The 111,237-nt window shown below is 45.9% G+C and overlaps 2 protein-coding genes across 7 annotated transcripts; one reads left to right on the top strand and one right to left on the bottom strand.

Moving 5' to 3' along the window:
• Positions 1-1,201: 1,201 nt before the first annotated feature.
• Positions 1,202-73,544, top strand: ints8 (integrator complex subunit 8). Of its 6 annotated transcripts, none has more exons than XM_078397162.1 (30): positions 1,263-1,355; positions 7,356-7,449; positions 9,690-9,837; positions 15,949-16,123; positions 17,225-17,365; positions 20,583-20,654; positions 28,203-28,254; positions 30,165-30,347; positions 31,308-31,415; positions 33,300-33,455; positions 36,052-36,152; positions 36,956-37,097; positions 43,586-43,656; positions 45,252-45,427; positions 47,830-47,963; positions 48,631-48,741; positions 49,471-49,672; positions 52,875-52,925; positions 57,607-57,728; positions 58,729-58,913; positions 60,205-60,238; positions 61,514-61,573; positions 61,700-61,761; positions 62,751-62,869; positions 64,177-64,280; positions 64,986-65,036; positions 65,883-65,956; positions 67,088-67,152; positions 69,826-69,869; positions 72,645-73,544. In XM_078397162.1, the coding sequence occupies exons 3-30, from the start codon at positions 9,708-9,710 to the stop codon at positions 72,759-72,761; spliced, it is 3,042 nt and encodes a 1,013-aa protein (XP_078253288.1). In that variant the 5' UTR covers positions 1,263-1,355; positions 7,356-7,449; positions 9,690-9,707; the 3' UTR covers positions 72,762-73,544. The 6 variants fall into 6 exon arrangements, with proteins under 6 accessions (XP_078253287.1, XP_078253286.1, XP_078253292.1 ...); XM_078397163.1 differs by having other exon boundaries at positions 1,277-1,296; XM_078397161.1 differs by lacking the exon at positions 7,356-7,449 and having other exon boundaries at positions 1,202-1,296.
• A 542-nt stretch (positions 73,545-74,086) lies between these two features.
• On the bottom strand, positions 74,087-97,137 carry ccne2 (cyclin E2). The gene is made up of 11 exons (XM_078398494.1): positions 97,109-97,137; positions 96,918-96,996; positions 96,776-96,835; positions 93,322-93,476; positions 86,127-86,262; positions 84,850-84,996; positions 83,231-83,326; positions 79,955-80,089; positions 78,290-78,401; positions 76,333-76,490; positions 74,087-74,286 (listed from the first exon to the last, which is right to left on the bottom strand). The coding sequence occupies exons 1-11, from the start codon at positions 97,120-97,122 to the stop codon at positions 74,170-74,172; spliced, it is 1,209 nt and encodes a 402-aa protein (XP_078254620.1). The 5' UTR covers positions 97,123-97,137; the 3' UTR covers positions 74,087-74,169.
• Positions 97,138-111,237: the final 14,100 nt, after the last annotated feature.

Genomic DNA, 111,237 nt, shown 5'->3' with positions numbered 1-111,237 from the left:
ACGACGCTTTGCTGGGATCGTCTTTCTGCCCGTTGAACCTTCTGGTGGTTTCCTCCGCGCAATTCGCCGAACCCAGGCTTCACACGCTAGGTAGACAAGCCCTAAAGCCGCTGGAACCAACGACTTGCCGACTGTACATGTGGCATGCACACAAGACAGTGGAGACATCGTGGGGGCGGGGGTAGTCCTGCGGCTGATCCCACGGCTTGGGGGGACCGTCGAGACCGGGGCGGTTCTCTCTGGGCGGTGGTCCGTAGCCCCACGGGCGGGGAGGGGAGCGCCGTCCGCTGCTCCTCCTCAGGCCCCGGGTACGGGCCCCAGGCCGCCGGCTCAAGTCTCCCCGGGGCGCCGGCGAGGCTTCCAGTCGCCTCCAACCCGGCTGCGCTGCCCCCAGGAGGCAGGGTCGTCCTGGCCCTGCCCGCCCGCGTTGTACGAGGAGTGGCGGCCATGGCAGTGCGGCGGGGCGAAGCGAAGGCGGCGGCTGCCGGAGGCCCGCGGTAAGATGGCGGCACCCACTCCATGGCCGACTCCGCCGCCGCCCGCTAACTGGACCGGACGCTCGCTTCCCTCTCCCTCAGCAGTAGGCAATGCAAGTCAGCAGCATGCATGCAATGCAAGTCAGCATTAGGCAATGCAAGTCAGCATTAGGCAATGCAGGTCAGCATTAGGCAATGCAGGTCAGCATTAGGCAATGCAGGTCAGCATTAGGCAATGCAGGTCAGCATTAGGCAATGCAAGTCAGCAGCATTAGGCAATGCAAGTCAGCAGCATTAGGCAATGCAAGTCAGCAGCATGCATGCAATGCAAGCCAGCAACGTGTCATGCAAGTCAGCATGGATGCCATGCAAGCCAAGAGCGTGCAAGTAGTATAAGAAAATAACTGCAGTGCAATGCAAGTCAGCAGGAGGCAATGCAAGTCAGCAGTGTGCATGCAAGTCAGTCAGCAGCATGCATGCAATGCAAGCCAGCAACGTGTCATGGATGCAATGCAAGCCAGCAACGTGTCATGGATGCAATGCAAGCCAAGAGCGTGCAATGCAAGCCAGCATGGACGCAATGCTAGCCCGTGGACATGTGAGCCAGCCGGGTCGCCGCGGGGGCGGCACCAGCAGCAGCAGCAGCACCAGCAGCCGCCACCGCCGCGCGCTCCGGGCCAGTCCGCGCGCGCGCTCCGGGCCAGTCCGCGCGCGCGCTCCGGGCCAGTCCGCGCGCTCCGGGCCAGTCCGCGCGCGCGCTCCGGGACAGTCCGCGCGCTCCCGGCAGCGCGACCAAGATGGCGGCGCCGAGACCGAGGCCGTGAGTGAGAGTGAGGGGCCCTCACCGCCCCCACAGCCGCCCTCCCTGGGTGCGGGCGGGTAGGCCCCACGTCTACACCTCCCCCCTCTACCCCTTCATTCTCTACCCCACTCAATCCTTCCCTCTCTCTCCCCTTCCCTCTCTCCCCTTCCCTCTCTCCCCTTCCCTCTCTCCCCTTCCCTCTCTCCTCTTCCCTCTCTCCTCTTCCCTCTCTCCCCTCTCCCCTCTTCCCTCTCTCCTCTCCCCTCTCCCCTCTCTCCTCTCCCCTCTCTCCTCTCCCCTCTCCCCTCTCTCCTCTCCCCTCTCTCCTCTCCCCTCTCTCCTCTCCCCTCTCTCCTCTCCCCTCTCCCCTCTCTCCTCTCCCCTCTCCCCTCTCCCCTCTCTCCTCTCCCCTCTCTCCTCTCCCCTCTCCCCTCTCTCCTCTCCCCTCTCCCCTCTCTCCTCTCCCCTCTCCCCTCTCTCCTCTCCCCTCTTCCCTCTCTCCTCTCCCCTCTCCCCTCTCTCCTCTCCTCTCTCTCCCCTTCCCTCTCTCCCCTTCCCTCTCTCCCCTTCCCTCTCTCCCCTTCCATCTCTCCCCTTCCCTCTCTCCCCTTCCCTCTCTCCCCTTCCCTCTCCCCTCTCCCCTCTCTCCTCTTCCCTCTCTCCTCTCCCCTCTCCCCTCTCTCCTCTCCCCTCTCCCCTCTCTCCTCTCCCCTCTCTCCTCTCCCCTCTCCCCTCTCTCCTCTCCTCTCTCTCCCCTTCCCTCTCTCCCCTTCCCTCTCTCCCCTTCCATCTCTCCCCTTCCATCTCTCCTCTTCCCTCTCTCCTCTTCCCTCTCTCCCCTTCCCTCTCTCCCCTTCCATCTCTCCCCTTCCATCTCTCCTCTTCCCTCTCTCCCCTTCCCTCTCTCCCCTTCCATCTCTCCTCTTCCCTCTCTCCCCTTCCCTCTCTCCCCTTCCATCTCTCCCCTTCCATCTCTCCTCTTCCCTCTCTCCTCTTCCCTCTCTCCCCTTCCATCTCTCCCCTTCCATCTCTCCTCTTCCCTCTCTCCTCTTCCCTCTCTCCCCTTCCCTCTCTCCTCTTCCCTCTCTCCCCTTCCATCTCTCCTCTCCCCTCTCTCCCCTTCCCTCTCTCCTCTCCCCTCTCTCCCCTTCCCTCTCCTCTCCCCTCTCTCCCCTTCCCTCTCTCCTCTTCCCTCTCTCCTCTTCCCTCTCTCCTCTTCCCTCTCTCCTCTTCCCTCTCTCCCCTCTCCCCTTCCCTCTCTCCTCTTCCCTCTCTCCTCTTCCCTCTCTCCCCTCTCCCCTCTTCCCTCTCTCCTCTCCCCTCTCCCCTCTCTCCTCTCCCCTCTCCCCTCTCTCCTCTCCCCTCTCCCCTCTCTCCTCTCCCCTCTCCCCTCTCTCCTCTCCCCTCTCTCCTCTCCCCTCTCCCCTCTCTCCTCTCCTCTCTCTCCCCTTCCCTCTCTCCCCTTCCCTCTCTCCCCTTCCATCTCTCCCCTTCCATCTCTCCTCTTCCCTCTCTCCTCTTCCCTCTCTCCCCTTCCCTCTCTCCCCTTCCATCTCTCCCCTTCCATCTCTCCTCTTCCCTCTCTCCCCTTCCCTCTCTCCCCTTCCATCTCTCCTCTTCCCTCTCTCCCTTCCCTCTCTCCCCTTCCATCTCTCCCCTTCCATCTCTCCTCTTCCCTCTCTCCTCTTCCCTCTCTCCCCTTCCATCTCTCCCCTTCCATCTCTCCTCTTCCCTCTCTCCTCTTCCCTCTCTCCCCTTCCCTCTCTCCTCTTCCCTCTCTCCCCTTCCATCTCTCCTCTCCCCTCTCTCCCCTTCCCTCTCTCCTCTCCCCTCTCTCCCCTTCCCTCTCCTCTCCCCTCTCTCCCCTTCCCTCTCTCCTCTTCCCTCTCTCCTCTTCCCTCTCTCCTCTTCCCTCTCTCCCCTTCCCTCTCTCCTCTTCCCTCTCTCCCCTCTCTCCTCTTCCCTCTCTCCCCTTCCCTCTCTCCTCTTCCCTCTCTCCCTTTCCCTCTCTCCTCTTCCCTCTCTTCCCTCTCCCCTCTCCCCTCTTCCCTCTCTCCTCTTCCCTCTCTCTCCCCTTCCCTCTCTCCCCTTCCCTCTCTCCTCTCCCCTCTCTCCCCTTCCCTCTCTCCCCTTCCATCTCTCCTCTTCCATCTCTCCTCTTCCCTCTCTCCTCTTCCCTCTCTCCTCTTCCCTCTCCCCTCTCCTCTTCCCTCTCTCCTCTTCCCTCTCTCCCCTTCCCTCTCTCCTCTTCCCTCTCTCCCCTTCCATCTCTCCTCTCCCCTCTCTCCCCTTCCCTCTCTCCTCTTCCCTCTCTCCCCTCTCGTCCTCTTCCCTCTCTCCCCTTCCCTCTCTCCTCTTCCCTCTCTCCCTTTCCCTCTCTCCTCTTCCCTCTCTTCCCTCTCCCTCTCCCCTCTTCCCTCTTCCCTCTCTCCTCTTCCCTCTCTCCTCTTCCCTCTCTCCCCCATCCCTTCCTCTCCTCTTCCCTCTCTCCCCTTCCCTCTCTCCTCTTCCCTCTCCTCTTCCCTCTCCCCTCTTCCCTCTCTCCTCTTCCCTCTCTCCTCTTCCCTCTCTCCTCTTCCCTCTCTCCTCTTCCCTCTCTCCTCTTCCCTCTCTCCCCTCTTCCCTCTCTCCCCTCTCCCCTCTCTCCTCTCCCCACTCTCCTCTCCCCTCTCTCCCCTCTCTCCTCTCCCCTCTCTCCTCTTCCCTCTCTCCTCTTCCTCTCTCCTCTTCCCTCTCTCCTCTTCCCTCTCTCATCTTCCCTCTCTCCTCTTCCCTCTCTCCTCTCCTCTCCCCTCTCTCCTCTTCCCTCTCTCCTCTTCCCTCTCTCCTCTTCCCTCTCTCCTCTTCCCTCTCTCATCTTCCCTCTCTCCTCTTCCCTCTCTCCTCTCCTCTCCCCTCTCTCCTCTTCCCTCTCTCCTCTTCCCTCTCTCCTCTTCCTCTCTCCTCTTCCCTCTCTCCACTTCCCTCTCTCCACTTCCCTCTCTCCACTTCCCTCTCTCCGCTTCCCTCTCTCCTCTTCCCTCTCTCTACCCTGCCCCCCCCTCCCCGCTCTCTCCTTGTGCCCTGTGTTCTCCCTCTATCCCCAGCTCTCTACTGTTTTCTTTCTCCCACTTTGTCCTACCCTCTCCCTCCTTCCTTCCCTCCCTACCTCCTTCCTTCCCTCCCTCCCTCCTTCCTTCCCTCCCTCCATCCCTCTTTCCTTCCCTCCCTCCCTCTTTCCTTCCCTCCCTTCTTCCCTCCATCCCTCCTTCCTTCCCTCCCTCCCTCCTTCCCTCCTTCCCTTCCTCCCTCCTTCCCTCCCTCCTTCCCTCTCTCCCTCCTTCCTTCCCTCCCTCCCTCCTTCCCACCCTCCTTCCCTTCCTTCCCTCCCTCCCTCCTTCCCTCCCTCTTTCCCTCTCGCTGCTCCCCTCTGTGGGTCGGTGTGGGGAAGTTGGGCTGAAGGGCATGTTTCCAGTTTCTTCGCTGTATGACTCTATGGTGCACTGGTGGTACAGAGAACGAATGTTTAGGGTGATGCATGTAGCGTCAGCCAGGCAGGCTGTTTTACCTGGATGGAGTTGAGCTCCTTGAGTGTTGGTGCAGTATTTGTTCAGAGTGAATTCTGCCAGGCTTCTGTCTTGTAGATGTTGATGATGGGGAAACTCCAGGATAATGCCAGTGAACATTAAGTGGATGGTAGATACAAAATGCTGGAGTAACTCAGGAGGACAGGCAGCCATTCCTTCTCACCAGAGATGCCTGCCTGTTCTGCTGAATTACTCCAGCATTTTGCATCTATCTTTGGTTTAAACCAGCATCTGCAGTTCCTTCCTACACATCAAGTAGGGTGATTATCTTTTTCAATGGCAGGGCACATGGTGCACATATTATCCTCAAATTAATCAGCCCATGCCTAAATCTGAGTCACAGTCACACTGCATGAAAACTGCCCCTTCAGCCCAACTTGTCCACAGCGACCAAGGTGCCTTGCTAGTCCCACCTGCCACCTTCGGTGCAAACCAGCATCTGAGGTTCCTTCCTGCACATTCACTCTAAACTTATCCAACCTTTTGTACTTGTCTAAGTGTATTTTAAATGCTAAATGTAGTACCTGCCTCAGCTACCTCCTCTGGCAGCTTGTTCCCTATACCCACCACTTTCTTAGTGAAAATGGAGACCTTATTTGGGTCTCGTTGTTGGTATTAACGGTTTACTTTCTGAGGAATGGCCTTTGTGGCAGAAGGAAAGTCATTGATAAAACAACTGGAGGCAGTTGTTCCTAAGACTGACTCGAAACGTCATGGGGCTGAGATGATTGACCTCCTACAGTTAGAGCCCGTCTTCCTTTGTGTGAAACACGAGCATATGTGTGTTATACTATGATGACCATGGACTTGTTCTACCAGAGTACCTTAGTGCCACAGTCGATAATTGAAGTCTAAAGGCATGCCTGTAACCTCATCTTCAGCAGACCAGCAATCCCCGCACACTAACACTATCCTACACTGGGGGATTTATATCCTAACACTAGGGATAATTTGCGATTTTACCAAAACAATTAACCTACAACCCTGAACGTCTTTGGAGTGTTGGAGGAAACCGGAGCTCCCGGAGAAAACCCACACAGGTCACGGGGAGAACATACAGACAGCACCCATAGACAATAGGTGCAGTAGTAGGCCATTCGGCCCTTCGAGCCAGCACCACCATTCAATGTGATCATGGCTGATCATTCTCAATCAGTACCCCGTTCCTGCCTTCTCCCCATACCCCCTGACTCCGCTATCTTTAAGAGCTCTATCTAGCTCTCTCTTGAATGCATTCAGAGAATTGGCCTCCACTGCCTTCTGAGGCAGTGAATTCCACAGATTTACAACTCTGACTGAAAAAGGTTTTCCTCGTCTCCGTTCTAAATGGCCTACCCCTTATTCTTAAACTGTGGCCCCTGGTTCTGGACTCCCCCAACATTGGGAACATGTTTCCTGCCTCTAACGTGTCCAACCCTTTAATAATCTTATACGTTTCGATAAGATCCCCTCTCATCCTTCTAAATTCCAGTGTATACAAGCCTAGCCGCTCCAGTCTTTCAACATATGACAGTCCCGCCATTCCGGGAATTAACCTAGTAAACCTACGCTGCACGCCCTCAATAGCAAGAATATCCTTCCTCAAATTTGGAGACCAAAACTGCACACAGTACTCCAGGTGTGGTCTCACTAGGGCCCTGTACAACTGCAGAAGGACCTCTTTACTCCAATACTCAACTCCTCTTGTTATGAAGGCCAACATTCCATTGGCTTTCTTCACTGCCTGCTGTACCTGCATGCTTCCTTTCAGTGACTGATGCACTAGGACACCCAGATCTCGTTGTACGTCCCCTTTTCCTAACTTGACACCATTGAGATAATAATCTGCCCTCTTATTCTTACCACCAAAGTGGATAACCTCACATTTATCCACATTAAACTGCATCTGCCATGCATCCGCCCACTCACACAGCCTGTCCAAGTCACCCTGCAACCTCATAGCATCTTCCTCACAGTTCACACTGCCACCCAGCTTTGTATCATCTTCAAATTTGCTAATGGTACTTTTAATCCCTTCATCCAAGTCATTAATGTATATTGTAAATAGCTAGTCTGCCTGCCATTCTGAAAGGGACCCATTTATCCCCACTCTTTGCTTTCTGTCTGACAACCAATTTTCTACCATAGTCGGGTTTGAACTCGGATCTCATGCTGCAAACCAGCAATGCAATTAAAAGCAAATTATCAGTGTGTATATCACTAACAAGTTGGTTCATTTTATCCATCTACCATTCAGCTTTGTGGTGGTCATTAAGCAAGGTGTTTATTTTAGCGATACATTTGGCCCATCGAGTCTACTCGGCCATTCAACCATGGCTGAGCCATCTTTCCCCTCAACCCCATTCTCCTGCCTTCTCCCTATAACCCCTGACACCCGTACTAATCAAGCATCTGTCAACCCCCACTTTAAAAATACCCAATGACTTGTCCTCCACAGCCTTCTGTGACAATGAATTCCACAGATTCACCACCCTCTGACTAAAGACATTTCTCCTCATCTCCTTTCTAAAGGTACGTCTTCTTATTCTGAGGTTGTGCCCTCTGTTCCACGACTCTCCCACTAGTGGAAACATCCTTTGCACAAGAGAGAAAGCTAACTCTAAAGGTAATGAGCACATTTTAGGAAAATTGACAAGGGAGAGTCAGTGGATGTGGTGTACCTCGACTTTCAGAAAGCCTTCGACAAGGTCCCACATAGGAGATTAGTGGGCAAAATTAGGGCACATGGTATTGGGGGTAGGGTACTGACATGGATAGAAAATTGGTTAACAGACAGAAAGCAAAGAGTGGGGATAAATGGGTCCCTTTCGGAATGGCAGGTAGTGACCAGTGGGGTACCGCAAGGTTCGGTGCTGGGACCCCAGCTATTTACGATATACATTAATGACTTAGACGGAGGGATTAAAAGTACCATTAGCAAATTTGCAGATGATACTAAGTTGGGGGGTAGTGTGAATTGTGAGGAAGATGCAATAAGGCTGCAGGGTGACCTGGACAGGTTGTGTGAGTGGGCGGATACATGGCAGATGCAGTTTAATGTAGATAAGTGTGAGGTTATTCACTTTGGAAGTAAGAATAGAAAGGCAGATTATTATCTGAATGGTGTCAAGTTAGGAGGAGGGGGAGTTCAACGAGATCTGGGTGTCCTAGTGCATCAGTCAATGAAAGGAAGCATGCAGGTTCAGCAGGCAGTGAAGAAAGCCAATGGAATGTTGGCCTTCGTAACAAGAGGAGTTGAGTATAGGAGCAAAGAGGTCCTTCTACAGTTGTACCGGGCCCTGGTGAGACCGCACCTGGAGTACTGTGTGCAGTTTTGGTCTCCAAATTTGAGGAAGGATATTCTTGCTATGGAGGGCGTGCAGCGTAGGTTCACTAGATTAATTCCCGGAATGGCGGGACTGTCGTATGTTGAAAGGCTGGAGCGATTGGGCTTGTATACACTGGAATTTAGAAGGATGAGGGGGGATCTTATTGAAACATATAAGATAATTAGGGGATTGGACACATTAGAGGCAGATAACATGTTCCCAATGTTGGGGGAGTCCAGAACAAGGGGCCACAGTTTGAGAATAAGGGGTAGGCCATTTAGAACGGAGATGAGGAAGAACTTTTTCAGTCAGAGGGTGGTGAAGGTGTGGAATTCTCTGCCTCAGAAGGCAGTGGAGGCCAGTTCGTTGGATGCTTTCAAGAGAGAGCTGGATAGAGCTCTTAAGGATAGCGGAGTGAGGGGGTATGGGGAGAAGGCAGGAACGGGGTACTGATTGATAGTGATCAGCCATGATCGCATTGAATGGCGGTGCTGGCTCGAAGGGCTGAATGGCCTACTCCTGCACCTATTGTCTATTGTCTATTGTCTATTGTCTATTGTTTAGTGCCCACGTGCAGCTTCATTCGATGTTCTTTTTTGTCTGTTGTATATTCAACGAAGAACCACCGTCAGAGGTTGAGGGGAGAATTGATAGAAGTATTAAAAAATTATGAGAGACGTGGATGGGGTAGACAGAACCTTTTTCCCCAGGGTGGAAATGATCAACCCTAAAGGGCATAGCTATAAGGTGAGAAGAGGAAAGTTTAATGGAGATGTGCTATGCAAGTCTTTTTACACAGACAGTGGTGGAGGTCTGGAACACGTTGCCAGGAGTGATGGTGGAAGCAAATACAATAGTGGCGTTTAAGAGGCTATTAGACAGGCACATGGGAGTGCAGGGAGTAGAGGGAAATGGATCATGTACAGACAGATGAGATCAGTTTCAATTGGCATCATGTTCGGCACAAACATTGTGGGCTGAAGGGCCCGTTCCTGTGCTGTGTTGTCACGTGACAATAGAAAATAGGTACAGGAGAAGGCCATTCGGCCCTTCGAGCCAGCACCGCCATTCAATGTGATCATGGCTGATCATTCTCAATCAATACCCCGTTCCTGCCTTCTCCCCATACCCCCTGACTCCGCTATCCTTAAGAGCTCTATCTAGCTCTCTCTTGAATGTATTCAGAGAATTGGCCTCCACTGCCCTCTGAGGCAGAGAATTCCACAGATTCACAACTCTCTGACTAAAAAAGTTTTTCCTCATCTCCGTTCTAAATGGCCTACCCCTTATTCTTAAACTGTGGCCCCTGGTTCTGGACTCCCCCAACATTGGGAACATGTTTCCTGCCTCTAACGTGTCCAACCCCTTAATAATTTTATACATTTCGATAAGATCCCCTCTCATCCTTCTAAATTCCAGTGTATACAAGCCTAGTCGCTCCAGTCTTTCAACATGTCCTATGTTCTAAGGACCTTTTATGAGGGTGAGGTGAGGAGACTTAAATTTTACCTTGGTTTGACATCCTTTGTGCTTTCAGGACTAATACCGGAGCAGAATGAGTGCGGAAGCAGCTGATCGGGAGGCAACAATCTCCAGCCGCCCCTCTACTCCACCCCAGACCATCTGGTTTGAGTTTCTGTTGGATGAAGGATTGCTGGAAAAACACTTGCAGAAGTGTTATCCAGGTATGTCTGTGCGCCCTGCCTCAAGAAGATTGTGCAAGTCTCTTTTACAGCAGCTGTGATACTCTTATCACATCGTTAAAGTGGCATTTCCAAGGTGGTACCATTTGTCCAACCAGACCTGTCACTGTGCCCTTTCTACATCAGAGGCAGAGTGCTCAATGTCATAGAAACAGAAAATATGTGCGATTAGGCCATTCGGCCCTTCGAGCACCGCCATTCAGTGTGATCATGGCTGATCATCCAGAATCAGTACCCCGTTCCTGCTTTCTCCCCATATCCCTTGATTCTGTTAGCCCTAAGAGCTATATCTCACTCTCTTGAAAACATCCAGTGAATTGGCCTCCACTGCTGAGAATTCCACAGATTCACAACTCTCTGGGTGAAAAAGTTTTTCCTCATCTCTTATCAGTCACTTAGCAAAAATGAATTACAAAGGGATCAAAATGCACTCTCGCCCTTTAAATATTTCAGAAGTATTTCATTGTCTTATGTACCAACAACAGAACAGTGGAATTCGTAATTGCTGCAGCTTTACAGGCCTGTAAATGCAATAACACACAGATAATGTAGAATAATCATAGTTGTATGGCACAGAAAAGGGTCAGCCCAGCTCGTCCATGCCGACCCATCTAAGCTACTCTAGTTTAGTTTAGAGATACAGCGAGGAAACAGGCCCTTCGGTCAACTGGGTCCGTGCCGACCAACGATCCCTGCACATTAACCCGACCCTACACACATTATGGACAATTTTTACATTTACCAAGCCAATTAACCTACATACCTGTACGTCCTTGGAGTGTGGGAGGAAACCGAAGATCTCGGAGAAAACCCACGCAGGTCACGGGGAGAACGTACAAACTCTGCACAAACAGCACCCTGATCTTCGGCGCTGCATTCGCTGTAAGGCAGCAACTCTACCGCTGCACCACCTTTAGTCCTATTTGCCCACTTTTGATCTATATCTCTAAACCTCTCCTATCCATGATCCTACCCCAAAATATAATAAATTGCTAACTGCGATACCCAGTAACCATAATATTGCAAAACAAAACAAGGTCCGTAATGGAAACTCCAACGACGTACTGGTATGTAAATAAATGGGCTTGGTAAATGTACAAATTGTCCCTAGTGTGTGTAGGATAGGTTCATGTGTGGGGATCGCTGGTTGGCACGGACCCAGTGGGCCGAAGGGCCCGTTTCCGCGCTGTATCTCCAAAATAAAAAAAACTAAACTCAACAAACAGGACCTGGCCTATAGTCTGAAGAAGGGTCTCGACCCGAAACGTCACCCATTCCTTCTCTCCAGAGATGCTGCCTGTCCCGCCGAGTTACTCCAGCATTTTGTGTCTACCTAGTCTATAATAGATGTCAATAGTACAGTTTGTGGCAGGTCTCAGAACGGTCCAGCCCAGAATGAGACGAGTAGCTAAGTTGGTCCGGTCAGTAAATCTTTATTTACACGAGAAACCGCGAACAGCACACACCAGAGTTCTCTCTTTCTCTTTCTCTCTCTCTCTCTCTCTCTCTGTCTCTCTCTCTCTCTCTCTCTGTCTCTCTCTCTCTCTCTCTACCACAACTGTCCATCCACTCTGGGCCTATGAGCCGTGCCTTCAGAGCGGCCTTGAGATGACAATGAAACCGCTGCAACAAACCGTTAGATTGTGGATGATAGGCCGTGGTGTGATGGAGCTGGATCCCCAACAGGCGGGCCATCGCAGACCACAGTTCTGAGGTGAACTGAGCCCCCCCGGTCCGACGAGATGTCCACCGGCACACCAATGCGGGCGATCCAGTGGGCAGCGAGGGCTCGGGCACACATCGCAGCAGATGTGACAGCAAGTGGAACGGCGGAGGCCACCACGTGAATCGATCCACCACAGTGAGGAGGTGAGTGACCCCCCGGGACGGGGGAAGCGGGCCCACGATATCCACGTGGATGTGATCGAACCGCCGACGAGGCACAGTGAAATCCTGTACGGGCGCCCGGACATGATGCTGGACCTTTGACGCCTGGCACGGAATGCACGCCCGGGCCCAGTCACCGACCTGTTTGCCCAAGCCGTGCCGCATGAACCGGGCAGCTACCACGGTAGTCGTCGCCCGGATGGAAGGATGAGCCATGGATGGCGTCGAACACCCGAATAGCCCAAAAGGAGTGATAATGGCCGTCTTGGGCACGTCATCCGGGTGTACAGGAATCTGGTGATAGCCCCGCACCAGGTCGACCTTGGGAAAAGACAGAGCCGGCCAGATGGGCGGTAAAGTCCTAAATGTGTGGAATAGGGTACCGTTCCGCAGTGGTGGAGTCATTAAGGTGTCGGTAATCTCCAAAAGGCCTCCAGCCTCCGGACGCCTTGGGCACCATGTGTAATGGAGACGCCCACGGGCTGTCGGAGCGCTGTACAATCCCCATGCCTTGGCGATACGGAGCTGGTCGGGGGGGAAGCCTGCGTGCACGTGCGTAGAGTAGCAGTGCTGAGGTGAGGATACTCCATGCTTGGGGCTTGTCGCTGGGCTCTCCAGGGCACTGCCGACAGCCAAACGATCGAAGCACGGCCCTGCTGCGCCCTCCAGGTGTCTGTGGACCCCCGATCCACCGCGCCCATCTCCTGCCCACTGACCAGTCACAGCTCGTCGGCACGCCCCGCTAACGCCAGGAGGTCATCAAACTTCGCCCCAGAGAGGAGCAGGCGGATGTCGTCCGGCAACTGCTGCAGGAACGCGTATTCAAAGAGCAAGCAGGGCTGGTGGCCGTCCATGAGCGTGAGCATCTTGCTCGTGAGGGCCGGCGGCTTCCGGTCGCCGAGCCCGCCCATGTTGAGGATCCGCGCCGCTCGCTCCATGCGGCTGAGCCCGAAGGTGCGGAGAAGCAGCGCCTTGAGGCCTTGATATTTAGATGTCAGAAGGCTGCGTGTTCGAATCACGTCGGGGTGACCGATTGTGGCAGGTCTCAGAACGGTCCAGCCCAGAATGAGACGAGATGCTAAGTTGGGCCGGTCAGTAAATCTTTATTTACACGAGAAACCGCGCACAGCACTCACCAGAGGTCTCTCTTTCAGTTTCTCTCTCTCTCTCTCTCTCTCTCTCTCTGTACAACAACCGTTCAAAAAAACCCTTGACTCCACTAAGTCACCAGACCCTGCCAGTGGAGTGCCGAAGGTTCGCTCAGCAAGTGGCCTAACCAACAGGTGGCGCTGCACAGTCTTAATATTGTTTCATCGATGTGTAATCAGGCAAATGTAAATTGTAAAACAGTAGAAGTTATTAGGTGGCATGGTCAAACGCTCAGTCAAAGGAATGACTTCCATGGGGGCCTTTAAAACAGAAAAGGAAAATCAACATGTTGAGTAATTCCAAAGGGATATCTATGTGCTTATCTAAAGGCCAGGCACTTATCATTCACAGTGTAAAAATAAAAACTTGTCTCTTTAAACTTTGCCCCTCTCGCCTTAATGCCCTCTGGTCTTTCACATTTAAACCCTTGGGGAAATGGTGTTGCTTGTCTACCCTATCCATGCCTCGTAATTTTATGTACCTATCAGATCTTCCCTCAGCCTGCGACATTCCAGAGAAAGAATTGTGAACAGCAATTTAATTTTGGGTTAAAGCTTCTAGTTGTAAATGTGTGGAAAACACAAGTAACTAACTGTAGGAAAGAAAACTGCAGATACTGGTTTAAATCTAAGGTAAACACAAAATGCTGGAGTAACTCAGCGGGTCAGGCAGCATCTCTGGAGAGAAGGAATGGTTTGTCAAAAAAAGACAAAGTGTGGGAGTAACAGCAGGTCAGGCAGCATCTCTGGAGAATGTGGATAGATGACGTTTCAAAACACAAAGAAGGTTACGTTCCGAAACGTCACCTATCCATGTTTTCCAGAGGTGCTGCCTGACCCGCTAAGTTACTCCAACACGTTGTGCCTCTTTAAACACAAGAGACACTTTAAACATGTGGAAGTTGTTGTGTGAGCAAAGTCTATTCTCAATGTCAGAGCTTACAGAGCCAGCAGCATAATCAAGGACGAGTCGCGCCTCGCCCACGCCCTCTTCTCCCCCTCCGCCCATCGGGAAATGTGAAAACGCACATCTCCAGATTCAAGGACAGTTTCTTCCCAGTTGTTAAACATAGAAACATAGAAAATAGGTGCAGGAGTAGGCCAATCGGCTCTTCGAGCCAGCACCATTCAATATGATCATGGCCGACCATCCAAAATCAGTACCCCGTTCCTGCTTTCTCCCCATATCCTTTGATTCCATTAGCCCTAAGAGCTATATCTACCTCTCACTTGAATACATCCAGTGAATTGGCCTCCACTGCCTTCTGTAGCAGAGAATTACACAGATTCACAACCCTGGGTGAAAAGGGTTTTTTCCTCATCTCAATCCTAAATTGCCTTCCGCCTTTTTCCTAATCTGACACCATTTAGATAATAATCAACCTTCTTGTTGTTGCCACGAAAGTGGATAACCTCACATTTATTCACATTATATTGCATCTGCCATGCATCTGCAACCTATCCAAGTCACCCTGCAGCCTCATAGCATCCTCATCGCAGCTCACACTGCCACCCAGCTTTGTTTAATCCGCAAACTTGGAGATGTTACATTTAATTCCTTTGTCTAGATCGTTAATATATGTTGTAAATAACGGGTCCAGCACCGAGCCTTGCGGCACCCCATTAGTCACTGCCTGCCATTCTGAAAAGAACCCGTTAATTCCTACTATTTGCTTCCTGTCTGCCAACCAGTTCTCTATCCATGTCAATACCCTACCCCCAATACCATGTGCTCTAATTTTGCACACTAATCTCTTGTGTGGGACCTTGTCAAAGGCTTTTTGAAAGTCCAGATAGACCACATCCACTGGCTCTCCCTTATCCATTCTACTTATCACATCCTCAAAAAATTCCAGAAGATTAGTCAAGCATGATTTCCCCTTCATAAATCCTTGCTGACTTTGACCGATCCTGTCACTGCTTTCCAAATGTGCTGCGATTACATCTTTAGTAATCAACTCAAGCATCTTTCCCACGACCGACGTCAGGCTAACTGGTCGATAATTCCCTGTTTTTTTCTCTCCCTCCTTTCTTAAAAAGTGGGGTTACATTAGCTACCCTCCAGTTCACAGGAACAGATCCAGAGCCTATAGAACATTGGAAAATGATCACCAATGCATCCACGATTTCTAGGGCCTGTTAACAGGCAATTGAACCATCCTACCACAACCAGAGAGCAGTCCTGAACTACTATCTAATTGCAGACCCTTGGACTACCTTTGATCCGACTTTACTGGCTTTATCTTGCACTAAACATTATTCACGTTATCCCCTTATCGTGTATCTGTACACTGTGAATGGCTCGATTGTAATCATGTATTGTCTTTCCACTGACTGGATAGCACACAGCAAAAGCTTTTCACTGTACCTCAGTACACTTGACAATAAACTAAACTAAACTAATTTTAGCCTCAAAATTACTGCAACTCACTAATTAGGTATAGCTGAAAGTGCTGGAGTAACTCAGTGGGTCAGGCAGCATCTGTGCTGGGAATGGATAGGTAATGTTTTGGTCAGGACCAGTCTGAGCAAGGGGACTGGCCCTTGCCTATCCATACCTTTTTTTATCAAAAAATACTTTATTCAAGTAATAAATATTTACAAAACATCTTCTTTTTAACAACCCCATCCGCCATTTCCGGAGGTTACACGTTCAATACAGGTATTCATTTCCAAATTTACATTGAAATTTACACAGTATCCCTTATTTGGAGGGGCGTCTCCACCACACCCTGCCCCCCATGTCCAGCAGCGGAAGGACCCTAGACTGTGGTCCACCCCCACAGGGCCTTGGCGTTGGCTGCACCGAGCTTCAGTGCGTCCCTCAGCACGTACTCCTGCAGTCTGCAGCGGGCCAGTCGGCAACATTCCCCGACGGACAGCTCGCTCCGCTGGGAGGTCAACAAAGCTCGGGCAGACCAAAGTGTTATCCATACTTTCAAGGATGCTAACTAACCCGCTGTCTACTTGGCAATAAACTAAACTAAACTAAACTACTGTGTGTCTGTAGGTCTGTTATTTCTAAGCCTTGGTAACCATTGTTGTTTTGTTGAGGCAGATCCTTCACCAATTCAACTGATCAACCAGTTTTTGGAGCAGGCCTCCAAGCCGTCAGTAAATGAGCAGAACCAGGTCCACCCACCGACTGACAACAAGAGGAACCGCACATTGAAGCTTCTTGCTCTCAAGGTCGCTGCACACATGAAATGGGATTTGGAGGTGTTGGAGAAAAGGTGATTTCAAACACTCTTCCCACTCAGACCTTATCATTTATCAAAAAATATTTATGCACTCTTAGTCTTTCTCAGTTCAGTTTATTGTCACGTGTACCGACGTTCAGTGAATAGCTTTTGTTCTGTGCTAACTAGCCAGCGGAAAGACAATACATGACTACAATCGCGCCATTTACAGTGTATAGATACATGATAAAGGAATACGTTTAGTGCAAGGTAAAGCCAGCCACGTCCGATCAAATGCACATAATTGATCGGTCCCACGTTAAGTTTCATGTTGTGGGAGCATAATTAGGCCATTCAGCCCATCAAGTCCACTCTGCCATTCAATCGTGGCTGATCTATCTTTCTTTCTCAACCCTATTCTCCTGCCTTTGCCCCATAACCCCGACACCCGTACTAATCAAGAATCTGTCAATCTCCACCTTATAAAATATCCATTGAATTGGCCTCCACAGCCTTCTGTGGCAATGACTTCCACAGATTCACCACCCTCTGACTAAAGAAATTCCTCCTCATCTCCTTCCTAAAGGTACATGCTTTTACTCTGAGGCTATCCACTCTATCCAATAATTTCACTATTAAGTTTCAATGCGGTCCCCTCTCATCCTTCTGAACTCAAAAGCATTTGTTGCCTTTTTTAAAAGGTAATTGTCTTACTCATTCAGTTTCTAATGAATGAATGATACTTTATTGTCACATGTACCTAGCTAGGTACAGTGAAATGCTTTGTTCTGCATACAACCAGGGCAGTACACAAGTATCGCCATGTTTTGTCGGCGACCAAGTCACAAAAGTACCGGACAGTCCAATCTGCTGCCCCTCACCCCCCCTATTCTCGGCAGCCCCACCCTCCCCCTCCAGACCCCCATTCTGTTCATTCTCAGCCACCCGATGCTGTCCCACCTTGTTCTCGCTGTCCTCTTGCCCGCCCGCTCCCCCTTCCTTCACGCCCCCCCCCGTTCTGTTCCTTCTCAGTTGCCCCCCACCAGATCCCCCCCTTCGTTCTCGGTAGCCCCCTCGCCTGGTTCCCCCATTGCTCGTTCACTTAAGTGATTATTGAGTGTTATATATTTTTAATCATACAATTATCTATCCCAGCTTGACCGTGCCAGTGCTGAATATGCTGCTGAACGAGCTGCTTTGTATCAGCAAGGTTCCTCCAGGTGTAAAGCATGTTGATCTAGACTTGTGCAGCCTGCCTCCAACCACCACCATGGCTATCCTGGTGTACAATAGATGGTAAGTACCGACATCCTTGACTGTAACTTTTATGCTGCTACATATTTCCAGTCTAACATCCTGCTGAGCTTCTGTCAGGGGTTGTCAGGCTGTGGTACAGTTCACAAAACATAAAGTGAAGCAAAGTTATAACATTTTCTGGTACCATATTGGTGGCATATTTTACATGTACTTCTTGATTGCATTCGTTCCATACACCTACCAGCCTTTCACATGAATTAACCCTTGATTACACCAAGAGGGTGGGGTTTACATAGAATGAGTTGCCAGAGACGGTAGTTGAAACAGGTATCATCAAAACATTCAAAAACACTATGACAGGTACATGGATAGGAAAGATTTAGAGGGATCTAGCATGTGCAACTTTATTCATGACACAATCGTACATTATTTCCATGACAGACCATTCTTGAATAGACTAGTCATTCAATCTTTGATTAGTCATGCCATCTTTGATTAGTACGGGTATCAGAGGTTTTGGGGAGAATAGGGTTAGGAGAGAGAGAGAGATACAATGCCCTCCATAATGTTTGGGACAAAGACCCATCATTTATTTATTTCCCTCTGTACTCTACAATTTGAGATTTGTAATCTCACTTTTTAAGAAAGGAGGGAGAGAGAAAACGGGTAATTATAGACCAGTTAGTCTGACATCAGTGGTGGGGAAGATGCTGGAGTCAATTATAAAAGACGAAATTGCTGAGCATTTGGATAGCAGTAACAGGATCATTCCGAGTCAGCATGGATTTACTAAGGGGAAATCATGCTTGACAAATCTACTGGAATTTTTTGAGGATGTAACTAGGAAAATTGACAGGGGAGAGTCAGTGGATGTGGTGTACCTCGACTTTCAGAAAGCCTTCGACAAGGTCCCACATAGGAGATTAGTGGGCAAAATTAGAGCACATGGTATTGGGGGTAGGGTACTGACATGGATAGAAAATTGGTTGACAGACAGAAAGCAAAGAGTGGGGATAAATGGGTCCCTTTCGGAATGGCAGGCAGTGAGGTACCGCAAGGTTCGGTGCTGGGACCCCAGCTATTTACGATATACATTAATGACTTAGATGAAGGGATTAAAAGTACCATTAGCAAATTTGCAGATGATACTAAGCTGGGGGGTAGTGTGAATTGTGAGGAAGATGCAATAAGGCTGCAGGGTGACTTGGACAGGTTGTGTGAGTGAGCGGATACATGGCAGATGCAGTTTAATGTAGATAAGTGTGAGGTTATTCACTTTGGAAGTAAGAATAGAAAGGCAGATTATTATCTGAATGGTGTCATGTTAGGAAGAGGGGATGTTCAACGAGATCTGGGTGTCCTAGTGCATCAGTCGCTGAAAGGAAGCATGCAGGTACAGCAGGCAGTGAAGAAAGCCAATGGAATGTTGGCCTTCGTAACAAGAGGAGTTGAGTATAGGAGCAAAGAGGTCCTTCTACAGTTGTACCGGGCCCTGGTGAGACCGCATCTGGAGTATTGTGTGCAGTTTTGGTCTCCAAATTTGAGGAAGGATATTCTTGCTATTGAGGGCGTGCAGCGTAGGTTCACTAGGTTGATTCCCGGAATGGCGGGACTGTCGTATGTTGAAAGGCTGGAGCAATTAGGCTTGTATACACTGGAATTTAGAAGGATGAGGGGGGATCTTATTGAAACATATAAGATAATTAGGGGATTGGACACATTAGAGGCAGGAAACATGTTCCCAATATTGGGGGAGTCCAGAACAAGGGGCCACAGTTTAAAAATAAGGGGTAGGCCATTTAGAACGGAGATGAGGAAGAACTTTTTCAGTCAGAGAGTGGTGAAGGTGTGGAATTCTCTGCCTCAGAAGGCAGTGGAGGCCAGTTCGTTGGATGCTTTCAAGAGAGAGTTGGATAGAGCTCTTAAGGATAGCGGAGTGAGGGGGTATGGGGAGAAGGCAGGAACAGGGTACTGATTGAGAGTGATCAGCCATGATCGTATTGAATGGCGGTGCTGGCTCGAAGGGCTGAATGGCCTACTCCCGCACCTATTGTCTATTGTCACATGTAGTTAATGTTCACATTGTCAGATTTTAATAAAGTCCATTTTTATACATTTTGGTTTCACCATGTAGAAATTACAGCAGTGTTAATACATAGTCCCCCCCATTTCAGGGCACCATAATGTTTTGGACACAGCAATGTCATGTAAATGAAAGTCGTCATGTTTAGTATTTTGTTGCATTTATTTTGCATGCAATGACTGCTTGAAGTCTGCGATTCATGGACATCACCAGTTGCTGGGTGTCTTCTCTGGTGATGCTCTGCCAGGCCGGTATTGCAGCCATCTTTAGCCTTCCTTTTTCTCTTCAGCATATAAAAGGCATGCTCAATTGGGTTCAGATTGGGTGTAATTTCTACATGGTAATTTCTACATGGTAAAACCAAAATGTATAAAAATAAAAAATCTGACAATATGCATTTTAACCACATGTGATTTTTTTCTATTACAAATCTCAAATTGTGGAATACTGAGGCAAATAAATAAATGATGGGTCTTTGTCCCAAACATTATGGAGGGCACTGTAGATCAGCCATGATTGAATGGCGGAGTAGACTTGATGGGCCTAATGGCCTAATTCTGCTTCTATCACTTATGATCTCATGATAAGAAGTGAATCTATTTCATTTCATTCATGAACTACAATATGGTGTGTACCTTTGAGGAAAATAATGCACAAATATTGAAGGTTGCTAAGAAGGTTGCAAAGTAACTCACCGGCTCAGGCAGCCTCTCTGGAGAAAAGGAATGGGTGATGTTTTGGGTCAAGACTTCTTCAGACTGAGAGTCAATGGAAAGGGAAACTAGAGGTATGAAAACGTACAGAACAAATCAGAGGCGGCACCAATGGCCAAAGAGCCCACAATGGTCCATTGTTGGCTGTGGAGGAGGTGATAACGAGGGGATACAAACAGTAAAACTAGCAGGACAACTGGTGGGAGAGGGACAGAGAGAGAGGGAATGGAAGGGTGACTTGAAATTAGAGAAATCAATATTCATACCGCTGGGTTGTAAGATGCCCAAGCCAAATACGAGGTGCTGTTTACTCAGTTTGCTGTGGTCCACAAGTTACGTGTTTGTTGAATTCTACGTTTTTTTGCTGTTAGCTGCATGGATAGTTATGTATTTTGTGTACATGACGAAAGTGAATCATTTTCTGGATATTTTGTTCTAACGAATCATTTTCTTTGAATAGGGCTGTTAGAACAACCGTCCATAGCAGCTTTCCAGTGAAACAATTAAAAGCTGGGCCTCCACAATTAAACTTGTGAGTTCAATTTTCCGTATTCTTGCTATGACATTACATGACACAAAGCTGCCAACCTGAGATTTTGAATTGCCACTTGACCCAGGATGCATGCTCTTTGAAGGAGTGTGTCAGATTACCACAACTATTGATAAAGAGTCCGGATTTCCTGACTTTATCTTGAAATAGTTTAACACTCATTTTAAGATTCCCCTGTCCCCCCCTGTTTGTGTAGGAAGGAACTGCAGATGCTGGTTTACACCGAAGATAGACACAAAATGCTGGATTAGCAGCATCTCTGGAGAAAAGGAAACCGAAATGTCACCTGTTCCTCTTCTCCAGAGATGCTGCCTGACCTGCTGAGTTACTCCAACATTTTGTGTCTATCTAGAAGCAGGATTACTTTTCTTTGTAGTCTGCTTCCTTGAAGCGTCCTTCAAATCCATTGTAAATGAGCAAAAACAAGTCGCTGGGTGAAAAAAGATTTCCTCATCTCAGTCCTAAATGGCCTACCCCTTATTCTTAAACTGTGACCCCTGGTTCTGGACTCCCCCAACATCAGGTACATTTTTCCTGCATCTAGCCTGTCCAATCCTTTAAGAATTTTATATGTTTCTATAAGATCTTCTCTCATTCTTCTAAATTCCAGTGAATACAAGCCCAGTCGACCCATACTTTCATCATATGTCAGTCCTGCCATCCTGGGAATTAACCTGGTGAACTTACACTGCACTCTCTCAATAGCATTATGTCTTTCCTCAAATTAGACCAAAATTGCACACAATACTCCAGGTGCGGTCTCACCAGGGCCCTGTACAACTGCAGTCCTTGCTCCTAAACTCAAATCCTCTCGCAATGAAGGGCAACATGCCATTAGCTTTCTTCACTGCCTGCTGTACCTGTATGCTTACTTTCAGTGACTGATGTACAAGGACACCCAGGTCTCGTTGCACCTCCCATTTTCCTAATCTGACACCATTCAGATAATAATCTGCTTTCCTGATCTTGCCACCAAAGTGGATAACCTCATATTTATCCACATTACACTGCATCTAACATGTATCTGCCCATTCACCCAACCTATCCAAATCACCCGGCAGCCTCATAGCATTCTCATCGCAGCTCACACTGCCACCCAGCTTTGTGTTATCCGCAAACTTAGAGATGTTACATTTAATTCCCTCGTCTAAATCATTAATATATATTGTAAATAACAGGGATCCCAGCACAGAGCCTTGCGCCACCCCACTAGTCACTGCCTGCCATTCTGAAAAGGACCTGTTAATTCCTACTGTTTGCTTCCTGTCTGCCAACCAGTTCTCTACCATGTCAATACCCTACCCCCAATACCATGTGCTCTAATTTTGCACACTAATCTCTTGTGTGGGATCTTGTCAACGGGTTTTTGAAAGTCCAGATACACCACATCCACTGGCTCTCCCTTATCCATTCTACTTGTTACATCCTCAAAAAAATCCTGAAGATCAGTCAAGCATGATTTCCCCTTATATAATTCCCTGTTTTCTCTCTCCCTCCTTTCTTAAAAAGTGGAGTTACATTGGTCACCCTCCAGTCCACAGGAACTGATCCAGAGTCCAGAGAACATTGGAAAATGATCACCAATGCATCCACGATTTCTCGGGCCACCTCCTTGAGTACTCTGGGATGCAGACCATCAGGCCCTGGGGATTTATCTGCCTTCAGTCCCAACAGTTTACCTAACACCATTTCCTGACTAATGTGGATTCCTTTCAGTTCCTCCCTCCCACTAAATCCTTGGTCTCCTAGTATTTCTGGGAGACTGTTTGTATCTTCCTTAGTGAAGACAGAACCAAAGTACTCATTTAACTGTTCTTCCATTTCCTTGTTTCCTATTATAAATTCACCTGTCTCTGACCTACATTTGTCTTCACTGGTTAATCTACTCATTCCTGGGATCATTCTTGTAAACCTCCTCTGGACCCCCTCCAGAGCCAGAATATCCTTCCTCAGATATGGTCCCTAAAATTGCTCACAATATTCCAAATGCGGCCTGACCAGCGTCTTATAAAGCCTCAGCTGGTTCTGTATACAAGCTTTCTTCAAATAAATGCTAGAGGTTCTAGTGGTTTTTTTCTCTCGTGTTATCTTTGGTTCTGTTATTAGTTTTGTTTAGAGATACAGCGGAAACAGGCCTTTAGGCCCACTGAGTTTGCGCCGACCAATGATCCCTGCACACTAACATTATCCTACACACACTAGGGACAATTTATATTTATACCAAATTAATTAACCTACAAACCTGCAGGTCTTGTGGGAGGAAACCGAAGATCCCAGAGAATACTCACGCAAGTCACGGGGAGAACGTACAAATTCTGTACTGACAGCACCAGTAGTCAGGATCAAATCTGGGCCTCTGGCGCTATAAGGCAGCAACTCTACCACTGCTCCACCATGCCCCCCATAAATACAGTGCATTCAGAAAGTATTCGACCCCTTAACTTTTTCCACATTTTGTTACGTTACAGCCTTATTTTTAAATGGATTTTTTTTTTAAATCATCAATCTACACACAATACCCCAGAATGAAGAAGCAAAAACAGGTGTTTAGAATTTTTTGCAAAGTAATTAAAAATAAATAACTGAAATATCACATTTACATAAATATTCAGACCCTTTGCTGTCACACTCAAAAATAGCTTAGGTTCATCCTGTTTCCATTGATTATCCTTGAGATGTTTCTACAACTTGATTAGAGTCAACAAGTGGTAAATTAAATTGATTGGACATGATTTGGAAAGGCACTATATAAGGACCCACAGTTGACAGTGCATGTCAGAGCAAAAACCAAGCCGTGAAGATGAAGGAATTGTCCGTAGACCTCCGAGACAGGATTGTGTCGAGACACAGATCTGGGGAAGGGTATAAAACAATTTCTGCAGCATTGCAGGTCCCGAAGAGCACAGTGGCCTCTGTCATTCTTAAATGGAAGAACTTTGGAACCACCGGGACTCTTCATAGAGCTGGCCGCCCGGCCAAACTGAGCAATCGGGGGAGAAGGGCCTTGGTCAAGGAGGTGACCAAGAACCCAATGGTCACTCTGACAGAGCTCCAGAGTTCCTCTGTGAAGATGGGAGAACGTTCCAGAAGGACAACTAGATCTGCAGCACTTCACCAATCAGGCCTTATGGTAGAGTGGCCAGATGGAAGCCACTCCTCAGTAAAAGGCACATGACAGCCTGCTTGGAGTTTGCCAAAAGGCACCTAAAGGAATCTCAGACCATGAGAAACAAGATTCTGTGGTCTGATGAAACCAAGATTGAATTCTTTGGGCTGAATGAACGTCACATCTGGAGGAAACCAGGCACCGCTCATCCCTGGCCAATACCATACCTACGGTGAAGCATGGTGGTGGCAGCATCATGCTGTGGGGATGTTTTTAGCGGCAGGAACTGGGAGACTAGTCTGGATCGAGGGAAAGATGAACGGAGCAAAGTACAGAGAGATCCTTGATGAAAACCTGCTCCAGAGTGTTCTGGACCTCAGACTGGGGCGGAGGTTCAACTTCCAACAGGACAACGACCATAAGCACACAGCCAAGACAACGCAGGAGTGGCTTCATGACAAGTCTGTGAATGTCCTTGAGTGGTCCAGCCTGAGCCCGGACTATCGAACATCTCTGGAGGGACCTGAAAATAGCTGTGCATCGACGCTCCCCATCCAACCTGACAGAGCTTGAGAGGATCTGCAGAGAAGAATGGGAGAAATTATCCAAATACAGGTGTGCCAAGCTTGTAGCGCCATACCCAAGAAGACCTGAGGCTGTAATCGCTGCCAAAGGTGCCTCAACAAAGTACTGAGTAAAGAGTCTGAATACTTATGTAAATGTGATATTTCAGTTATTTCTTTTTAATTACTTTGCAAAAAATTCTAAACACCTGATTGCGCTTTTTTATTATGGGGTATTGTGTTAGATTGATGATTAAAAAAAAAGAATTTAATCCATTTTAAAATAAGACTGTAACGTAACAAAATGTGGAAAAAGTGAAGGGGTCTTAATGCTTTCTGAATGCACTGTATATGTCCTCTGGTTCTTCACTCTTCTATCATGATTGCTTTCCCTCGTCCTTTTTGTTTGGATTTTTGATGAATCTCCTGTATTAACCTCTCAAACATTCTCAGGAGGGCTAATCAGTGTTTGCAGCTTTCCTGTGCAATTATTTTAGTAAGTTGTATCTGCAGCTTCTCCACGGTGCAGATCCACATCTTTATGTTATTAAATTATTTTGTTATACTCACTTTCCTAAATATTTTCTACTTTTAATATTTGACTATTATTTGCTGATTCATCATTAATGTCTTGTCACCATTATAAACATTCGCTTTACTGCCACGCTGAGGAGCTACCACTAAAATTTACTGTACCTACATGTCAAGTGCAATATAGAACAATTATCACATGATGATGTTTCCACTTTGTCGTATCAGCATTGCTTTGCCTCCAATCTTAAAAGAACACAGTTTATTTTAGAGATTCAACGCGGAACAGGCCCTACAGCACACTGAGTCCGCGACGACCAGCGATACCCACAGGAAAAACATTTTCAGTCAGAGAGTGGTGAATCTGTGGAATTCTCTGCCTCAGAAGGCAGTGGAGGCCAATTCTCTGAATGCATTCAAGAGAGAGCTAGATAGAGCTCTTAAGGATAGCGGAGTCAGGGGGTATGGGGAGAAGGCAAGAACGGGGTACTGATTGAGAATGATCAGCCATGATCACATTGAATGGCGATGCTGGCTCGAAGGGCCGAATGGCCTACTCCTGCACCTATTGTCTATTGTCACACTTACACTATCCAGCACACACTAGTGACAATTTTACAATTATACCAAGCCGATTAACCTACAAACCTGTACATCTTTGGAGTGTGGGAGGAAAGCTGAGATCCTGGAGAAAACCCACCCAGGTGACGGGTGGAACGTATAAACTCCGTACAGACAGCACCCGTAGTCAAGATCAAACCCGGGTCTCTGGCGCTGTAAGGCAGCATCTCTACCGCTGCGCCGCCGTGCCACCACAACATTTATGCAGTATATTTACACACAACGTACACCCAATTTACTTACTTTACCAGGGTCACAGCTGTGCGTGCACTTTTTCTCTCTCCAAAGATGTGGATTTACCCTTGCCAGAACCTCTTTGTTTTGCTTGTTAGTTTAAAGTCCTGTCAGGCACTTCAATTGTTTGAATTGCCAGAACAATGACTCCAGCTTAATTTACGTGGAGACCATCCAAATGATCAGTGTGTTCCCACTTTCCATTATACTGGCACTGAGGTTCATGAATTAAAAATACTCCGTCTCACACACTAGTCTTTCAGCCAAAGATTGAAACTAGTTTACGGTTCCCACAGCAGAGAGAACATGGGCTCGATAAAGACAAAAAGTCTATCCACGGCAACACAGAAAACACTCCCAAGGCAATTTCCTGTTATTAAGTTATTTTAGTGGATAACGCATAATTTTTCTTTGTTTGTCTATGAACTTGACCTTGGCCTCAGAGTTTTGCTGTCCAGGAGAGGAGGATTTGGAACTGAAATAACTTCCTCATTAAGCATCTGGTCTGTGTTCAAACTGATGCTCCAAACAATTAGCTGAAGCCAGAAATGTAATATAGGAAAATAGTTATTTATACTTAGTATAAGAAAATAAAATAATATAAGAAAATAACTGCAGATGCTGGTACAAATCGATTTATTCACAAAATGCTGTAGTAACTCAGCAGGTCAGGCAGTATCTCGGGAGAGAAGGAATGGGTGACGTTTCGGGTCGAGACCCTTCTTCAGTCTGAAGAAGGGTCTCGACCCGAAACGTCACCCATTCCTTCTCTCCCGAGATGCTGCCTGACCTGCTGAGTTACTCCAGCATTTTGTGAATAAATAGTTATTTATACTTCCCACTTTCATAATTTTGGGTATCACTTTTTCTCTGATTTATCACTAATGCCTTGCTAACATTATAAACCTGCACTTTACTGCCAAACTGAGGACCCATCAGTTTAACAAAAATAGGAACATACTAGATTAGCATTCGAGTTCCCAAAGCACCTATTTGATCCAGTTTGCTACTCTACGGAGCACATTTTAAAATAATGTCATAAAATAGTTGTATAATGCTCTATATCCTTGTATGGCCCCTGTAGTTGTGTTGCCTTTTGGGAGTTTATTAGTTTATTTACAAACCATCTAGTTTTTAGAGTTATAGAACATGGAAATAGGCCCTTCAGCCCAACTTGCCCATGCTGACCAAGATGTCCCATTTACACAAGGGGCAGCACGGTGGCGCAGCAGTAGAGCTGCTGCCTTACAGCGCCAGAGACCTGGGTTCGATCCTGACTACGGGTGTTGTCTGGATTAGAAATTGTTCCATCGGCTTCTTGGCCAGCAAGATAGGATATCTTGATATAAGATATTTATATTATTTGGCAGTTTTAAAGTTATGATATTGCAGTTCTTTGCAGTTGTTAATTAGATCTGGAGCGTGGTTGGGGGAGGCACTGCATTATGCCTAAAGCAAAATACATAATACAAACTTCTGAAGTGACACATTTTGAGACAATTGGTCACACTGGACACTTGGACACTTTAATTCTCCTTCCCATTCCCACACAGACCTTTCTGTCCTCGTTCTCCTCCATTGTTAAACGCAAATTGGAGGAACAGCATATCGTATTTGGCTTGGGCAGCTTACAGCCCAGTGGTATGAATATCGATTTCTCTCACTTCAGGTGGTCCCGGCATTCCCTCTCTATCCCTCCCCCACGCAAGTCGCACTAGCTTCTTATTTTCACCCTACAACAGCTAACAATGCCCTTTTTTCTTTATCATCGTTACATTTTTTGCATATCTTTCATTCATTATAGACAATAGAAAATAGGTGCAGGAGAAGGCCATTCGGCCCTGCGAGCCAGCACCGCCATTCAATGTGATCATGGCTGATCATTCTCAATCAGTACCCCGTTCCTGCCTTCTCCCCATACCCCCTGACTCCGCTATCCTTAAGAGCTCTATCTAGCTCTCTCTTGAATGTATTCAGAGAATTGGCCTCCACTGCCCTCTGAGGCAGAGAATTCCACAGATTCACAACTCTCTGACTAAAAAAGTTTTTCCTCATTTCTGTTCTAAATGGCCTACCCCTTATTCTTAAACTGTGGCCCCTGGTTCTGGACTCCCCCAACATTGGGAACATGTTTCCTGCCTCTAACGTGTCCAACCCCTTAATAATTTTATACGTTTCGATAAGATCCCCTCTCATCCTTCTCATTCATTGTTCTTTATCTCTCCACATTACCATCTATATCGCTCGTTTCCCTTATCCCTAACCAGTCTGAAGAAGGGTCTCAACCCGAAAAGTCATCCATTCCTTCTCTCCAGGGATACTGCCTGAGTTACTCCAGCTTTTTGTGTCTATCTTTGGTCATACTGGTAATATGGTAACGCAACGTCATTCTTGAATTGGCCTTGCTCCTGGTTGCTTTGTCGAATAATATTTAGTGGAATATTCAGTGGCTTTGTCTCCTGTTTCTGTGCATAGAATGAGCCAAATGCAGCAAGAAAAGGAATTGACAGATAACATTTTAAAAGTGGTAAGTTTCTTTCTTTGTGTCCTTCCAAAGTTACAATTAAGTTAACATCAACATTTTCTTAAAGCATACATACTTTAAGGCAGTTCTTCAGTTGAAAATTGTTTTTTAGTGAAGAAAATTTACATATATTTGTAAACTAAAATTTTACTTAATATTGATGGATTACTGAGACCATATTACATCAGTTTTAAAACTCAAGCTCTATTGTTTTGGATCTGTGCTATTTAACAAATCTTGGAACAAATCTTCATTCCTATTGACACTATATAGATCTCAGGGTAACCATTTAAAACATCCAATTATTTAAAGTGGCACTAAATAAAATTGATGTTGATCTAAGCCTTCTGGGGTCTGATTAAGAGCACAGTTTGCAAACACCAACAATTTCTACAGTAAGATTTTTGGGTTCATTTTTATATTCTGCAACCAATGTGTAGGAGCCATTTTTGCGTTTATTAGTTATTTTTGCATGTTATTATTATTATTATTACCTTGTATCCTGCTGTAGTTTGGACATTATAGAGTTAATGCGATGCTTACGTATGGGCTGGACAGAGCTTGAGTTGGGGCAGTTTGGTACGTGCTGGCAGTGTGTGAGCTGAGAAGGTGCTGACAGAGGTTCAGACAAAGGTTCCGCCAAAAGATTCATTAGCCAAGATGTAATGGGTTGTAGATCTTATTGACAAGAACATTAATACAGATTTCTGCCAAAGTTAAATCTGGCAATTCGTATCGATCGCATAGACTGTGGTAAGATATGGAAATTTACCTAGCAAATCAATAACCAGTCGATGACAAGAGATATGCCAATATGTTTATTGCGACTTCAAAATAAAAAATGTCTAACTAATTCAAACGTCGAGAAGGTCTCTGTTTTTGATTAACTCGAGTCATTAAAGCTTATCGTTTCACCCAATCTATGCAAGTGGCAGCTTGGGAGCTAATTGATAGACGAGAAGCTGGCCGCTATACAATGTGTTTAGAGTAAAGCAGGAACGTCAGCCTCATAATGATTAGTGAGCACAAGAGGATAAGGGGTGTATAAAATTATGAGAGGAATAGATCGGGTGGACACACAGAGTCTCTTGCCCAGATTGGGGGAATCGAGAAGCATAAGTTTAAGATGAAGGGGAAAGATTTTATAGGAATCTGAGATGTAACTTTTTCACGCAAAGGATGGTGGGCGTATGGAACGAGCTGCCGGAAGAGGTAGTTGAGGCGGGGACTATTGCAACATTTAAGAAGCAATTAGACAGGTACATGGGTAGGACAAGGTTTAGAGGGATATGGGCAGGCAATTGGGACTACTGTAGATGGGACATGTTGATCGGTGTGGGCAAGTTGGTCCGAAGGGCCTGTTTCCGCACTGTATAAGATAGACACAAAATGCTGGTGTAACTCAGCGGAACAGGCAGGATATCTCTGGATAAAAGGGATGGGTGACGTTGTGGGTCGTGACCCTTTACACTGAGAGTCAGGAGAGAGGGAGACGCAGAGGTAAGGAAGTGTAAGGTGTGAAAACAAAATATCAAAAGAGATGCGGCTCAAGGAAAATGTAAAATAGATCATTGTTAGCTAGGAGAAGGGAACAACAAAGCAAACTGATAAAATGTAATCAGGTGGACAGTGAGAATGGTCAGAGAACTGGGAAGGGGATGGGATGGAGAGAGACGGAATGCAAGGATTACTTGAAGTTAGAGAAGTTCATATTCACATTGCTGGGGTGTAAGCTGCCCACGCGAAATATGAGGTGCTGTTGGAACAGTATTTTGTGTCTATCTTCGGTGTAAACCAGCATCTGCAGTTCCTTCTACACTGCATGACTCTATGACTGTTTATAAGTAACTTGCATTAGGTGCACATAATTAAAAGTAGTTAGATAACGACGTCCAATTATTTTATATCTCCAGCTTAAGGAACAGGCTGAAGACTCCATTCTGGTTTTAGAGAGAGCCCTCCAGTTGACCACACATTTATATGTCCATACTATGAAGACCCTGGACCAGATAGCAGGAGAATCTTGCCTAGCAAATGGCCACACAGAAAACTCAACCGCCGGATTACAAATCAGTGTGGATGAAATGCATTGCCAGGTTAAACTATGCAAATATTCCATATCTGCATCAATCAGTGATGTTCAAATATTGTTAATTAAGATTTAAAGGGCGTCATTAATTAAATGTAATCAGTATAAAAAAAAAAAATCAGATTTGTTTGCTTGGGATTAAACATTCAGAATGATCATTCTATAGAAATAACGCTGAGAATGTAAACTGATCTGATATATTCAGCCTCTCAATTCTGGCATTATTGTCAGAAAACTATTTTTCTGCCTTTTTGTGATTTGCATTTTGTAATCAGGCCAGCAGAACCATTTGCATGTCTGATTTTATTTTTCTCATTCTATCTTACTCTAATAAGACTATCTGTTTTCTAATTCTATTCCTCCAGAAATGGTCTAATACTTCACGCATAATTTCATAGCCCATTCAGTTCATCTCCACTTTTAATGATGTACCTATTGAAAAGATCAGATCCCGCTATTCCACAATTTAGTTTCACCATTGGATTACAAGGAGTTCTTGCTTCCTTATTCTTTCCACCAAAATATACAGCCTCCAAGGAAACCCATCTCGTTCATGAATCTCTTTCGTGGTTTGAAATCTCCCATCTGGGACAAGTTGACCAGGGAGTTGTGGAGGGAACGGTCTCTGCAGAAAGGGGTGGATCGAGCCATTTAGATGATAAGGGAATAACGTTCAGTGCAAGGTAAATTGAGTAAAGTCCGATCAAAGATAGTCCGAGGGTTATCCAATGAGGTCAATAGTAGTTCAGGACTACTCTCTAGTTGTGGTAGAATTATTCAGTTGCCTGATAACAGCTGGGAAGAAACTGTTCCTGAATAAATCATCAGCACTTGTCAAGTTTCAATTCCAACGAACAGACCATAAATTAGACTTCTTTTGTCATAGAATTTTTTTTTGTGATTCTTGAACCATTTGAAATATTTGTGCTAAGTGTCTATATTTTACCTCTAATTCATTTGAATGTAGGTTTGCTACGATCTGGGCACTGTGTTCTTCAGTCAAGGCTCTTCCAATCCACCCATCTACGAAAAAGCCAAGGAACACTTATTCAAAACCAATGAACTGCTCTCAAAGGTACTTTGAAAAAGACCTCGCCACCAAATGTCTCTACATGTTGCCAGTAAATTATATATATATATATATATATATATATAATATTCCAGGTGAGACAGAGGTTCACCTGCACCTCCTCCAACCTCATCTATTGCATCCGCTGCTCCAGATGTCAACTTATTTACATCGGCGAAACCAAACGCAGGCTGAGCGATCGCTTCGCTCAACACCTGCGCTCGGTCCGCGCTAACCAATCTGATCTCCCGGTGGCTGAGCACTTCAACTCCCCGTCCCACTCCCAGTCTGACCTTTCTGTCATGGGCCTCCTCCAGTGCCATAGTGAGTCCCACCGGAAATTGGAGGAACAGCACCTCATATTTCGCCTGGGAAGCTTGCAGCCCAGTGGTATGTACATTGACTTCTCCAACTTTATATAGTTCCTCTGTCCCTCTCTCCCCCTTCCCAGATCTCCCACTGTCTTCCTGTCTCCACCTATATCCTTCCTTTGTCCCGCCCCCCTGACATCAGTCTGAAGAAGGGTCTCGACCCGAAACGTCACCCATTCCTTCTCTCCTGAGATGCTGCCTGACCTGCTGAGTTACTCCAGCATTTTGTGAATAAATACCTTCGATTTGTACCAGCATCTGCAGTTATATATATATATATAATTGCATATATATATATGCAATTACATTGTGTGTTGGCAGACTGTGCCTGACACTGGAAACATAGAACATAAACTTGGAAAGGTACTGCACAGGAACATTCCCTTTGGCCCAAAACGTTTGTGCCGAACATGATGCCAAGATAAACTAACCTCATCTGCCTGCATATGATCCCTATCCCTCCATTCCCTGCATATCCATTTTCTCTCTAAGAGCCTCTTAAATGCCACTATCATATCTGCCTCCACCACCAGCCTGGCAGTATGTTTCAGGCCCCCACCACTCAGTATTTAAAACAAATACCCGCACATCTCCATTCCAATCTGTGTTGGAAAGACAATAAGCTTTCTGTTCTGGTATTATGCTTGTATACCTTTCGGTGTATACACTTCCAGCATTCCACTGAAATAAATCTGAACTATACACCTGTTTCTATTTAGTAGAAAAGAATAAGGCTGCTTGGTACCATATGGGAAGGTTTAAAGTGGTTGGAAGGAAACTTTGGAGGTAACTAAATAAAGTTGAACTGCCTACAGTGTTAATGATTAGGAAGGAACTGCAGATACTGGTTTAAACCGAAAATAGACACAAAAAGCTAGAGTAACTCAGCGGGTCAGGCAGCACCTCTGGAGAAAAGGAATAGGTGACGCTTCGGGTCTGACTGAAGAAGAGTCTCAACCCGAAACTTCACTTATTCATTTTCTCCAGCGATGCTGTCTGACCCGCTGTTACTCCAGCTTTTTGTACCTGTAGTGTTATATGTAGGCTTATACTCGCTGGAATTTAGAAGACTGAGGGGGGATCTTATTGAAACATATAAAATTCTTAAGGGGTTGGAGAGGCTAGATGCGGGAAGATTGTTCCCGATGTTGGGGAAGTCCAGAACCAGGGGTCACAGCTTAAGGATAAGGGGGAAGTCTTTTAGGACCGAGATGAGAAAACATTTTTTCACACAGAATGGTTAGTCTGTGGAATTCTCTGCCACAGAAGGTAGTTGAGGCCAGTTCATTGGCTATATTTAAGAGGGAGTTAGATGTGACCCTTGTGGCTAAAGGGATCAAGGGGTATGGAGAGAAGGCAGGTATAGGTTACTGAGCTGGATGATCAGCCATGATCATATTGAATGGCGGTGCAGGCTCGAAGGGCCGAATGGTCTACTCCTGCACCTATTTTCTATGTTTCTATGTGTGTCTTGAAAATTAGTTCTGATAAGCTACATGTTATTCTTTTAAAACTACAGATCGGAGCCGAACACATTCATTGTCAGTTTGACCAGAAAAGATTGGATGGTTATTGCCAGGCCTGTGCAGTGCTAACAGACCCATCTGAAGTAAATGAGCTACAGCTAACAACATATGGGCGGGTACATCACTGTGTTAAATCCAGAAACTATCAGGTACAAATTATGTTGTTTAAAAAAAAGAATTCTACATTACAGCCTCGTGATTTTCTTTCTATAAAAGCACTGTATCTTTAAACATATTCATGTTGCAGTTGCATAAGACATTGGTGAGGCCGCATTTAGAGTATTGTGTTCAGTTCTGGGCACCATGTTATAGGAAAGCTATTGTCGAGCTTGAAAGGGTTCAGAGAGGATTTACGAGGGTGTTGCCAGGATTAGAGGGTCTGAGCTATAGAGGGTTAAGTAGGCTGGGTCTCTATTCCTTGGAGCACAGAAAGGTGAGGGGGGATCTCAACCAGATGTACAAAATCTTGAGAGGAATAAATCGGGTAGATAAACAGAATCTCTTGCCCAGAGTAGGGGAATCGAGGACCATAGGTTCAAGGTGAAGGGGAAAAGGTTTAATAGGAATCTGAGGAATTAGCAATCTGAGGGGTAACTTTTTCACACAAAAGGTGGTGGGTGTATGGAACAAGCTGCCAGAGGAGGTAGTTGAGACTTGGATTATCCCAATATTTAAGAAACAGACAGGTACATTGATAGGACAGGTTTGGAGAGATATGGTCCAAGTGCAGGCAGGTGGGACTAGTGTCGCTGGGACATGTGGGGAGGTGGGCAGGTTGGGCCAAAGAGCCTGTTTCCACACTATCACACTATGACCCTATATGTTCTCCAGTTTACATATCTTTAGATATGTAAAAAGGAAAAGGTCAGTGAAGACAAATGTAGGTCCCTTACAATCAGAGACAGGTGAATTTATAATGGGAAACAAGGAAATGGCACAACAGTTAAACGAGTACTTTGGTTCTGTCTTCACTAAGGAAAACACCCAATTTCCCAGAAATACTAGCAGACCGAGCGAGGATCTAGTGGGAGGGAGGAACTGAAGGGAATCCACATTATTCAGGAAATGGTGTTAGGTAAACTGTTGGGGATGAACGCAGATAAATCTCCAGGACCTGATGGTCTGCATCCCAGAGTACTCAAGGAGGTGGCCCTAGTGGTTGCATTGGTGATCATTTTCCAATGTTCTCTCGACTCTGGCTACCCTCCAGTACACAGGAACTGATCCAATGTAACTCCTCTTTTTAAGAAAATGGGGAATTATAGACCAGTTAGCCTTACATCGGTAGTGGGGAAGATGCTTGAGTCTATTATTAAAGATGTTAGAGCAGCACATTTGGAAAGCAGTGACAGGATCAGTCAAAGTCAGCATGGATTTATGAAGGGGAAATCATGCTTGACTAAACTTCTGGAATTTTTTGAGGATGTAACAAGTAGATTGGATAAGGGAGAGCCAGTGGATGTGGTGTATTTGGACTTTCAAAAAGCCTTTGACAAGGTCCCACACCAGAAATTAGTGTGCAAAATTAGAGCACATGGTATTGGGGGTATAGTATTGACATGGATAGAGAACTGGTTGGCAGACAGGAAGCAAAGAGTAGGAATTAACGGGTCCGTTTCAGAATGGCAGGCAGTGACTAGTGGGGTGCCGCAAGGCTCTAAGCTGGGATGCCAGTTATTTATAATATATATTAACGATTTAGACGAGGGAATTAAATGTAACATCGCCAACTTTGCGGATGCCACAAAGCTGGGTGGCAGTGTGAGCTGCGATGAGGATGTCATGAGGCTGAAGGGTGACTGGACAGTGTGAGTGGGCAGAAGCATGGCAGATGCAGTATAATGTGGATAAATGTGAGGTTATCCACTTTGGTGGCAAGAACAGGAAAGCAGATTATTATCTGAATGGAGTCAGATTAGGAAAAGGGGAGGTGCAACGAGACCTGGGTGTGCTTGTACATCAGTCACAGAAAGTAAGCATACAGGTACAGCAGGCAGTGAAGAAAGCTAATGGCATGTTGACCTTCATAGCGAGAGGATTTGAGTTTAGGAGCAAGGAGGTCCTACTGCAGTTGTACAGGGTCCTGGTGAGACCACACTTGGAGTATTGTGTGCAATTTTGGTCTCTGAATTTGTGGAAGGACATTATTGCTATTGAGGGAATGCAGTGTAGATTCACCAAGTAATTCCTGGGATGGCGGGACTGACATATGATGAAAGAATGGGTCGACTGGGCTTGCATTCACTGGAATTTAGAAGGATGAGAGGGTTTTTTATAGAAACTTGAAATTCTTAAAGGATTGGACAGGCTAGATGCAGGAAAAAAGTTCCCGATGTTGAGGGATTCAAAAACCAGGGGTCACAGTTTAAGAATAAGGGGTAGGCCATTTAGGACTGAGATGAGAAAAATTCTTCACCCAGAGAGTTGTGAATCTGTGGAATTCTCTGCCACAGAAGGCAGTGGAGGCCAATTCACTGGATGTTTTCAAGAGAGAATTAGATTTAGTTCTTTGGGCTAAAGGAATCAAGGGATATGGGGAAAAAGCAGGAATGGGTACTGATTTTGGATGATCAGCCATGATTATGTTGAATGGCGGTGCTGGCTCGATGGGCCGAATGGCCTACACCTGCACCTATTTTCTTTGTTCATAATGTTTATTCTGAGAGTAACATTTTGTTTCCTTTTGTGCCTTATACAAATGATGTCTTTGGTGCATACTGATTCATTCTTTTCCGATCTTCACAGGGATTAATTGAGATTTTTCTCAATGACAACGTTACTTTAAGTTTGTTGTCCCACTTCAGACAGTCTGTCCTGAGAGACCTTTTTCAAATGGCTTATAATGGGTAAGAATGGTCAGCTCACCTTGGTGGTTAATGTGACTGGGTGTACAACCGTGTGCATGTACAGGGTGGGCTGAAGGGCCTGCTTCTATGCTGTGTGACTCGAAAAGCTACTGGGTCTGCAGCATTACAGTAGAGGAAGGAAGGAAGGAATAAAAGATAAGAGTTAGTCTCTGTGATTAGTTAGTTTAGTTTATTGTCACGTGTACTGAGGTACAGTGAAAAGCTTTTGTCGTGTGCTATCCAGTTAGCGGAAAGACGATACATGATTACAATCGATCCATTTATAATGTACAGATACATGATAAAGGGAATAACGATTAATGCAAGGTAAAGCCAGCAAAGTCCGATCAAGGATGGTCCAAGGGTCACCAATGGGGTAGATAGTAGTTCAGGCAGCAGCTGTGGGTTTTCTCCGGGTGCTCCAGCTTGTTCCCATATTCCCAAGGCTACAGTTTTGTAGGTTAATGGGATCTGTAATTGTCGCTAGTGTATAGGATTGAACTAGCATACCGGAAATTGCTGGTTGGTGCGGACACGGTGGGTCAAAGGGCCTGTTTCCACTCTGTTTCTCTAAAAGTAAAAAAAATCAGGTTGAAGGCCCTTTGCCAGAACTCTGACACATGGTCTTTGTTCTGAAATGTTATCTCTGTTTCTCTGCCCACAATTGTTGCCTGAACTTTTGACTCAAAGATAGACACATGGTACTGGACTAACTCAGCGGGTCAGACAGCATCTCTGGAGAAATAGAATAGGTGACGTTTCGAGTAGGGAGACAGTTATAACTTTTATCCCATTTGTTATAGAGATAAAGATGTGGAAGAAGTTTGCTTTAAAGTTTGTATATGCAACACTATTCGAGATGTCCTGGAGCAACAAATGATTGGAGTAACGTTCCATCAACTAATGCTCAAGCCTACCAAAGAAAGAATTGACTTCCTGCTGGAGGTAAGGTCGTGCGTCTGAAGTACAAGATCAATTGACAAAATAAGATTTGTTTAATAAGGAACACATTGTGTATTACTTGGCCATTTAATTCTTTCTCCCGCCCTCTTTACTGACATGTTCTAATTACTCTATCATAGAGTGCTAGTGATACAGTCTGGAAATAGGCCCTTCGGCCCAACTTGCCCACACCAACCAACTTGTCCCATCTACACTCATCCCACATGCCTGCATTTGGCCCATATCCATCTAAACCTGTCCTATCCATGTACCTGTTTAAATGTTTCTTAAATGTTGCGATAGCACCTACCTCAACTACCTCCCCAGGCAGCTTGTTCCACAGACGTACCATTCTATCATGTAAGTTGATCCTTGATTACACCAAGAGGGTGGGGCGTACATAAAATGAGTTGCCAGAGACTGTAGTTGAGACAGGTATCATAAAAACAATCAAAAGACACTTTGACAGGTACATGGATAGGAAAGATTTAGAGGGATCTAGCACGTGCAACTTTATTCATGACACAACAGCACATTATTTCCATGACAGACCATTCTTGAATGGACTAGTCATTCAATCTTTGATTAGTCATGCCAACTTTGATTAGTACGGGTGTCAGAGGTTATGGGGAGAAGGCAGGAGAATGGGGTTATGAGAGATAGATCAGCCATGATTGAACGGCCGAGTAGACTTGATGGGTCGAATGGCCTAATTCTGCTCCTATCACATGATCTTATGACGAGTGAATTCACGACTTCTCTTCCCTCAAGTTTCCTCAGGGAACCAGTAATTCATGATTAAGCTACTTTATCGTGCTGTTGTAGCAGGATGGGGATCATTTTGCCCAGGGCACATGTGCCTGCCATCAACTGCAGATGTGTTGCTGGCACATTGCCTCACAACTCGGAGCAGAAGTGAGTGGGTTTTAACACACACATAATAATAATAATATTCATTTATTGTCATTGCAACGAGTACAACGAAATTAAAAAATAGCCAATCCTGACGGTGCGTACAAACATATATGCAATAAATGCAAAAACAAATAAATACATAAATACAATTAAATACAATTATATTAAGTACAAGATTTTTTAACGGTGTTGCCTAGTGCAAAGGTAGTGTTCAGTTCTCGTATGGCCCTGGGGTAAAAACTGTTCTTAAGTCTGTTTGTTCGGGATTTGATCGACCTGAAACGTCGACCAGAGGGCAGATGAACAAACAGACGGTGGCCGGGGTGGGATGGATCTTTTATTATTTTGCCTGCTCTACTGAGGCAGCGTAGGCTGAACAGGTGCTCCAGGGAGGGCAGTGAGCAGCCGATGATCTTCTGGGCCGTCGTGATGACCCTCTGAAGGGCCTTCCTGTCCTTTTCTGAGCAGCTGGCATACCATGTGGTTATACAGTATGCCAGCACACTCTCGATGGAGCAGCGATAGAAGGACAACATGAGCTTCTCCTGCAGGTTGGTTTTCCTGAGGATCCTCAGGAAGTGGAGTCTCTGCTGTGCCTTCTTTACTGTGGTGATGGTGTTGGTAGACCAGGTAAGATCCTCTGCGATGTGCGTACCCAGGAACCTGAAAGCTGGTACCCTTTCCACACAGACCCCATTGATGTAGAGTGGGTCGTAATCTCCACTGGGCTGATACTCAAAGATAGTATGAACGGGTGCCGGAGATAACATTTATTGTATGAGGTTACACCGTGTTTTTTGTTTAAATCCCAAGGGCAGCATGGTGGTGCAGCTAGTCTACCCATCACCTCACAGGGCCAGAATCCCCAGCTCAACCCTGACCTCACATCAGTTTTGAGTTTAGTTTGAGTTTGAATTTAGTTTATTGCCACGTGTACCGAGGTGCAGTGAAAAGCTGTTGTTGCGTGCTAACCAGTCAGCAGAGAGACAATGATTACAATCGTGTAAAGGAGTGGACCGATTGTAGTAAGTGATTGCAGATCCACATCATTGGCTAGCATGCACAGAGTCGCCTGGGTTGGGCGCCATCTTGTCACGCTCTCTGTGTGCATTTTGGCACGTTCTCCCTATGACCGCTTCACTTTCCTCCCACATCCCAAAGACATAGGTTGGTAGATTAATTGACCAATGTAAATTGCCCTAGATGAATGATAAAATCTGGGGTGGGAATTGATAAGGGATTGGAGAGAATTTAAAAAACGATTAGTGTAATCTTTTTTAAAAGATTAGTGTAAAGATTAGTGTAATTGATGGTCAACATTGACCAAATGGTTGAAAGGGTTAACTTTAGCAGTGTATCTCTCTGACCAAATTTGTATTTCGAAGTGCAGGGACTACTCAGCCTTAATAAAAGTAATTTTCTGATTATTTGTTTTGTGCACAAATTGAGTGCATATCATACGTTATTAACATTTGCAAAAAAAAACACATTTCAAAAATATTTTTTTTTAAATAGAATTTTCTGTAAAGTTCATTGAGACAGCCCCATAAGTTCTGGAAAGTGCTATCCAAATGGTTATTTTCATTACATCTGGTAACCTTTTGCCGTGCAATTATTTATCTACTTCCCTTTTGGAAATTAATGTTAGTTTTTTTTATTCCCTTCACATTTTGGACACTTGCCGTAAATTTCAAGCTTCTGTCAGGACGCCATTTTGATTCCTCGGCAACCTCCGTGGACCTGGGTATTCTAGTAATCTGTTTTTTTGCCAGTGGAAACCATTTCTTTTTTTACACTATCAAAACCTCATCATGATTTCAACCGTTCCGTTGAACATCTTTAGTTTAAAAAAAAAATGCAAATAACATTAGCTGCAAGGCATGAAACACAGAGTTTAAATACTGCAGTTAAACATAGGGTGGCACGGTGGCACAGAGGTAGAGTTGCTGCCTTTACAGCACTTGCGGCGCCTAAGACCTGGGTTCGATCCCGACTACGGGTGCTGTCTGTACAGAGTTTGTACATTCTCCGAGATTTTTGGTTTCCTCCTGCACTCCAAAGACGTACAGGTTTATAGGTTAATTGGCTTAGTATAAGTGTTAAATTTCCCTAGTGTGTGTCGGGTAGCGTTAAAGTGCGGTGATCACTGGTCGGCGTGGACTCGGTGAGCCGAAGGGCCTGTTTCTGCGCTAGATCTCTAAACTAAACTAAACTAAATAATGCGGTTCTAGTTAGCTAAAGTATTTTGCTTTCTATTTTGATCTGGTCACCTTTATTTGCTGGAGAGCAGTTCTCTTGCATTCTATCATACACCCTTACTTACTCAATTGTTCGTTCTTTACGCAAGCCTTGATACTGAACAGCTAATTAGACTGTGGAGCTAGTTTAAAATCAAATTCAAGCAGTTCTTGCACAGAGATACACAATGAATAGGCTATGTCATAAAGTAATTCTTCTAGTTGGGGAGGGCAAAGATTTGTAGAAAAGGTTTAGAGGGATATGGACCAAACGCAAATGGGATTAGCTTAGGTGGGACATCTAGGTCAGCATAAGAGTAAGACCATAAGACTCAGGCGCAGAATTAGGCCATTCAACCCATCGAGTCTACTCTGCCATTCAATCGTGGTGAATCTATTTTTCCCTCTTAACCTCATTCTCCTGCCTTCTCCCCATAACCCTAAACACCCTTACAAATCAGAAATCTATCAATCTCTGCTTTCAAAATACACAATGACTTGCCCCCACTGCCGCCTGTGTCAATGAATTCTGAAACTGAAATAGATTTAATATGCAGCTAACACTACTCTGAGGTGAATTTCTACCTCACTATCAGTTAATAATAATAATAATAATATGCCTTTATTGTCATTGTACCAACAGTACAACAAAATTAGAAGTGCTACATCTGAGACAGTGCAAATCTTTTAAAAACAATCGCACAAACATGGGAACCAACACAACAAGTACCAATATCAATAAAAACCAATAAAAACTAATAAATAATAAATGAGTTTTGCACCTAAGATGCTGAATATATATTTTTTAAAGTGCAACGAAAGTGAGAGTCACATCAAGTCAAGTATTTCCATTCACAGTTCTTATTGCCCAGAGAAAGAAACTGTTTTTAAGTCGTTTTGTTCTGGCCCTTGGGCTCCTGTAGCGCCTCCCAGAGGGCAGGAGAGCAAACAGTTCATATCCTGGGTGTATGCTGTCCTTAATTATATTTCTGGCCCTGTTTAGACAACGCGAGCTGGAGATGTCCTTCAGATGCACTGTAAGGAGTTTGTACGTTCTCCCCGTGACCTGCGTGGGTTTTCTCCGAGATCTTCGGTTTCCTCCCACACTCCAAAGACGTACAGGTATGTAGGTTAATTGGCTGGGTAAATGTAAAAATTGTCCCTAGTGGGTGTAGGATAGTGTTAACGTACGGGGATCACTGGGCGGCACGGACTTGGAGGGCCGAAAAGGCCTGTTTCCGGCTGTAGATATATGATATGATGATATGATAAGGCAGTGGACAGCCGATAATTTTCTCTGCTGTCTTAATAACCTTCTGAAGGGCCTTCTGGTCTGCAGCCGAGCAGCCAGCATACCACACTATGGTGCAGTATGCCAGTACGCTCTCAATGGTGGAGCGGTAGAAGGTCACCAGCAGATTCTCCTTCAGTTTGTTTTTCCGGAGCAGTCTTAAAAAGTGCAGTCTCTGCTGTGACTTTTTAACTACCGCTGTAATATTTGCAGTCCAGGAGAGGTCCTGGGAGATGGTGGTCCCCAGGAACTTGAAGGTGTAGACCCTCTCCACTTCCTCCCCATTTATAAGAAGTGGGGTAGGAACTGCTCTGTGTCTCCTAAAGTCCAGTACCATTTATTTTGTCTTAGTGGTATTCAATGCTAGGTTGTTTGCCTCGCACCATTTGGACAGAGCACACACCTCGTCTCTGTATGCAGACTCATCTCCTCCAGTGATCAGACTGACCACAGTTGTGTCGTCTGCAAATTTGATGATTGAATTGGAGGAGTGGATAGGAGTACAGTCGTGGGTGTACAGAGCATAGAGGAGGGGGCTCAGCACACAGCCCTGCGGGGAGCCAGTACTGAGCGTAATATCATATCATATCATATCATATATATACAGCCGGAAACAGGCCTTTTCGGCCCTCCAAGTCCGCGCCGCCCAGCGATCCCCGTACATTAACACTATCCTACACCCACTAGGGACAATTTTTACATTTACCCAGCCAATTAACCTACATACCTGTACGTCTTTGGAGTGTGGGAGGAAACCGAAGATCTCGGAGAAAACCCACGCAGGTCACGGGGAGAACGTACAAACTCCTTACAGTGCAGCACCCGTAGTCAGGATCGAACCTGAGTCTCCGGCGCTGCATTCGCTGTAAAGCAGCAACTCTACCGCTGCGCTACCGTGCCGCCCTGGAGGAGCTGTGGGGGCCGATCTTGACAGATTGTGGGCGGTTCGTGAGGAAGTCTCTTATCCAGGCGCAGATGGATGGGGGAAAACCCAGGTTATTATACAGCTTGTCCACTAGTATGCCTGGGATGATCGTATTGAATGCCGAGCTGTAGTCTATGAAGAGCATTCTTACATAGGTCCCCGGGCTCTCTAGGTGGCTCAGTGCAGTGTAGAGGGCTGTATTGATGGCGTCTTCTGTAGATCTGTTTGCTCGATAGGCAAACTGATGAGGGTCAAAGCTGGGAGGGAGGAAGGATGGTGTTGATGTGCTGTGCCACAAGCTTCTCAAAACATTTCATAACAACCGATGTAAGGGCTATTGGTCTGTAGTCATTTAGACTACTGACAGCAGGCTTTTTGGGGACAGGGATAATAGTAGCCGATTTTAAGCAGGATGGGACGGTGGCTCGTGTCAGGGAGATGTTGTAAATCTTTGTGAGGACCCTTGAGAGCTGGTCAGCACAAGCTTTCAGTATTTTACCAAGTACTCCATCAGGTCCTACTGCTTTGTTTGGATTCACCATCTTTAGTACACGTCTCACTTGGTGTTCCTGTAGAGTGAGCATGTGGGATGTGGTAGATGGTGGGGGCAGGATGGCTGTAGTCTCAAAACGGGCAAATAAATTATTTAGTTCCTCTGCCAGTGAGGTGTCCACGCTGGGAGTCACAGATGTTTTGCCCTTGTAGTGGGTTATCTGCTGTAAACCCTGCCACACCTGCCGTGGGTTGTTCTGAGTCAGATGCTCCTCTATTTTCCTCTTGTAGTCCTCCTCGTCAGAGAGTCATGGAGTCACATAGATTCACCCCACTCTGGCTAAAGAAATTCCTCCTCATTTCCTTTCTGACGATACGTCCTTTTATTCTGAGATTGTTCCCTCTGGATCCAGAGTCTCACATTACTGGAAACCTCCTTTTCACCACCATTCTATCCAGGCTTGTTATTATCTGAAAGTATGGCGGTCATAGCATGAGCAATTGCAGTCATGGATGGAGATGGGTTCCATCCACATCCAAATACTGATAAGAAACTAAAATTATTGCCTTTGTATTTATAATTTTCTTTATAACATATAAATGTTTAACAAGATTATAATTAATATTTTAGGCATGCACACGGTCACTAAACCTGGATCAAACTTCGGAAGAGTCCAAAAGACACATGGCTACTTTCTTAAAGTAGGTACATCTTTTTGAACGTATGAAAAATATTTCTGTCTTCTTAACTTCATTTATCTCGTCTCAACAAACCAAATAGCTGCATTGGTATACAGTGGTCTATTTTTAAAAAATCCTTATTCAGCATCCCTTTTTAAAAATTCTACATAAGTTCTAGGAGCAGAATTAGGCCATTTGGCCATTCAAGTCTTATAAGAAAATAACTGCAGATGCTGGTACAAATCGAAGGTATTTATTCACAAAATGCTGGAGTAACTCAGTAGGTCAGGCAGCATCTCAGGAGAGAAGGAATGGGTGACGTTTCGGGTCGAGACCCTTCTTCAGACTGATGTCAGGGGGGCGGGACAAAGAAAAGATATAGGTGGAGACAGGAAGATAGAGGGAGATCTGGGAAGGAGGAGGGGAAGAGAGGGACAGAGGAACTATCTAAAGTTGGAGAAATCTGAGCAAAAGGTTCATGTTCAGATTTATTATAGTTACATGTACAGAGGTACAGTGCAAAGCTTCGTTTTGCTTGCTATGCAATCAAATCAGGTAATTTTACGATCGTAAAAATTCTATGGCAAAAGAAGTCTAATTTATGGTCTGTTCGTTGGAATTGAAACTTGACAAGTGCTGATGATTTATTCAGGAACAGTTTCTTCCCAGCTGTTATCAGGCAACTGAATAATTCTACCACAACTAGATAGTCCTGAACTACTATCGACCTCATTGGATGACCCTCGGACTATCTTTGATCGGACTTTACTCAATTTACCTTGCACTGAACGTTATTCCCTTATCATCTAAAGATTACACGAATCGATTTTTTTTACGAGCTGCCATATTACAGCTGATAGAGTTGCTGCCTGACAGTGCCAAAGACCTGGGTTCGACCCTGCCCTGAGGAGTAGATGAGAAAGTGGGATAACAGAACTAGTGTGAACGGGTGATCAATGGTCGTTGTGAACGTGGGCCTGTTTCCTCGCTGTATCAGTCTATTCAATCAATCAAATGTGTATTATTCTTATTCTTAAAGCGGTACCAAATTGACTAGCAGTCCTGACCTACCGTCTACTTCATTGGAAACATTCAGACTATCTTTAATCGGACTTTGCTGGGCTTTCAGTTTAGTTTATTGTCTTGCACTAAACGTTATTCCCTTTAGCCTGTATCTGTACACTGATAGACACAAAATGCTGGAGTAACTCAGCAAGACAGGCAAGATCTCTGGAGAGAAGGAATGGGTGACGTTTCAGGTTGAGACCCTTCAGACTGAAAGTCACGGGAAAGGGAAACGAGAGATAGACGATGATGTAGATGACAGCTTGATTGTAATCATGTATAGTTTTTTTGCTGACTGGATAGCACGCAACAAAAAGCTTGTCACTGTACCTCCGTACATATGACAATAATAAACTAAATTACTGTAGATATGGAAGGGGTATCAAAGTCTTGGGCAACTTTAAATTTTGCATTGTGTTCAGCATTTGATTTTTACAGTATGCTGTGAATAATATGGATTACCTATTAAAATAGCAGAAGGGACTAAACAGCATTAAGGAATCAAGCACGACTGAATTCATCTGATTTTTATTTTAACCAATTTTCTGCAGGAATATATGCCAATGTTTGGATGACCCTCAGTTTGTTGTCATAATTTCCTCGCATGATATGTGCACTAAGTTGCTGACAGATGAAGAACGGAAACAGATAATCGATCAAATGAGAAAGCGATCACCTTGCGCTAAATTCTCTGCCAAACCATTGACTGTTTTCTATGACATTCCAGGTAAGTTTGCTGCAGAATATGTACTAAACATCAGATACTTTTTGTGTGGCATCCAAGACTCCTTGGTCCATTGCCCGTACAATTCCAGAAGACAAATGGCAGCACTGTGACGCAGCAGTAGAATTGCTGCCTTACAGCGCCAGAGCCCCAGGTTCGATCCTGACCATGGGTGCTGTTTGCACGGAGTTTGTGCATTATCCCCGTGACCTGCGTGGGTTTTCTCCAGAATCTGGTTTCCTCCCACATTCCAAAGACGTACAGATTTATAGGCTAAGTGGCTTGGTGAAATTGTAAATTGTCCTTAGTGTGTGTAGGTAGTGTTAATGTGCAGGGACCACTGGTCAATAGACAAACGACAATAGACAATAGGTGTAGGAGTAGGCCATTCGGCCCTTTGAGCCACAATCAGTACCCCGTTCCTGCCCTCTCCCCATAACCCCTGACTCCACTATCATTAAGAGCCAATGGTCGGCGTGGACTCGGTGGGCCGAAGGTCCTGTTTTCATTCTGTATCTCTAAACCATAGTAAACTAAACAAACATTTGATTACCCATGGAGAGACAAAGAACTGTAGATGCTGGTTTAGGAAAAAACCCCACAACATTCTGGAGTAACTCGGCAGGTCAGACAACATCCTGGAAGGCCTGCATAGGCAACATTTTGGATCTGGAACCTTCTTCAGATTGAGGGAGAAAGTAGGAAAAGAGGTGGGGGCAGGATTGGGACGGCACGGTGGTGCAATAGACAATAGGTGCAGGAGGAGGCCATTCGGCCCTTCGAGCCAGGACCGCCATTCAATGTGATCATGGCTGATCATTCTCGATCAGTACCCCGTTCCTGCCTTCTCCCCATACCCACTGACTCCGCTATCCTTAGGAGCTCTATCTAGCTCTCTCAGGAATGCATTCAGAGAATTGTCCTCCACTGCCTTCTGAGGCTGAGAATTCCACAGATTCACAACTCTGACTGAAAAACTTTTTCCTCATCTCCATTCTAAATGGCCTACCCCTTATTCTTAAACTGTGGCCCCTTGTTCTGGACTCCCCAACATTGAGAACATGTTTCCTGCCTCTAACGTATCCAACCCCTTAATAATCTTATACGTTTCGATAAGATCCCCTCTCATCCTTCTAAATTCCAGTGTATACAAGCCTAGTCGCTGCAGTCTTTCAAGATATGACAGTCCTGCCATTCCGGGAATTAACCTAGTAAACCTATGCTGCACGCCCTCAATAGCAAGAATATCCTTCCTCAAATTTGGAGACCAAAACTGCACACAGTACTCCAGGTGCAGTCTCACTAGGGCCCTGTACAACTGCAGAAGGACCTCTTTGCTCCTATACTCAACTCCTCTTGTTATGAAGGCCAACATTCCATTTGCTTTCTTCACTGCCTGCTGTACCTGCATGCTTCCTTTCAGTGACTGATGCACTAGGACACCCAGATCTCGTTGTACGTCCCCTTTTCCTAACTTGACACCATTCAGATAATACTCTGCCTTCCTATTCCTACCACCAAAGTGGATAACCTCACACTTATCCACATTAAACTGCATCTGCCATGCATCCGCCCACTCATACAGCCTGTCCAAGTCACCCTGCAACCTCATAACATCTTCCTCACAGTTCACACTACCACCCAGCTTTGTATCGTCTGCAAATTTGCTAATGGTACTTTTAATCCCTTCATCCGAGTAATTAATGTATATTGTAAATAGCTTGCTGCAGTCCCAGCACTCCAGCACTTTGTGTCTATGTTTGGCATATACCAGCATCAGCAGTTCCTTTCTACAAAAGGTGGATACAGCTGAGAGGGCGGTTTATTGGTAGGAGGGTGGACACAGCTTGAGATGAAAAAGAGCCGAAAGGGGTGTCAGATGAGAGAATTGAGTGATGAATTGAATTGATTGAAAGATGCAGCATGGAAACGGGCCCTTCGGCCCACTGAGTTGATGCCGACCAAAGACATGCAATCTCAGCACTCAAGGTCAGGATCAGACCTGGGTGCCTGGCACTGCGATGCAGCTGGTCAACCAACTGAGCCACTCTTGTATGTTTCTCATCACTGAGAAATTTCATCAGGCCTCGAAAGGGATTTTCAAAGTCATGGTAAATGTTATTAAACTGATGTAGAAACAAAGAACTGCTGATGCTGATTTATTAAAAAAGACACAAAGTGCTGGGGTAACTCGTGCCAGGCAGCATCCCCGGTGAACATGGATAAGTGACGTTTCGCGTCAGGTCCCTTGAGCCTGAAGAAGGGTCCCGATTCGAAAAGTCCCCTATTCATGTTCTCCAGATATGCTGCCTGTCCCGCTGAGTTACTCCAGCACTTGTGCCTTTTTTTTCCAATTAAACTGGTAATTGGGATAATAACTTTTGCACACAATTGTATTTTTTGAGCATCGCCCAGTGTCAGTATTGGTCAGTTGGAACACCAGCTCATACTATCAGTTGATTCGGGGAGAATCCGACAGATTCTGATTGAGCTACACGGAATGACGTCAGAGCGGCACTTCTGGACTGTTTCAAACAAGGTAAGTCATTGAGCTTTATCACTGGAGTATTCTCAGTCATAATAAGCTGGGTGGCACAGTGGTAGAGCTGCTTCCTTACAGCGCCTGAGACTCTAGTTAAACCCAGTTGGGTCTGTGGCTATAGCCTAAAGAAGTGGGAGGGGGGGAATAGCTACTGTATAAGGATCCACTTGAAGATTATCCATTCTATGTAGATAATGGTGAAAAAAGCTTTACCCTGTACCTCAGTACACGTTAGGGATCATTTACAATTTTTTCCAAATCCCATTAACCTACAAATCAATCTCAATGATTTGGCCTCCACATCCATCTGTGGCATTGAATTCTACACGTTTTTGGGCGGCACAGTGGCGCAACGGTAGGGAATTGTTGCCGTACAGCGCCAGAGACTTGGGTTTGATCCTGACGATGAGTGCTATCTTTCCAAATTTTGTACACTTCACTGCGTGGGATTTCTCCGGGTGTTCCGGTCACCTCCCACATTCCGAAGACGTACAGGTTTGTAGGTTAATTGGCTTCGGTAAAATTGGAAATTGTCCCTGGTGTGTAGGATAGTGCTAGTGCACGGGGTGATCGCTGGTCGGCGCGGAGTCGGTGGGCCGAAGGGCCTGTTTCCACACTGTTTCTCTAAAGCCTGCACGTTTGATCAGCAATGTTTTTATTTCAGTGGGAAGTACCAACGGTCTATGGTGGTGTCATTCTTGGAATTAAGGATAATCTGACCAGGGATTTGGTGTACATACTGATGGCTAAAGGTCTCCATTGCATTATGATAAAGGTGAGTGTGTAAACAGTAAATTAACGCATGTTATGGCTTCAAAGTAAAACTTAATTTGTGTTTTTACTTTGCATTGATGTTCCATGTTTGTATTCTTTTGGAGATATTGTGAAATATGCCATAACCACTCCATATTTTCAGTGGTTAATGTGGAATATTTTATTGTTGATTATACATTTTTGTTACAGCAACCGGTAAGCAGACCTGCTGGTTGATTAATTGGCCAGCGTAAATCGCTACAGAATTTTAGACATTGTGGGCTGAAGTGCTTGCTCCTGTGCTATACTGTTCAATGTAGGAAGGAACTGTAGATGTTGGTTTAACACAAAAAGCTGGAGTAAATCAGCGGGTCAGGCAGCATCTCTGAAGAGAAGGATCTGAGGAAGGGTCTGAAGAAGGGACTCGACCTGAAACGTCACCTATTCCTTTCCTCCAGTGATGTTGCCTGACCCGCAGAGTTACTCCAGCTTTTTGTGTCTATCTTTAGTCTAAACCAGCATCCTTCCTACACATTTTTTTTGCACTAGTTTTTGTCAGTCCATTTCAACAGGTTTGTTTTGATTTTGATGGGTGATGTGCAGGAAGCAGGAGAATGCTGTTAGGAGGGAGAGATAGATCAGCCATGATTGAATGGCGGAGTAGACTTGATGGGCCGAATGGCCTAATTCTGCTCCTATCACTTATGAATTTGACTAAAAAATGGCGATTGCCTCTTTTTTTCCATTTCAGGATTTTGCCGATGCCAGACAGCTCTATTCCACGTGCCTGGAACTGGTTACAGAGTTTTCCCCAAAGCTCCGGCAGGTTATGCTCAATGAGATGTTACTGCTGGACATCAGTGCTCATAAAGTAGGGACGGAGAGCGCGGGAGAGCGGCCGCCAGCCGATCTCGTGAGCCGCGTTCGAGGTTACCTTGAGATGAGACTACCAGGTAACCAACATTCTTTATGTTCAGGCTATCAAAACATCAAGAGTAAATTTGACGGCACGGTGGCACAACAGTAGAGTTGCTGCCTTACAGCGCCAGAGACCCGGGTTCAATCCCGACTACGGGTGTTGTCTGTACGGAGTTTGTACGTTCTCCCCGTGAACCGTGTGGGCTTTTCTCTGAGATCTTCGGTTTCCTCCCACACTCCAAAGACGAACAGGTTTGTAGGTTGATTGGCTTGGTATAAGTGTAACATTCTCCCCAGTGGGTGTAGGATAGTTTTAATGTGCAGGGATCGATGGTCGGCGTGGACTCGGTGGGCCAAGTGGGCTGTTTGCGTGCTATGTCTCTAAACTAAACTTGTGCAGGATGGGATGGTGGTACAGGGCCATGTGCTTCCAAACTAATAGTTCTTTATAACTACAAATAGCGTTTGACGGCACTGGGCCTGTACTCACTGGAGTTTAGAAGGATGAGGGGGGACCTCATTGAAACCTACCGAATAGTGAAAGGCATGGATAGAGTGGATGTGGAGAGGATGTTTCCACCAGTGGGAGAGTCGGGACCAGAGGTCATAGCCTCAGTATTAAAGGATGTTCCTTTAGTGTGGAGATGAGAAGGAATTTCTTCAGTCAAAGGGTGGTGTATCTAGAATTAATTGCCACAGACGACTGTGGGGGCCAAGTCATTGGACATTTTTAAAGTGGAGATTGATAGATTCTTGATTAGTATGGGTGTCAGGGGTTGTGGGGAGAAGGCAGGAGAATGGGGTTGAGAGGGAAAAATAGATCAGCCGTGATTGAATGGCGGAGTAGACTTGATGGGCCGAATGGCATTTATCATTTATGAACTTGTGTAGAGCTGGATATCTTGGTGAGAGAAATACAGATCTGAGGCTACGCTCCATCCAATTAAGAGGAAAATTATGTGATAAAATATCTTTCTCTTTTTAATAGATTTCCTGGTGATTAACCTTACAACGATGATTATGGAAAGCCATGAACAGTTTATCAGTTCATCTTTAGCAGCAATATTTTAAGCCTGAGAGGACTAGAATATAAAAACAAGAATGTAATGCTGACAGAATGTGCTGGAAGGAACTGCAGATGTTGGTTTAGACACAAAATGCTGGAGTAACTCAGCGGGACCGGCAGCATTTCTGGAGAGAAGGAATGGGTGATGTTTCGGGTCTGAAGAAGGGTCTCAACCTGAAACGTCACCCATTCCTTCTCTCCAGAGATGCTGCCTGTCCCACTGATTTTGGGTCTATCCAGCATTTTGTGCCTTATCTTCGATGTAATGCTGACGTCTTATAAGGTGCAGGTCAGACCCATATTTGGAATATTGAGAGCAGTTTTGGGCCGCATATTGGAAGGGCGTGCTGACATTGGAGAGGGTCCAGAGGAGGTTTCATGAGAATGATTCCATGAACGATTGAGTTAACATATGAGGAGCGTTTGATGGCTATGGGCTGTCTTTGCTGGAGTTTAGAAGGATGAGGAGGGATCTCATTGAAACCTACCAAGTAATAAAAGGCCTAGATAAAGTGGATGTGGAGAGGATTTTTCCACGTGGGAGAGTCCAGGACCAGAGGGTACAGCCTCGGAATAAAAGGACGTACCTTTAGAAAGGAGATGAGGAAAAAATTATTTAGTCAGAGGGTCGTGAATCTCTAGAATTCATTGCCGCAGAAGGCTGTGGAAGCCATGTCAGTGGATATTTTTAAAGCGGAGATTGACAGATTCTTAATTAGTACAGATGTCTGGGATTATGGGGACAAAGCAGGAGAATGAGGTTGAGAGGGAGAGATAGATCAGCCATGATTGAACGGCAGGGTAGACTTGATGTGCCGAATGGCCTAATTCTGCTCCTATAACTTATGAAAAAACAGATGTGGAGAGTCGGAGAGAGGGAATGTCCAGGGAACGATTTGTTATTGTGTGGGCAGCTGAAGGCACTGCAGGAATTGGTGGGGCAAGGGGGAAGGGAGATTAAAAAAAGACACAAAAGTGCTGGAGTAACTCAGCAGGTCAGACGGCATTTCCGGAGAACATGGATAGGTAACGTTTCGGATTGGGACTCTTCAGCGACATTGGGGCAGAACATTTGGGTTGAGGTTGAATACGGAGATAGAAAGAGATGACGGCACTCATTTTATTGATGTTTTTAAAGCCTTAGTGTTTTATTTTAACTTATGCTGCCAATATGTAATTTGTTGAACATTCATGCCAGTTTTCTGATGTTCAGATGCATTTTGCAATTAATAAAAACATTTTAAAGTATGTCCAGATCCTGGTATTGCAATCCTGATTGATGGTAATAAAATGGAGAAACAAGGAACTGCAGATGCTGCTTTCCAAAAAATGTTGTGGAGTAACTCAGTAGGTCAGGCAGCATCTCTGCCCTTTATCCAACCATCTGCCTATTAAAAAAACCCCTTCTTCTGTATGCACCTATTATATGTTTAAGAAGGAACTGCAGATACTGGTTTAAACTGAAAATGGATACAAAAAGCTGGAATAACTCAGCAGGACAGGTAGCATCTCTGGAGAGAAGGAATGGAAACGTGACCCATTCCTTCTCTCCAGAGTTGCTGCCTGTCCCACTGAGTTACTCCAGCTTTTTGTGTCTATCTGCACCTTTTATATGCCAGGTTTTGTCATGTTCATCCTCTCTTCCAGCTTCCTCCTTCCCACCCCCACCATGATCAGTCAGAACGAAAGCTTTTCCCTGTACCTCGGTACACGTGACAATAAATTAAACTGAACTGAACTGAAGGGTCCCCACCCGAAACGTCACCTATATATGTACAGAGATGAGGAAAAATGTTTGCACCCAGAGAGTTGTGAATCTGGAATTCACTGCCACAGACGGCAGTGGAGGCCAATTCTGGATGTTTTCAAGAGAGAGTTAGATTTAGCTCTTGGGGCTAACGGAATCAAGGGATATGGGGGAAAAGCAGGAACGGGGTACTGATTCTGGATGATCAGCCATGATCATATTGAATGGTGGTGCTGGCTCGAAGGGTCGAATGGCCTACTCCTGCACCTAATTTCTCTGTTTCTCCAGAGATGCTGCCTGACCCACTGAATTACTCCAGTGCTTTTGATAGCAATAATGTTTTTGCGTTGAAAATCCGCTCAACGTTAAGAGGTAATTCAGTTTTTCTTTGCACAAGAGCCCACCATTTTATTCTCTTTTACAGTGTACCCAGGTGGTAAAATGTCATCGCGTCATTCAGCCATGCTAAGAGAAGGTAAACAGAACACTTGGGCGGCTGTTTATGATCTGCAGAATAGCACACTTATCACTTTCTGTTTGGACTGTAGTTTAACATTTTGTAGAGATGAAAATAACACTTAACACCTCGGGAACTTACAGCATATTATATTAGTAGTTGGTATCTGCAAAAGCATGTTTTCACCCTGGTAAATGCATTGTTTTTAATTCAAAGTTATATGTTTAACACTCCACTATCTTTTCTGTTCTCTCCCAAATCCATGGTGTTAATGCTAATTAATTCTACAGGCTTAAATGGTTTCTTTGAATTATGAAGAACTGTGTAGTCTTTATTAGCATTAATTAAGTTAAACAGTTAACATTCTTGCAAATATTATACCTTGAATATCCTTCATCTATGTACTTCACTATCGGCAGGAAGAATTTTTTTTGAATGCTAGCGATGCTCAAAGATGTCAATTTAGGTATTTTGATATTTTTAAGTTTTCTGCAAGAAAACCAGGGGCCACAGTCTAAGGGGAGGCCATTTTAAACTGAGGTGAGAAGAAACTTTATCACCCAGAGAGTTGGGAATTTGTGGAATTCTCTGCCACAAAAGGCAGTGGAGGCCAATTCACTGGATGAATTTAAAAGAGAGTTAGATAGAGCTCTAGGGGCTAGCGGAATCAAGGGGTATGGGGAGAAGGCTGGCACGGGTTACTGATTGTGGATGATCAGCCATGATCACAATGAATGGCGGTGCTGGCTCGAAGGGCCAAATGGTCTCCTCCTGCACCTATTTTCTATGTATCTAACTGTGTTTACAGAATCATCCCTCAGTTCTGTGAGGCATCAGAACATGTCATACTGAGCAATGTACTGTAAGGAATTGCCCATTGATGTTTTAGTACTGATGCTCTAAACATCTTTGGAGCATGTAATCTCATTGATTGACAAAGCATTCTTGAATGACTTTATGTCCCTATTTCTTAAGTTGATTCCTTGAGCATAATTCACCAATTAAACCAGTGCACATCACGGAGACACAGCAACTCCTTCTTTGTGGGTAATTTCTCTGACAGCGTTTCAAACTTTACCTTTAGAAATGCGATGAGAATGAATTTATTTCGTCAGAGGGTGGCGAATCTGTGGAATTTATTGCCATCCACGGCTTTGGAGGCCAAGTTTAATGGATATTTTTAAGGCGGAGAGTGATAGATTCTTGATCAGTACGGGTGTCAGGGGTTATGGGGAGAAGGCAGGAGAATGGGGTTGAGAGGGAAAGATAGATCAGCCATGATTGAATGACGGAGTAGACTTGATGGGCCGAATGGGCTAATTCTGCCCCTAGAACGTATGAACTTATGAAACTTGAATGTTGTTGATTGTCTCAATAAACTCTGCTATTGACAGGCTACAAGTTCAGCTTTCTTTGGAGTGCAGGAGGCTGAGGGTGATAGAAATGTATAGAATCATGAGGGGAATAGATAGGGTAGATGCATGGAGTCTTTTTCTTGGGTAGGAGATTCAAGAACCAGAGGGCATAGTCTTAAGATGAAGGGGAGATGGACTTAGGAACCTGAGGAGAAACCTTTTCATCTTGAGGGTGGTGGGTATAAGGAACAAGCTGCCAGAGGAAGTAGATTAGTTTAGAGATGCAGCATAGAAATGGGCCCCTTCGGCCTACCGAGTCCACACTGACAACTGATCGCCTGTTCACACTAGTTCCACTCCCTATACACTCAGGCCAATTTACAGAGGCCCAATTAACCTACAAATCTGCACGTCTTTGGGACGTCGCACGAATCCGGAGCACCCGGAGGAAACCCACGCAGTCACAAGGAGAACGTGCAAACTCCATGCAAACTGCACCAGAAGTCATGATCAAACACTGCTCTACCAGCTGTGTGCCCAGTTGAGGCAGGTACAATAACAGCATTTAAAAGTTAATAGGGCAGGTATATGGATTAAAGGTTCAGGGGGAATATGGGCCTAACGGAGGCAATTGGAACTAGCTTAGATGGTGCATCTTGGTTGGCTTGGATGAGTTGGGTTGAAGTGCTGTATGACTGTGAGACGAAGCATTGGTGTCTAAACAGTTATGATCTTTGCAACACAAATAATGACAGTTTATGTAAATGGACATTTTTAAAGGAGCAACTACAAATGCTAGAAATCTAAAATTAAAATAAAATGTTAGAAATCTCCACTTCTAGTGGGACGAGAAATAAAGATAACAGTTTAGGTTGAAGACCCTTCTTCAGACAGGTCAACGCCCTGAAATGTTAATTCTGTCTCTTCCCACGGATGTGGCCTGAGTATTTCCAGCGTTTTCTGCTTTTATAATTATTGCAGTTTATGTCACGCTCTCTCTATTTCCATGGATATAAAGGCTCAAAAGGTGGCACTTCTCTTTTGCTGTGTATAAATACTTCTGCGGAAGTTTGTTCAACTATTTGGAGATGTGCCAGATCTTTTTAAGCTTCTAGGAAAGTAGAAACACTGATGCTCCTTCTTTGTGATTACATCTGGGCCCAAGACGGGACATCCTAGGTGCTAACCCCCAGGAATTTGACCCTGCCAACTTTTTCCACCAGTATAAGAGCATAAGACAGTAGTCCACACTGGGTCAACACACAGAAGTAGCCAGGTTTTAGGCGGCATCTTGTACACTTCATGTCCGGAATTTTTAAAAAATAAATTTGAAGGAAGAAAACTACCACTGGGCGAGACAGCCTTTCTGTCTGAAATGCACATAGAAATTTAGAACCAAATTTGTGACATCTATAGAAAAATCGCCCGCCATTGCTCATTGGAGTGGCTCTTTGTTAAATGCAACGAAAGTATTTTAAGTAGACATTTCCTTTTCAACGTTGGAGGTTTAGCATCGCATTGTCCATAATTGCTGTTTTCTTCCAATGTAAAATCTACCCGCACAAACTAAGCATACACTCTATGTTCTCAATTATTCCTCTCATGTGGAACTAACATTAGATGTAAGTGTACAGTAATCAATGGTGACTATACCCTAAGCCCCTGGGTTATTCATGTGGACTGATAATTGTAAACGCTCTGTGGACTGATAATTGTAAACGCCATGTTCTGTGAGCGTGATGTTGTTGATTCCGTATTTTATGACGGGTCTCTGTGCACCCTACCTAGACCCAAGGCTGCCTCCTAGACAAACATACTGCAAGTCCACCTCTGATTTTCCGACACCCTTGGTTTCAGAGCCTCGCCGGATTATTTGTCTTGCTGGACAACAGAGGTCACAGTCCCCAAGAGGAGTTGAATGGTACTGGAACGGTCCGCCTGGGCTGCCGAGGTGCCAATATACTGGCCCGCAAAATGGCCTGGGAATTCGGCTATGGAAGCAAGCCGGAGTTCCAGAGCCCTGGCTGTGGGGAGCAAATTCGACCCGGCGATCAGCCACGGAAGTCCCTATGAGATAGAGATCGTCTGCCTTACCGGCCTAGGCGCTACTTATTTGGGGGGATTTCAAGTGCGCTCTTGTAATTTTGTCCGGATTAAAGGAGGTGCCGGACCACCAGTTGCCGGAACATAGAAACATAGAAAATAGGTGCAGGAGTAGGCCATTTGGCCCTTCGATCCTGCACCGCCGTTCAATATGATCATGGCTGATCATCCAACTCAGTATCCTGTACCTGCCTTCTCTCCATACCCCCTGATCCCTTTAGCCACAAGGGCCACATCTAACTCCCTCTTAAATATAGCCAATGAACTGGCCTCAACTACCTTCTGTGGCAGAGAATTCCACAGACTCACCACTCTGTGTGAAAAAAACGTTCTCATCTCGGTCCTAAAAGACTTCCCCCTTATCCTTAAACTGTGACCCCTGGTTCTGGACTTCCCCAACATCGGGAACAATCTTCCCGCATCTAGCCTGTCCAACCCCTTAAGAATTTTGTAAGTTTCTATAAGATCTTCAATCTTCTAAATTCCAGCGAGTACAAGCCGAGTCTATCCAGTCTTTCTTCATATGAAAGTCCTGCCATCCCAGGGATCAATGTGGACCTGCATCTGTTTTGTAATGCATCTTATTCAATTTTTAAATAATCATCGTTGGAATTTTTCTATTGTGATATTCTGGTGTGTGAGTGTGTAGGAATATAAGATCCAGAGACTTGCTTGATGCAAGGGTTGCCGTCTAACGCAGTGTATTTGCGACCTGTGTTAACCCCATGGGTGGTATGTGTAGGCTCAACTAAAGCAGCTTGATCATTTATTCTGGGAACGTTCTGTGCAAGTCACACATCTTGGGTGTTTCAGCGATGATACTGATTTGTCTCGCTAGTGTGGAGAGAGTGTTTTATTGTCATGTGTCCCAGATAGAAGAATGAAATTCTCACTTGCAGCAGCACAACAGAAGGTGTAAACATAGTACACTGTAAGCAATATAATAAACGAAAGTTCAGTGTGCATATATACACATACGTATATAATCCGTGTGCATTTCCATCTGAATGCAGTGTGGACATCAGAAGAATGAGCACATAGAACAGGGGAAGGTCCATAATAGAGACAGGCCCTTTGGCCCACAATGTCCGTGCCAAACAGGATCCCAAGATAAACTAATTTAATCCGGATTATATTTTATTAATTCTGGATTTTATGACTAACGTGGTGTAGTTGTTAATAATGGTTTAACTGTTCATTTATGGAGATTCCGATGTCTTAATTTCTTTCAAATGTTTCAGACATCCCATTACGACAGATTATAACAGAAGAGTGCGTTGCCTTTATGTTGAACTGGAAGGAGAATGAATATTTGACTCTTCAAATTCCTGCTCCGCTCATTCAGAACAATCCATTTGTGAAGGTAAAATGCAATTCCAATTCATTAGCTATTGAACAAAAAAAAACTTTATTTCATGAAAAGGAAAAGGTGAGAGGTGAAAGATTTAACAGGAACCTGAAGGACAACTTTTGCCGAAGATAGATACAAAATGCTGGAGTAACTCAGGCAGCATCTCTAAAGAATAGGTGACATTTTGGGTCGAGACCCTTCATCAGATCGAGAGTCGGGGAGGGGAAAATTAGAGGAATGGGAAGGTAGTGGGCAACTTTTTCCTAATCTGAGGGTGGTGGGTATATGGAGCAAGCTGCCAGAGGAGGTGGTTGTGGCAGGTACTATAACAGCACTTCAAAGACACAGACAGGTTTAGAGGGATTTGGACCAAATTTGGGCAAATGGGACTAGCTTAGATGGGGCATCCTGGTCAATGTGGACGCGTTGGGCCGCAGGGCCTGTTTCCCTGCTGTAAGACTATGAAGAAAGATGTAAGTGGTTGATAATCTGAGGTGGCTCATTGAATGTGTTGATGTCAAATTGCTATTGCAGCACTCAACAAAGATTTAGTGAGTTGCAGACGCAAGTAGCTGCAGATGTTGGAATCTTGCATAGTTACACAAGTGTTGAAGTAATTCAGCGGGTCAGGTAGCATCTCTGGGGGATATGGATAGGCAACTTTTCGGGTCGAGTCCCTTGTTTAGACTGGTCCTGACCAAAAAATCACATCCATTCCTAGCAGAGATGCTGCCTGACCCGCTGAGTTGCTCCAGCACTTTCTGTTTTACATAATTAGTGAGTTGCAATAATTTTGAGGCTAAAATGACCAAAAGATAGTCTCTTGGTGAAGTAACTTGAAAGCAATTAAAGGTTGTCAGTAGCCTTTGTTACTAATACGAAACAATGCAGCCATATGTTTGTAGTAACGTTAAGGTCACATCTATACTATTGCTACTCAAACGTTTGTACCTTCTGGAAATACATACGACTAAATAAAATGTTGAAATCATTTTTTCTCATCAATTTTTAGTTGGGACAACTTCTGGCTGCAACTTGCAAAGAGCTGCCTGGCCCAAAAGAAACCCGAAGAACTGCCAAAGACCTCTGGGACGTAGTTGTTCAGATCTTTTGCTTGTCTAATCAGCACAAGAGAATCAATGACGGAAGAATCAGCTTAATAAAATATCGAGAATCCACACTAGGGATCATGAAAAGGTAATTCTTGATTGGAACGGGTGTCATGGGGAGAAGGCAGGAAAATGGGATAGGAGACAGATCAGCCATGATTGAATGGTGGAGCAGACATCGATACATAGACACGTAGACAATAGGTGCAGGAGTAAGCCATTCAGCCCTCCGAGCCAGCACCACCACTCACTGTGATCATGGCTGATCATCCACAATCAGTACCCCGTTCCTGCCTTCCCCCCATATCCCTTGATTCTGCTTAGCCCAGGGATTCCCAACTTTCTTTGTCCCGTTTACCCCTTTGCAACTTTTCGAAAGTAAATTTACCCCCACCCTGTTTTGTTCAGTAATTTGCGTTTACACTTCTACCATAATAAAGCAACCGACAAAGGGGAAATTTTAAAATACTGTTTTTAACATTATTATTTTAAGTTCAAGTAACAATAATAATAGCACATGACAATGTTATTTCACTTATTTATGAACAACTAATGTATACCAGAACCAAACACAGTCAGTCAATATGTACAAATCCAGAATCAACAAATGTACCCCCTGGGTAGGTGAAATGTACCCCAGGTTGGGAACCCTTGGCTTAGCTCTAAGAGCTCTATCTAACTCTCTTTGGGTCGAATGGCCTAATTCTACTCCTAAAACTTGTGAATTTGTAACTCCGTTTAATCTGTCATATTTCCACCTCACTTCTATTGTGCACAGTTTAGCACTTTAAAATCAATTAATCTATTTTGCAAAACATTCTTATTGGGAAATGTTATATGCTAACAATTATGAGTCAACACTTGTCAAATGGACGGCATGGTGGCACAGCGGTAGTGTTGCTGCCTTACAGCGCCAGAGTCCCGGGTTCGATCATGACCACGGGTGCTGTCTGTACGGAGTTTGTACGTTCTCTCCGTGACCTACGCGGGTTTTCTCCGAGATCTTCGGTTTCCTCCCACACTCCAAAGACGTACAGGGTTGTAGGTTAATTGGCTTGGTATAAATGTAAATTGTCCCTAGTGTGTGTAGGATAGTGTAAGTGTGCGGGGGATCGCTGGTTCAAAGGGCCTGTTTCCGCGCTGTATCTCTAAACTAAACTAAACTAAATAACAAAGATTAACAGCTAGAAAGAGTGCTCAACCCAATCTTTGGAATGTTCCTTATTATATTTCGTTTAAGTTATTGAATGTTAAGTGCTCTATGCTATTGTGTGCACAATAACTCTCAATAGTTTACAGTTTAATGACAATTGAATAAAGCCCTGTGGTATTTTATGAACTGTAACATTTAACACAAGCTTTCTTTCTCACGGATGTAGGAGCGAACTAGTGACTTTCATTAAAAGACTAAGTGTAAGCATATCTTATTTGATCTTGTTTCCTTTTCTATATTATGTGAAGTCATTTATTACATTTCTTTTGAGGTTTATTAAGCTTAATTGTTTAGTTTAGAGATACAGCACAGAAGCAGGCCCTTTGGCCCACCAAGTCCACACCAACCAGCGATCCCTGCACATACAATACAATACAATACAATACAATGCAATATATCTTTATTGTCATTGTACAGGGGTACAATGAGATTGGGAATGCGCCAATTAACACTATCCTACATACCAAGCCAATTAACCTACATACCAGTACATCTTTGGAGTGTGGGAAGAAATAGAAGATCTCGGGGAAAACCCACGTGGGCACGGGGAGAACGTACAAACTCCATACAGCCAGCACCCATAGTCGGGATGGAACCCGGGTCTCCGGCGCAGTAAGGCAGCAACTCTACCGCTGCCCACAATTGCGGGGTCCTATCTGTGTAGATTTTGCACCTTCTCCCTGTGATCGCATGGGTTTCCTTCAGGTGGTCCGGTTTCCTCCCACATCCGAAAGATATGTGGGTGTTATTTTTAGTTTCCATAGATATATATTTTGCCTCATTTTTTCAAATGCAAGATATAATTTATAAACTAAAGGCAGGGAAATAAGTTCATAAGTTATAGGAGCAGAATTAGGCCACTAGGCCCATCAAGACTATACCATCATTCAATTATGCCTTGGCTATCCCTCTCATCCCCATTCTCCAGCCTTCTCCCCATAACCCCTGATACCCTTACTAATCAAGAATCTGTCAATCTCTGCCTTAAAAATATCCATTGATGGCCTCCACAGCCTTCTGTGGCAAAGGATTCCACAGATTCACCACCCTCTGACTAAAGAAATCCTTTCTGAAGATATGTCCTATTTTGAGGCTTATGCCTCTAGTCCTAGACTCTCCCACTAGTGGAAGCATCCTCTCCACATCCACTCTATCCAAGCCTTTCACTATTTGGTAAGTTTTAAAGAGGTCCCCACCCCCATCATCCTTCTAAACTAGCGAGTACAGGCCAGTGTGGTCAAATGCTCATCATATGTTAACAGAATTCATTCCTGGGAAATTTCTCGTGTTCCTCCTCTGTATCCTGTCCAATGCCAGAGTAAAGCTTTAAAGTCTTACAAAGTGAAGTTTTATACTCACTGTGAAGTATTTAACTGCTTTTTAGAGGACACTCACAGAAAATAATTACAATCTTGGGCAGATTGAACTTTTATGAATGGAAAAAAATGACATCTTTGTTTTTGTTTTTGTTTTAGGATCCATTGGTTCTCACAGTACTAATCTCCCTTTCTGTGAAGTTACACAATATTGTTCGGGTTTGTATTATTAGTCAATATTTTAAATGAAGACAAATATTCCAATGCTTACTTACATTAGAACAATTAATTTTGCAATATTAATGGTGCCTGTTGGCTTTTATTAATATGATGTTTTTGTTTCAGGATGACATTGTAAATGATATTACTGCAGAGTATATGTCCATTTGGCCGACAACTGTTCCAAAGTAAGTGAAATTATCACTGCATTAATTTAAGTGGATCTTCCATGGTGTGCGTGTGTGAAATGTGTTCACCTGTACACCATTTTGATTTCTCAGAGTAATACAGAATTAAACAGGCTCTTCAACCATGCCGACCAAGGTGCCCCATCTAACCTAGTCCCAATTGCTCCATATTTCTCTTAACCTTTCCTATGCAAGTGCCTGTCCAAGTATCTTTTAAATGTTGTCATTTTACCTGCATTAACTGTTCACTTCCTTATCTACGTATCTCCCTCTCCCCTGATATCAGTCTAAAGTAGGGTCTCGATCTGAAACGTCACCTATCCCTTCTCTCCAGAGATGCAGCCTGCCCCGCTGTTACTCCAGCATTTTGTGTCTATCTTTGCTGTAAACCAGCATCTGCAGTTCCTTCCTACACATGAATTCTTCCTTTGGCAGCTTATTCCATATACCCACCACCATCAGATATCCATGGAGTCATATAGTGTGGAAGCAGGCCAGAAGGCCCAACTTGCACACACCGACCAACATGTCGTAACTACACCTGTCCCACCTGCCTACGCTTGGTCCATATCCCTCCAAATCTGTCCTATCCATGTGCCTGTCTGAATGTTTCTTAAACGTTGTAATACTACCTGCCTCAACTACCTCCACTGGCAGCTCGTTCCATACACCTACCACCCTTTGTGTGAAAAGTTACTCCTCGGGTTCCTATTAAACCTTTCCATGCTCATCTTCAACCTATGTCCTCTGGTTCTCGATTCCCCTACTCTGGGCAAGAGACTCTGTGCGTCTACCCGATTTATACCTCTCATGTCCCTCAAATTCCTATCAAATCTTGCCCCTCTCACCTTAAACCTTTGGATCTTGATTTCCCCTACCGTAATGAAAAGATGATGTGCATTCACCCCATCTGTTGCCTTCATGATTTTATACATAGCTCTTCAATCTGTTTTGACCCACAAACATTTTCTTTGCTTTTGATTTCTAAGCTTGCAGTTGGTGGACGTTGAAGCCGTTGCTGTCACAATGAAGGAGATGGTCAGTTATTCATTGAGCATCAACTCCAATAACCATTATTGGTTAACTACCCAAGCAGATATTTACTTTGGTAAGTGCAATATATTTTAAACCATAACCAAGCTATTTATTCAGCGATGCTTTTATTGTCACATGTGCGAAGTGCAAACACATAGCGACATTGTTTTTCATGCAAACAACCCAGTAAGGTGTTGCCACATCTAAGCACATCCCCGATTAGCAAGTGTACGGAAATGGTCCACTGATCCCACATGAAAGAGGCACCATGTTTTGGCGCCATTTCCAAATTCCAGTCCGCGCTGTAGTTGTTATGAGCGGTGCCCGTTCCGGACGAGTCCCAGGCTGCTGCAGGGCCTCCATCCGTCACCTTCCTTGGACGTGTGGATCGACCAGCGAACTATCTTCCCTCTCCTCGCCCGTCCACCTTTGTACCTTCGAAGGCGCGGTGGGTCAGATCCCGGTCTCCTCTCCTCCCGGCCTCGCTCCTCGCCCGTCACCTCCATTGACATCTCCATCCACCCGGTCGGTCTCTGGTATTTGGGGGAAGAGCAGGGGCCGGGCTCGGCGGCTCCCCCTGTAGTCCACAGTCCGCCATGTCTTACGTTTGGCCGCTTCGATTCGGCGACTTCATTTGGTAAGTGTGGTTACTTTAGAAAGATAAATATGTGTTGAGGACCTTTGTAACCAATAACTTCTTTCAAAGTATAATTACCGAGAACAAGGCAACCAATTTGCGTTAACGCCCCACAAACAGTAATGGGAGACTTGAAGGGCCGAATGGCCTAATGCAGCTCCTAGAACCTATGAAAAAGCAATCTTTTGTCTATTTTTACATCTATTGAAGCCTAAATTTGGACAGTTAACATGCACCGAGCTCAATCAATCTAGTTTAGTTAAGTTTAGAGATACAGTGCGGAAACAGGCCCTTCGGCCCACCATGACCGCACATTAACACTCCTACACACACTAGGGAAAATTTACCTATACCCAATTTACCTACATACCTGTACTTCTTTGGAGTGTGGGAGGAACATCTCGGAGAGAACCCACGCAAGTCGTGGGGAGAACGTACAAACTCCATACAGACAGCATCTGTAGTCGGGATCAAACCTGGGTCTCCGGCGCTGCAAGCCCTGTAAGGCAGCAACTCCGCCGCTGCGCCATCGTGCCGCCCTACTTCTTACAAAAATTCTATTGGCTATGCCCGGACAACGACGGAGTCCAAATGAAAGAAATTTTATTTGAATGGCTTGAAAGTTTTAAATATATGAGCATTCTAAAATATATTTCGCTCCGATTCTACTGTTATAGACGTCGTGTAAAATACGTGTTATGACGTATAGCTCATGTGGAATTTTTTATTTTCTAATCCTTTAGCAACCAACCAGTTTTCCGCTGCCCTGCACTTCTACCTGCAAGCTGGTGCCATTTGTTCGGACTTCTTCAATAAGTGTGTTCCATCTGACGTGTACACAGACATGGTAAGGGGGAGACAAAGAGACACAGATGTTCCCCGACTTACGATGCTTCGACTTACGATATTTCGACTTTGCGATGGTGCAAACGGTAGCGACCCATAGCGAGTCACGTGATCAGGTGTATTAAATGCATCTCGATTTACGATATTTCCGGTTTGCGATGGGTTTCCCAGAACGTAACCCCATCGTAAGTTGAGGAGTGCCTGTACCAGGTTTCTTTATGGTGCTCTGCTCCACAAGTTTACAGTTTAATCCTCTGACCCTCTCAGACTCATGGCTTTATGTCCTTTTTTAAAAGTTTAGTTTAGAGGTACAGCGCGGAAACAGGCCCACCGAGTCCACGCCGACCGGCGATCCCCACGCACTTACACTCTCCTACACACTTACACTATCCTACACACAACTAGGAACAATTTACAATTTTACCGAAGCCAATTAGCATACATGCCTGTACGTGGATGGAAACCGGAACTCCTGGAGAAAACCCACGCAGGTCACGGGGGGAGCGTACAAACTCCGTACAGACAAGCACCCGAAGTCAGGATCGAATCTGGGTCTCTGGCGCTGTAAGACAGCAACTCTACCGCTGCGACACTGTGCCACCCTCTTGCACTTGTGCCAAAACAATCCAATATAAGCCTATTTTGCAACCTTTGCTACACATGCACATGTACTTATCTAATCGTCGTTGCATTTACTTTCTTTCAGGTGCTGAAGAGAATGATCAAATGTTGTTCGATGTTAAATTGCCACACACAAGTAAGTAGAAAATATTCATTAGAGTTTGTATTATCTCAAGCTATAACATATTCTTTCATTTATCATCTTGCCTCATTCCCTCATTCTATAACAAAAATGCATCTTGCTACTTATAACAAGGCTGCTTCACGCCATTCTTCAGTCATTGAGCCATACAGTGTAGAAACAGGCCCTTCGGCCCATACCAACCAACATGCCACATCTACACTAGTCCCACCTGCCTGCGTTTGGCCCATATCCCTCCAAACCTGTCCTATCCATGTACCTTTCTAATTGTTTCTAAAACGTTGCGATAGTTCCTGCCTCAACTACCTCCTCTGGCAGCTCGTTCCATACACCCACCACCCTTTGTGTGAAGGGGTGAGAGGGAATATTTGATAAGGCAGCTCAGTTGCCTGTAGTATAATTGTCTCAGGATTGATTATTGTCTTGTACAATGGGCCTAAATATGTAAGAATAGCGCCTCAACTCTGATCAAACCACTGAGTTTAAGTTCTTCATGATCAGGGAAAAGGTTTAAAATTATCTTCCCAGGGCCATCGTGATTACTGATCCCATAACAATTCGATCAATTATCCCGAATGAAATGAGTCTGGAGATAGTTGTGTTGTAGCTTCATTTTCATTTAAAAACTTTTAAGATGGCTTGACTCCAACTTATCCTGTGTGAAAAGAGAGGCAACTTGTACGCTATCTTTTCATGTTTTATTAAATCTATGGTCAGAGAGATGAAAGAATATGTAATGTGCATGTAGTTTTGCACAACTTCTAACACGGCAAATCAGTACTGAAAATTAATTTCAGTTTTTAAATGGCAAACCTTTAAAACTGCTTTCCTTTTGACCAGGTGGCGATATTGTGTCAATTCCTCAAAGAAGTGGATTACATGACTGCTTTCAAAGCTTTACAAGAACAAAACAGGTACAGTAACAAAAAATCTCCAAACAATAAAATACTGCAGATGCCGGAAACCTTGAATTATGAGAGAAAATACCAGAAATATTCGGATTGGGCATCTTTTTATTAGTTTAGTTGAGAGACACAGCACGGAAACAGGCCCTTCGGTCCACCAAGTCTGCACTGACCAGCGATCACCGCACATTAACACGATCCTACACTCACTAAGGACCATTTTTATACAGACACGCCAAGCCAATTAACCTACAAACCTGTACGTCTTTGGAGTGTGGGAGGAAACCAGAGCACCCGGAGAAAACCCACGCGGTCACGGGGAGAACGTACAAACTCCGTACAGACAGCACCCGTAGTCGGGATTGAACCCGGGTCTCCGGTGCTGCAAGCGCTGTAAGGCAGCAACTCTACCGCCGTGCCAGGGCGGCATAGTGGCACAGCTGGTGGAGCCGCTGCCTCACAGCGGCAGAGACCCGGCTTTGATTGAGACCTCGGGCGCCATCAGTGTGGAGCTTGCACATTCTCCCTGTGGCAGCGTGGGTTACCTCCGGGTGCTCCGGTTCCCTCTCACCTCCCAAATACATGCGGGTTTGTAGGTTAATTGACCCTCTGTAAATTGCCCCTAGTATGTAGGAAGTGGATGCGAAAATGAGATAACATAGAACTAGTGTGAACTAGTGTTGATCGATGGTCAGCGTGGACTCAGTGGGCCGAAGGGCCTGTTTCCTTGCCTTATCTCTAGACTCTAAACAAAATGAAACAGATTTCAGGTTGTTGACATTTCATCAGAACATGGAAACATTTGAAATAGAATGAGTTTTAAATTGCAGACAAAATTCTGCCCACCGAGTCCACACCGAACAGCATTGCCTGTATACTAATACTATTCTACATACACTAGGGACAATTTCCAATCTTTACCGAAGCCAATTAACCTGCAAACCTGTACATCTTTGGAGTGTGGGGGGATACCGGAGCACCCGGAGAAAACTCACGCAGGTCACGGGGAGAACGTACAAACTCCATACAGACAGCACCCGTAGTCAGGATCGAACCCGGATCTCTGACGTTATAAGGCAGCAACTCTACCACTCACCACTGTGCCATCGATAATAACTTGGTCTTTTATTTATATTTCAGTCATGATGCAATGGACTCTTATTATGATTACATCTGGGACATCACAATCTTGGAATACCTGACGCGTATCCTTTTTGTATTGGTGTTGTAATTTGTGGGTAGGAAGGAACTGCAGGCGTTGGTTTAAACCGAAGATTGACTCAAAAAGCTGGAGAAACTCAGCGGGTCAGACAGCATCTCTGGAGAATTGGAATAGGTAACGTTTCGGGTCAAGACCCTTCTTCAGTCTGTAGTCTGAAGAAGGGTCTTGACCCAAAACGTCACTGATTCCTGTAATTTGTGTGATTGTTTTGCGACTTATTAAATGTTTTATAATCTAGCAGAGCAGCCTTTTCCATCACTTGCTCAGAAATATGACCCATCTTGTCCATTTTTAACTAGGTTTGTTTCCATAGTATCTTTCTATTTTAGATGTGCTTGCAGGTACTTGAAGGTTTTTAATAGGATGGAGGATTATTTGCCGATAATTTCTATACATGTACTTGGTTTCCCCGACTTTAAATGTTGCCTGTCTGAATGTAGCAGTATGCCCAAGTAGTTTATAAAATTCTATCTATAAAATTATAAAATGGGCGCTGTCTGTGCGGAGTTTGTACGTTCTTCCCGTGACTGCTTGGGTTTTCTCCGATATCTTCGGTTTCCTCCCACACTCCAAAGACGTACAGGTATGTAGGTTAATTTGCTTGGTGTACGTGTAAATTGTCCCTTGTGTGTGTAGGATACTGTTAATGTGCGGGGATTGCAGGTCGGTGTGGACTCGGTGGGCCGAAGGCCCTGTTTCCATGCTGTATTTCTAAAACTAAACTAACCTAAACTAAACAAATACCCGCAGATGCTGGTTTACGCAAAAGGACACAAAATGCTGGAGTAACTAAGTGGGTCAGGAGAACATGGATAGGTAATGTAAGAAAATAACTGCAGATGCTGGTACAAATCGAAGGTATTTATTCACAAAATGCTGGAGTAACTCAGCAGGTCAGGCAGCATCTCAGGAGAGAAGGAATGCGTGACGTTTCGGGTCGAGACCCTTCTTCAGACCTTATTCCTTGTACTGCCCCGCCTTCTGAAGAAGGGTCTCGACCCTTCGGCCCACCGAGTCCGCACCGACCAGTGATCCCCGCACATTAACACCCCTACACACACTAGGGACAATTTACATTTATACCAAGCCAATTAATCTACAAACCTGTCAGATCTCGTTGAAAATCCATGCGGTCATGGGGAGAACGTACAAACTCCGTACAGACAGCACCCGTAGTCGGGATCGAACCCGGGTCTCTGGTGCTTGGGGGGGGGGGTCTTCAGAGACAGGTTTTATTGCAAGGGTTTGTTTTCTTTGGAATTTTGTGGTTTTCATTTTGTTTTAAATCGTGAAAAGTAAAATAACCCACATGTATAACAGGGTGAGTTGTCTGTTTCAATCTGTTTAATAGAACCTGGTCTGAAGAAGGGTCTCAACCCGAAACGTCATCCATTCCTTTTCTCCAGAGATGCTGCCTGACCCGCTGGGTTACTCCAGCTTTTTATGTCTTATTTCCAAAACCAGCGGAGGTTGTGAGGTTGTTTCACAGTGTGGAAATTGTACTGCTGAACAAGGGTGGAAACACTGCCCAGCAGAGTGCACAATATTCCACAGTGTGTAACTTAATTCCTTTCAGACTAGGTGTAGTTTGACTACTTTGTGTTCCATCAATTAGAGGCTCCAAGTACATTTATTTTTGAAAATTTGCATGCATGGTACTTTGAAGGCATGCAGGTCAAAACTAGAATGATACTTCTAAGTGCTGAACTCTTTGGCTTTAAGGAAGGGAGACACAGTGGGGCAGCTGCCTCAGCACTAGAGACCCACGTTTGATTCTGACGTCAGGAGCTGTTTGTGTGGAGTTGGCACATTCTCCTTGTGATCTCGTGGATTGTCCCTAGTGTATGTAGTGTGTGCTAGTGTAATGGGGATCGCTGGTCGGCACAGACCCGGTTTCTTCCCGCATCCCAAAAACGTGCGGGTTTGCAGGTTAATTGGCTTTGTTTAGTTTAGAAATGCACGCCGCGGTAACAGGCCCTTCAGCCCACCGGGTCTGTGCCGACCAGCGATCCCCACTACATTAGCACACACTAGGGACAATTTACAATTTACAGAGGCCAATTAACCTACAAACCTGCACGTCTTTGCAGTGTGGAAGGAAAGCAGAGCACCCAGTGAAAACCCACGCAGGTCAGGGTTGCAAACTCCGTACAGGCAGTACCCGTGTTCAGGATCGAACCCGGGTCTCGGGCATTGTAAGCCAGCAACCCTTCCACTGTTTTTTTTTAAATCTCCCTAATCTGCAGGGAGTGGAATTGATAGCAAAGTTACAGGAGTAGTATCAATGGATGGTGTGGACTTGATAGGCCAAAAGGCCCGGTTAATGGCTGTGTCTCTAAAACGATTGAGGCCCTGGCCATTAGTTGGGTGTATTCCATGGTAAGGCTTTGAAAAGCTTTTGAACTCTTCTTGTCGTGGCTGGTATTTAACTGTCAACCTCAGTTGTTGGAGTTTTAATATAACCCTATCATTATCGTATGGCTTGTTTTGATTGCCCATATAATGTTTTGCATTGTCTTGATGACATAACAGGTGCTGTGTGACACCTTGAATTAACTTTTAATTTACTGGTTTAAGGAAGACAAGGGTCATCTGAAGAGAGTCCATAAAAATAACGCGACTATCAAATGGAAAATTTCCTTGACAATTTATGCAGATATCCATCACAAAAGAGGAGAAACTGACAAACGACAAATAGCAGTAAGTTAAAGCATTCTGATGCAATGGTTTCCTCTTTAATACCTTATATTATTGGAGATATTTTGTAGGAACATGTTGATTATAGCTAAAAAATGACACACAAAGAATGTTGTAATTACAGAACAGGTTTTGTGCTAATGATTTACTTTGAACACCCATGCTTTGCTGTTCTGGAGAATCTCAAGGTCATAAGTGATCGGAGTACCATTAGGCCATTCAGCCCATCAAGTCATTCAATCATGGCTGATCCATCTCTCTCTCCTCCCTCCATTCTCCTGCCTTCTCCCCACAACCTCTGACACCGTACTAATCAAAAATCTATCTGCCTTAAAGATATCCACTGACTCCTTCCCAAGTAGTTTAGTGGAAGTGGCGACTTTTTAAAAATATAAAGTATCAGAATCAGAATAGCCTTTATTGTCATCCAAAAAAAACAAGTCTTTTGGACGAAATTCCATTACTCACAGTCCAACAATAAGAGCAATAAAAATAAGCAATAACACACACAATCACAAACCAACACAAAACAACAACAAAAAGAAACATCCATCACAGTGAGTCTCCTCCAGTATTATAAAGTCCCTGTATCAGGTGAAAGTTGGTAAGTTAGTGGATGGCATTGGGATTGTTATTGGCTATGGGAAGGTGCAGCTGCTAAATAATCAAGTGTTGCACATGGACCATGTGGAGTGATGGACTTTAAAAGAAATAATAGAAAACAGGAAATTAAAAAATACATGACTTTTGAAAATTTTGTATAAAGACCATCCCGACCACAGGTGCTGCCTGTACAGAGTTTGTACGTTCTCCCCGTGACTTGCATGGGTTTTAGAGTGATAGTGTGGAAACAGGCCCTTCGGCCCAACTTACCCACACCAGCCAATATGTCCCAAATACACAAGGTCTCACATGCCAGCATTTGATCCATATCCCTCCAAATCTGTCCTATCCACGTACCTAACTGCTTCTAAACGATGGGATAGTCCCAGCCTCAACTACCTCCTCTGGCAGTTGTTCCCTACACCCACCACCCTTTGTGTAAAAAAGTTACCCCTCAGATTCCTATTAAATCTTTTCCCCTTCACTTTAAACCTATGTCCTCTGGTCCTCCATTCCCCTACTCTGGGCAAGAGACTGTTCATCTACCCGATCTATTCCTCTCATGATTTTATACACCTCCATAAGATCACCCCTCACCCTCCTGCGCTCCAAGGAATGGAGTCCCATCCTCAACCTCTCACTATAGCTCAACCCCTCTAGTCCTGGCATCATCCTCGTAAATCTTCTCTGAACCCTTTCCTCCCACACGCCAGACTTGTAGGTTAACTGGCTTGGTATAAATGTAAATTGTCCCAAGTGTGTGTAGGATGGTGTTAGTGTATGGATCGCCGGTTGGCACAGACTTGGTGGGCCGAAGGGCCTTTTTTTTGTGCTGTATCTCTGAACTAAACCATGGTGCTCAGATGTACATTAACTAGTAGACACAAAATGCTGGAGTAACTCAGCGGGTCAGGGAGCATCCCTGGAGAAAAGGAAAAAGGAATGGGTGACGTTTTGGGTCGAGACCCTTCTTCAAACTGAGAACGTCACCTGTTCCTTTTTTCTAGAGATGCTGCCTGACCCCCTGCGTTACTCCACCATTTTGTGTGTATCTTCGGTGTAGACCAGCACCTGCAGTTTTTCTCCTACACATCCTATACATGAGCATGGATGGGCTGGGGCCAGCACTGGGTGCCTCCTTGTACCTGCACTAGCTTGCCTCCTGGAGTGGCACGATTTGAGTGATTTTTATTAACTCCGTTACTGGAATTTAAAATGCAATGGAATAGAAACGCAGAGGTCATAGCAGCATTTCATAAGTCACTCATTCTGGAATCTGCTGAGGGTGAAGTATGTAGATGGTGTGAAAAAAATGTTTTAATCGAAAATGTGTGCTCACAGAAGGGAGGAGGCCAGGAGCTGGCTGGTGGTGGGAGAGGGGGAAGAAATAGGCAGATCAGCCAACAATCAGAACTGCCACCTGCCCACGCAGGGAACTCTCTGTCGCACAGCCCATCAGTGGTGACAAGTTTGATCGCACTGCCCAATTTTTTTTGTCAGTAAAACTCTCACCCTGAGTTTATCTTCTGCTCAACATTAGTCCCTTAGTTTGCTTTTTCAAACCCTTGCAGAATCTTTTTTTCACTTCATTCACATGGCACTAACATTGTTTATTTTCTTTGAAGCCTCATTAAATTACCAATCAAAGAGAGACACCTATTCAATTGTTGGAAGATTTCTTGTGCAACAGCCTGAAGAAGGGTCTCCACGCAAATTGTCACCCGTCCTTTTACCCCAGATATGCTGCCTGACCCGCTGAGTTACTCAAGCACTTTATGTCTGTCTTCGGTGTACACAGCAGCTGCAGTTCCTTCCTACGATGCATGGTGGCACAGCAGTAGTGTTGCTGCCTTACAGTGGCAGAGACTCGGAATCAGTCCTGCCTACGGGTGTTGTGTGAGGACTTTGTGCGTTCTCTCCGGTTTCCTCCCACACTCCAAAGACGTACAAGTTTGTAGGCTAATTGGCTTGGTATAAATGTAAATTGTCCCGTGTGTGTGTGTGTGTGTGTGTAGGTCAGCGTTAGTGTGTGGCGATCACTGGGCAGCACACACACACACAGAGGGCCAAAGGGCCCGTCTCCACAGTATCTCTAACCTTGTTTTTGAAGAAATAGTTGTGCATGAAATTCAAGTAACTTCAGCCCATTAATATTAGTTTCTGAATCTTTCCTAGATCAAAGCAATTGGACAATCAGAGCTGAACTCCAGCAACCCTGAAGAGGTTTTGCAACTAGCTGCTCAGAAGAGGCAAAAGAAGTTCCTACAAGCAATGGCAAAACTTTACTTTTAACCTGAAGTAGATGCAAAACTAAAACAGACTTCTCGACAGCAACATTTACAAAGAGCTGTTTATGAACAGCTGTGTGACTGGGTCCAGTTTAATACATTGCTTTCTTGGCCAAATTGAAGATTGGTTTTAGATACCTTTGTTTTGTAAATATGAAAGTGAAAAATGCACATTACAATGTCGTAACTTCTCAAATTTAATTTCACAGCACCTAACCTTCATTAGTACTAGTCTTAACACCAGGACATACAAAAGATATCAAACTCGTTCATACCTTACACTTTGAATGTTCCAATTTTCTGAGATCATTGGAAAATGTATTTTGTATAGTTGCTCTGCTGTTTCTCGACAGCTAATTTTCTGTACATTTTTTACAATGCTATTTACAGTAATACATTAAATTTGTGTTCTTTGGCAGTGAGACTGTTAGTTGTTTACCGTAGCTGGGTGAGGCATGAATGATGGAGCTGCTTAAAGTTCATAATACCAACTATATTAATATATCTTAATATACATGGTCCCTTTCACAGTGCAAAATATACACAACTAGGCTCAGCTTGTTCAGTAAGTGAACAGTTTAGAGACTTTGCAGATTGCCCGGAAGTAAGAGACCATTTAATCAGCTGCTTAGTTACAGGTCCAGGATTGAAGAACCCTGAGAACAGCACCATTACAGGTGCCATACCATAGCCCTGTGTTTTTAAAAACTTTACCATTCAGTTCTTAAAGTCAATGCACAAAATTCAACCATTACTGCACACATTGAATGATTTGCAGAATCAAAATAGATTTACTCAAAGTTGATCCACTTGTTGTAAAGGTGTATTTAATCATTCACAGCGAATGTGTCATCTCGCAAATAAATCTCTACTGCGTTGCACTCACATCCCAACTTAGTGTGATCTCCCTCGTTGAAGTTCTGGGCTACAGTGCACGGCTTCAGTTGCGTTTTGTACGACCTTCAATTGCAAGTAACTCCAACAATGGGCTCTGTTGGCTTTTGTTGAATATTTTGCGAAATGGAAAAATCACAGCTTTACTGGACCGCCCACACCAAGAGACAATTTAATCAGAATGCGCCCAAATTTCTTTCTGAATGAAACCACCATTTAAATGGATGTCACGAGCTGCCTTAATGTGCAGTAGCCATCTCTGAATTCTGTTAAAAAGTTAATACTTTTTTTCCCCCCTCCCTAAAATAGTCCCAACACAGGTTGAAGTAAAAGTTTCTTCTGGAGCCAGCTCCCAGCTTGCCCACTTTAAAACAAATTCAACAAAGCATCAGACGATGCATTGATTTTCCTTTTGTAAAATTGAACTCCAGTAAGTTTCCAGCTGCATCTCATGCCAGTGGTACAGCTCCTCTTGCATTAATAACTCCATCGAAGTCTGAATCTTCCATTTGTCCCACTCAGTGCGATGAACTGGATGATGGTTTCTCAGTACTTTTAGGTGGAGTCAATATCCCTCCTGTGGACACAGGTGATAGCCTTGCTGTACACTCCGATTTCCTAACATGCACCTCTTCCTGAAAGAAAAGTAAATCACTTAGTTCACATCCATGATACCAAGGTTCAACCCATTTATATCAAGTCTCCCATTTGTCATTCAAAATGGAGTCAAAATCCTTTTTTTGAAAGGATTTTCAAAATCCAAAATCCTTCAGCAATTCCAAAGGATTGTGTGGAAAGACACAACATGCGGTCAGGCAGCAATTCTTGGGGAAATCAAGAACATGGGGTTTAGGGTGGAAAGATTTAATAGGAACCCGAGGGGTAACTTTTATTTAAAAAAACAAAGGATGGTAGATGTTTGGAAGGAGCTGCCAGAGGAGGTAGTTGAGGCAGGTACTATCACAACATTTAAAACACATTTGGACAGGCACATGGAAGGTGTGTAAGGAGGAACTGCAGATGCTGGTTTAAACCGAAGACAGACACAAAATGCTGGAGTAACTCAGCGGGACAGGCAGCATCTCTGGAGAGAAGGAATGGGTGACGTTTGTGGTCAAGACCCTTCTTCAGATTGGTTAAGGATAAGGGAAACAAGAGATATAGATGGTGATGTGGAGAGATAAAGAACAATGAATGAAAGATATGCAAAAAAGTAACAATGTTAAGTGAAACAGGCCGTTTGTAAGCCGTTTGTTGGGTGAAAATGAGAAGCTAGTGCGACTTGGGTGGGGGGGTGGGGGGATAGAGAGAGGGAATGCCGGGGCTACCTGAAGCGAGAGAAATCAAGATTCATACCACTGGGCTGTAAGCTGCCCAAGCGAAATATGAGATGCTGTTCCTCCAATTTGCGTTTAGCCTCACTCTGACAATGGAGGAGACCGACGACAGAAAGGTCAGTGTGGGAATGGGAATGAGATGGTACATGGATAGGATAGTTTAGAGGAATATGGGCCAAACACAGGCAGACGGGGCTAGCGTAGGTGAGGCATGTTGGTCAGCGTGGGTAAGTTGGGTCGAAGGGCCCATTTCCACATTGTACAAACTGACTAGGCAGCATCTCTGGAGAACGTGGATAGATGATATTTTGAGACCCTTCTTCAGATGATTCAACCCAAAACATCAACTATTTTCTCCAGGGTTGCTGCCTGACCCCCTGAGTTACTCCAGCACTGTGTTACTCCTTGGTAAACCAGCATCTGCAGTTACTTCTATAAACGGGTTGTGTGGTACAACAATTCACTGGTGTATTAATTCCATAGAAGGCACAGATGCAGGAACAGCTAATGTATTCCTGTGGGAAGGAACTGCAGATGCTGGTTTGAACTGAAGATAGGCACAAAAATCTGGAGGAACTCAGGACAGGCAGCATCTCTGGAGAGAAGGAATGGGTGACGTTTCGGGTCGAGACCCTTCTTCAGGCCTTATTCCTTGTACTTCCCCACATTCCATCGACTCATGTTGAACTTGCTGTTCATAGAAACATAGAAAATAGGTGCAGGAGGAGGCCATTTGGCCCCTCGAGCCAGCACCGCCATTCATTGTGATCATGGCTGATCATCCACAATCAGTAACACGTGCCTGCCTTCTCCCCATATCCCTTGCTAGCCCCTAGAGCTATCTAACTCTCTTTTAAATTCATCCATTGAATTGGCCTCCACTGCCTTCTGTGGCAGAGAATTCCACAAATCACAACTCTGAGTGAAAAGGTTTCTTCTCACCTCAGTTTTAAATGGCCGCCCCTTTATTCTAAGACTGTGGCCCCTGGTTCTGGACTCCCGCAACATTGGGACATTTTTCCTGCATCTTGCTTGTCCAGTCCTTTTATGAAGTTTCACTGGGAGATGGTCCTGGCATCATGTATGACACAGAAACTATGGACTATTCTTGAGCTGCACTATGTCCTAAATTACATGGATTTCACCACCTTAACCCTCCCCGTGTAAAAGGCTTTTACAGATCAGCACGAGGATATGCAGGGAATGGGGGGGGGGAACATGGATCACTTGGAGAGAGAAGACATGAGACAGCATGCTCAGCACAGACATTGTGGGCCAAACGGCCTGTTCCTGTGCTGTACTGTTCTATATATTCAGCAGATGATTGAAGCGAGCACAACTTACAAGCATATCCAGGTACTTTATGTGTGTCTGGACATTATGCCCGTCTTCATTCGCCACGTGCTTAAAGTCTTTCAGTTTTACGGGCCCGCCTTCACTCAGCGTCTTTGCAAACGGAACCATCCAATTAAAACACGTGGAAATGTTCTCCCATTGCAGTCCTGGAGGGGGAACAGAAAGTTAAAATGACAAACACTGCCGATGCCATCCATCCGATATAAAAATAATCCAGCACTCAGCAGGCCAGGCAGCATCTGTGCAATGGGAAACAGTCAACTTTCACAAGTTATAGGAGTAGAATTAGGCCATTCGGCCCATCGAGTCCACTCCACCATTCTATCATGGATGATCTCTCTGCCTCCTAATCTCATTCTCCTCCCTTCCCCCCATCACCCATGACACCTGTTCTAATCAAGAATTTATCTATCTCTGCCTCAAAAATATCCAGACTTGGCCTCCACAGCCCTCTGTGGCAATGGGTTCCACAGATTAACTACCCTCTGACTAAAGAAGTTCCTCCTCACCTCCTTTCTAAAAGAGCGCCCTTTAATTCTGAGGCCATGACCTCTGGTCCCACTCTCCCACCAGTGGAAACATCTTCTCCACATCCACTCTATCTCTGCCTTTCATTATTCTGTAAGTTTCAATGAGGTCTCCCCTCAACCTTCTAAACTCCAGCGAGTACAGGCCCAGTGCTGTCCTATGCTCATCATATGCTAACCCACTCATGCCTGGAATCAGGTTTCAGGTTTAAGAGCTTTGGCGACATTGGGAAAGATTAGCAGGTCTACTCCTGTTATTACAAACATCCTTACAACAGATTTTGGATATAGCGGACAAAATCTGTTGTAACCGCAGTGTCCGTTCACCCAACTAGTGTCTACAAAAGGCAAATGAAATGACAGTACGTTTTAATATACTTCGGGCAGCACGGTGGTGCAGCAGTAGAGTTGCCACTTCGCAGCGCCAGAGACCCAGGATCCATCCAGACCACGGGTGCTGTCTGTCTGGAGTTATGTTCACATTAACAAGTTCAAGTATTTCCAGTTAAAAACGTAGTCACAAATACAATTAAATGAATGTGTGACTACTTAAAAAAGCTAGTCATGCCTTAACATCGCCATTCAATATGATCATGGCTCATCATCCAAAATCAGTATCCCGTTCCTGCTTTCTCCCCATGTCCCTTGATTCCCTTAGCCCTAAGAACTAAATCTAACTCTCTCTTGAAAACATCCAGTGAATTGGCCTCCACTGCCTTCTGTGGCAGAGAATTCCACAGATTCACAACTCTGGGTGAAAAAGTTTTTCCTCATCTCAGTCCTACATTTTTAGATTTTTTTTTAGATTTAGATATACAGCGCAGAAACGCTGTATATCTAAATGGTCTACCCCTTCTTCTTAAACTGTGACCCCTGGTTCTGAACTCCCCCAACATCGGGAACATTTTTCCTGCATCTAGCCTGTCCAATCCTCTATGAATTTCATTTGTTTTTATAAGATCCCCTCTCATCCTTCTAAATTTCAGGGATGAATTGCAGGGTGGTGGGTAAATGGAAGTAGTTACAATAACAATATTTTAAAAGCTATTTGGACGGGTACATGGACAGGAAAGGTTTAGAAGGATATGGGCCAAATGGGACGAGGGTACATGGGACATGTTGGTCAGCATGGCCATGTTGGGCCGAAGGGCCCGTTTCTGTGCTGTACGACTCTGACTTTAGACTGAATAGCGACAGAGGTGAAAGGTCAAAGATCAAAGGATCACTAGAGGGTATAGCTTTAGGTGAGAGGAGCAAAATGGACACAAAACAGGGTAGTGATTTTGGAGGATCAGCCATGATCATATTGAATGGCGGTGCTGGCTCCAAGGGTCAATGGCGGATTGCATCTATGTTTCTATGTCTAAGCCAGGATCTACAGTTCTTCGTTTCTACAGTAACAAACAATATCTCCTTACCTGAAGCTTTGAAAGTATCCTCTATAGATGTGAAATAACACACGGCAGCAGCAGTCAATATCCCGTAAGAGAAACTCAAACTCTCCACATCCAGGATGCACAGATCTAAAAGCTGTACAAACAATATGGTGCATATATGAGCAACAAGATACTAATACAAGCACAAAAATATGCAGTAACTCAGCCCTTCACACAGTATCTCTGGAGAAAAGGAGCAGGTGACAATTTGGGTCGAGACCCTTCTTCAGACCCGAAAAGTCACCTATTCCTTTTCTCCACAGATGCTGCCTGACCCGCTGAGTTACTCCAGCTATTTTGGGCCCATCTTCAATTCAAAAACCAGCATCGGCAGTTATTCCCTGCGCAAGATAGTAATATACATTTATAAAACCTGCACTTTAAAATATTTAAAATGTTGATGCCTTGCTCTACTTTGAAATCAAAACTCAAAAATTGAAATAATTGTAAAGGACTGTGACCACTAACAGCTTCCGACCTAAAGTGGGATATAGTGAGACGATGTGAATGAAGCAAAAATGGTTTCTGTTTAGTTTATTGTCACGTGTACCGAGGTACAGTGAAAAGCTTTTTGTCGCGTGCTGGCCAGTCAGCGGAAAGACAATACATGATTACAATCAATCCATTTACGGTGTACAGATACATGATCAGGGAATAACGTTTAGACAATAGGTGCAGGAGGAGGCCATTCGGCCCTTCGAGCCAGCACCGCCATTCAATGTGATCATGGCTGATCATTCTCAATCAGTACCCTATTCCTGCCTTCTCCCCATACCCCCTGACTCCGCTTTCCTTAAGAGCTCTATCTAGTTCTCTCTTGAATGCATTCAGAGAATTGGCCTCCACTGCCTTCCGAGGCAGTGAATTCCAGATTCACAACTCTGACTGAAAAGGTTTTTCTTCATCTCCGTTCTAAATGGCCTACCCCTTATTCTTAAACTGTGGCCCCTGGTTCTGGACTCCCCCAACATTGGGAACACGTTTCCTGCCTCTAACGTGTCCAACCCCTTAATAATCTTATGTTTCGATAAGATCCCCTCTCATCCTACTAAATTCCAGTGTATACAAACCTAGCCGCTCCAGTCTTTCAACATATGACAGTTCCGCCATTCCAGGAATTAACCTAGTAAACCTACGTTGCACGCCCTCAATAGCAAGAATATTGGAGACCAAAACTGCACACAGGTGCTGTCTCACTAGGGCCCTGTACAACTGGTCAAGGAGAGTCCAAGGGTCTTCAAAGAGGTAGATTGTTTAATGGATCTGGAACAATTTATAATTGGCATGATGCAGTTTTATATGAATTTCTTCAGGCCACATTTGGACTACAGGTGCTGTCTGTACAGAGTTTGTACGCTCTCCCTGTGATCACGTGGGTTTGCTCCGGGTGCTCCGGTTTCTTCCCACTCTCCAAAGACGTATAGGTTTGGCGGTTAATTTGTTTGATATAAAATTGTCCCCAGTGTGCATAGGATAGTTTCAGTGTGTGGGATTGCTGGTCGGTGCGGACTCGGTGGGCCGAAGGGCTTGTTTCTGCACTGTATCGCAAAACTAAACAGCTACATACTAAACTAAACCTGATAAAAGCATTAAAAATTACGAGCGGCAGATAGAACGGTTTCGTAGTATCGGAAATTAGATAATTACCTGAGCAATCTGTACAAAGGTGTCTTGAGAATACTGAGGCAGAGATATGTTGGGTATTTCTTTTAAAAAGACAATTTGAAGATAAAGGTTCAACCAACAGATAATAGTCACTGGACATAACTCCCACTTTAATGCCTAAAAAGAGAAAAAAAAGACATTGTAAATTGTTAATTAACACACAGCACAGAAGTTCATAAGTTTAGTTAGTTTGTTTTTAGTTTAGAGAAACAGGCCCTTCGGCCCACCGAGTCCGCACCGACCAGCGATCCCCGCACACTAACACTATCCTACACACACTAGGGACAATTTACAATTACACCAAAGCCAATTAACCTACAAACCAGTACGTCTTGAGTGTGGGAGGAAACTGGAGATCCCCGAGAAAACCCATGCAGGTCACGGGGAGAACGTACAAACTCCGTACAGACGGCACCCGAAGTCAGGATCAAACCCGGGTCTCTGGCGCTGCGAGGCAGCAACTCTACCGCTGTGCCACTGAACAAAGTTCATCGTTCATAAGTGATAGGAACTGAATTAGGCAATTAGGGCAAAATATAACACTATCATATCTGCTTCAAACTCCACCTCCAGAAATTGGGGGGAAAAAACATCTTGAATTTTTAGATTGAACTAATATGCATTTTTTTGTTCATTAGTACGTAAGTGATAGGAGCAGAATTAGGCCATTCGGCTCATCAAGTTTACTCCATCATTCAGTCATGGCTGATCTATCTCTCCCTCCTAAACCCCATTCTCCTGCCTTCTCCCCATAACCCCTGACACCCTTACATAGAATCTGTATATACGGGATGGGTTTTTAAACCAATATGTAGAAGAACCGACTAGAGGGCAGGCCATCCTTGACTGGGCATTGTATAATGAGGAAGGATTAGTTAGTGATCTTGTTGTGCAAGGCCCCTTGGACAACAGTGACCATAATATGGTGGAATTCTGCATTAGGATGGAGAGTGACACGGTTAATTCAGGGACATGGGTCCTGAACTTGAATAAAGGAGACTTTGAAGGTATGAGACTGGAATTGGCTGGGATAGACTGAAAAATTATACTTAAAGGGTTGACTGTGGAAAAGCAATGGCAAAGATTTAAAGACCTGATGTCACTGAAAGTAAGCTTTCAGGTACAGCAGGCAGTGAAGAAAGTTAATGGCATGTTGGCCTTTATTGCGAGAGGATTTGAGTTCAGGAGCAAGGAGGTCCTACTGCAGTTGTGCAGGGCCCTGGTGAGACCGCAATTGGAGCATTGTGTGCAGTTTTGGTCTCCGAATTGGAGGAAGGACATTCTTGCTATTGAGGGAGTGCAGCGTAGGTTCACCAGGTTAATTGGTGGGATGGCGGGTTAATTGATGGCGGGACTGACATATGATGAAAGAATGGGTCGACTGGGCTTGAATTCACTGGAATTTAGGATGAGAGGGGATCTTATATAAACATATAAAATTCTTAAAGGATTGGACAGGGTAGATGCAGTAAAACTGTTCCCAATGTTGGGGGAGTCCAGAACCAGGGGTCACAGTTTAAGAATAAAGGGTAGGCCATTTAGGACTAAGATAAGGAAAGACTTTTTCACCCAGAGAGTTGTGAATCTGTGGAATTCTCTGCCACAGAAGGCAGTGGAGGCCGATTCACTGGATGGTTTCAAGAGAGAGTTAGACTTAGCTCTTCAGGCTAAAGGAATCAAGGGATATGGGGAGAAAGCAGGAACGGGGTACTAATTTTAGATGATCAGCCATGATTATATTGAATGGCGGCGCTGAGAAGGGCCGAATGGCCTACTCCACCACCTATTTTTAAATGTTTTTATCCCTGCCTTAAAAATATCCATTGATGGCCTCCACAGCCTTCTGTGGCAATGAATTCCACAGATTCACCACCCTGGCTAAATAAATTCCTCATCTCTTTCCTAAAGGAAAGTCCTTTAATTCTGAGGCTGTGACCTCTGGTCCTTGTGGAAACATCCTCTCCACATCCACTCTATCCAAGCCTGTCACTAATCATTATAGTTCTATTGTGAATGCCTGCAAGTTTATCCTTTGCTCTAATTTGCAATTAGAAAAACCTCACGCTCATGATTCAAGAGATTCCTCCATCGCAGGACCAAAGCAGACAATCACCGATTGAAGACAGACACAAAAAGCTGGAGTAACTCAGCAGAGTAACTCATCGAAACGTACAAGATTATTAAGGGATTGGACACGTTAGAAGCAGGAAACATGTTCCCAATGTTGGGGGAGTCCAGAACAAGGGGCCACAGTTTAAGAATAAGGGGTAGGCCATTTAGAACTGAGATGAGGAAAAACTTTTTTTACAGAGAGTTGTGAATCTGTGGAATTCTCTGCCTCAAAAGGCAGTGGAGGCCAATTCTCTGAATGCATTCAAGAGAGAGCTAGATAGAGCTCTTAAGGTTAGCGGAGTCAGGGGGTATGGGGAGAAAGCGGGAACGGGGTACTGATTGAGAATGATCAGCCATGATCACATTGAATCGAAGGGCCGAATGGCCTCCTCCTGCACCTAGTGTCTATTATCTATCAGGCAGCATGTTTGGAGAGAAGGAATGGGTGACATTTCGGGTCGAGAACCCTTCTTCAGACTGAGTCAGCCTTGAATTCCGACCTCTATGTTATCCCCAGTATACCTCTAATGGTGGCGCAGCAGTAGAGTTGCTGCTTCACATTGCCAGAGATCCGGGACTCGATCCTGACTACGGGTGGTGTCTGCACGGAGTTTGTACGTTCTCCCCGTGACCTGCACGTGTTTGCTCAAAGATCTCTGGTTCCTTCCCACACTCCAAAGACGTACTGGTTTGTAGGTTAATTGGCTTGATATAAATGTAAATTGCCCCTCGTGTGCAGGACAGGGATCGCTGGTCGGTGTGGACTTGGTGGGCCAAAGGGCCTGTTTCCGTGCTGTACGTATACTAAATTATACTAATGGTTCGAGAGCCTCGGCCGATCGGCCATGGAAGTCCCGAGGACGCCAAGATCGGCCGCCTCACCCGGCCGAGGGGCCACATTTTCAGGGGGGGGGGGGGGGTTTTCAAATGCGTTCTCGTAATTTTGTCCAGATTAAAAGGAGGGTGTCAAGGGTTATGGGGCAAAGGCAGGAGAATGGGGTTAGGAGGGAGATAGATCGGCCGTGAGTGAATGGCGTAGTAGACTCGATGGGCCGAATGTCTGCTCCTACCCCTTGTGACCTTATGAGGTGCCGGATCACCAACTGTCAGAAAATCAGCAGTGGACCTGTGTTACATCCAGCTTACCTTTAAAACAATTAACTCCATATCAAGTATTTCAGTTTCCGTACACGCACCATCTGTAACGTACGCAAATTCATCCAATTTTGGAGGGTAGATTTCCTGAAATAAAGAGACAATAAATGTAAAAACAAATTTTCATTAAATTGCGCTTTAATTCGAAGATAGACACAAAACGCTGGAGTAACTCAGCGGGTCAGGCAGCATCTCTGGAGAGAAGGAATGGGTGATGTCTGAAGAAGGGTCTCGACCCGAAACGTCACCCATTCCTTCTCTCCTGAGAAGCTGCCTGACCCCGCTGAGTTACTCCAGCATTTTGTGATACCTTCGATTTGTACCAGCATCTGCAGTCATTTTCCTACACTAAAAGCTGGAGTAACTCAGCGGGACAGGCAGCATCTCTGGAGAGAAGGCAAGAATGTTGACAGGGATAGTTTTAGAGATATTAATGCCCTGAAGTAGTCATAGTGGTACAGTGTTGAAACAGGCCCTTTGGCCCAACTTGCCCACACCGACCAACATGTCCCATCTACACCAGCCCTACCTACCTGCGTTTGGCCCATATCCCTCTAAACCTGTCCTATCCATGTACCTGCCTACCTTTTTTTTTAGTTTTTAGATACAGCGCAGAAACCGGCCCTTCGGCCCACCGAGTCCACACCGACCAGCAATCCCCACTAATTATCATTATCCTGCACACACCAAGTACAGTTTACATTTGTAGAAAGCCAATTAACCTACGCCCGTAAGCATGGGAGGAAACTGAAGATCTTGGAGAAAATCTACACAGGTCACGGGGAGAACGTACAAACTCTGTACAGACAAGGGGTATCCCGTGGTTGGGATCGAACCTGGGTGTCCGGCGTTGAAAGCGCTATAAGGCAGCAACTCTACCGCTGCGCCACCGTGCCACCAATGTTTCTTAATCGTTGGGATAGTCCCAGCCTCAACTACCTCCTCTGGCAGCTCGCTCCATACACCCATCCCCGTTTGCCATCCACTCCAGTTGGCGATGATCATTGCAATGTCCATCCACTGCCGGTGAGTGCCAGAAGGCCCTCTCCAAGAGCAGACAGACTCTGAGATGAGGAAAAACTTTTTCAGTCAGAGAGTTGTGAATCTGTGGAATTCTCTGCCTCAGAAGGCAGTGGAGGCCAATTCTCTGAATGCATTCAAGAGAGAGCTAGATAGAGCTCTTAAGGATAGCGGAGTCAGGGGGTATGGGGATAAGGCAGGAACGGGGTACTGATTGAGAATGATCAGCCATGATCACATTGAATGGCGGTGCTGGCTCGAAGGGCCGAATGGCCTCCTCCTGCACCTATTGTCTATTGACTCATGGTGGGTGCCAGGGCCACAGAGCACAAAGAGGGACCCAGCGTGGGGTGGGGGGGGGTGAGAGGGCCAAGAACAAGGAGGAACATGGCATGGGAGGTGAGGCCACCAATAGAACTAAGAGGGACCCACTGGGAACAACATTGAACAGTGTGAAACCTTGCTAGTTGCCCTACACGTAGCGACTCTTTGTATACCTCCTGTATGGTACGCCAAACAAAGAATCTCACTGTGACCTGTCAGCTGTGGTAATGTATCATTCATCCATCACACCCGCCCTGCAGCCTCACCTCCAGCTTTGCAGCAATGAAAAGTGAGGAGATGCCGATGAGTTGCAGCTTGCTTTTGTGGATATTTTCCTGAGTAAACATGAACCGATCAAAAAAATCCTGAGCCAGGTAGAACGTTTCCCTGTGGAGCATGTAAACATCACAAACCTGGAAAATAGTGAGGGGGAAAGAAAACAAGTGAAAAACACAGAACTAGTCTCATTGTAATGACAGCTAGAAATAGCCTATCCAGAGTATAAAAGACAAAGGTAGGCACAAAAAGCTGGAGCAACTCAGTGGGACAGGCAGGTAGATTTTTACCAAAGCCCATTACCCTACAAACACGGTACGTCTTTGGAGTGTGGGAGGAGACCAGAGCACCCGGAGAAAGCCCACGCGGTTACAGGGAGAACGTACAAACTCCGTACAGACAGCACCCGCAGTCTGGATCGAACCCGGGTCTGGCGCTGTAAGGCAGCAACTCTACCGCTGCACCGCCTTGACAAATCCTTGACAAGCAAGGCAGTGAATTGGCATGTGTAGGAACGAACTGCAGATGCTGGTTTAGATCGAAGAGAGACCCAAAATGCACATAGAAAATCCGTGCAGGAGTAAGCCATTTGGCCCTTCGAGCCAGCACCGCCATTCAATAGGATTATGGCTGTCATCCAGAATCAGTACCCCGTCCAACTTTTTCCCTTATATCCCTTGATTCCGTTTGCCCCAAGAGCCATATTTAACTCTTGAAAACATGCAGTGAATTGGCGTCCACTGTTTCCTGTGGCAGAGATTCGCAACTCTCTGGGTGAAAGTGTTTTAATTTCAGTTTACTTAAGAGATGCAGCGCGGAAAACAGGCCCTTCGGCCCACCGGGTCCGTGCCGACCAGCAATCTCCACATGCTAACACTACCCTACACACACTAGGGACAATTTGCACATACACCAAGCCAATTAACCTACAAACCTGTACGTCTTTGGAGTGTGGGAGGAAACCGAAGATCTCGGTGAAAACCCACGCGGGTCACGGGGAGAACGTACAAACACCGTACAGACAGCGCCCGTAGTCGGGATCGAACCCGGGTCTCCGGCGCTGCAAGGCAGTAACTCTACCGCTGCGCCACCGTGGCTTAGAATGGTTTATTAAAAACCCTAGAGACAATAGGCTTTGATAGAAACTAAAGGAATTCAAACTCATGGTTGTATTAAGCGTTGAACAGCACCAGCTGAAGAACTCTAGTCCAGAACCAACCGAACACCACGGCACCTTCTGTGCCCGAGGCCTGCTATGTTAACTCACCTCTATTAGCCAATCCAGTAAAATGGCTCTCATTTTTGGCTGCAGGGATGGATGCAAGGAGAGAACGTTTTTATTGTGAGTATATTTTATTTCCTTCTTCAACATATTCGACCACACATCTTCAGAGTTTCCCCACCTATAAACAAAAAGACCGCAAGTTAGGAAAAGACCCAATGTCATTATAGCTTTGAGTGAGTTTTTTTTAGTTTAGATACAGCACGGAAACAGGCCCTTCGGCCCACCGAGTCCACTCAGACCAGCAATCATTAACACGATCCTACACACACCGGGGACAATTCTACAAATATACTGAGCCAATTAACCTACAAATCTGTACGTTTTTGGTGTGTGTGTGTGAAGAAACCAAAGATCTGAGAAAACCCTCGCAGGTCACGGGGAGAACGTGCAAAGTCCGTAGACCGCATCCATAGTCAGGATCCAGGTTCCTCCCACACTCCAAAGGCGTACACAGGCTTCCCAATATTTGATTTTACAAGTTCATAATTTATGTTCAAAATTCAGAATTTTACAACAAAATTCATAATATGAATTCATAATACCATAATATGGCACGTATGCAACTTTTCAGCAAAAAAAGGTATGCATGCCAAATGCGCACATGCATGTGTGAAAAACGACTATTATTTCCAACAGTCTGTAGTTCTTGGACTACATGCACAATGTCAGGCCTTTCATGAGTATATTCTGCTATTTATAGAAAGGTTATTGAACAGAGATACTTTTAGCAACACAAAGAAAAAATTGTTTTCTTTGTCCAGTCACTCTACACTTCCATCCCCCACAAGGATGGTCTCGAAGCCCTCCGTTTCTTCCTCGACCGTAGAACCAGCCAATCCCCATCGACCAACACTCTCCTCCGCCTAGCAGAGCTGGTTCTTACCCTCAACAACTTCTCCTTTGACTCCTCCCACTTCCTCCAAACCAGAGGCGTAGCTATGGGCACTCGCATGGGCCCTAGCTACGCCTGCCTCTTTGTCGGGTACGTCGAACAATCCCTGTTCCAGACGTACACCAGCACCATCCCCGAACTCTACCTCCGCTACATCGACGACTGCATTGGTGCTACCTCTTGCACCCATGCAGAACTCACTGACTTCATACACTTCACCTCCAATTTCCATCCTGCCCTTAAATATACCTGGACTATCTCTGACATCTCCCTCCCGTTTCTGGACCTCACCATCTCCATCACAGGAGAAAAACTAGTGACGGACATTTTCTACAAGCCCACCGACTCGCACAGCTATCTGGACTACACTTCTTCCCACCCGGTCCCCTGCAAAAAGTCTATCCCCTACTCCCAATTCCTCCGTCTACGCTGCATCTGCGCCCGGGATGAGGTGTTTCAGACTAGGGCTTCCGAGATGTCCTCGTTTTTCAGAAAACGGGGCTTCCCCTCCTCCATTATAGATGAGGCTCTCACTAGGGTCTCTTCTACATCCCGCAGCTCCGCTCTTGCTCCCCCTCCCCCCACTCGCAACAAGGACAGGATCCCCCTCGTTCTCACCTTCCACCCCACCAGCCAGCGGATCCAACATATCATCCACCAACATTTCCGTCACCTACAACAGGACCCCACCACTGGCCATATCTTCCCATCCCCTCCCCTCTCTGCGTTCCGCAGAGACCGTTCCCTCCGCAACTCCCTGGTCCACTCGTCCCTTCCTACCCAAACCACCCTAACCCCGGGCACTTTCCCCTGCAACCGCACGAGATGCAACACCTGTCCCTTTACCTCCCCCTTCAACTCCATCAAAGGACCCAAACAGTCTTTCCAGGTGAGACAGAGGTTCACCTGCACCTCCTCCAACCTCATCTATTGCATCCGCTGCTCTAGATGTCAACTTATTTATATCGGCGAAACCAAGCGCAGGCTCGGCGATTGCTTCGCTGAACACCTGCGCTCAGTCCGCATTAACGCAACTGATCTCCCGGTGGCCCAGCACTTTAACTCCCCCTCCCATTCCCAGTCTGACCTCTGTCATGGGCCTCCTCCAGTGCCATAGTGAGGCCCGCCGGAAATTGGAGGAGCAGCACCTCATATTTCGCCTGGGCAGTTTGCGGCCCGGTGGTATGAACGTCGACTTCTCCAACTTCAGATAGCTCCTCTGTCCCTCCCTTCCCCTCCTCCTTCCCAGATCTCCCTCTATCTTCCTGTCTCCACCTATATCCTTCCTTTGTCCCACCCCCGATATCAGTCTGAAGAAGGGTCTCGACCCGAAACGTCACCCATTCCTTCTCTCCCGAGATGCTGCCTGACCTGCTGAGTTACTCCAGCATTTTGTGAAAAAATTGTTTTGTTTTGTTTTTTCTATTTTGCTTTTTCCGTACACATCCCAATTCACTTGGTATTGAATAAAAGAACAATGGTCATAAAATGTATGACTAAGTTATGAAGAGTTGATATATGCGACTCGACTAAGCATACGGAAGTACTTGTTGGAAGTAAATTCGCACATTAATTGATCATCAGCCCAAAAAGGTGGTAATTGGCTTTTATGCTGTGTCTTATATTTTTAACCCCGTTTTAATTAATTAATATAGTTATATAATCTTGCACTTAAATTTAATATTTACTCATTACAGCTCCACCACTGATTTTCTGGCACTCTTGGTTCCAGAGCTTTGCTGGTTTATCCAGCAGGCCAAGGAAGTCGGCTATGGGGATAGATGTGCTGGCTCCAGCTGGGCTGGAGTTCCAGAGCCCCGGCCGCAGGTTGCAAATTCAACCCACCGATCGGCCATGGAAGTCCTGATGAGGTTGAGATTGGCTGCCTTGCCCAGCCTAGGTGCCACATTTTCGGGGAGACTTCCAGGGATTTATCGTGGAACCCCTTGCAGCCGAATTGACAAATTGCAATTAACGACTGTTTTGCGGGAAAATGTGAGGCGAAATCAGAATGGGGGAAATGAAATAAGAAAGCAGAAACTTTCCGCCAAATTCGGAAGGGTTGGGAGGATTGTGTACAGGTTTGTAGACTAATTGGCTTCGGTAAAATTGTGAATTGTCCTTAGTGTATGTGTGGGACAGCGTTAGTGTGCGGGGATCGCTGGTCGGTGCAGACTCGGTGGGCCCAAAGGGCTGATTCCTCACTGTATTTAACAAGTTCACAAGATTATGAGTAGAATAATCAATTCGGCCCATCGAGTCTACTCCGCCATTCAATCATGGCTGATTTATCTCTGCTTCCTAATCCCATTTCCCCAAACTTCTCCCCATAACCCTTGACACCTGTACTAATCAAGAATTTGTCTATCTCTGCCTTAAAAACATCCACGGACCTGGCCTCCACAGCCCTCTGTGGCAATGAGTTCCACAGATTAACTACCCTCTGACTAAAGAAGTTCCTCCTCACCTCCTTTATAAAAGAGCGCCCTTTAATTCTGAGGCTATGACCTCTGGTCCCAGACTCTCCCACCAGTGGAAACATCCTTTCCACATCCACTCTCTCTTATTTTCATTATTCTGCAAGTTTCAATGAGGTCCCCCCTCATTCTTCTAAACTCCAGCGAGTACAGGCCCAGCGCTGTCAAACGCTCATCATATGTTAACCCACTCATTCCTGGGATCATGCTTGTAAACCTCCTCTGGACCCTCTCCAGAGACAGCACATCCTTCCTCAGATATGGGGCCCAGATTTCCTCACAGTACTCCAAATGCGGCCTGACCAGCACCTTATAGAGCCTCAGCATGACACCTCTTTTTGCCTTCCAGCCCTCTTGACAAAAATGCTAGCATTGAACTTGCCTTCCTTACTACCATTTTGACTTGCATTTCTAAACCGAAACAAATAGAAAAAAAAATTATATTTCAAAGCTTGCTTTTCCTTGTCATTTATTTGCAACAAATGATAGCTACAAATGTTCTCGGCTCCCAAGTTAAGTAATTGAGAATCTGAGGGAGGGTGTGGAGGTGAAGAGGGAGGAATTCAATTGATGACTGGGAGATAAAACACACCATTTGGTGTTCAGAGCACCGTCTCCCGTGTGGTAAAATACACGCAACCACGACCTAGCAGGTTGCAGGATAGGAGAAAGAGGAGAATAGAAATAGAGCTATTAAGCTGCCTTCCCAGCCACAATGTTCTTTCCAACTCACTTCATAGGGCCATCATAAAACAATTCAGAATGCTACTGCAAAAATACTTGGAGACACACAGGCACAAAATAAAATGCCATCCAATCTTTTCATTCAGGAAGTGCAGTCACGGTGGCACAGCGGTAGAGTTGCTGCCTTACAACGAATGCACTGCCAAAGACCCGGTTCAATCCCAACTACGGGTGCTGTCTGCATGGAGTTTGTACGCTCTCCCCGTGACCTGCGTGGGTTTTCTCAGAGATCTTCGGTTTCCTCCCACACTCCAAAGACGTACAGGTATGTAGGTTAAAATTGGCTTGGTAAATGTAAAAATTGTCCCCAACGGGTGTAGAATAGTGCTAATGTGCGGGGATCGCTGGTCGGCGCGGACCCGGTGGGTCGAAGGGCCTGTTTCCGCGCTTTATCTCTAAACTAAACTAAAGTGCCCAGACTGTACACAATCTCTCAATTTGAAACAAAAAGAAAAGAAACTGCAGATGCTGGAACCTTGAGCAAAACACAAACTGATGAAGAAACTCAACGGGTCAAGCAGCATCTGGGGAGAGAATGGACCGATGACAATTATTGGGTCGGGACCCTTCTTTAGACTAAAGATCAAGCTAGTACTCAAATTGACAAGTTCGTAAGTGATAGAATTAGGCCATTCGGCCCATCAAGTCTACTCTGCCATTCAATCATGGCTGATCTATCTTTCCTTCCTAACCTCATTCCCCTGCCTTCTGCCCATAACCCCTGACACCTGTACTAATCAGCCAAATACGAGATAAAATCATTAGAATGATAGTCGCATTGGAATTTAACAAACATCAATCCGGCACACTTTTGGTTGAATTTAGTTTAGAGATATAGAGATATCAGCCCACCATGTTTGCGATGACCAGCTACCATCCCATACACTACACACTAGGGACAATTTGCAATTTGTACTGAAGCCAATTAGCCTACAAATCTGTCGGTCTTTGGAGCGTGGGAGGAAACCGGAGCACCTGGAGAAAACCCACGCGGCCATGGGGAGAACGTACAAACTCCGTACAGACGGCAAGTGTCGTCGGGATTGAACCCGGGTCTCTGGTGCTGTAAGGCATCAACTCTACCGCTGCGCCACCGTGTCTCCCCTAAAAGTGCCACAGTTCTGGCAAACTCCTGCATCGAGGTGCCGCAAGGGCAGCGGGCCATAGGTGCTACAGCAAACCCCCAGCACCAGGTCTGGCTCACACGCCATGGAATCAGGAAACACATCCTGTAGCGAGAAACCACAGAGCATTTAAGGACGTTCCTTTAAGAAAGAGATGAGGAGGAATTTTATTTAGTCAGAGGGTGGTGAATCTGTGGAATTCTTTGCCACAGAAGACTGTGGAGGCTCGAAGGGCCGAATGGCCTCCTCCTGCACCTATTGTCTATAAGTCAGTTGATTTTTTTTTTTTTTACGGCAGAGATAGATAGATTCTTGATTAGTGCGGGTATCAGGGGTTATGGGGAGAATGGGGTTAGGAGGGAGAGATAGATCAGCCATGATTGAATGGCGGAGTAGACGTGATGGGCCGAATGGCCTAATTCAGCTCCTAGAACATGACCTTATGAGCCCCAGTGCCTGCTCATCTCTGAAGACCAGAGAGGTGGAGGGAGTTGGCGATGGCAGACACAAGGAATAAGGGGCCGGAAAGAGGGTGTACCAGGGTCTCACGTTGCACACCCTCAAGGCCGGCTGCGGGAACAAAGGCTGGAGGGGGCCGGGGTGGGCGAGGAGAGGGACGAGGGTTCACTGGACGATCCGGACGGGGACGACTGCTGGAGGCCTAGATCTGGCCCCGCTCCTGGAGACAGAGCACGCTGACTAGCCGCGGCCTTCAGACACACGGCTACGCTTGGCCAGGCCGGCCGCGCAACACCGCCAGAACAACGGGCCTTCAGCGCCGGCTGCACGTAAAGCAACTTGGACTTTAAAAATGGTGCCAATCCCTGCCGACTCTTGTATATGTGTATGAAGGAACTGCAAACGCTGGCTTAAACTGAAGACAGACACAAAAAGCTGGAGTAACTCAGCGGGACAGGCAGCATCTCTGGAGAGAAGCAATGGGTGACGTTTTGGGTCGAGACCCTTCTTCAGTCTGTCGCAGTGGACCATTTCTATACACTTTGTACTTAGTCGGGGATTGTGCTTACGTATGGTACAGGGCCGGCACAGATTTTCCAGCACCCGTGAAAGATTTACAAGGATGTTGCCAGGACTAGAGGGCGTGAGATATAGGGAGAGGTTGAGTAGGCTGGGTCTCTATTCCATGGAGCGCAGGTGGATGAGGGGAGATCTTATAGAGAGGAAATCATGAGAGGAATAGATCAGGTTGATGCACAAAACCTTTTACCCAGAGTAGGGGAATCGAGGACCAGAGGACACAGGTTCAAGGTGAAGGGGGAAAAGATATAATAGGAATCCGAGGCGTAACTTTTTCACACAAAGGGTGGTGGGTGTGTGGAACAAGCTGCCAGAGGAGGTAGTTGAGGCTGGGACTATCCCAACGTTTAAGAAACAGTTGGACAGGTAAATGGATAGGACAGGCTTGGAGGGATATGGACAGCGCAGGAAACTGGGACTAGTGTAGTTGGACATTGTTGGCCGGTGTGGGCGAGTTGGGCCGAAGGGCCTGTTTCCACACTGTATCACTCTATGATTATGACCTTGTGGGGGGACCGAGATACTGGCCTGCAAAGTCGGCCGCGGGAGTCGGCTGTGGGAATGGATCTGCCGGGCCGGAGTTCCAGAGCCCTGGTCACAAATTCGACCCGCCGATCGGCCACGGAAGTCCCAATGAAGTCGAGATTGTCTGTCTCACCCGGCATGGACGCCACATTGTCGGGGGAAGGAGGGGGGATATTTTGTCCAAATTCAGGGCTGGCCAGGCCACCAGTTGCCAGAAAATCAGTGGTGGACCTGTAATCATTTACCGTACCTGAAAGAATTTCACTGTACCTGTGATAATAAAGAACCACTGGTTTAGTTTAAAGTTACAATGAGATAAATGTTCAGTGTGTGCTCTTTCAAATGCTGAACAAGCTGGAAGAAGGGGTGGTACTTACCCAAGAGGTGGTAGTGGTGATTTGCTGAGGAATAAGTTTTTAAACCGGTACTGCGAGAATTTGGAGAAGTCGTCCGTGATGTTGTTGTCTTTGTGTGGTGTTGGGATAAGGATGCAAGGACTAACACCACCGGGAGCAATGGGAGCCCAGCAATTCTGCCAAAAGAAATTAAAAATGCTTCATACATGGCAACTGGCAATAGGTACAGAAGTGTGAACACGCACACCTCCAGATTCAGGGACAGTTTCTTCCCAGCTGTTATCAGGCAACTGAACCATCCCACCACAACCAGTGAGCAGTCCTGAACTACTATCTACCTCGTCGGTGACTCTCGGGCTATCCTTGATCGGACTTTGCTGGCTTTACCTTGCACTCAATGTTAGTCCCATATCACGTATCTGTCCACTGTAAATGGCTCGATTGTAGTCATGTATTGTCTTTCTGCTGACTGGTCAGCACGCAACAAAAGCCTTTCACTGTACCTCGGTGGTACACGTGACAATAGACTAAATACCAAACTCAAAAGCCGAGCTCTGACCAAATGAACTTGTGGAGCTAACAATTTGTAGAGAGCAGGGTCATGCGACAGCCGATGGGTGTGAAAGGCAAGGACGAGGAAGACTCTGTTCCCGTGGCAACGAGGGGGGGGTAAGAGCGGAGCTGCGGGGTACAGAGGAGACACATGTGAGGGCCTCGTCGATGGTGGAAGAGGGGAACCCCTGTTCCCTAAAGAATGAGGACATCTCCAATATCCTGGTATCCTTGAAAGATGCTGTCAAGCTGGAAAGGGCAGAGAAGATTTACCAGGATGTTGCCAGGATTAGAGGGTGTGAGCTACAGGGAGAGGTTGAGCAGGCTGGGACTCTATTTTTTTAGATTTAGAGATACAGCGCGGAAACAGGCCCTTCGGCCCACCGGGTCCGCGCCGCCCAGCGATCCCCGCACACTAACACTATCCTACACACACTAGGGACAATTTTTACATTTTACCCAGCCAATTAACCTACATACCTGTACGTCTTTGGAGCGTGGGAGGAAACCGAAGATCTCGGAGAAAACCCACGCAGGTCACGGGGAGAACGTACAAACTCCGTACAGACGGCGCCCGTAGTCAGGATCGAACCCGAGTCTCCGGCGCTGCATTCGCTGTAAAGCAGCAACTCTACCGCTGCGCCACCGTTGCCAGGACTAGAGGGTGTGAGCTACAGGGAGAGGTTGAGCAGGCTGGGACTCTATTCCTTGGAGTGCAGGAGGATGAGGTGATCTTATAGAAGTGTACAAAATCACGAGAGGAATAGATCGGGTAGATGCACAGTGTCTCTTGCCCACAGTAGGGGAATTGAGGACTGGAGTACAAAGGTTTACGGTGAAGGGGAAAAGATTTAATAGGAATCCAAGGGGTAACTTCATCGCACAAAGGGTGGTGGGTGTATGGAACAAGCTGCCAGAGGAGGTAGTTGAGGCTGGGACTATCCCAACGTTTGAGAAACAGTTAGACAGGTACATGGATGGGCAGGTTTGGAGGGATATGGGCCAAACTCAGGCAGGTGAGACATGTTGGCCAATGTGGGCAAGTTGGGCTGAAGGGCCTGTTTCCACACTGTATCACTCTATGACCTAATCTTGGGCACAAATGCAGCGTAGACGGAGGAATTGGGAGGAAGGGTTAGAGTCTTTGCAGCAAGCAGGGTGGGAAGAAATGTATCGAGATAGTGGTTTAAGAATTAGATGCTTTAGAATTTTAAAGTGACTGCTCCCTCTGCAGGTTGCAGTGAATTACAGTTATTTTATTACAAGTGTTAAGAGCATGAAATCTTCCCCTCACTGATGACACCAATTTCATTCCATGTTTTAAATATAAACACAAAACGCTAAATTTGCAGCAGCATAGTATTCGAAATCAATGGTCTCATACTTGTGTCACCAGCAAACAAACGTACAGAAAGAAATGCCAGAAAAGTTACAAATAAAGGGTTTCATTTCTGGTAGAATGAAAATAAAAAACCGCTTTAACAAATGGGGCAATATCTGAAAGGGTTCAGCAGCATTCTCAAGTTTAAACATTCAAAAGCTGACCAGCAGTGCCCAAGAGCGAACGAGCCCCCTTGTGCAAAAGACCAAGGCTCTCAATTGACTGAAAGCCACAATTTCACTAACAGATTCCTCCTCTGCCTCTCGGTTTTTTTTTTTCCCGAAACGTTTGCGAGGGAAAACTTCCCGCGTTTATTCATTTCCGTCTTAATTTAAGTAGCAAATTTAACCATCCTCGACCCCCTCCCCGAAACCGTGGTATCACCGTCCCAGCATCGATTACCCTGGCATTAGATAATGTATCAATTTCAAGCAGGTCTAAGTAACGCTGGAAATGTACAAGACCTAGTGCAATATCTCCCCCTCTCCCTTCCCCACTAACATTCACACTTGCCTTTTTAATTAATTCCATGTTAGAAATTAAAAATGAGAGCGTTTTATCACTGAGATTCTGTAATCCCTGTGTAATGCACACAGTTACCCGGCAGTCAGACCTGTTCAGATTGATCAGGCTGCTAAAAGTCACAATGAACAGAAACTTCATGTTGCATTTTGTGGCTTGCATTTATTTCACTTTAGATTTTTTGGTTTTGTTTTTTTTGGGAGAAAAAAAAAAAAGACTGCAGGACAAATTTCAGATTTTGGGATCAAGTTCTAAGGGGTGAAACAAAAAAAACAAAAAAAGCTGCCGGGTCTTGCAAGGCGGGCGCGCAACTCTCTATAAGCACCTCCCATTGAAAAAGCCGGAACCGGCTGCAAGGGACAGCGCGTAAACTCTCTCACACGCTAGCTAAGCAAAGCGTTTGTCCCAGTCCCCCCTGTCTCCAGCACTGCACAATTGGGCATGAAAGAGAGACACCCCTTCCCCCTTCCCCCCCCCCCCAGCCACAAGGCTGAAAAAGACGGCCAACATTCAACAATACACACAATATATATATATATATATATATTACTGCCCCGCTCAATAAAACTTCTAAGTACCACAAGTCAGGGGTTATTGGGGAGAATGGGGTTAGGAGGTAAAGATAGATTAGCCACGATTGAATGGCAGAGTAGACTTGATGGGCCGAACACTCCCCAAATAACTTATGAACACACTTTTCTGGGGCGGTGGAGTTTTATTGGGGAGGGGGGTAAATGTTATGTGGTATTAAAGTGAATTGGATGCCCACAAATGCTGCCAGTTCATCTTCAGCATTCAAATCCACCCATCAGTCCTGTTATACAATTAAAAAAGGGGTGCTCAACCCTATCCAAATATTTATACACCCCCCCCCCCCACCCCAACCAAATTTGTAACCCTCAACCCACACAGCGTTGGTGTGGATGGATCCAGTATTGTATGCACGTCTCCATTCTGTCAATTACTACTTTGGATTCTTACAACATATTTCCACAAGAGATACTAATGCAAGTGCTCTACCTGTATCTGGAACTGTCTTCTCTTACTGACTTCTGTTTCATTGCAACGTTGTCTGCACTCCTGCAATGAAACCATCAGTTACTGTGCTGACCAGCAAGGGGGAATACCTTTTGTATAAAACATTGTCAAGAGATCCACTCACTTCAGCTTTTCTCTTCTTGGACTGTGTTGAATCTTCACTTTGCTCCTCAGTTTTTGCTTGTCTGGCTTGCAATCGATCACTGTTAATGAAGATTCAGGCAAAATTAAGTTTCCACTTTCCACTTTCCACTCTCCCCCCCCCCCCCCCCCCCCCCTCCAATACATTTTAAAATAAAGGGAAATATTTATCACCTGCGTCTCGACATCCTCTTCCCAGATGAAAATCCTTTAAAATAAGCATTGTAAAATATTACATTGGGCAGCAGTATCACAAAATTGATTTTTACACCCTACATTAACAAAATATAAAACCACATGCCATTATCTCCCTGACAGTCTTAATGTCATTTTCTGTAAGAGGAAAAATACATTGTATTTTCAATAAAAGTGCCTCATTTTTTTGTTTTAAGAGGAGCTTATGTGGGAAAATGTGACTGGCTCACTAGCAACTCTGATATTACACAGTACATCCATTAAAAAAAAAATACGCGCCATCCCTCAGCCTCAATTGTACCCGCTGTATTTTTTTTTCATTAATCGGATGAATGGTGAAGTATGGCAAAAATAAAAGTGTGCCCTTTTTTGCATTTTGTTTTAAAGTGGCTCTTATGTCCCACCCCGGTTCCGCGCCAATTTACACTAGAGCGGGTAACGCCAGGATTGGACACTTTACTCGCTTCTACTCCGCGCTCAGCCGCCAACTCAATAAAACGATCCCCAACACACACACACATAAAAAGAAAGAAAATAGGAAAAAACATGCACATCAAACTACTTACTTAAAGGCAGCTCCTTTAGAATAACACAGAGAACCATCTCTCAGTTAGTTACATTGCCCCGTGTTAGTTACATTGCCCCGTGTTAGTTACATTGCCCCTATGTTAGTTACATTGCCCCTGTGTTAGTTACATTGCCCTGTGTAAGTTGCAAGGCGCGCTAAATAAAATGCTCCCTTCTTTCTTTATAAAGCAGGGCAATGCAATACATTCACTCTGAATCTGCAACAAATGCCCTTGCTTCTTTCTCCACCAACTCCTGGATCTGTTCGGCTTTTAATCTCACACACAAAACAAAAAGAGATGATTCACAAATGCATGGCATAAGTTTCCACCGCTGCTGTCCTTACCCCGGCTGCTGCTGCTGCTCTGCAAAGTACTGTCTCAGCTGGCGCCGGCGCCAACACTTTTAACAAGGGGACCTATCAAATGCGCATGTCCCCCTCAGGTGAAACCAGAAATACTTTTCCCTACACTGTACAATTTCTCTGGACGTCTGACTTAAAAATCACCTTTATGGATCCGGAAGGTGGCCGATTGCATTTTTGACATTTTCTTACATTGTTGGACAAATTGCATGCTTATTCTTAATAGAGAAACGCCACCCACTGCTTGCACAAGTCCCACCTTAAGGGGAGGAGATTTTTTAAATCCCACCAATGGTTACAACCGCTCGCCCGCGCAACGTGACTTGGCTCCAAATGTAAACAGAAATTCAGGCTGATTGTCAGAAGTTGCACTGAACAAGTTCTAGGAGCGGAATTGGGCTATTCGGCCCATCGAGCCCACTCCGCCATTCAATCGTGGCTGGTCTAACTTTCTCAATCTGAACCCCATTCCCCTGCCTTCTGCCAAGCACATTCCTTGTGTGTGCACACACTTGGCCAATAAAATTATTCATTCATTCGTTCTCCCCATAACCCTTGACAGACGTACTAATCAGGAATCTATCAACCTCCACCTTACAAATAGCCATTGACTTGGCCTCCACAGTCTTCTGTGGCCATGAGTTCCAGTGATTCACCACCCTCTGAGGTCTAAAGACATTCCCCCTCAACTTCATCCTCAAGGAACATCCTCATAACCTACAAAGCCCTCCATAACCTGGCCCCATCCTACCTGACCGACCTCCTCCACAGGCACACTCCCACCTGCACCCTCCGCTCTGCTGCTGCCAATCTCCTATCCCCCCCACATCCGGACCAAACTCAGATCCTGGGGGGACAGGGCTTTCTCCATCGCTGCTCCCACCCTATGGAACTCACTACCCCAAAACGTTAGAGACTCCTCCACACTCACCACATTCAAAACATCGCTGAAGTCTCACCTGTTCAGTACTGCCTTCAACCACTGAAGGTCACCTCACCTTCTGTCTCCTTTCTCTGTTCGTTTATTTATTTACTTATTTATCTATTTATTAATTTCCCTATGTTCTCTAAATCTCTGTAAAGCGTCTTTGAGTATATGAAAAGCGCTATATAAATAAAATACATTATTATTATTATTATTATTATTTAATTACAATACAATACAATACAATACAATATATCTTTATTGTCATTGTACAGGGGTACAACGAGATTGGGAATGCGCCTCCCATACGATGCAATAATTTATTTAGCTAGTCAGTATTAATTTAAACAACCCAACAAAACAAATTGTAACAGTTTTAAGACAGAATAAAGTGCAAGTAGATCTGTGCCGGATCACTGTGCGATGTGACCATCCGGCTCAGCAGGACTGGTTCATAGCAGCTATGGCCCTGGGGATGAAGCTGTTCCTGAGTCTGGAGGTGCGGGCGTAGAAGGCCTTGTATCGTCTGTGCGATGGTAAAAGTTCGAACAGACTGTTGCAGGGGTGTGAAGAGTCTTTGTGGATGCTGGTGGCTTTTCTGAGGCATCGTGTGTTGTAGATGCCCTCCAAGGCTGGTAGCTGTGTTCCGATGGTCCTCTGAGCTCTATGAACTACCCGCTGAAGAGCTTTCCTCTCAGCCTCCGTGCAGCTGAGGTACCACACAGGGATGCCATGTGTTAGGTTGCTCTCTATGGTGCAGCGGTAGAATGTCGTCAGCAGCTGTTGGGGCAGACCAGACTTCTTCAGTGTTCTTAGGTAGAACAGTCGTTGCTGTGCCTTCTTGACCAGCGCCGCGGTGTTAGTGGACCATGTGAGATCCTCCGAAATGTGAGTGCCCAGAAACTTGAAGCTGGACACTCTCTCCACACTGTCCCCATTGATAAAGATCGGGGCATATTCCCCGTTATGTGACCTACGGAAGTTGATGATCAGCTAATTCTGAGGCTATGACCTCTGGTCCGAGACTCTCCCACTGATGGAAACATCCTCTCTATCCAGGCCTTTTTACTATTTGATGTTTCATTGACTCGGCCCCCATGGCCATCTGCGGCAATGAATTCCACAGATTCACCACCCTCTTAAATTATTTGCCATTCCATATTTCCTTAATCCATGTGCCTACCGTCCACTAAATTCTATGGGCATTCATTTTGTGATCAAATCTATTATGTTGCACAAAATTGTCAGGTTTTGAGTGAAAACTGCATTAGGACTGAGTGGCGAGGGGAGACAGCCAATGTCTGACAGGACTGACAGGGTGCTAACATGTGGAGGAGATATAAGAGATTGCAGATGCAGGAATTTAGATTCATAGAGTGACACAGTGTGGAAACAGGCCCTTCAGCCCAACGTTCCAACTACACTAGTCCCATCTGCCTGCGTTTGGCCCATATCCCTCTAAACCAGTCCTATCCATGTACCTGTCTAAATGTTTCTTAAGCGTTGTGATGGTCCTTGCCTCAACTACCTCATCCAGCAGCTTGTTCCATACACCCACCAACCTTTGCATGAAGAATTTTACCCCTCAGATTCCTATTAAACCATTTCCCCATTCACCCTAAACCTATGCCCTCTGGTTCTCGTTTTCCCTACTCTGGGCAAGAGACTCTGTGCGTCCACCCAATCTATTGCTCTCGTGGTTTTATACACCTCTATAAGATTACCTCTGATCCTCCTGCGCTCCAAGGAATGGAGTCCCAGCCTACTCAACCTCTCCCTATAGCTCAGACCCTCGAGTCCTGGCAACATGGGGCATCATGGCGGCGCAGCGGTAGAGTTGCTGCCTTACAGCACTTGCAGCCGGAGACCCGGGTTCAATCCCGACTACGGGTGTTGTCTGTACGGAGTTTGTACGTTCTCCCCGTGACCGAGTGGGTTTTCTCCAAGATCTTCAGTTTCCTCCCACAGAGGGCAGATGCATGGCAGATGCAGGATAATGTGAATAAATGTGAGGTTATCCACTTTGGTGTCAAGAACAGGAAAGCAGATTATTAACTGAATGGTGTCAGATTAGGAGAAGGGGAGGTGCAATGAGACCTGGGCGTGCTTGTACATCAGTCACTGAAAGCAATCATGCAGGTACAGCAGGCAGTGAAGAAAGCTAATGGCATTTTAGCCTTCATTGCGAGAGGAATTGAGTTTGGGAGTAAGGAGGTTCTACTGCAGTTGTACAGGGCCCTGGTGAGACCACACCTGGAGTAGTGTGTGCAATTTTGGTCTCCGAATTGAGGAAGGACATTATTGCCATTGAGGGAGTGCAGTGTAGGTTCACCAGGTTAATTCCCGCGATGGCAGGACTGACATATTATGAAAGAATTGGTCGACTGGGCTTGTATTCGCTGGAATTCAGAAGGATGAGAGGGGATCTTATAGAAACATATAAAATTCTTAGAGGATTGGACAGGATAGATGCAGTAAAAAAGTTCCCAATGCTGGGGGAGTCCAGAACCAGGGGTCACAGTTTAAGAATAAGGGATAGGCTATTTAGGACTGAGATGAGGAAAAGCTTTTTCACCCAGAGAGTTGTGAATCTGTGGAATTCTCTGCCACAGAAGGCAGAGGAGGCCAATTCGCTGGATGTTTTCAAGAGAGAGTTAGATTTAACTCTCAGGGCTAAAGGAATCAAGAGATATGGGGAAAAAGCCAGAACAGGGCACTGATTTTGGATGACAATAGACAATAGACAATAGGTGCAGGAGGAGGCCATTCGGCCCTTCGAGCCAGCACCGCCATTCAATGTGATCATGGTTGATCATTCTCAATCAGTACCCCATTCCTGCCTTCTCCCCTGACTCCGCTATCCTTAAGAGCTCTATCTAGCTCTCTCTTAAATGCATTCAGTGAATTGGCCTCCACTGCCTTCTGAGGCAGAGAATTCCACAGATTCACAACTCTCTGACTGAAAAAGTTTTTCCTCATCTCAGTTCTAAATGGCCTACCCCTTATTCTTAAACTGTGGTCCCTTGTTCTGGACTCCCCCAACATTGGGAACATGTTTCCAGCCTCTAACGTGTCCAACCCCTTAATAATGTTCTACGTTTCGATAAGATCTCCTCTCATCCTTCTAAATTCCAGTGTATACAATCCTAGTCGCTCCAGTCTTTCAACATATGATAGTCCTATGGCGAGTCCGAAAACTTGTTGGTTGTAGAAGAAGTTTATTGCAGCCGCAATATTCGAATACAAAGTTAAACAACAGGGTAAAGGACAACCATCAAAAACTTACTGTCTTCTTCGAAGACTTCGCCGAACTAAACATTTCGGGCGCCAAAAGCGCACATGACAACGCTGGCCAATCAGCGATGTCGCTCTCTGGACCAATCCCTACGGTCGCGCTCACACGTGACCTTGCTGGCCAATCTGAGGGTTCGACGACCCGGACCATTCTCTATGGTCGCTACATGACCCCCCCCAGAACCCGAGGTACGGAACCTAGCAGGGAGCCGGATTTCGCGACCATAACGAGTAAGGAGAGGGGCAGCCTGAACCACAGGAGCAGGGGATTCCGGACTTGGAGGAACTGCCGGAATGGGGGGTCCTGGAGGAACTGCCGGAACGGGGGGTCCTGGACTGAGCAGAACTGACGGAGGTCGGCCTCTCCTAGGGGTTTGGCCGACCAGGACTGGTTGATCCGGATCCAAGTGTGCAGGTTTGAGCCGGGACACCGAGACGAGCTCACTCCTGCCACACATGTCTAAGGTGAAGGTAGCCGTTCCCTTACGTAAAACCCGGAACGGCCCTTGATAGACCCTCTGCAATGGGGCACGATGGGAATCTTTTCGCAGAAACACAAACTCACAGTCCTTCAAGGAAGGCGGTTCATGTACCATGGGACACCCATGACGTGAAGTCGGAACTGGAGCCAGGGAGCCCACCCGTGCCCGGAGAGATGCTAACACTGATGGGACTGTAGGCAGCTGGTCTGAGGATTCCGGAAACAAATCTCCGGGTACTCGAAGTGTCGAGCCAAATACTAGCTCCGCAGACGACGCACCGAGATCTTGCTTAGGAGCAGTCCGGATGCCCAGAAGAACCCAGGGGAGTTGGTCTACCCAGTCCGGGCCTTCAAGCCTTGCACTGAGGGACGCCTTAAGTTGACGGTGGAACCTTTCTACAAGTCCATTTGCCTGGGGGTGGTATGCAGTAGTGGGTTGTAACTTGGAACCGTACAGTTCTTCGAGCGCGTCCCAGAGGGACGAAGTGAACTGCGGCCCCCTGTCAGTGGTAATAACTGCCGGGACCCCGAAACGAGCTACCCAATGGAGGGCCAAAGTCCTGGCACAAGAGGCTGCCGAGATATCAGACAATGGGAAAGCCTCTGGCCACCGGGTGAACCGATCCACCACCGTGAGGAGGTGGGTGTAGCCCCGGGAGGAAGGCAAAGGCCCGACCAAATCCATGTGGATGTGGAAAAAACGAACAGCTGGGACCTCGAACCCCTGTACGGGAGGCTGGACATGGCGCTGGACTTTAGCGGTCTGACAGGGAACGCAGGAACGCGCCCAACCCGCTACCTGTTTCCGTAGGCCATGCCAGACAAACCGAGCTGCTACTAAAGCAGAGGTGGAGCGGATGGACGGGTGCGCCAGCCCATGAATGGCATCAAAAACCCGGCGCTGAAGGGAGGGCAGTACTACCGGCCTGGGACGGGGAAGGGAAACATCACACCAGACTTTTGTGCCTTCCGACCCGCAGGCTACCTGAGCCAACTTCAATCCCGAAGTGGTGGACTGGTATGCCGAGGCGGTATCCGCTAGAAGCTGTGCCTCCGCAAGCTCCTGGGGATCCACCTCGCAGTCCACCGCCGAAATGGGGGAACAAGCAGGTCTAGACAGGGCGTCAGCAACGGCATTAAGCTTACCCGCGACATGACGGACATCGGTGGTAAATTCGGAGATAGCAGTCAGGTGCCGCTGCTGGGGGGCCGACCATGGGTCAGACAATTTGAAAAATGCAAATGTTAATGGTTTGTGGTCCGTAAAGGCCACAAATGGGCGGCCCTCAAGGAAGTACCTGAAATGACGAACAGCTAAATAGAGGGCCAGAAGCTCTCGGTCAAATGCGCTATACTTCAGCTCAGCCGAATTTAGTTGCCGGCTGAAAAACGCCAAGGGCTGCCAACGGCCACCGACCTGCTGCTCCAAGACCCCGCCCACCGCCACGTCAGAGGCGTCAACCGTCAGAGCCGTGGGGGCGGAGGGGCTCGGGTGGACCAACATGGTGGCGTCTGCTAATGCTGCCTTAGCTGCTGTAAAAGCCGACTCTGCGGCCGGGGACCATATCAACTCTACCGGTTTTCCCGCAAGGCACTGGAAGAGCGGGCGCATGACCCGCGCAGCTGCCGGAACGAACCTATGGTAGAAGTTAACCATACATACGAACTCCTGTAGTCCTTTTACTGCGGTGGGCCTGGGAAATGCCCGGATAGCCTCCACCTTCTCGGGCAAAGGGGAGGCGCCGGCAGGGGTAATTCTGTGCCCTAAAAAATCAAGAGAAGGGAGGCCGAATTGACACTTGGAGGGTTGGATAATGAGCCCATGGTCTTGGAGCCGCTGGAACACAGTCCGCAAGTGGACCTGGTGTTCCTGCACTGAGGGGCTGGCGACCAGGATGTCGTCTAAATAAATAAACAAAAAGGGTAAACCCCGACCCACACGGTCCATCAGTCGTTGGAAAGCCTGTGCCGCGTTCTTTAAACTGAAAGGCATAAGCAACCATTCAAACAACCCGAACGGAGTAATCGTGGCAGTTTTCTGTATGTCCTCCGGACGCACCGGAATCTGGTGGTATCCTCGCACCAAATCGATTTTGGAGAACACCACCGCTCCTTCCAGCCCAGACGAAAAGTCCTGTAGGTGCGGTATGGGGTAGCGATCAGCCGTGGTGACAGCATTGAGACGCCGATAATCGCCACATGGTCTCCACCCCCCAGATGCCTTGGAGACCATATGCAACGGCGAGGCCCACGGGCTGTCGGACTGACGGACAATGCCCATTTCCTCCATCTTCCTAAATTCCGCCCGTGGCTCCACCAGTTTGTCTGGCGGTAGTCTCCTGGCCCGAGCGAAAACGGGAGGGCCCTCGGTGCGGATGTGATGGACCACGCCGTGCTTGGCCGAAGGCGTGTCAAAACGTTGGATGAGCAGCTCTGGAAACTCTGCCAGGATCTCAGCATACGAGTCAGGGGCCGCGACGACGGCCTGGACAATAGGGCTGGGCGGGGAGGCGATTGTCGGAGCGACGGGCTCCTCGCTGGCGGAGGGTCGGAGGTCGTTACCGCGGACATCAGGGACCAGTGAAAAAGCCCAGAGAAAATCTGCGCCTAGGATCGCTTGTCTGACGTCTGCTATGATGAATGGCCATTCGTACGTGCGGAGGCCTAACACAAGGGACATCTTCCGTATACCGAAAGTGCGAATGGGGCTGCCATTAACCGCGATGAGGGTGGGACCTGTCTTACCCGTTCTGGTTTCGAGGTCGGTCGGCGGCACTATACTGACGATGGCTCCCGTGTCTACCAAAAATTCTGTGTCCGTGAATCGATCGTGGACGTAGAGGCGTCGGTTCTGGCCAATCGCAACTGCCCCTATGTACGATCGGCCGAGGCTTTTCCCGCGAAGGTACAAGGTGAGCGGCAGTTGCGGGATTCTCTACCCCATCGTAGGTGATAATAGCACCAGCCGCGCTTGTGCGGATCTTTTTGGCGGGCTTTTGGAGAACTGGCGGGAGACGCGGCGCCATCTTGATGTCGCTGTGGCGTGGTCACTGATGTCGAGACCTTGTTGATCGAACCGCTTGCCTTGTTTTTAGCCGCTATGAGCGCGTCCGCTTTCGCTGCATATGCTTCGGGGTCCTTAAAAGAACAATCCGTGAGCAGCAGTCGGACATCCTCAGGAAGCTTCTCTCGGAATGCCTGTTCGAACATAAGGCAATCCGTATGCTCACCGGCTAGCATCATCATCTCGGCCATGAGAACGGACGGCCGTCGATCTCCGAGGTCCGGTAGGTGCAGAAGTCTTTCAGCGCAATCATGCCTATTAAACCCGAAGGTTCGCAGTAACAATTTCTTCATTGCCTCGTACTTGCTTTCCGCAGGCGGATTAACGATGAACCGCATCACGCGTGTGGTCGTCTCCGGTGATAGAGCGCTGACGAGGTAGTAATACTTCGTCGAGTCGGCCGATATGTTCTTTATATGAAATTGGGCTTCGGTGTGGACAAACCAAGATTGCGGTGAATGTGTCCAAAACAACGGAAGGTGAACGCTTACCGCGCTTAACTCCGGTGTGCCAGGCGCGGCAATCAACAACGAGGCGTCGTGTTCCTGCATAGTCAGTGATCGTCCAGATCACGTCGGGGTCACCAATATGGCGAGTCCGAAAACTTGTTGGTTGTAGAAGAAGTTTATTGCAGCCGCAATATTTGAATACAAAGTTAAACAACAAGGTAAAGGACAACCATCAAAAACTTACTGTCTTCTTCGAAGACTTCGCCGAACTGAACATTTCGGGCGCCAAAAGCGCACATGACAACGCTGGCCAATCAGCGTGTCGCTCTCTGGACCAATCCCTACGGTCGCGCTCACACGTGACCTTGCTGGCCAATCTGAGGGTTCGACGACCCGGACCATTCTCTATGGTCGCTACAGTCCCGCCATTCCGGGAATTAACCTAGTAAACCTACAATAGCAAGAATATCCTTCCTCAAATTTGGAGACCAAAACTGCACACAGTACTCCAGGTGCGGTCTCACTAGGGCCCTGTACAACTGCAGAAGGATCTCTTTGCTCCTATACTCAACTCCTCTTGTTATGAAGGCCAACATTCCATTGGCTTTCTTCACTGCCTGCTGTACCTGCATGCTTCCTTTCAGTGACTGATGCACTAGGACACCCAGACCTCGTTGTACGTCCACTGTTCCTAACTTGACACCATTCAGATAATACTCTGCCTTCCTATTCTTACCACCAAAGTGGATAACCTCACACTTATCCACATTAAACTGCATCTGCCATGCATCCGCCCACACAACCTGTCCAAGTCACCCTGCAACCTCATAGCATCTTCCTTACAGTTCACAATACCACCCAGCTTTGTATCATCTGCAAATTTGCTAATGGTACTTTTAATCCCTTCATCCAAGTCATTAATGTATATTGTAAATAGCTGCAGTCCCAGCACCGAGCCTTGCGGTACTCCACTAGTTACTGCCTGCCATTCTGAAAGGGACCCATTTATCCCCACTCTTTGCTTTCTGTCTGTCAACCAATTTTCTATCCATGTCAGTACCCTACCTCCAATACCATGTGCTCTAATTTTGCTCACTAATCTCCTATGTCAAGGTACACCACATCCACCGGCTCTCCCCTGTCAATTTTCCTAGTTACATCCTCAAAGAATTCCAGAAGATTAGTCAAGCATGATTTCCCCTTCGTAAATTCGTGCTGACTTGGAACAATCCTGTTACTGCTATCCAAATGCTCCGCAATTTCGTCTTTTATAATTGACTCCAGCATCTTCCCCACCACTGATGTCAGACTAACTGGTCTATAATTTCCCGTTTTCTCTCTCCCTCCTTTCTTAAAAAGTGGGACAACATTAGCTACCCTCCAATCCACAGGAACTGATCCTGAATCTATAGAACATTGGAAAATGATCACCAATGCGTCCACAATTTCTAGCGCCACCTTCTTAAGTACTCTGGGATGCAGACCATCAGGCCCTGGGGATTTATCAGCCTTCAGTCCCATGAGTCTACCCAACACCATTTCCTGCCTAATGTGGATTTCCTTCAGTTCCTCCGTCACCCTAGGATCTCTGGCCACTAGAACATCTGGGAGATTGCTTGTATCTTCCTTAGTGAAGACAGATCCAAAGTAACGGTTCAACTCGTCTGCCATTTCCTTGTTCCCCATAATAAATTCCCCCGCTTCTGTCTTCAAGGGACCCACATTTGCCTTGACTATTTTTTTCCTCTTTACATACCTAAAAAAGCTTTTACTATCCTCCTTTATATTGTTGGCTAGTTTACCCTCGTACCTCATCTTTTCTCCCCGTATTGCCTTCTTAGTCATCTTCTGTTGCTCTTTAAAAGAGTCCCAATCCTCTGGCTTCCCACTCTTCTTTGCTTTGTTGTACTTCTGCTCTTTTATTTTTATGCTGTCCTTGACTTCCCTTGTCAGCCACGGGTGCCTCTTACTCCCCTTAGAATCTTTCCTCCTCTTTGGGATAAATTGATCCTGCAACTTCTGCATTATTCCCAGGAATACCTGCCATTGCTGTTCCACCGTCTTCCCTGCTAGGGGCTCCTTCCAGTCAATTCTGGCCAGCTCCTGCCTCATGCCTCTGTAATCCCCTTTGCTATACTGTAATACTGACACTTCCAATTTTCCCTTCTCCCTCTCAATTTGTAGAGTAAAACATCATATTGTGATCACTGCATCTTAATGGCTCTTTTACCTCGAGTCCCCTTATCAGATCAGGTTCATTACACAACACTAAATCCAGAATTGCCTTCTCTCTAGTAGGCTCCAGTACAAGCTGTTCTAAGAATCCATCTCGGAGACACTCCACAAACTCTCTTTCCTGGGGTCCATTACCAACCTGATTTTCCCAGTCTACCTGCATGTTGAAATCTCCCATAACCACCGTAGCATTACATTTGCGACACGCCAATTTTAGCTCCTCATTCAACCTGCACCCTATGTCGAGGCTACTGTTTGGGGGCCTGTAGATAACTCCCATTAGGGTCTTTTTACCCCTACAATTCCTCATTTCTATCCATACTGATTCTACATCTCCTGATTCTATGTCACCCCTTGCAAAGGAGTGAATATCATTCCTCACCAACAGAGCGACCCCACCCCCTCTGCCCACCTGTCTGTCTTTTCGATAGGTCGTATACCCCTGAATATTCAGTTCCCAGCCCTGGTCCTCTTGTAGCCATGTCTCAGTGATTCCCACAACATCATACTTGCCAATATCTAACTGAGCCTCAAGCTCATCCACTTTATTTCTTATACTTCGCGCATTTAAATACAACACTTTAATTTCCGTATTCACCTCCCCTCTCACACCGGTCACAATTGGCCGTGACCTTACTCTCTTATCCCTTCTAGAACTTCCCTCCCCATTCATTCCAGAGTCCTTTGAAATTTCTCCTGTATTTGCTTCCCCTTTAACTCCATCTCCATATTCCCAGTTTGTCAACCCCTCCCCCCCACTACTTAGTTTAAAGCCACGCTTGTAACACTAGCAAACCTACCTGCCAGAATGTTGGCCCCCCTGCTGTTAAGGTGTAACCCGTCCCTTTTGTACAGGTCACCCCTACCCCAGAAGAGATCCCAGTCGTCTAGAAATCTAAATCCCTGCTCCCTGCACCAGCCCCTCAGCCATACAATCATATCCCCGGTCTCTCTATTCCTGCCCTCACCAGCACGAGGTACAGGTAGCAGTCCAGAGAAAACCACCTTTGACGTCCTACTTCAGCCATGATCATATTGAATGGCCTACTGCACCTATTTTCTATGTTTCTGTTTCTACTCCAAAGACGTACAGGTTTGCAGGTAAATTGGCTTGGGTTGCATACTTGGTATAAGTATAAATTGTCGTTAGTGTGTATAGGCTTGTGTTAATGTGTGGGGATCGCTGGTCGGTGCGGACTCGGTGGGCCGAAGGGCCTGTTTCCGCACTGTATCTCTAAACTAAACATCCTCGTAAATCTTCTCGGCATCATTTCCAGCTTAACATCTTTCCTATAAGATGGTGCCCATGTTTAGAGAAAAGAAACTCGATCCTGATGCAGGGTCACAACTTAAAACATCGACCGGCATTTCTTTCCACTGCTATGCCGATGACACTCAGCTTTACCTCCCCCTGAAACCCAACAACCAGTCAAATTTAAACAGCCTCTTACACTGCCTTGAGGACATAAAATGTTGGATGGCACAGAACTTCCTCCAATTAAATGAGAGCAAGTCTGAGGTCATCCTATTCGGCCCCCCCGACTCCATCAAATCGATAACAGGCAGTCTTGGAAGTCTATCCTGCCTAGTCAAACCGCATGTCAAAAACCTCGGCATGATATTTGACTCTGCATTAAAATTTGATAAGCAAGTCAACGCTGTGGTAAAAGCCAGCTTCTTCCAACTTCGAACCATAGCTAAAATCAAACCTTTCCTCCAATTCGACGACACAGAAAAAATCATTCACGCTTTCATTTCCTCCCGCCTAGACTACTGCAACTCCCTATACACTGGGATCAGCCAATCTTCCCTGTCCCGCCTGCAACTGGTCCAAAACGCCGCAGCGAGACTCCTGACGGGTACCCGTAAAAGGGACCACATCACCCCGATTCTGGCCTCTCCACTGGCTCCCTGTACGGTACAGAATCAACTTCAAGCTCCTCCTATTCACGTATAAAGCCCTAAATGGACATTCCCCCCCCCTACATCAAAAATCTTCTAACCCACCTCTCTAACTCCAGGTCCCTCAGGTCGGCCGACTTGGGGCTACTCACTATCCCGCGGTCTAGGCTTAAGCTCAGGGGTGACCGCGCTTTTGCGGTTGCAGCTCCTAGACTGTGGAACAGCATCCCTCTCCCCATCAGAACTGCCCCCTCCATCGACTCCTTTAAGTCCAGGCTCAAAGGAGGGCGGCACGGTAGCGCAGCGGTAGAGTTGCTGCTTTACAGCGAATGCAGCGCCGGAGACTCAGGTTCGATCCTGACTACGGGTGCTGCACTGTAAGGAGTTTGTACGTTCTCCCCGTGACCTGCGTGGGTTTTCTCCGAGATCTTCGGTTTCCTCCCACACTCCAAAGACGTACAGGTATGTAGGTTAATTGGCTGGGTAAATGTAAAAATTGTCCCTAGTGGGTGTAGGATAGTGTTAATGTACGGGGATCGCTGGGCGGCACGGACTTGGAGGGCCGAAAATGCCTGTTTCCGGCTGTAAATATATGATATGATATGAAAACCTATTTCTACTCCCTAGCGTTTGAGGCTCATTGAGGAGGCGCTGTGAACTGTTTGCGTGCTACTGTATGTTTCATTTTTTCCTTAGTACCTAATCAGATGTACAGCACTTTGGTCAACGTGGGTTGTTTTTAAATGTGCTATACAAATAAAATTGACTTGACTTGACTCACCTAAACAGACACTGCTTGACTGGCTGAGTTCCTCCAGCAGTTTATT

This window comes from Rhinoraja longicauda, chromosome 4 (genome assembly GCF_053455715.1).
Source record: "Rhinoraja longicauda isolate Sanriku21f chromosome 4, sRhiLon1.1, whole genome shotgun sequence".
NCBI classification, from domain to species: Eukaryota; Metazoa; Chordata; class Chondrichthyes; order Rajiformes; family Arhynchobatidae; genus Rhinoraja; species Rhinoraja longicauda.
The sequence above is the reverse complement of the archived record's forward strand: the minus strand, read 5'-3'. Positions and strand labels throughout refer to the sequence as shown.

Bases quoted from the DNA above. Each gene is read 5' to 3' on its own strand.
- ints8 (XM_078397161.1), top strand. From the start codon at position 9,708: ATGAGTGCGGAAGCAGCTGATCGGGAGGCAACAATCTCCAGCCGCCCC. The intron at 17,366-20,582 runs GTAAGTACCGAC...TTCTTTGAATAG, and splicing joins ATCCTGGTGTACAATAGATG to GGCTGTTAGAACAACCGTCC. The intron at 43,657-45,251 runs GTAGGTACATCT...AATTTTCTGCAG, and splicing joins CACATGGCTACTTTCTTAAA to GAATATATGCCAATGTTTGG.
- ccne2 (XM_078398494.1), bottom strand. The intron at 83,327-84,849 runs GTGAGGCTGCAG...TCTTTATTTCAG, and splicing joins TCATTGCTGCAAAGCTGGAG to GAAATCTACCCTCCAAAATT. The intron at 80,090-83,230 runs GTAAGCTGGATG...TTCTCTTTTTAG, and splicing joins TGGAGTTAATTGTTTTAAAG to GCATTAAAGTGGGAGTTATG.